This window comes from Eulemur rufifrons, chromosome 7 (assembly GCF_041146395.1).
Source record: "Eulemur rufifrons isolate Redbay chromosome 7, OSU_ERuf_1, whole genome shotgun sequence".
Lineage (NCBI taxonomy): Eukaryota > Metazoa > Chordata > Mammalia > Primates > Lemuridae > Eulemur > Eulemur rufifrons.
Window position 1 is genome coordinate 68,506,190 of NC_090989.1, and position 144,179 is coordinate 68,650,368.

The 144,179-nt window shown below is 39.9% G+C and overlaps 3 protein-coding genes, 1 non-coding gene and 1 pseudogene across 4 annotated transcripts; 2 read left to right on the forward strand and 3 right to left on the reverse strand.

The window, feature by feature from the left end:
• Positions 1-10,173: 10,173 nt before the first annotated feature.
• Positions 10,174-52,344, reverse strand: UBXN7 (UBX domain protein 7). Its single transcript, XM_069472736.1, has 11 exons — positions 52,272-52,344; positions 35,878-36,025; positions 33,325-33,392; positions 29,925-29,990; positions 27,698-27,810; positions 21,320-21,466; positions 19,546-19,636; positions 18,749-18,876; positions 14,128-14,521; positions 13,908-13,987; positions 10,174-11,727 (listed from the first exon to the last, which is right to left on the reverse strand). Exons 1-11 carry the CDS (start codon positions 52,342-52,344, stop codon positions 11,566-11,568), a joined length of 1,470 nt encoding a protein of 489 aa, XP_069328837.1. The 3' UTR covers positions 10,174-11,565.
• Positions 30,913-31,016, forward strand: LOC138388903 (U6 spliceosomal RNA). Its single transcript, XR_011234361.1, has one exon. It is a non-coding gene; the product is annotated as a U6 spliceosomal RNA (small nuclear RNA).
• LOC138386366 (uncharacterized) lies at positions 51,558-52,299 on the forward strand (annotated as a pseudogene).
• A 27,270-nt stretch (positions 52,345-79,614) lies between the features above and the next one.
• RNF168 (ring finger protein 168) lies at positions 79,615-102,121 on the reverse strand. Its single transcript, XM_069472737.1, has 6 exons — positions 101,136-102,121; positions 91,207-91,283; positions 88,820-88,999; positions 85,811-85,932; positions 81,705-81,786; positions 79,615-80,615 (listed from the first exon to the last, which is right to left on the reverse strand). Exons 1-6 carry the CDS (start codon positions 101,434-101,436, stop codon positions 79,665-79,667), a joined length of 1,713 nt encoding a protein of 570 aa, XP_069328838.1. The 5' UTR covers positions 101,437-102,121; the 3' UTR covers positions 79,615-79,664.
• Positions 102,122-108,557: 6,436 nt separating this feature from the next.
• On the reverse strand, positions 108,558-113,874 carry SMCO1 (single-pass membrane protein with coiled-coil domains 1). Its single transcript, XM_069471988.1, has 3 exons — positions 113,825-113,874; positions 109,381-109,530; positions 108,558-108,996 (listed from the first exon to the last, which is right to left on the reverse strand). The coding sequence occupies exons 1-3, from the start codon at positions 113,872-113,874 to the stop codon at positions 108,558-108,560; spliced, it is 639 nt and encodes a 212-aa protein (XP_069328089.1).
• Between the last annotated feature and the right edge of the window lie 30,305 nt (positions 113,875-144,179).

The window sequence follows — 144,179 nt, forward strand, 5'->3', positions numbered from 1 at the left end:
TTTTTCGTATTACATGGCTGGCTACTTTCTGGACAGACCTCATATATATTGTGAATGTTTTCTCCCAGTCTGTGGTTTGACTTTTCACTCTTTTAATGTCTTTTGATGAAGAAAGTTATTGATTTTAATTAGGTTCAATTTATCAGTCTTTCTTCTTTTACAGTCAGTGCCTTTTGTTTCCTGTTTAAGAAATCCCTGTCCACTTCCCACTGAATTTTGATTTACCTGTGTTGTTAATACACCTCTTACCACACAACTGTGAGATCCTTGAGGGCAGAGGCAGTATCTTTTTCTGCTGTGTATACCCTGAACCTCGCATGAGCTTGGAACATGGTAGGAGTTCAAGAATTACTTGATTAATGAATTAATTCATGCATTGGATAAAGTAATACCCATAGTCTCTGTGCAGAGATTTTACTTCTAATGATGAAAATGAACAAATAGGCCGGGCATGGTGGCTCACGCCTGTAATCCTAGCACTCTGGGAGGCTGAGGCCGGAGGACTGCTTGAGTTCAGGAGTTCAAGACCAGCCTCAGCAAGAGCGAGACCCCGTCTCTACTAAAAATAGAAAAATTAGCAGGGCGTCATAGTGCGAGCCTGTAGTCCCAGCTACACGGGAGGCTGAGGCAGGAGGATCGCTTGAGCCCAGGAGTTTGAGGTTGCTGTGAGCTAGGCTGACGCCATGGCTCTCTAGCCAGGGCAACAGAGGGAGACTCTGTCTCAAAAAAAAAAAAAAAAAAGAAAAAAAGAAATACGTACTTGTGATAAAGAGGTTTACTAAGGATAGTGTTAGGTCAATTTCTTCACTTCCCTATAGTAAGCCTTCTGTGGTAACAGAGGACTGGTCACTGCCATGAAAGAACTAAAGCATTACCTTTTTGTAGACGTTAATAATCTTAGTGTTCTTCTGTACTGGAAACATAGCTACTTGTTATTCCTTTGTTAGTGATATTCCTAGGGAGGAGCAAATGGAGTCTGAGGGAACAAATTATGTACGGGGTCTGGGGTGGGAAAATAAGTAATGCCATAAAAGGCTGAAAGGCTTGGGAGAACAGGAGAGACAGATGTTCCATTTTGGAGGATATCGTGGCGTCTGGAGGTTGGATTTGAACAAGGAATAGAGGAAGTAGAAAAGACGGAATTCACTGGTGGAAGGGAAAAGGAAAAAATGATAGAGGTAGACAATCCGGCCAGCTGTTTTCCAGTCATTCTTCCCTGGTTAAGAGTGACAGGACTGATCAGCCTCCTTGTGGGTGGGCTCCAACTGAGTTTTGTCGCAACTGAGAGCTGACAAGAGAGCACATTCCCTTAGTGGGAGGGAGGGGAAAAAGGAAGGTATGTTGAAAGAACTGCTGCCATTTATACCAAACCACTGAAGAGGAAGTTTTGGGTTTTTCTTTTCTCCATTATTATAAAGATACTGTAAACTTCAACCCACTCACATTGCGCTTCCGTCTCCAACACTGCTCTGAAGCTGTTTCTGGTCTCCAGTGACTTCTTGTATCTAGTAACACTTCACTGTCCTTCTTATTTGACTCCTGGGCAGCATTAGGCCACTTGATCCTTCTTGAACATTGTCCCTCTTGGCTCCCTTGACAGCCCACTCTGGTGCCTCTCCTCTTGCTGGCTGCATCCCCTTGATTGGATCTCTACGGTGGTGATCCCCAGGGCTGGGCTCTGGGCACTCTTAACTGTCTCCCTAGGTGACCTGATTCATTCCCACAGTACTAAATAAACCCCATGTACAACGCTGAGGATTTCTCAAGTCTCTAACTACAGTCTTTCTCTCCTCCAAGCTTCAGACTCACATGTCCAACTTCCTATATTACACCTACAAATTGTCAGTTAACACATCTAAAACGACTTCTACCCCACTAAGCCTGTTTGATCCATCTCAGCAATGATAGCACTACCTACACCTTCCAGAAACTTGAGTCACTTTTGATTTGTCCTTCATTCCCCTATATCCAATCGAACAGCAAGTCCTTTTTTACCTTCAAAATGCATATTATACACTACTTTCCAGTCCATTGTCATTACTCTAGTCCAGGTGACCTGTTTTTGTTTTTTTTTTTTTTTTTTTTTTTTGGTATTAACTGCTTTATCCGGAGAGGCAACCTGTTTTTTATCTTGATAACTGCAAGTCTCTAGCTGTCTTCCAAACCATTCTTCACATAATAATGGCTCCCAAGCTCCTTACTAGGGCCTAAGGCCTTGTGGTAATCTCTTAACTCCTTTTGCTCACTGGGGACAATTGGCCTTCTCTCAATACCTCAGATACATCAAACACCTTCCTGCTCCACAGCCTTTGCATATGTTGTTCTGCCTGGAAGTTGTCCTCCTACTCTTAACACGGCCCACTTTCTTTTCATCCTTCAGGACTCAGCCTAAAAGTTAACTCCCCAACATCCTATTTAAAGCAGAATTCCCTACTGGCTCCTTTTCTACCTTTTTTTCATGATATGTGAATTAAATGTTTTGTTTTTTTTTTCCATTTATGTATCAATATGTTGTCTGTATTCCTATCTAGAAAGTTCCTTAAGGGCAGGGGCTGTGTCTGTTTTGCTCACCATCACATCCTTATTACTAGGCACATAGTGAGGGTGGAACACGGGGACAAGGAACGGTGCCACAAGAGGAGGAGGAGGAAGAGTAGGAGGATGAGGAGCACAAACTGATCACTGAGGAACTGTGAACTAAGCAGTCACCAATTTCTATCTTTTGCACAATATAATCCTATCTCCTGGCTTTATTCCCATTAATTTACTAATTATTTTTTCATTTATTTAAACTGAGTCCTTAATTAGCTGTTAGTAATTATTGCTGGTCTGAAACATTAGACACTTGAATTGCCCAATACATCCAATACAGAATAATACTTTCCTAACAAGGTTACCTAACCCAATGTTTTCATAACAATTCCACCAACATTTACTGAGTGCTTACCATAAATGTTCAACATACTATTAGGAGCAGAGAAAATGCTACCAAACATTACAGGTGACAATGGGACAACAAACTAACCTTTGCCAAAAAATACTAAGTGTCCTAAATATGAGGGCAACATTTTGGATTCTGAATTGCTTAATGAAAGTAATATCCACCAGTCTTATCTTGCAAAAACAATGACACAAAACACTAATACTGAAAAGTTTTGTTTTTATTTCAAGATCAAATATTACAACAGGACATTTACATGTATTTATAAAAAAATGCAGCAGTTGAATTTATAGATCAGAGGTTTCCTTGAGTTTGGTCCCTCCCTCAGCACAGTGAGCTGATGTCTTCGAAAGACTTATCGCCCCACTCCCCTCCCTCCCTCCCCAATTGTCCCTCCCACCCTCCCCAATTCAAGTTGCAGTATTAATATAAAGCAACTGGGTACAACACAGCAAGAATATTCACAATTTGGTACAGCCAAAACCAGAGGATCATCAACTCTTGAAAGGTCCTCACTTTAGAAAGTCTTTACCTATAGACTATATGTATCTATAGATATATCACACTCAGTTATCTAAGCTTTCCCTGGTTTTAGAGCAAGTGGAAGTTCCACTGAGTCTTAGCCAGCAGTTACAGCTCTATTTTATCTAATGGCACGTTGTTCTCCTCCTACAAATTTAAATTTTCTACCACCTCCGTCTTCAAATTGAAGGATTTCCCTAGCACCTTTATTATCACTTACTAAAAATACAGGAGGGTCTCTAATGTCTTGAGCAAAAAAATTTAGTGGATGGTCCAGTTGCCCCTTGCTCACTGGTCTCAAAGACATCTTCCCACTTTGGGGAAGAGCTGCAGAAACAAATATCTCCTAGCACCGTGGGATTAAAGGCCCAGAAAACTGAGAACTCTATATGCATGTTAGGGAGCACTTGCCAGAAACACTACAATAGGAGCACTGTCTCTGTCCTTTATCTTCTTGGATACAGTAACAAAGATACATTATAGATTAAATTTAGAGCCTGTCCTGCATTAAGAATGCAAATCTCAGTAAGACTCCCCCCCACCCCACTTTGCCCAGAATAAGTTAAGTACACAAACATCCCAGGGAATCTCTAAACACTGTTAGGAACTGCTTGAGAAAACACTTTAAAGCAAATATCGCAAGTTGACTTCACTCAAGCCCCCAACCCACCCTCATCCCCATCCCCAAACAAATTTCATTCCTTGATTAACCTCTCTGAATAAGATGGAAGTGAGGTTTGGAAAATGACATGAAAAATGTTTAAAAACACAATTAATGAAGACATGCCAGAATCGGACATCCCAGATGATTCAAAATGCATTGCTCAAACTGAACTCATACAAAGCATGCACAGAGCTTACAAACACTCCTGAGAGTTTCCATGGAAAAATCAATACCTACTTGAAAAACGAAAGTGTTTAAAAAAAAAAAAAAGAAAAAGACACGAGATGCTTAGAATTTGTTAACAAAAGGAAAACCATTCTGGAAAAAAGATTCTTAGAGGAGTGAAGAAAATTGTGTCTAACAGTTTCATGCCAAAGCTTGGATGGAAGCCTCTCAAAGTCTATCATGTTAGCTTCAACTGGTACTCATTTCTCTTTATCTACTGAGTAGAACATTACCTCACAGCTTTACTGTCTGTTTCCCACCAAGTGTTTTAAATACCGTTTCCAAACTGAAGGGACAAACCTAGGAAAGTAACAAGGCCCAAGTCCCCCAAATGTGTAAGATCAACAGCCACTACTACAAGCTTGCTACTCATTCACTGAAAAGTGGGGGTCATATACAATTTTTGCTCTAATCAGCAGGTAGAAGAGGATTTCCCGGTGGCAATGGTTACTCCACGTGAGGCTTAACTTACAGGGCAATAAGTTATCAAAAGTTATTGTTAAAAGCAAATGATTAGTGTCATAAACCTATTTATATTTTGAATACCATTTATTCTATTGATATTTCCCATTAAGAACATAGAAGCTTTGAGAAAAGCATACTATAAAATCATTTTGTCGAAAACACTATCCAATTGAGTATCAACAGTCCAATGTCATGAACTTGAAATGGATCCTGGTGACATGTCCTTTAAAGCCAGCTACCTTGGTAGAAAAGGCAGAATGGCAGGGAATGGTTCCAGATCAAGAATCTCTCCCTTATCAGTTAAGATTCCCATAGTGAGTTTATAAAAAAGTAAATAAAAAAGATTTCAATGAAGGGAGAATTCAATTCCAAGTCAGAATGATTTGAAATGTTTTCCATTTTACTTACCATATCTAATTAAATGAATGACTCACAGTAGCTCAGTTAGATTAATATCTTCTTTTGATGGAGATAAAATACTACTTAGCTTGGCTATTCTTTCAATTTGAAAACCCAAGTGACTATAAGGGATAGAAAATCTTAGGGCATTTTGATCTTTATATAGGAAACATCATTAAACAGACAACAAAAACTGTTTGTTGCCACAAAATTAAGTACAACAAGGTAACTTCTTACATTTATAGATTAATATGTAATTTTCTTGGGCAAAATACTACCATTGGTATTTGCATCTCTAATCTTACAAGTAAATCTCATCATCTTTTGAAAATACCTCATTACAGAAATGCTAAATTATGTTTAATAATTTATATTGGATTATCCAACTTTACTTTGAGATCATATGGCAAAGAAAGGGCCTATTTCCAAAACTCATGTTTATGAGAATGGCTGAGATTCTAAGCAATACAACAGCAATCAGTAAGCCAAAAAAGGGGGGAGGAGTGTCACAGAGCTGCCATTCTCTATTTGGAATAAGAGAATTCTCCCTAACTAGATAGAAAATGAACTTAATAAATTAAAAGGATGTTTGCCTCAAATTTTTCCCTTATTAATCTATAAAAAATGAAAAATATTACATATTAAGACATAAATGGAATTTCTTAAACATAGCCAATTACATTAAAAACCATGACTATTTTCAGAGAATGAATGTTAAAAATAAAGAATAGAAAATGGAGAAGTATAAGTTAGGATTAAAAGATTTTCTAATAAGGATCTTATTATCATATCCAATAATCCAACCACTTAAGTTCACTTCATGAGTAAACTACCAAGGCCATCATACTCTCTATTAAAAAAAATATTCTTGATTCTAAATTGTGTTTCTAGTAGGACTGACATATAGGTGAGTCAAAAACCAAAATAATGCTCATTGAAATGCCAAATCTCTATATAATAGGAGAAATCAATATGTTTGTATGGCATTCTGTTGGTTATTTGCACTTCTAAAGGATATTCTTGCCACTGTTCTAAAATGTGTACTGTGCAACACTAAGCTTTATGGCAAGACAATAACTGAAATGATAAGCAAGGCAAACCAATGAAGCTGAATATTCATAGTACACAGCTGTCTTTATTGTAGCCTATTCATCAAGGCTTGTATTATTTGAAGATTGCCATGGGTTGAGTTTTTCCTACCCTCATTACTTTCAAGTTTTAGTTTTTACACAAGACATTACTTATTCATCAATCTGCATCCTATGATTTACTATTGAGTAGTTAAGTGATGGTCAAAAAAGGTATGTGGGGGCGGGGGGAATGTGGGGGTGAAGAATGACACAATGAAGATACTCTAAGGGGTAAGAAATATTTTTAAAAGTCAGCCTTGAGCTGGGAATGGTGGCTGGTGGGAAGTGGAGGTGGGAGGACCACTTGAGGCCAGGAGTTTGAGACCAGCCTGGACAATACAGTGAGACCCCCATCTCTAAAATATAAAAAATAAAATAAAAAATTTAAAAGTCAGCCTAATTGGATTTTGGAAAAGTTGTTTCTGCCAAAACCAAGTGTGAATCCTACAGCTTATAGAAATCAATTTCCCAACAATAGCTCAGCCAGTAAAGTACTTTAAGCACATGGGTAAAATAAAATTTAACTCCAGTGTCAGTGACATATTTGGCTCTCATTTACATTTTAGTCTTATGCAATATTGGTTAGGCACACAGCATTAAGTTTGAAAATTACTGAATTGTTCCTGTTTAAAAGATCATTACTAGATCTATAACTATTATACTCTCCTTTTTGGAGATTTCAACCATCACAGTGAGGTTAGATCAAGTGATTGGTCAAATTATACCTGGACATAGGAAAAAAAAAAAGCAAAGAAACTTATTAACAAGTACACTTTTAATTAGCCTAGGGATAATGTATAATAAAGGTAAAAGAGTAGTAACATAAAATTTTGGAGTAGAAAAGGACTTCAGAGATAATCTAATTCAGTGGTCTACAAGCTGTGGGTTCCTATAGACCCCTGCAAGAGGTCTGTAATTCCATGTATACATTTCCATTTTCCATATCTATAGAATTAATTACATTAATAGCCCCACAATTCCCTGCCCATGCCAAATTTTAAAATTACAAGTTCTTTTACTTGAAAAGACTTAAAACTTTAGTGCAATTCTCTCATTTTTCAGATGAAGACCCCAACACTCAGAGGAAGAAATAGAACCGACAAGGTAACAGGTAATTAGCAGAGCTGTTACCCAAGTGCACTGATAACCTCATATAGTGCCCATTCTCAATCTCATATATAATGTACTATACATTTAATTTGTACCTGGGTAGAGAAACTAAATCTTTCCATAATTTTTCAGTTGCTAGTGGCTCCCTCTGGTATTTTTCCTAAGTGTACAAGTGAGATCTCTACTAAGAATCTTTAGTCTTGGGGATCAATAATCCTTTCCTACTTGGATACTGGTTATGCCTTTGAAAAACTTCATGCCCTAAATCTAATAGTTACAAAAGGTGGGACTAAACAATATAGGTGAGTCAAAAGAAAATCTGAGCTACCATGTTTGCCACCTTTCAGACTTACGTCTTTGTGACAACTTTCCTAACTAAAACCTACACTATTCTTTCCCTTTTCTAAACTTCTATTGTAATTATAGTTCAACCTCAGAAAGGTAAACATTTATATGTTCCCCAATTATCTCATCTGTAGTGTCTCCCTAACTGAATAAAATAAGGAAGAATCAGATCTTAGATTTCAAAATATTTTTAACTTCGAATAAGGACTCAATAAATAATTGTTGATATATAAAGTTGAGGAAGTAGAATTTTATAAAAGATTTTAAAACATACACATACAGGGTTCAATAATCTGGTATGGATGGACACAGAAAAAGGTAATTATATCTTTTCTGAAAAATGGTTGAAGATAAAGTTCTTTTTTATCCTTTCCATTTATTCTTGGCAAATAATGCCACACAGTTATTTTCCTTTCATATTTTCATCAGTGCATCATTTTTAAAAGCAATTCGTAATCAGCCTCTCAAAATAATGGCATAAATAAGAATTTATAGGCATAGTGCAAATCCCACAAGCTTTATCTCAACTACTCCCCTTAGATTTAAGGAAACAAAACTAAATGATAATTTACACAGCACAACAATGACTGGGAAGATAATCCTTTGGGTAAATTGATTCCCCTGTTGTAGGAGAATATAGTATGAAAGTTAAAATAGCATGGAGTCTGGGTTCCAATTCTGATTTGCCACTTACTAACTGTGACATCCTGAACAAGTTCTCTACACTTGCTTTCTTCCTTATCTATCAAATGGGGAAAATATACATTTTGTAGGGTTTTTAGAAAGATTAAAGGAGAAAATGCACATAAAGTACCTAGCACATGCCAGTTACTTAAAATTAGTTCCCTGTTCTTCCCTCATTTGGCACTGATCTTTCCCTTCCCTTCTTCCTTTCTAAATCAAATTCAAAAAAAGTATGCTTCTCACTTTCTTCCTAGTTTTCATTCCATCTCCCTGTATTTTTCTCGTCACTGTCTATCTTGTTCTTTTCCTCTCTTTTAAACTCTCTTCCAAGCTGTTTCCAATACCTATAAGGAATGATTTTTAACTAACCTTACTGATCTCATTTAATCTGTTCAATAAAACCTCTCCCCAAAGAGCAAAGGAACTTGCGGAAGAAATAAGGCAAACTGGAAGAAGTATACTCTGTCAGTGGGTTAAGTTCTTGAGCAAGGCAATACTCCTTATTTACTCTTCTCACGTACGATCCGTAAGTTCTCCCCATGGGCCTCTATATCAAACCCAAGATAATTACACTCCTGCCTCAAAATAAAATGGAATCCTCTACCTCTGGTACTCTAAACATCCCAATTATATCTAAGTTGGATGAATGTATCACATTGTCTCTTACTTAAATCACTTTATATATATTTAGTCATCTCACAGTAACCCAAGTCGGAAAAAGTCACTTTGGTTTCTCATAAACGAATATGCAAGTGCTCAGGGAATCAAAAAGAGCTATATTCTCTCATTAATGAACATGTTGTTTCCTGTTCTCTGGATATGTTTCATCAAGAGAAGCTAGCAGGCAAGAGAATGAAATAGAGGAAAAATTCTTGACTTCACATTTTTTTTATCAATTGGGCTTTAGCTGTGACTTTGCTGGGAGTGGAGACGGATGCCATCAGAGCACAAAGATCAGCATACCCATACTTCTTACCCTGTGCCTCCCTTAATTTTTAGATTTCTGCCCTGTCCACTACCAACAAATTTTTTACCCTCCAGTGCACCTTTGATAGAATACAGCTCTATTCCTCAAATAGCAAGTATGTTATCCAAGTTCAGAGATACAACTGAGGAATTAACATGAAAACCATGTTTCCTCAATAAATTGAAACTGCTAGTTAAGCCTCAAGAGCCTATAAAAAGACACCAAAGTGGCACTCAGTCACCAATCTAAAGAGAGAACTTTGACTCAAGGTATAAATGAAACTGTAATTATATAAATATATTTATAAATATTTATACAATTATATACTTATACATAAGCACTTACATAGACTTAGAAAAAAATGTAAGAACATTAATTCAAAAGGACTCACTGAAGAATAAACAGAATTTTCCATGATTTCCTTGAGGAGATAAATAACTCATTCTTTAGGGAGGGTCCCTCAAAATCCAACCATTAGAAACCATATTCTATAACTGTGTACTAGCAATACGTAGCATCTTCCCCCCCCCCCCCAAATCCCTTAGTTGCCAAGAGAGCAATCTTAAAGTAGATGGGAACTTAAAGGTCTCTGTGCAACAGCAATTTATGTTCCTCAAGTAGAAGAATCAATCCAAATACCCAACTGACAAAATAGATACATTCCATGTTATGATTTCACAACAAGTTAAAGTTCTGATTTTGCCACCATAATCATTACCACCCCCTTTCAGAGGACTCTATTTTAAGCTCAAAATAAGAATTGAGCACACTGAAACTGATATGTAAACGGTATTATACAGATTCACGATGGCCTCTGCTAAATAATACTGAAAAAACCTTCCCCTAACTACAATTTGAATGCGGCTTTTGCTGGCAGAAAAAACTCACAACATCTGAAGATTACTGGTAAGCACCACCACCACCCTTACTCATCTTTTCTCATGAATCAAATTTAAAGATCATCCCCTTAGAGAAGCTTTCAGTTTTGATACCTTTTGAAAGAAAACAGCACGAGGAATTATGCTCATTTAGTCACCAGAGCCTTTCAGAGACTATTCCAAGCAGGGGTAAAAAATCAATCATTATTTCTAACCAAAGGAACTTGGTTAGCAACTCTCAGCTGCATGTTTTCTTTTTCCCCAAGGACATACCTAGTATGCCTTAAACAACATACGACAATCAATAACCGTAGTGGTTACAATTATAAGCCACTGTTGTGAATGATTATTGACCAGCTGTCTTCCTATAGATCACTGTGGACCCAGACAATGGAGGGGTCAAAGGAACTAATAATACGCTGCACTGGCAAAAACAGCAAGCACCTTCCTATTCCAGTCACCACAATATGCTCACTAAATGTCCATTCAAGGACCAGCAGGATCAATATAGTTAACAGAGTAATAATAAAGAAAACTGTCTCAGACTAGGGCACTGAAAGCTACCCCACGCTACACACTCCACATTTAACACTAATTCTGCCAATAACAAATATCATGGAAATAATTCTTACAGCTGGGAAGATGGGAATCCTTTGAAAAAAAATTTAAAAATATGATGATCAATAATGATAAGGGATGCTTTTTCCATGCAAACAAAAGCCCAGACATTTTGTTACGTGATATTTCCTACATGAAGAACAATACAAAACAAAACGTGTTAGAGAATTTCTTCTCTTTACTAAAAATGGGGACTTACAAAAAAGGGAGGTTGTTTTTATTCTGAATCTAGCCATTCTTTGCCAAAAGAATCTGGGGAGTAACTAACATTTGATCCCAAAAAAGTGCCGTGCAAGAGATCGCTTATTGGAACACACATTTCCTGCTGCAAGTACTAGGAGAGGTCTTATCCTTACACTTCCATTTGGTCACCAAATTAGGTAAGAAAGAAAGAAAGAAAGTTGGGGGTAGGGGAAGAAAACAGGAGAGGAAAGAGAAAAAAGGGGGGAGAAAGAGACTGATTATAAGGAGAGAACAAGAAATAAAAGAGAAGGCAGGTGACTTGCTTGCCCAACTTTGGCTCTATGGTCCTATGAGCCAAAATGCATACTTAGTGATATGGTATCTCACAGGAAAAGGGAAAAAGGGGGTAAGCTGAGAGAGGTCAGGCCATGGTGTTAATTTCTTTCCTGTACAAAGACAGTCTCTTGAGGACAAAGGCCTGCCTCTTGTAACGTAATGTCATAGTCCAGATGAGATAGTTTCCTTCGAGGGAAGTTGGTGAGAAGTTCAAAACGTTCATTTGGATATCCTTTAGACTGGACATGTTTCACCAAAGCCTATGAAAAACAAGAGAAAGACAAATCTGTTAGATGGAAATAAAAGGAAAGGGTATATTAATGAATGAAGCATAACTTCTTTACCACATCAAATGAGATATTAAGTATAAGTTATTCTTTCAAAAAACCAAAGCTTGTCCTTGTGGAGGGGCCAATATAATCATTTCTACAGGAAGATGATAAATCTGTATCCAAATAACTTAGGTCCATTAAGTGATACTGAAATATACAGGGTTATTACTGTATCCCCAATAAACCCAATCACAGTTTAAAAAATTACTATTCTCATTTTTAAACATTTTATCGGTTTTCCCTCCATCCTTTTATCAGGGAAGATATGTCTTTCATTCTACCTATGACCAGTCTTGCCACCTATGCACTGAATCCCTTCTTGCCTTCTCAGAAACCATACCACGACAGAATATGCCTTTGTTTACAGGTTTCTCCAACAACTCCCTCTCTATAGATGCTTTCTATCAGACTTAACATGCTCAGTCCCTCCAGTCACCTTTTTCCCTCTGACTACTGCATACTCTTCCCTCCAGCTTCACCACTAAACTTCTCAAAACAAAGTGGTCTATACTTGCTCTTTCCATGGTCTCATCTCCATTCCTTTCCAAACACTAGGCCAGAGAGTTGATCTTAGCATTAGCACCAGCAAGCAGATCCTTCTTGCATTCTAGTAACACAGTTGCAAGAATCAGCCTAATTATCTCCAGCCCCAGGTAATGACCAGGTATGCCTGACCCAAGAAGGATTCATTCATAGCAAAGCTAAGCTAGTCAGTCTCATTCTCCTTGCTAGCAGTTGAAAAACAGAGAGAAAGCCCAGTGGCTGTGGACTTTAGAGGAACAAGCCCTCAGCATCACCATGATGGACCATGTGCAAGCTGAGGAGGAAAGAAAAGCCACCAGTATACAGAAAGGAATGGTGTCAAGCAGAGAATCACAAGAGAAAGCCTACAGGTCCCACAAGAAAAACAACCTTGGTTCTTAGCCACTTTGCTGTTCCAGCTACTAGGAAACCCAGGAGCCCACTATACTCTTCAAGTAACCTCACTCCTCCTTTTCAGAAGTAATAATTTCAGTTGGGTTTCTATTCCATACAGGTATGGAACAGAAAAGCCTTGACTGGAACACACCCTACGTGACTTGCCTAAGATAATCTGGGAAGGAAATAAACAAATTAGAATTAAGATTTCCCTTGCTTCTACTATAAGCATTTGGGAAAATAAAAAATGAAAATTAAAAAAAAAATAAAAATAAAAGATTTCCCACAGTTAAGTTTCCAACTAAAGATCAGACTAAATATCTAAGTGGGGCACTGTGGTGAATGCCCGTAAGCCTAGCACTTTGGGAGGTCGAGGCAGGAGGATTGTTTGAGCCCAGGAGTTCAAGTCTAGCCTGAGCAACATAGCAAGACTCCATTTTAAAAAATATTTTTGGAGACCAGGTCTTTTTTTTTTTTTTTCCAGGTCTTGCTCTATTCCCCAGGCTGAGTGTAGTGGTGTGACCATAGCTCACTGCAACCTCAAACTCCTGGGCTCAAGTGATCTTCCTCCCTCAGCCTCCAGAGTAGGCATTAGACACCATGCCCAGCTAATTTTTCTATTTTTAGTAGAGATGAGGCTTGCTTTTGCTCAGGCTGGTCCTAAACTTCTGACCTCAAGCAATCCTCCTACCTCAGCCTCCCAAAGTGCTAGGATTACAGACGTGAACCACTGTATCGGGCCAAGATCCCATTTCTTAAAAACTCACACACAAAAACAAACAAACAAACAAACAAACAAAAAAAAAACAAATGAGGAGCTGCTTCTTATGGACAAGCAAAGAAAGTGGTTTCTTGAGATGGAATCTACTCCTAGTAAAGATGCTGTGAACATACTTGAAATTACAACAGAAGATTCAGAATATTACATAAAGTTAGTTGATAAAGCAGCAGCAGGGTTTGAGAGGATTGACTGCAGTTTTGAAAGAAACTCTACTGCGGGTAAAATGCTATCAAACAGCATTGCATGTTGATAAAAACCTACAGAAAAATCTTTTGTGAAAAGAAGAGTCAATCAATGCAGACAATTTGTGAACATTTTTATATACACTGGGAAACCAAAAAATTTGTGTGACTCACTTTATTGTGGTGGTCTGGAACTGAACCACAAATTAAGGTATGTCTATACTTACTAGCAATTTAGCTTGCTCTGGAAGAGTGATCTGTTCCCTTTTTCCATCTGGATACCGCAACATCAGCTGTGCTTTTGGTCCTAAAGGAAGGATTTTAAAAAAATAAAGAAACCCTCAGGAGCTTACAAGAGAAGATTAATAGAAGAGTAATTTAAATAAATAAATAAAGCCATTCAGTTATACTCAAGCTTAAGAAAAGTAAGTCTATAATGTACCTTACCGTTTACATCTGCCCCCTCCACTATTCCATCTGATTTTTCAGGTGACATCTCTATTATATCTGAATCCACAGCTGATAAACCTTGGTGGTTTGTGGCTGTTCCAGGCTCAGTTCTGGCAGGGGGCTCTGTTAGTGGCCTTCTGTTCTCCTCTTTTCTATGCCCCAAATCTTTATGGGGAGACTTTCTGGACTTGGCAAGATTTTCTACCTCCTCTTCTTCATCGGAGCCACAAACGGATATGAACTCCTCACTGCCAGAAAAAAGTTCAGATTCAGATTCTTCATCTGAGCGGCTATCCTGTTTTGTCTGTGTTGAATCAAAATGTGTCTCCTGCAAGGAGGCTCTGATGGCAGCTTCTAGCTGGCTGTCTTCACTTGCATCTATAAGGCTCTCCTGTGAGATGCAGTCATAAAACACAAGTGGAAAAAAAGAAAGAAGTTAAACTAAAAAAGTCAAGTCAAACAGGACATAAGAAATATAATAGTTTGCCACTATTATTTTCTGCTGAATGTACCTCTTCTACTCAATTTTAAGCTATTTGAGGGAAAGGACTTTGTCTTACAGAAATTGGAATGGATATATTAAAAACAAAAATAAAAAACTGTCATAGCACTTAGCACATTGATGTGTCAAGCACAAGTATTTTTTCACATCAAAATGAACAAAATCAAGAAAACATTTTATGTCTTGCCCATAAAAAAACAAGAATTAAAAGTTTTACATATAATGTATCAAGCCTATAATCCTAGCTCTCTGGAAGGCCGAGGCAGGTGGATCATTTGAGCTCAGGAGTTCGAGACCAGCCTGAGCAAGAGCGAGACCCCATCTCTACTAAAAAAATTAGAAAGAAATTAGCTGGACAACTAAAAATATATATATATAAAAAATTAGCCGGGCATGGTGGCGCATGCCTGGTAGTCCCAGCTACTCGGGAGGCTGAGGCAGGAGGATCGCTTGAGCCCAGGAGTTTGAGGTTGCTATGAGCTAGGCTGACACCATGGCACTCTAGCCCAGGCAACAGAGTGAGACTCTGTCTTAAAAAAATAAAAATAAATAAATATAATGTAAAGTCAAAACATTATTCTTTAAAATGACTAAACAATAGAGAAGAATGTATACTTTGCTCACCACTGTATTCTTCAACTAGCACTGCTTTGGCACAAAGATGGATATAAATTTCTTAATCATTTCTCAAAAAATTTAACAGATCTCTGACATTCAAAACAAAACACCAAATGATAAAAAGGAGACAACATTAACTAGATTCTCACAAGCTTAATTACAATGAAGATTTTCATTATGATAATGAAAAACGCAAATTTCTGGAGTTTCCCCCTTGGTAAAGTTTAAATGTCACAGATTTCACTACACTGAATGAGTCACAATATATGGATTGTTTGAGTGGAACCTATTTAGATCCTGATTCAAACATACTATAGAGGAATAACTTTGTAAGATAACCCAAAGCTGAACATTGGCTATTTCATGATATTAAGGAATTATTGCTAATGTTTAAGGGTATACTAATAGCACTGTGATTGTGTTTTTAAAAAACAGTCTTTATCTTTTAAAGATACATGCCAAAGTATTAATGAACAAAACAATGAATTCTGAGATTGGCTTCAAAATAATGTGGCTATGATGGGACACAGATGAAAAACTGGCCACCTATTAATAATTATTCAAATAAGCACATACAGGCTTAACAAATTCCTTTAATTTTTGCATGTGCTTAAAATTTTCCATGATAAAAGGGTAAAAATATATGTGTTGCTAATTTGAAAAACTAAAGAAACCTCCTTTTGGCTTTTACTATCTGCCAATCATATAGAAAAAATTAAAGGAAATTTTTAAAATAAACTTAGGGCTAATTTACCACGCCCAAAAAGCAAGAAGATGTACCTATGTGACACGTGACATGCAATGGCTTATGTGTATTACAGTATAGTTGATTTATAACAATAACTTTGTACAACATGTTGCTGGATTTAAAGATTATAGCCATGAAAGACACTGCTACGTTCCTATATAATATTCATTCTCCTGATTAAAATTAAGCCCAAATTAAGGAAGGAAACAAAGGGAGGAGTTAAAAATAAAAAGGGCAGAAATTAATCAATGACCTAGAAAACAGAAATACAATAGGGGGGAAAAAAATCAACGAAGCCCAAAGTAAGGGTCTCCTTATTGCTCAGATTGGAGTGCAGTGGCTATTCACATTGCACTCCAGTGTAGTGGTGCAATCATACCACACTACATCCCTAAACTCCTAGGCTCAAGAGATTATTCTGTCTCACTCTACCAAGTAACCGGGATTACAGATGTACGCAACTGCACCAGGCTTGGTACTTTAAGATTATTAAAACTGATAAGCCTCTAGCCAGACTATCGGGGAAATAAAGAGAAGCCACAAATTGCCAACAACAGCATTAAGAAAGGGGACAACTACAGTCTCTTTAGTCATTAAAGGATTAACAACAGAATATAATGAACTGTCAATACATTCCCCCTTTTAGGTAAAATGGAAAAATCCCTAGACAGACACAACCTATTAAAGCTCATTCAAGAATAAATAGATATCTGAGTAGTCTTCTATTAATGAAATTGAATTGGTATTAAAACTTTACACACACACACTGGTAATGTCACCAAACATTAAGGAAGAAATAGTATCAATTCTACACATACTCTTGCAGAAAACAGGAAAGGAAAAAACACTTCAGTTTATTTTGAGTTTAGCAATAACCTGATACCAAAACCAGACAAAGACATTACAGGCATTGCAAGGAAGGAAAACAACCAAAGAACCCCCCTCAAAAACTATAAACCAGTATCCATCATGAACACAAATTCTTGATAAAATTTTAGCAAATCAAACCCAACAATATATAAAAGAGTAATGCATTATAACCCAGTGGGTTTTAGCCAGAGAATGCAAGGTTGGTTTAACATTAAAAAACCAAAACCGGCTGGGCGCGGTGGCTCACGCCTGTAATCCTAGTACTTGGGAGGCCAGGGCAAGCGGATCGTTTGAGCTCAGAAGTTCGAGACCAGCCTGAGCAAGAGTGAGACCCTGTCTCTACTGAAAAAAATAGAAAGAAATTAGCTGGACAACTACAAATATATAGAAAACATTAGCCGGGCATGGTGGTGCATGCCTGTAGTCCCAGCTACTCGGGAGGCTGAGGCAGAAGGATTGCTTGAGCCCAGGAGTTTGAGGTTGCTGTAAGCTAGGCTAACGGCATTCTAGCCTAGGTAACAGAGTGAGAGTCTGTCTCAAAAAAAAAAAAAAAACCAAAAACAAAAACCAACCAATGAAATTCACTAAAAAAAGGAAACCACATGATCATCTTAATACACATAAAAAAAACTGTGACAAATCCACTCATGGTAACAACCAAGTAAACCAGGAATAGAAGAAAACTTCCTCAGCCAGGTAAAGTATATCTATAAGGGTCAGGGGTGGGGTCAAAGAAAGAAAAAGGGAGGGAGGGAAGGATAGAAGAAAGAGGAAGGGTAGGGAAGGAGGGAGAGAAAAAAGAGGAAAGGAAGGGAAAGGGAAAGGGAAAGGGAAAGGGAAAGGGAAAGGGAAAGGGAAGGGAAGGGAAGGGAAGGGAAGGAAAGGAAAGGAAAGGAAAGGAAAGGAAAAAAATATATAGCTAACATCAAACTTAGTGGTAAACACTGAATGCTTTCACCCCAATATCAGAAACAGGATGAGAATGTCTAATCTCAGTACTTCTATATAACTTTGTACTGGAGGTCCCAACCAGTCCAACAAGGCAAGAAAAAGAAACAAAAGGCATAGAGATTGGAAAGAAAGTAAAACAGTCTTTATTTGTTGACAAAACAATTGTCATATATACAATATTCTAAGGAGGCTGCGTGTGGTGGCTCACACCTGTAATCCTAGCACTCTGGGAGGCCGAGGCGGGTGGATTGTTTGAACTCAGGAGTTCGAGACCAGCCTGAACAAGAGTGAGACCCCCGTCTCTACTAAAAATAGAATGAAATTAGCTGGACAACTAAAAATATATAGAAAAAATTAGCCGGGCATGGTGGTGCATGCATGTAGTCCCAGCTACTCGGGAGGCTGAGGCAGGAGGATTGCTTAAGCCCAGGAGTTTGAGGTTGCTGTGAGCTAGGCTGACGCCATGGCACTCTAGCGCGGGCAACAGAGTAAGACTCTGTTTCCAAAAAAAAAAAAAAAGAAAGAAAGAAAAAATACCACCACTTCCATTGCTGTTCAGACTTGGATACCAGAAGCCCTTCCAATGCTGCCCCTGAGGAATTGAATGCCTCTACCACCAGGCTTGCCAGATCAGTCCTTCTTCTCAGCATATTCACATTGCTTCCTTCTAAATGTAGATCTTACTTAGGTCATATGCCTGCACCCAAGCTGCCAACAGACTGGGAATATAAGTCTCATGATTTCATTGAAAAGATGGAACCCCTTTTGTGGGAAATTATCAAAATATAAGCAGGATATCTGAGATGCTGTACAGCCATAAGTGATAACTGTCCACTACTTACATTATCTTTACCATCTTAACATCATACATTTTACATAGATGCTTACGTAAAATTAATAGTCCATCACTACTTCCTAATTATACTTACTGAACGGGCACATTTTTTGGGGGGACTGCTAGAAAGTCCATCCAGTTGCCCATGTTCACCCAGAAATCCTGTCACTTGGTCCAAGAAAGAAGATACATCTAATTGGTGCCATTCTACTAGCTTCTGACCTAAAGATTAAAACAAGGATATATAAACATAATAAAATCTACATTCTTTTTGAACATTCTCGTTATTTCTTTCAGCATATGCATAATTAAAATTTACCATGAACACATACCCCTATACCTTACCAGCTTAAGTAACATATTATGTTTATAACCTAGAGGATACATCAATTATAAACCATCTAACAGATTCCCACCCATCATGATAGGGTAACTACCTTATCTGCTGAAATCACTTATTGCTGTATTTAGGAAGAAGAGATTCAGACAAAACATTATCTATATAAAATGCAATCATTGAATAATAAAACCAGTTCCGCCTCCTCCTGCTTCTCTGGTGGGATTACAACCAGTACCTGAACAATCTTAATTTTAATGATAGAAAACCTAAGGGGAATCCCTTATAAAATGATAAGACAAACATATCAGATATCCTTTGAAAGAACAGAACTGCACAGACATAAAATACTGTCATCTTCCAAAGTTGCCAGAAGAAGATTTCATAAATACATCAACAGATGTTTAAATAATTACAAAGATAATAAACAAGAAACCTTCACCTAAATTATTACAATTCTGAAAACAGATCCAGTCAAATATTAAAGACCAATCATTTAGGTAAATCAAAGTTCAATGACAGATTACAGGCTGTAAGATGATAAAAAATCTTACCTGTCCGTGGGTCCAATATGGAAACATAGGGGAAATCCCCTAGTTTATAAAACTGTATGTATCTCTGGCCTTCTTCACTGTCATGATAAACCTGTTAAATCATTGATTAAAAAAAAGTCAGCCTCTAAAAAAAAATCCAACTATAACACTGTCATACACCAACAATAAATAATTCTCCAAATATACCTTTGGTATATGAGTCAGGATCTCACTCCTATGTAAAAGAGAAAATGAAGGTCATCTGGTATAAACACTTTCAAGTTCCTGCCCTGAGTCCCTGTCTGGAAACTTATAATAAACAATTTCTACTCCCTTCCCAGTTTAAAAGAGGTATTGCTCTTCCATCTGGTCACTATGTCATTCCTGACTCTCAATCATAGATATCTTAAAAAAAATCATAATATATTAAGATTATAAGCCCAAGTGCTTAGCATAGTGCCAGCTAGGCAAAAAGATGCTCAATCAGTATTTGTTTTTTCCTTCCTCTTTTTTTGCCCTCCCCCCCAAAAAAATTTTTTTTGGCTGAATAAAATAGAAGAAATTTTACCATTAAAAAAATATTGAATTTAGGAAACTAAAACATAAACAGGCACATTAAAACATTAATAGCATATCTTACAGTAGAACAAATTAAGTTTCTTTTTAAGTTTTATTTTCCGTAATTTTTCATAAAATAAAAAATTGGTGTAAGATCATCAAGATCATCTAACCTTAGCTTGTTAATTTATATAAAAATACAGGACCAGACACAGTGGCTCATGCCTGTAATCCTAGCACTTTGGGAGGCCAAGCTGGGAGAACTGCTTGAGGCCAGGAGTTCAAAACCAGCCTGGGCAACACAGCAAGACCCTATCGCTACAAAAAATTTTTTAAAAAAATTAGCCGGGCATGGTGGCGCACACCTGTAATCTTAGCTACTTGTGAGGCTGAGCCAGGAGGATTGCTTGAGCCCAGGAATTTGAGGTTGCTGTGCACTATGAATGTACCCCTGCACTCCAGCCTAGGTAACAGAGCAAGATTCGCAATTAAAAAAAAAAAAAAAAAATTATTTAGACCCAGAAGGACTAAGGGACATGTTTAAGAACATATGGGAGTAACAAAGTCAAGCTAAAATCTAAGCCTTAGCCAAATGTTTTCAATTACTCCAAGATCTTCTATACCTGCACTTTCCAGTATAGTAGCCACTAGCCACATGGGGCTATTAAAGCACTTAAAATGTGGCTAGTCCAAACTGAGATGTGCTGTAAGTGTAAAATACACACCATGTCTTGAAGTAGCAAACCATCTCATTAATATTTTTATCTTAGTTATATGATGGCTATACCGATTTAAACAAAATATATTACTAAAATTAATCTCACCAATTTCTTTTAATCTTTTTCAATGTGGCTACTAGAAAAATTTAAATTACATATGTGGCTTACATTATATTTCTACTGAACAGTACAGTTGTATAATCTATCAACACATTTAAACTCTTCTGGGATATGAATATTATGTGGTTTATATGGCTTGTTTTTTCTTTTTCTTCCTTGGGAATTCTTTTTTTCTTTTCTTTTTTTTTTCCCATTCAGCTTGTTGCTATATTTGGGAATTCTTAATTGCTGCTCTTCCACTTGCCTTTACCATTTCAGCCTTTATGGGTAGTTTTACTTTTTTATGTCATAATTTAATTCAATTATTAATTTTTCTTCAGTTTATAACCCAGTTTCTCCTCCCAACACATACTACAAAAGGAAATGCTATAAAAATTTTGATTAACTCTCCTTCTCACCTGCCAGAAAATGAAATGCTCCCGGATAATATTCTTCACAGCCTCATTGCTCCATACATCACGGTTGAGGCACTGGCATGCAAAGTCTTGTACATTTTGAATGTTTATCATCAGCCACTTATTCTGCATCTGGCCACACTCTTTGGCCTATTAGAGTAAAGTTATACAACATTTGTTAGAAATAATTTCTACTTTGTGACGGTTATGTTTCAGGTTCAAAAGTTCTCTTCTTTTCATATAAATACTAAGTTTTTTCTCAGGTATGACACGGATGTTTTCAGCATTTACACATTCCTTAAATTTCCTTTGCATAGGCATATATAATAATATCGTTCATTCTCAAACATTTCTCAATCTAAATTAACTGTTTTCTCTTTTATCAACTGTTATTTGTTATAATGGCTGAATTTTTAATGTATATGTTCTAAACATCTTTATCTGAAAAGGAGTCCACAAACTTATGATCAACAAGTCATATAATTCTATTCTCTTCCAATTCTTATCAACAAGTATACTGCTCCCTTTTAATGGATATAACTGGTGTGCATATATTACTTTGTGTTGTTTTATTTTCTTCAATATCATTTCTATAACATTTCCAAATATTATATTCATTTCAATTAGGCATGTGCTACTTTGTAGAAATTACCCTAAATATTTTAGGAAAAACTGCTCAGAGTTTTTTCTCTTAGAGTTTTCTTCCTAGGAATACATTTCCAAAAATGGGATTATAGGATTAAAGAATGAGAATGATCTCCAAACCATTCCCCAATTTATAGCAGAAATATCAATATACCAATCATGAGTGTGTAATTTTTGCCTCTCAATCATAAAGACCTATGAAATGTTGCTAAATAGAAAAAGAATGGAAGAAAAACAAATGGAGCAAATGCTACCTCGAATCTTTGCATAGGAACAATGACATGAAAGCCATAGTTTTGAATAAATTTGTCCTGGAACAATATTCTTTTCCATATCACTCTGACATGTAATCATAACAATCAAAGAACACACTGGACCATCATTTTGTGGGTACTAAGAATATATTCCATTTCAAGAAGGTTTACATAATCTTATGAATACTGTTATCCTTTTTGTACAAATCCTCCATAATAAATTATTTTCAAATAGTCACTTACTGATTCCAGAGGTGAAAACCCAAGTCCTAAAAGAAGAAAGTCTTGTATTCAGCCAGGAAGCTATATTCAATATTCAACTGCTCAAAAGCTTAAAGTATACAAATATAATAAAATAATTCTTTGCTCCTAAGAAGTAATATTTCCATTTAGTTTCTTATCTATAGGACACAGGTTTAATAAATGGATGATAAATGAATAATTAAACTGTCTTAACTAAAGAAAAAGTATTTGAGAATAAACAAAAAAAATGAACAAACATTATAGAGACAGACTGAGGAGCACATATCCTTATAATAAGGTAAATTTACATTACAACAACATCAATAGGAAAATAAACTATATAAAACTGAAAATGAATTAAAAGCCCAGAGTATAAAAATGAAAAAGAATCATTTGCTGTTTTTTTAAAATATTTGTTTATTCACATTCAAGCTTTCATTAATTCAGACTCATTAATTCAACAAATACTTATTACCTACTGTGTTTCAGATGGGCTGAAGTCATAGCAGTTAAGAACACACAAAAATCCCTGCCCTAAGGAAGCTTACAGTGGGGAGAAAACTTATACCAACAAAAGAAACTTAGAAATGGTGCTATTCATAATGAGGACACTGTTGAAAAATTACTGCTAGAAGGAAAGGTCCAAAGACGACATGACTTTCAGACAAAGCAGCAATATTTGTAGGGAATAAAAGAGTCTTGAATTAAAGTCTAGAGATCTAATGTACAGCATTAACTATAGTTAATAATATTGTACTGTATACTGAAAATGTGCTGAGAGATTTCAGGTGCTCTTACCACACATACAAAAAAGATAACTATGAAAGGTGATGGATAGGTTAATTTGCTTTTGCTTGACTGTACTAATCATTTTACTATGTATATTCAAACTATCACATTGTCCATCTTAAAGATGTATCATAAAAAAAGGAAGAGTCCTACCCAATCTCACTAAATATACCAATTATGAGAGTGAAGTTCTGGAGATGAGCGTGGATCATGGAAAAAATAAGGAATCTATTAGGTTGCTCTGAAATCAACATTTCCAAGCCATTATGTGGAGACTCAAGAGCAAAATAGTAGGAGACTAACAACTCTCACAGTCCCAGTCTGATCAGGAAAGCATGAAATATAAGGATTACAGAAAAAATGGTATGTTTCAGTAAATATATATGCATAGAATAAAGTCAAAAAGGAACTACATTAAAATATGCATAGTACTTTTTTATGAAAATTATAATTTTATTATTTTTCCTTACTAGTTTTCTAATTTGTTCATAATTTTTGTCTAATTTGAATAAAACTAAATATAAGCTATATATAAAGTTTAGTTACAAAAACTTTATCTTATATATATAGTTACTGAATAGGCTCTTTACATTTTCAGCTAAATGTTTTTACTTGCATAAATACTTTTGAAATTCACAAAGTACTCAGTAATTAGAGCAGGGTGTACATATAACTGAATAGCAACTTAAAAAATAAATATCTCTTCTTATGAAATAAGAAAGAACCCTTGAAAATGATCTACCTCTAGTTACACTAGTTTCTAAACCTGTAAGACTGTTGCTCAGATTTACATCTAATGTTGGGACCAAAACTATGGGCCCTCCCTGAGCAGCCAGAGAGTATCCCTTTAATTTTCAGTTTTATGTCTCTAAACTTTCAAGAACTAATTTTGCATATTACCTTCCTAATTTTTAAAAAACTAATGGATGTATCATTAATCATAATGCAATGCCTACATTTTGGGGAAGTGTTTATAGTATTAATATTTAAGACTTGGCCTGGAGTGGTGGCTCACACTTTAGGAGGCTGAGGCAGGAGGATCACTTGAGGCCAGGAGTTCAAGACCAGCCTGGACAACATAGTAAGACTCCATCTCTGCAAAACTTAAAAATTTAGGGAGGCATGGTGGCATGTGCCTGTAGTCCCAGCTAACTGGGAGGCTGAGGTGGGATGATCCGGTTAAGCCCAGGAGTTCGAGGTTACAGTGAGCTGTGATCAGGCCACTGCACTTCAGCCTGGACAGCAGAACGAGACCTTGTCTCTAAAAAAAAACAAAAAGACTTGTAGATCAGCAGTCCCCAACCTTTTTGGCACCAGATTGGTTTCATGGAAGACAATTTTTCCATGAACTAGGGATAGGGGGATGGAGGAGGGTGGTACAGAGCTTAAATCATTTCCTAACAGGCCAGGGACCAGTACTGGGCCCAGGCCTGAGGGTTGGGAAGCCCAGCTATAGATGGTTTAGTATTAATCAGTAGAAAAAGACAAACAGATTGCTGCAACAATACAGGCAATGAAATATGAAGTAAAAAGGTGATATAACTTAAAATTCAGAGGACAATATCTAAAGAGATTCATACTGAAGAAGCAAAGAGTACCTGCTTTTTATGAGTCCAAAGAGACCAAATTAAATCAAGCTCAGTTACTTCATTAAGACTTAAGAGAAGGGCGCAATAGCTCAACACCTATAATCCCAGCACTCTGGGAGGCTGAGATGGGAGGACTGCTTGAGCTCAAGGAGTTTGAGACCAGCTTGAGCAAGAATGAGACCTCATCTCTACCAAAAATAGAAAACATTAACCAGTGTGGTGGTGTTCGCCTGTAGTCCCAGCTACTCACAAGGCTGAGGCAGGAGGATTGCTCCAGCCCAGGAATTTGAGGTTGTGGTGAACTATGATGATGTCACTGCATTCTACCTAGGGCGACAGAGTGAGATTCTGTCTCAAAATTAATCAATTAATTAATTGAAAAAGACTCAGAGCAAGTCAGAAGCTAATAAAAATAGAAAAGATGCCAAAACAAACTCAGATCCTTTTTGCCTTTCATATTGCTACTATTATCCCTCAATGGCTGTATTATCACTAGAATGCTAGAAAGGATAGGCAGTTGCCATGGTAAGGCCATGAGGGAAAAAAATGAAGAAAACTGAGGAAGACATCTAACCTGACATCTTTGAGCGATGAATAAACACAAATGATTCCCTCAGCTTCAGGCTTAGTACGTGACAAAAATAAACCCTTATTCAGTCAAACCATAGTCATTTGGGTTTCGTTACATGCAGCCAAACACCTTCAGATTTTACAATTCAGAAAATTAAAACTGGAGGGCAGGCCAAGCGCAGTGGCTCACGCCTATAATCCTAGCACTCTGGGAGGCAGAGGCGGGAGGATTGCTCAAGGTCAGGAGTTCGAAACCAGCCTGAGCAAGAGCGAGACCTCGTCTCTACTAAAAATAGAAAGAAATTAGCTGGACAACTAAAAATATATAGAAAAAATTAGCCGGGCATGGTGGCACATGCCTGTAGTTCCAGCTACTCGGGAGGCTGAGGAAGGAGGATCACTTGAGCCCAGGAGTTTGAGGTTGCTGTGAGCTAGGCTGACACCACCACGGCACTCTAGCCTGGACAACAGAGCAAGACTCTGTCTCAAAAAAAAAAGAACAAAAACTGGAGGGCAAGCTTACAGTTAAATTGCTTATCCTAAATATTTTATTTATGCCAATGTAAAGGCATGTCAAAGGACAAACTTTTTAAAAACTTAACAATTCATTTTCAAGTATGTAGTTAATATATATCACTTTTGTAGTTCTCTGCCCTACTTAATCCTTACAGATAAGAATTCCCTGAAATTTAATTGATTTATATCTATGGATATGCTACTGTGATTCAAAAGAACGTTAACAAGCTAGCTAACACACAAAAGCAAACTGTTCCCACACTTCAACAGAAGATTATCTAAAATCTTAACTAGGGGCCAGGAAAGGTGGCTCACGGCTGTAATCCTAGCACTCTGGGAGGCAGAGGTGGGAGGATCACTTGAGCTCAGGAGTTTGAGAACAGCCTGAGCAAGACCAAGACCTTCTCTCTACTAATAGAAAAATCAGCCAGGCAATGTGGCACATGCCTATAGTCCCAGCTACTCAGAAAGCCGAGGCAGGAGGATATCACCTGAGCCCAGGAGTTTGAGGTTGCAGTGAGCTATGATGATGCCACAGCACTCTACCCAGGGTTACAGAGCAAGACTCTGTCTCAAAACAAAATAAAACAAAATCTTAACTAAACTCATTCATTTCACAAATACTATGTTCCTCTTAAATGCCAGAGACTGAGTCCCAAGGATTATCAAAATAAAAAATCCACATTCCCCCTGCCCTCATTAAGCTTATATGTTAGCAACGATCAAGTAAACCTACTCTCCAAAATTTTTCTTTGAGTTTGGCCAAGATAAAACCAAAAAGAACTGAAATTACAGAGATATTCTTTTATTTATTTATTTATTTTTTTGAGACAGAGTCTCACTCTGTTGCCCGGGCTAGAGTGAGTGCCGTGGCCTCAGCCTAGCTCACGGCAACCTCAAACTCCTGGGCTCAAGTAATCCTACTGCCTCAGCCTCCCGAGTAGCTGGGACTACAGGCATGCACCACCATGCCCGGCTAATTTTTTCTATATATATATATTTTCTATATATATATTTTAGTTGGCCAGATAATTTCTTTCTATTTTTAGTAGGGACGGGGTCTCGCTCTTGCTCAGGCTGGTCTCGAACTCCTGACCTTGAGCGATCCACCCGCCTCGGGTTCCCAGAGTGCTTAGGATTACAGGTGTGAGCCATCGCGCCCGGCCTGAGATATTCTTTTAAAACACACTAGGATCCCCACAGAAATATAGGCAAAAGTTACCTACGAACAATTCATAAATGACTAATAATCCACACAAATTATTCTCAGTAGTTACAGAAAGATTTCTTTTGAATTTATCAAAATGGCAAAGATTCTAAAATGATACCACAAGACTAATAACAGGATTTCACCAAACAATCTCATATACCACTGGTAGAAATATATTTCACATAAGTTAGGGTATACTTTAAAATAACTAAGAGTGGAATTAGAATGTTTCTAACACAAAGAAATGATAAATGCCTGAGGTGATGGATACCCAATTACCCTGACTTGATTAATTCACATTGTATGCCTGTATAAAACCATCACATGTATCCTACAGAGATACACAACTACGTACTGACAATTAAAACTTTTAAAAATTTGAGAAATATATTTCATATATTGCTGGTAGAAAAATAATTCAGTGTAACCTTTATGTATATCATATAGAAATACTAAGATGCAATTCCCCATATACTAAAAAAATTTTTTTGCTCTTAAACATAAAAAATGGCATTGAAAATGCAAAAGGATTCATAGTTGAGGCACGGACTCTGCGACAACTTACTGTTTCAAAGCTGCCTTTATGCATCAGGTCAATGGGTGGCCGGAATAGATCTGCAAGGGTAGTTAGTTTCTTATCTATTGCTCCTCCATTTCTTAATTCCTGTTCTTGTCGAACTGTAACACAGGAGAATAAAAAAGTTTTCATTAGCCATAAAAGTCATGAATCTCATTTAAAAAAAAAAAAACTTTGTATCAACTGAAAGAATTACTGAGAAATATGCTTGAACTCAAAGATCTAGTGCTGACTTTTTTTTTTTTTTTTTTTTTTTTAAGACAGAGTCTCACTCTGTTGCCGTGGCATCAGCCTAGCTCACAGCAACCTCAAACTCCTGGGCTCAAGCAATCCTTCTGCCTCAGCCTCCCAAGTAGCTGGGACTACAGACATGTGCCACCATGCCCGGCTAATTTTTTTTCTATGTATTTTTAGTTGTCCAGATAATTTCTTTCTATTTTCTAGTAGAGACAGGGTCTCACTCTTCCTCAGGCTGATCTCAAACTCCTGACCTTGAGTGATCCACCCTCCTCAGTCTCCCAGAGTGGTAGGATTACAGGCGTGAGCCACCGCGCCCGGCCTCTAGTGCTGACTCTTAAAAAAAAAAAAAAAATACAAAAAGGGGTAAGAAAGGAGCCTTAAAGACTTGGCGGTGCTCCCTATCCAGAGGATAAATGAGAAAATTTAATTAATTAAAAATAGTCACCTAATCAAAATAATTTCCTTCACATATTCAAAAACTAACTTCAGCAAAGCAGAAAACTTTTATCCCCATTTACCTCGTTCTGAAAATGATCTTAATTCATTTACTGTGTTTATCTACATTCTCAATCGTTAAAGATTCTGGCAGTAGAGATGATGACAACTGCTGTCACCACCTACCAGAAGGGCAAAGGATTCTCTAGATGACTTCAGTCAAGTTAGATTTCCCTTCAATTCTCTCCAAAGTTACAAGACCTATCTGTGCCTCAATTAACTCATTATAAATCAATTATAAAATCAAGCATGAGGCCAGGTGAGGTGGCTCACACCTGTAATCCTAGCACTTTGGGAGGCCCAGGTGGGAGGATCACTTGAGGCCAAGAGTTCGAGACCCACCTGGGCAATGTGGTGTGACCCCATATCTACAACAAATTTAAAAATTAGCCAGGCATGGAGGTACACAACTCTAGTCCTAGCTACTTGGAACGTTGAAGTGAGAGGATCGCTTGAGCCCAGCAGTATGAGGCTACAGTAAACCATGATGGTGTCACTGTATTCTAGCCTAAGTGACAAAGTGAGACACTGTCTCAAAAATAAATAAATAAATAAAATCAAGTATGGTCTAAGAGTTTCTCATATGTTCTCTCTTTTTTTTTTTTTGAGGCAGAGTCCCACTCTGTCACCCTGGCTAGAGTGCCGTGGAGTCAGCCTTGCTCACCGCAACCTCAAACTCCTGGGCTCAAGCGATCCTTCTGCCTCAGCCTCCTGAGTAGCTGGGACTACAGGCATGCACCACCATGCCCAGCTAATTTTTTCTATATATTTTTAGTTGTCCAGCTAACTTCTTTTTTTTTTTTTTTTTTTTTTAGTAGAGACAGGGTCTCGCTCTTGCTCAGGCTGGTTTTAAACTCCTGAGCTCAAACAATCTGCCCGCCTCGGCCTCCCAGAGTGCTAGGATTACAGGCGTGAGCCACCACGCCCAGCCCTCATATATTCTCTTAACGTAACTGTCCTTTCTTTAGGATTCCATTGCTAAATCAATAGTAAATCCTCTAAAAGTATATGGCCAAGATGCTTATTCTAACTTACTACACCAAAAGACATAAACCTATTCTAAACAACTATAGCCAAAATGTTAACAGTGGCTACTTTGGGTGGTGTGGCTTTTTCTTCAATTTTTCAATCTCTTACAATAACAATGTCATTATAGTCATTCCTTTCATGACAGATATCAGGATCCTGAGAGACATCAGTTTTTTATTTAATTATAGTCAGCATGATCTCCATATCCCTTATTTATTCTTCTATAACCAAGTAGGTTAGAATTTGGAACAATTCAGTTCAGGAAGGAGTTAATTTTTTTAATCAGAGACTGAATTAGTAACTTTATTTTTTAAATAAGGTAGTAAATTAGTAACTTCATTTTTTAAATAAAGTAAATCCTCCACATAATTAGGCCTAATTAATCACCCTTTTCTTTTTAATAGCGAGGGAGAAGAAGGAGATGATAAATAACTGGTCCATAGATACCTACTAGTTTCAGTTTGAAAGTCTCGGAAACCATCAAATATTGAACGTGCCGGCCGTCGTCTTTTAGGAGCTATAGGGGAGAAAAAATAGAATTGAACATTAAAAATAAAATTTGAATATTAATTCTGAAATTTAATTCAAAAATGTCTTTATAAGTATTTCTTTTTAAAAATAGTCATAGATTCATTATGGTTCCTTTACTCAAAAAATAAATTTTTAAAACTTTCAAGTCATTGATATATAATTAACAAAAACCATCTTCAGTCCAACCATCTTGTTTTACAAATGAGAAAATTAAGGCCCAGTTAAGAGGCTTGACCAAACTTATGTAAAAAGAGAGACTCTAAGTGGTGGCATTAGGAAGAAAGAAAATTATGAGGATGAATCCACACTGAGATAAAGCTACACCCATCCTGCAAATATCCAATTCAGGTTACCCAAGGGATCCAATCACTCTTTGGTATCATATTTGAGTAACTCTTAAGTTCTAAACCATAAAATTTAAGGACTATTTCTTAGTTGAGTGGACACACATAGAGAATTATAAATACCAAAAAACATTTTTAATGTTGGAAGAAAACTTTTTGCACCGTTACATGATCATTTACTGACAAAAAAGTGACTACAACCAAGACCTTTTGCTTTCCCTGTACAGTGTCTGTTACCGAATCTTTAAATATTTTACAGATGATAAGGTCTATAATGTAATAATAAAAATGTTATCCCAGCTGGGCAACATAGCAAGACCCTGCCTTTACAAAATACATTTTTTAAAAAAAATAGCCAGGAGTGGTTGTGCATGCTTGTAGTCCTGGCTACTTGAAGGCTGAGGCACATTATACAATATAAAAAAATCTTCTGTTTAATGTCACCACTGATCTTATTAGAAAGTCTTTAAATATTGGGAAGGTACGAAGCTCACAATGATGGATAAAAATTTTCTAAAATCCTAATTTTTGCCTGAAAGTTCTTTTCTAAAATCACTGATAACAATGATCACTTCGATACCACATATACCAAAACTGCAATGACACAAAGATTAGCATGGCTCTGATGCAAGGATGTCATGAAAATTTGTGAAGTGTTCCATATAAAATCAATTGATCGATCATTCAGTCAAGCACTGGTAACAAATACGGTCAGTTGTCCAAAAGCAACAGGCTCACTTTGTTCATTTTCAAGAAAATATCTGCCAAATGCCCAAGTCTAAGTAACAGCTTGTCGGCAATTTTTCAAGTAAAAAGAATATTCTATGAAAAAAGCTGCCAGTTCAGCTCGAAAATCTGCCAGTTCAGCTAGCAAATCAAGTGCTTTTCCTTAACATAACCATAGAATTTCAGGATGCAGAAGTGTTTTATGCATACATCCTATTTCAAACAGAATACTTTTAAAATGTATACTCAAGGGTCAAGATTCAATGAAGTTAATAATTTCTATTACTTCATAAAATATTATGAAAGAAAACTGACTTTTAATCTTTTTTATAAACTGCAAAGCTGGGCTCTGTGGCTCACATCTGTAATCCTGGGACTTTGCGAGGCCAAGGCAAGAGGATCGCTTGAGGCCAGAAATTCAAGACCACCTTGAGTAACAGAGCGAGACTCCTGTCTTCATAAAAAAATTAGCCGGCCATGGTGGCATACACCTGTAGTCCCAGCTACTCGGGAGGCTGAGGCAGGAGGATTGCTTGAGCCTGGCAGTTTGAGGTTGCAGTGAGCTATGATGAAGCCACTGCCCTCTAGCCCAGGAAACAGAGCAAGAGCCTATTTAAAGAAGGGGGGAAAAAAATAAACTGCGAATATGTGGCAGTAAAGAATTCAACTACTAGTGGTATGGTTTGAAGTCACTACACTGATTCAACTAAGACACCAGCAGTTTGACTCACCGTTGCTTCTGAACCATTATTCCAAATGTTAACACACTGAAAAAGGCAAATAACTTCTGAGTATTATTATGTAAATAGTTTTGAGGTTACAGACCCCCTGAAAGAGTATCAGGGACCCAAGACCAAACTTTAAATCAATACTGTCCTAAGAAGAAAATAGTCCTCCAAGGTCTCTTTTCAAGTTACAATAAGGTCTAATCATGAAAGATAAGAATGAATTCCTAACTGTATAAAGTCATTCTCATCCCTTTCCTTACTGTATGTCAAAATTCAGAGGTAAAAAAGGATAGTGGAGTTCCAAATGGAACTCTTTTGCCTCTGTTCAACAGCAAGATAGCAGAGAACTCATTTCCTATAGCCCTACCCACCCAAAGATCCTGCCTTGTTCCTCATAATAAAGAAAAGATAAAGCTTCCAAAATCTATTCATAGGAGTTATATTTTTAAAATTATGAACAATGCTTTATTACATCTGGTATAATAATAGCATGACCAACTGAACTGAACAGTCCAGGAAGCACATTATTACACTGCAGTATTCAGACCTTATAGTTTTCCCCTTAACCTTTATTTCTGAATCTAGACAGTTATTTTCTTTTTTTATTTCTTGCCACAGTAAACTTCAAAGTTGCGAAGTTAAAGATCTATCTTAAAAAACTATTAAATAAGTTGCTTTTTCAAATCAAAAGATATGGTTTATATAATTTTCTTCAGCCTTTTCTTACAACTTATTTTTCCTCTTCTATCATGATTTATCTTTAAAACTTTATAGAGGTGTGTTTTCAACTTTGAAAATAAACTATTTGTCTGCCTTACTGTTCCCAATAAATACATTTCTCCATTTCTGCCCAGCCAGATTATAACTCCATCTTCTATTTTTTAAAAAATAAACCTGGTTGGGGAAGGGGAGGCGGGAGAAAAAATGAATAAGTAAACCCACTAATGCCTAAACTATTTGGTTCATAAAAGGGAACCAAATAACTTTATTTGGTTATTACAATTTGGTTCCATTATTGGTTTAAGAATATGCTTATTAAACTAACTATAAATTTTCTTTAAATCTGATTATATGTGCCATTCTCTATCAACAATCTTTATCCAGACTTACAGCGTGATTTTTTTGCATGAATTAGGGGTTATATTCTTCTTTGTTTGAAATAGGAATAACACTTCTAGAAGCTAAGAAGAGAGAGAAGCTAAGGCAAATCAATATAGTAAGGATATGGCAGTCAAGTAGGTATCTTGAAAACAAAAAATAATCAGTCTTTTATCTAATGATAGATTCGTTTCCATTACAAGGCAGCAATTCTTTTTGGTAACTTTCCTCCTTTTTGCCTTCTGCAGCAAGTAATCAATTTTTTAATCTGCTTCACTGTGAACTAATTGTGCAACTTTCCTGAGGAGAGTACAGAAATACAAGATAAAAACTGACTCTATACTTGAAGTAACAATGTCTCAGGCAAGCCTTCCTAAAGATAACAACAAAGTCAAATAAAGCTAAGGGAAATAAGTAAACTTACCACCAAACAAAGGTTCTGGTTCCACCAATATCTCTTGCTTTTGAGGAATTGGGGCACGGACTTCTTCTCTATTTAAGAAAAGTGGAAAAATATCAAAATGAATACCGTTTTCTGCTATGTGTTTTCTTTCTGTAATTACTATTAATGCATTCAAATTAACAAGGAAAATGACTTAGTGAATTTTAGGAGCCACAGTAACCATGATAAATGAGTTTTAGATGGTTTTCATATAAAGATCAATTGGAATAAAGTACCTGGCATACCTAGCTAAAATGGTTTATAAATGAAGAGATAAAACATAAAAACAAAAAATACTTCTCTTTCCCTCTCAAGTTCCCTACCGTAAAATCTGTTTAGAAAAGACAGAGGACAGAAAAAATTCCCCCCAAAATCAGGCAAAATGAATGGAAAAATATAGGCTTAATAGAAGCAATATCACATCACTACCACATCAAAGAATAGACAATTAAATAACAAGGACATACTAAAATAAGCTTAAACAAATAGGCAGTGAACTTTATCTAATTATGAAGAAAGCTAACATAGGTATAATCATGGATTATTAACTATACAGATCCTAACATACAGAACAGAAAAAGTAGCTAGTTGTCAATAGCTCACAACTCTAATCTCAGCACTTTGGGAGGACAAGGCGGGAGGATTGCTTGAGGCCAGGAGTTTGTGACCAGCCTGGGCAATATAGCAAGACCCTGTGTCTGTAGAAAAAACCCAGCTGGGCCCAGCTACTCAGAAGGCTGAGGCAGTAATATTTCTTGAGCCCAGGAGTTGGGCAACAGAGCAAGACCCTCTCTCTCTCAAAAAAAACAAAAAAAAAACAAAAAAAAAACAACCCTCTTTTTAAAGTATAAACCAAATCAGCAAGAAGAAAATTTTTTAATGTGAGCTATGTTGGGGAAGAATGGGATATCACACTTGAAATGCACGGCCAACATTAACAGGAAAAAAAACTTCATAACACCAGCCAACCCAGGATGCTGGGGCAGAAGGACCATTTGACCCCAGCAGTTTGAGGTTGCAGTAAGCCATGATGACATCCCTGCACTCTAGCTGGGACAGCAGAGCAAGACCTTAGTACAAAAGGGGAAAAAAACTTTGTAAGATACTAAGAATGATTTCTAAAGTTCACTCTTCATTTGGAAACAATATTATTCTAGAACCTGGAACTAGATCAACAAAAAAGGCAATTATGCCTATATGCTATCTGGCCTTTTAAATTTATCTCTAATTTAGTAAAAATACAATCCTGGTCTTTTGCCTATTGCAGCAGTCCTCTAGTTTAGTATCTCATGTTGTAAACAATGAGTTTATAAAAAGCTATCAGTATTAAAGTCTCATTTGACATAGACATGACAGTGCTCTAAGAATTTAAACTATCTAAGTACAGGCCGGGCGCGGTGGCTCACGCCTGTAATCCTAGCACTCTGGGAGGCTGAGGTGGGCGGATTGTTTGAGCTCAAGAGTTCGAGACCAGCCTGAGCAAGAACGAGATCCCGTCTCTACTAAAAATAGAAAGAAATTATATGGACACCTATATATATATAGAAAAATTAGCCAGGCATGGTGGTGCATGCCTGTAGTCCCACTACTTGGGAGGCTGAGGCAGGAGGGTTGCTTGAGCCCAGGAGTTTGAGGTTGCTGTGAGCTTGGCTGACGCCACAGCACCCTAACCTGGGCAACAGAGTGAGACTCTGTCTCAAAAAAAAAAAAAAAAAAAAAAAGAATAAGAAAAAAGAATAAACTATCTAACTACAAAAATTTCCACTTGATACTTTTTCAGAAGCTTTCAACCTTTAATTTTTTGTTTCAAAAATCAATGACTTCCCTTTGAACAAGGTTCATGTCTAATATTTTCCAAAGACTGCTGGAATTTTACTCAACAGTAATTTATTTCAACTCTCACTGGTATCAAATGCAAATCTCTTCACCATTTATTACTATTTATTTTCTATATATTATAATTCTGTATGCTAAAGATGCTTCTAATGATTAACTAGTTACATGAAACTATTTAAGGTATAAAGGACCAGAAATACTATATTTTTTCAAAAATTTTCATGGCAACTCCAAGCTTTTCTGGGACAATGAAGGAAAATCTAGAATTGAGAAATCTGAGCTTTATTGGCCTTTACTTCTGTATTTGCTACTCAATTGCTAGGAATTAAGCTTGGGAAAATGGCTATGCCCCTGCTTTCTCATCATTAAAATGTGGATAATAATGCTGTCCTATAAGGTTTTTGTTGTTGTAGTCATCGTTTTTTTACTGTGGAGCACACAGGCCCTACCTCCTGGCCATAGGCCCATCATACTACGCAGCCCCCTCACCAACCCCTAAACTTTGCCCTGAGCCTGCATGGTTCAGGATTAAATAAAAGATATGACAGTGCTCTAGAGAATTCAAACTAACTATAAAAATTTCCAGTTGATACTTTTTCAGAGGATTTCATCCTTTAATTTTTTCCAAAACTAGAGAACTGACCTAACTTTGGTAGAAACGCAACTACTCAATTTAGGCAATATGTAATAAATTCATACTCTGTGTGTGGTCTGACAGCAGAGACACTTGCTGAACTGGTACTGGGCTCTTCAGCAATTCCTCCACCATCCAAAAACATAGTGACTGCCATCTCCAGATTATTGTTGCAGGCTTCAAGCATATGTTTTCCTACACTTTCACTCGCACCTGAAATAGAAAAAAGAAAAAAAGAGACACCTTCTTACATTCAGCTCATATTAGAATACAGTACTTCCAAGTAAATTTATAGCACTTTTTCCCTTTTGGAATGAATGACCATTATTTTTTCTTAAACCCATTTGTTTATTTCTACACTGTTGGCTGGCTGGTGTGAAATATACAGAGCTAGAAAAGAATGTAGCAGCATGAAAATAGTAATCTTCCTTCACATACTAAAACAAAAACTAATTAATGCATTTATTTGCCATTTCTTTGTCTCTGTTTGCCTTTTCTTTAAATGGCCCAAGTATATATTTGTTAATAAACTGAAAAAAGATTTTTAAAAAAAGACTACATTCTACGAAGTTAGAAATGCTTTCTGTTAGAATGAACACATTTCAGTTAGCATTTCTGTTTCTCTTAAAAAGAAAGCATTTTTAATACCAATGGCAGAGAAATGAGATGGGATATTTTTGTCTAAGACATAACTAAGTCAAAATCTGGTAAGAAATGTCAATCATCACTTAAAATTGGCTCTGGAACAGACTTACTCCTTTGTAAATAAAGTAAAGTCAGCATAGTCTGTTAAATGAAATGTAAATTGGTAAAGTCCTTTAAGAAAACAATTTTACAACATGTATTAAAAAAATGAAAGTGTTCATTCCTTTTCTGACTCAGTAGTTTGGGCTTCTAGTCAAAAGGGGAAAAAACTACATAAAATACTAGGTGCATAAACATATTCACATACATGTGCAGCATACCTTCAGTTAATAGTTAAAAATTGGAAACAACATAAATGTCTAATAATAGAATGTAAACTGCAGTATCTATTTGATGGAACATTTCGTGGCCACTAAAAAGCATCTCAGGCTTTCTATTTGGGATGATTTTTTCTTCTATCTGAATTACGTACCTTAGAATCTCCTGTTGTAAATGCTCTTCTAAATTTTTGTCTGAAAATGTCTTGATTTTGCTGTCATCTCTGAGAGACAGTTTTACTGGATATGCCATTTAAAGGCTGACAGCTGTTTTCTCTCAATATACCAAAGACAGCATTCCAATGTCCTCTAGCTTCTGTTGTTGCTACTGGGAAATCAGTTGCCAGACTAAAGTAAAATGTGTTAATAGCAATCTGCTGTTTCTCTCTAGTTGCTTTTAAGATCTTCTCAGTCTTTTAGCCTTCTGCAGTTTCACTCTGATTTGTCAGGGGTGATTTTATTTATCTTCCTTGGGATTCACTGGACTTCTACCACTTCAGGATTATTTATCAATTCTGAAAAATTCTCAGCCATTTCTATTTGACCACCGCCTCACCCTTCCATTCATACCTCCTACTGGAACTACAATTAGATGTACGTTAGAACTCTTCACTCTAACCTTTATGTCTCAACTTTCTTTCATATGTTTATCACTTCTTTATTTATGTTGCATTGTAGGTAATTCTTCAATGCTATCTTCCAGTTCACCTATTCTCTCTTTAGCTGTGCCAATCTGTTTCTTTACCTGTTCACTTAACTTTCAATTTCAGTTAATTTTTTATAACTAGGAATTCTCTTTTTTTTTTATTTCCTTATTTGTTTGGTCATGTTTTAGAGACCCTTAATTCATATTCTCATTTCAATCTCTCATTTCTTCAAACATATTAATCAAACTTATTGGAAAAAAATAATCAAACTTACTAAAATTACTAAGACAGCATATAAATTTTCTGTAGTTTCTATGGGTTACTGTCTCTTATTTCTACTGAATCTTGCTCACTGTGCCATGGTTTTTGTGCAATTTTGTGATTTTTTTACTGTGATCTTGTGTGCCTTGGAATTTTAATCTGTAAATTTTTGAAGTCTGGGTTGAAGGTACATTCCTCCTAAGAGGATCTGATTTGACAGACTTTGCAAGGCATTTCCAGAGATCACCTTAAATACAATCTTGACTTAAAAGTTTTTCAAGACCACATGGGAAATGTGACCCTGAAAGAATCCTTGTTATAAATTCTCAGTGAAGATATCCATGTTCATACTCCCCTCATTCCCCCTGTCAAGGTAGAAACATCAAAGTCTCAGCTCCAGTAGGGCGTGGTGGCTCACACCTTAATCCTAGCACTCTGGGAGGCGGAGATGGGAGGATTGCTTGAGCTCAGGAGTTGAGACCCCATCTCTACTAAAAATTAGAAAAATTAGTCTCGTGCCAAGCATGGGTGGGGAATCTGCGGCTTATAATTTCAAGATTGTTCTTTTTTAAGCACCAAACAAGGCAAGAAAAGCTGCACCTTTCTCTGCTGTACCCCTTTTGATAAAAGGATTTGTTCTGTAAAATTTGGATTCAGTCAAAAGGCCACACTTAAGGACCTAGAAGGCCACATGTGTTCTTAAAGTCCCAGGTTCCCCACCCCTGCATGAGCCCAGGAGTTTGAGGTTGCAGTGAGCTACGGTGATGCCACTGCACTCTACCCAGGGCGACAGAGCAAGACTCTGTGTCTCAACAAACAAACAAAACACACACAAAAAATGCTTCAGCTTCATGAGCGGGAGGGGCCTCTTTTCAGACTCCTCTCTTTGGTAAGGCTCAGAGAGCTTTGTTTCCTGTGCCCTATGAGGCTAATCAAAAGGTTCAAAGCCATCCAGTATGGGCAGATTCTACCAGGCATTCTTCATTTTTAGCCTCTTGCAAGCCCAATGATGCATTTTAAAAGACTTTTCAAACATACATTTTCTTTAGCATTTTTTTCCTCAGAGTAGGGTTATTCATGTTATCTATTTCAGCCTTACTATAAGAAATGGAAGTGCAGTCTCTACTCTTGGTATCTCTCTGTTTTCTCTTCTGTGCTACTACTGCCTCTAAGGCTGCAGAGCAAGTCCTTAATATTTCTTACCTGGATTACTACAATAAGCTCCTAACTGATCATCGTTCCATCTTCTACCTTGCTACCTTGGGTATGTTTCAAAATATGTGTGATTATACCATCCTCTTGTTTAAAAGTCCTTAATGGCTTTCTCCTGACACCTACAGTATAAATTCCAAAGTCTTTATGATCTGGAAAGTCCTTTGTGATCACGACTCAGCTTACTTCTCTGGCTTTGCCTTTCCTCTTCCCCCTCCTATACAATTTACTAGTCAGACTAAATTACATGCTTGGAATTCCCTTATCCTCCTCAACTCCCCCCTCATCTAGTTCATGCATGCTGAAATCACCAGAATGTTACTTTGTCAATTTATGTGCTAAACTACCTCCCCACTCCTTGTGATACTGTTCTACTATTATATTCATGGATATACCACTAAGCAGTAAATGCTGGTTTACTTTCTGACCACCACCACAGCTCCCCACCCCCACAAACAGTAGGTTCTTATACACAAGGATTGGTTTTCTTGTCTTGGAATACCCAGCACCTAGCATCATGTTTGCTTGCATGTGATCAATGTCTAATTAACTGACATTCATCAGTAGCTAACACACCAGGGGGAGAGGGGCCAGGCCTTAGCCAAAACCACTGGCAACCCTTCTATATCTTTTGAATTTTGTACTAAGTGCACATATTTTTGTTTTAAATTTAATTAACGAAGCAGTATGCTTACACTGTGGAAATAAACAGCAAACGGCTACCTTAGACAAACAGACCTAAGGTAAAATTTCCAGTAAAAGCATCACATACAGATTTTAAAAGGGTTATCTCTCAAATAATGTAAGGAGAAATGAAAATAACATGCTCCAAAAAACTGTCCATGACAGTAGCTATAGCTTTTTCATTAATATTTTTTTAATATTAAGGGGAAGAGTGAATGGGGGGAGGGGTTCAGTTCCCTTTTTCTCTTTTTTTGGAGACAGAGTCTGTCACCCTGCTGCGCCTCAAACTCCTGTGCTCAAGCAATCCTCCTGCTCAGCCTTCCCGAGCTATAAGATTATAGGTGTGAGCCACCACGCCCGGCCTATAACTTTTTCAGACAGTTGGCAAAGACATATTTAAGATGCAAATGATGGCCAGTCGCGGTGGCTCACACCTGTAATCCTAGCACTCTGGAAGGCCGAGGCGGGAGGATCACTCGAGGTCAGGAGTTCGAGACCAGACTGAACAAGAGCGAGACCCCATCTCTACTAAAAATAGAAAGAAATGACTTGGACAGCTAAAAATATATAGAGAAAAAAATTAGCTGGGCATGGTGGCACATGCCTGTAGTGCCAGCTACTTGGGAGGCTGAGGCAGAAGGATCGCTTAAGCCCAGGAGTTTGAGGTTGCTGTGAGCTAGGCTGATGCCATGGCACTCTGGCCCGGGCAACAGAGTGAGACTCTGTCTCAAAAAAAAAAAAAAAGGATGCAAATGAAAAAAATTGAGTAAAATTATTTCATAAAACATGAGTAGAAAAAGCATTAGTATATAATATTGTGACTTAATGTTAAGCCAATAAATATTACCCAAAAATACCCATCTGATCAATTTCACTTAGTCTCTAGAAATTTACATTTATCTTAGCCAAAAACCTTTTTTTAGTATCACCTTACACTCATTAATATGGCTACTATCAAAAAAACAAAAAATAACAAGAATAGGTGAGGATGTAGAGAAACTGGAACAATTGTGCACTGTTGGGGGGAATGTAAAATGGTACAACCACTTGGAAAACAGTGTGGCAGTTCCTCAAAAAATTAAAAATAGAATTACCACATGATCCAATAATTTGACTTCTGGGAATACATACCCAAAAGAATTTAAAGTAGGGTCGCAAAGATATTATTTACCCATTTTCATAGCAGCATTATTCACAACAGCTAAAACATGGAAGTAACCCAAGTGTCCATCGACAGATGAATGGATAAATAAAATGTGCCACATGTGCATCCAGTGGAATATCACACAGCCTTAAAAAGGAAAGAAATTCTGACATATGCTACAACATGGACGAAGCCTGAGGACATTACACTAAGTGAAATGAGCCAGTCATAAAAAGATAAATGCTGTATGATTCCACTTATTTGAGATATTAGAATAGTCAAAATCAAAGAGACAGAAAGTGAAATGGTTGCCAGGGGCTGGGGGAAGAGGGAATGAGGAATGGGGAGTTACTGTTTAATGGGTGTAGAGTTTCACAAGACAAAAAGTTATGGAGATAGATGGTGGTAATGGCTATAACACATAATTAATGTATTTAACCCCTGAACTGAACATTAAAATAGTTAAGATGGTAAATTTTTTATATAGATTTCAGCACAATAAAAAAATTGAAGGCATTCTTTTTTGGGAATTGGAGAAATACAGAGTTGCCTTTCATTTAGTGTCTGCCTTATATGTGGATGCATATGGTAACTTAAGTTACACAGGACCTGGGAGGTTTTTCCTTTATAGGGCTTCATGTATTACTCAAATTTATGAACATCCTTCCATCAGCCAACCAACAAGTCCTATAGTTTCTTCTAATTAATACCATTCCTGTCCAGCCTTTTCTATGTACTAATACAATGCTACAGTGTTAGTTCAAGCCCTCAACATCTCTTACGTGCACCACTGCATCCCATTGTTCTTGGTCATGCTCATCTTTCAGTATCTGTTGGGGATTGGTGTAGGACCTCCCTAGGATACCAAAATCCAACAATGTTCAAGCCACTTATTTAAAAAGGTTTGGTATTGGTATATAACTTATGCAATCCTCCCATATATTTTAAATCACCTCTAGATTACTTATAATACCAAACACAATGTAAATGCTATGTAAATAGTTGTTATACTATATTATTTAGGTAATAATGGCAAGGAAAAAAGTCTACATAGTACAAATACAACTATCCTTCTTTTTCAAACATTTTCCATCCACAGCTCGTTGAATCCATGGATATGGAACCACAGATATGGAGGGCAGACTGAGACCTTCTACACTGAAAAATTATGTAAATTTGTCTCTTCTATTTTCAACATTTTTGCGTTGCTGACTGGGTAAGTTTTTGCTTTATTTTTTGAGACAGAGTCTCACCTAGCTAGAGTGCAGTGACATCATCATAGCTCACTACAACCTCAAACTCCTGGGCTCAAGCAATCCTCCTGCCTCAGCCTCCTCAGTACCTAGGACTACAGGCACCCAACACCATGCCTAGCTAATTTTTCTATTTTTTGGGGGGGGGGGGGAGTCTTGCTCTTGTTGAGGCTGGTCTGGAACTCCTGGCCTCAAGCAATCCTCTCACCTCAGCCTCCCAAAGTGCTAGGATTACAGGCATAAGCCACCATGCCCAGCCATGACTAGATAAACCTTAACCTCTCTTGAGCTGCACACAAGATTTGGCCCTGATTTACCTCTTCTATTTTATATCCCTCTGCTTTCATCTCACCTCTATACCATTCCCTCCAGCCACATGGGTCTACATGTAGGCAGGTCCCTTGGTAGTACTTTATAAAGCCATGTTTTTGCATGATTTGGATAGTGGTTATCAGTCAAATTAGTCCCCTCATTTTTCTGGACAATATACCAAATATCCATCATTTTATTAAGTTCTGGACCTTCCTCCTGCCTCCTCATCCTGAAGTAAGTACAAAGATAAATATATACTTTATCACGAGGTCTTCACCTCTACCCTCATCTCTGCTAGCTCTTTTATCTTGCAGACTTTAAAAACTCACTGAATTGGCCCAGATCTCACTTTTCTTATCCCAGTTACCTCTATGTTCTCAGTCAAGCTGAACCAAAAGTTCTCAAGTTGTAGTATGTTCAAATTTACATTCTCACCATCAGAGAACACTTTAAAACATGAAATCTCAAAATAAAGCCACAAATGCAACTTTTTGAAGAAACGTTCAAATTTCCCAATAGCCAACCTTAAGTTAGATAATTAAATATAAACTCTCGGGGCAAAAACAGCACAAATTTGATAAACCATTTTAAGACCCATGGAGACCAAGGCAGGAGGATCACTTGAGGTTAGGAGTTCAAGATCAGCCTGAGCAAAAGCGAGACCCCCATCTCTACTAAAAATACAAAAATTAGTTGGGCACAGCAGCGCACGTCTATAGCGCACGTCCCAGCTACTCTTTGGAACATGTGTTTCACTTATCTTAAACACTGTTGTTGTTGTTGTTGTTTTAAGAGATAGGGTCTCACTATATTGTCCTGCTGGTGTTAAACTCCTGGTGTCAGGTGATTCTCTCAACTCAGCCTCCCAAGTAGCTGGGACTACAGGTGTAAGCCACCACACCCAGCTAAACATTTTTTTTTAAGCAGAGTACAATGATGACAGCAAAAAACTATTACACTAGAAAAAAGTTAATGTTACATAGAGAATAAAATGATAAATGAAATGGACTGTCTTCGGCCGGGCGCAGTGGCTCACACCTATAATCCTCGCACTCTGGGAGGCCGAGGCGGGTGGATCGCTCAAGGTCAGGAGTTCGAGACCAGCCTGAACAAGAGGGAGACACTGTCTCTACTAAAAATAGAAAGAAATTATCTGGCCAACTAAAATATATATAGAAAAAATTAGCCGGACATGGTGGCGCATGCCTGTAGTCCCAGCTACTCGGGAGGCTGAGGCAGTAGGATCTCTTAAGCCCAGGAGTTTGAGGTTGCTGTGAGCTAGGCTGATGCCACGGCACTCACTCTAGCCCGGGCAACAAAACAAGATTCTGTCTCAAAAAAAAAAAAAAAAAGAAAGAAAGAAAGAAATGGATTGTCTTCAAAGAATTTGTAACCAATAAATAGCATTCCAATACGACTTAGAAGCATCAAGAGCTGATGTAGAAGTAGTAGAAACTTAGTATAAAGATTCTAAAATTTCCAAGGTCCATAAATCTACAAAGCTAAAAATTAAAACAGAATTTATTAAAAATGTTTCTACAGAGATTATCTTTAAAACACAAAAAGAATAAAATTATAATAAAGGGAATAGCAACTGTGATATTTGAGGACAGATAGTGCCAATACTCAGGATCCAGAATTAGAGAAAGGATGAGGAAAGACCATTTTGATAAACTATCTATAATCCTCTCTTGATCATTTAATGCTAGAATCTAAGCTATAGGCAGCATATCCCTGAGATGGCCCTATCATATCTTTGTTGACAATATGACAGGATGACTTCCCTCTTTGGAGTTTGCCACAATAGTGACCTGCAAAAGCTTTCAAAAAAAAAAAAAAGTGCAAAAAGAAAAAAGAAAAAAAAAAAGTGCCACTGAAGAAAGACGGTGTTAAAAAGAAGCCCAGGGGCTGAAGCAGGAGGACCATTTCAGGTCAGGAGTTTGAAACCAGCCTGTGCAAGAGCGGGACCCCATCTCTACTAAAAATAGAAAAATTAGCCAGGCACGGTGGCACATGCCTATGGTCACAGGTACTTGGGAGGCTGAGGCAGGAGGATCACTTGAGCCCAGGAGTTGAGGTTGTAGTGAGCTATGATGACGCCACTGCACTCTAGCCAGGGTGACAAAGCAAAACTCAGTCTCAAAAAACAAACAAACAAACAAACAAACAAAGCCCAGGGAGTAAAGTATGCCCTTCACTTTCTTAAATAAAGCCAAACTACCTGAGCCATTTGTTCTTGTATATCTGTTCTTAGCATATCACTTAGTATCTATCTCTTAGTATATCATTTTAGAAACAGAAGATAACTGAAAGATAATTAAAGGTTCCAAGTGGTTCTTAATGTCTGGAAGTATCAGAGGCATTTAATAATATGAGAGACCATTTTCGGTATTTCATGACAGGAGTTGGGGGCACTACAGGAATTTTGTGGAGAGAAGCCAGGGGTGCCAGGGTAGGCTGAAAAAGATGGCTCACACCTTCCTTTCAGACTTCCGGCCTCCAGAACTATCAGAGAATAAATGTATCAAACCATACAATTTGTGGTAATTTGTTAAAGCAGCCACAGGAAACTAATACAAGTGCTAAACATACAATATTTGGAACAGTCCTACCCCCAATGCCAATAATACTACCACTGAGCTAAAGAGACAAATATGAAGAAGTGAAGGTTAACTGAGAGGGAAGAGGAAAAGTACTAAATAATGCCAGGGAAAGGAACAGTGATAAACAAGTTTAGTGTGTTTTACCTATATACTCAGAGATAATAACAATTTTTGATGGGTCAGCTGTAAAGAATTTGGACTTCTATATTATTATAGTCAGAATAAAGAATGTATCTTCTTTTAAAAAGGGGAGACCTAACAAAACAATTTTGCAGATTTAAACTATTTGCAAAAATGTTAAAATGGGCTTCTTTTGAAGTCCCAACACTAGAGGCAGCAGTAGCAGGGTAGCTTCATCTAATCCAATGATCTATAATCTATGACAGGTGTCTCATTTTTATTGTTCCCCTGCATGTACCTTTTCTTTCGTTATTATCCTTTATCTTTCCTTCCTTCTACCTTTTTTAAATTTGCTAAGGGCACCAAAGGGCATTACTTAATCCAACTTTCCATGCCACCATCTCCTAGTTCACACCCTTTCTCCATTAACACTTGATATACGACATAGCCCAAAACTCATATGTAACGCAATCCATGTCTCCACACAGCTGGAAGAATCAAAAGATAGTCCAAACTTTAAGAGTCCTTATGTCTATTTTCTACACTACTCTTAGTGCCAAAAGAAAGACAATCTTTTTGCTACCATCAAGGGATCAAAGTATAGCAGTCATAGAGATTTAAAAAAAAAAAAAATCCCTCTACAGAAATGATGGGGACAGAAAGAGGTTACTTTTTGGTTCCACATTTTCCCCAGCAATGATAAAGCAAGCTAGACTACTCACCAAGAAAATGGGTGTGGATGATGGTTGTGAGAAATAAGATCAAATTTTAATTTTTTTTTTTTTTTTTTGAGACAGAGTCTCACTCTGTCACCCCGGCTAGAGTACCGTGGCGTCAGCCTACCTCACAGCAACCTCAAACTCCTGGGCTCAAGCAATCCTCCTGCCTCAGCCTCCTGAGTAGCTGGAACTACAGGCATGCACCACCATGCCTGGCTAATTTTTTCTATATATTTTTAGTTGTCCAGATAATTTTTTTCAATTTTTTTTAGTAGAGATGGGGGGGGTCTCACTCTTGCTCAGGCTGGTCTCAAACTCCTGAGCTCAAACAATCCACCAGCCTTAGCCTCCCAGAGTGCTAGGATTACAGGCGTGAGCCACCACGCCCGGCCAGAAATAAGATCAAATTTTAAACTCATCAAGTTTCCAATCCTGGAGTTTTTAAACTTTCAAGTACAGAAAACATTTTTTAAGTGCATCCACAGAAAACTTAGGAAGTACAAGGGAAATAAAATTACTAAGTTAGTAGATAAAGCAAATATTCATTGGTTCAGGAAAGGAAATCATAGGAAAAGTAGTGATATGGTGGAAAATGCACGAGCTGGGGAGAAAAGACAACAGAGTTCTAGTTCCTGTTCTGTCATTACCTAAATCAGTGCTACTCAAACTATGGTCCTCAAACCAGCTATCTCTTACTTGTCTATGACAAGATAAAAGCAGAAATTCCAGGAGAAGCATTTAGAAACTTTTATAGCAATTTGATAAGAGTGATTTTATGTCTAGTGAATCTAATTACAAAATGTTAGCTCACACCTATAATCCTAGCACTTTAGAAGGCTAAGGCAGGAAAGACTACTTGAGGTCAGGAGTTTGAGACCCACCTTAGCAATAGGGAGACATCATGTTGACAAAAAATAGGAAAATTAGCCAGACATGTTGGCGCATGCCTGTAGTTTCAGTAACTAGGGAGGCTGAGGCAGGATGGCTTGAGCCCAGGAGTCTGAGGTTGCAGTGAGCTATAATGACACCATTGCACTCTAGCCTGGGCAACAGATTGAGACCCTGTCTCAAAAAAAAAAAAAAAAAAAAAAAGAGAGTATGAATGGAAATTAGCTACAAAGCCAAATACTACACACCATAGTTCCTAATTGTTATAATAAATATGCATTCATTCAACAATTTTAGAGAAAGATTAAATTTAGGTCTCTTCTACAACTGAGGTTCTTTAATTTCGTGAAGTATGTGAATACCTACTATGCACAAAGCTCTATGAAAGTCTATACTGGTAACCTCTTATTCTCTTCTCAGCTTCCTTTCTATTCCCTCACATTTGTCCTAACCTTCTGATTGCCAGTTTATTTTTTAGCAATTCTGTACTGTTTATGTATCCCTCTTTTTTACCCCATGAATTATTCCAAGTGTATATTTTGGATGTCACCCGAAGTTGTGTTAATGGGATGCTTCCACAAATTGTTCTTTCAGAATAGATCCAGCTGCATATTCTTTCTTCATGTTTTAAGAATTTATATGACTTCTGAAAGTGTTCCACAATTATTCAAAGCCATGTATATATAGTATGATGAATTATCAAGGGAGATCAGGCCGGGTGCAGTGGCTCAGGCCTGTAATCCCAGCACTCTGGAAGCCCGATGAGGTAGGATTGCTTGTAGCCAGGAGTTCAAGACCAGCCTAGGCAACATAGCAAGACTTAACAACAAAAAATTACCCCAGAGGCTGAGGTGGGAGGATCACTGGAGCCTGAGCCCTGGAATTCAAGCTTGTAGTGAGCTATGATCGTGCTACTACACTTCAGCCTGGGCAACAGGGCGAGACCCTATCTCCAAAAAAAAAAAAAGGGGGGGGGCTGGGATATCTAACTGCGTAATATTGTAAAATGTCGAATAACTACAAAAATAACTACAAAAGTAGCTTTTTTTTTCTTTTCTTTTCCTTTTTTTTTTTTTTTTTTTTTTTTAGAGACAATCTCGCTCTGCTACCGAGGATGGGAGTGCAGTGGCCTGATCATAGCTCACTTGAAGTCTCAAACTCCTGGGTTCAAGTGATTCTCCACCTCAGTCTCCCCAAGAGCTGGGACTACAGGTGTGTGCCATCATGATGCCAGGCAAGCCCGGCTAATTTTTTTTTTTTTTTTTTTTCATAAAGACAGGTTCTGGCTATATTGCCTAGGCTGGTCTCAAACTCCAGGCCTCAAGCAATCCTCTCACCTCTGCCTCCCAAAGTGGGGGATTACAGGCATGAACCACCACACCCAGCCTTCTTAGGTAGCTTGAAATGACCCTGAAGGCATCAATGGTAAAAGTATGTAGCTCCTCAATGTGATTACTTCAAAGAACATAACTTCCCTTGGTCACTACTTATCAAAGAGTTTGATCATGGAAAACATGTTTGCGATATAACATTAAGGGAAAATTTCAAAATTCTATTATTACATATACCATGCTCCACAATGTGAAAATAAGTATATAATCAAGAATTATAAGATAATATGTACAATAAATAACACTGCTGTTGTGAAAGCATAGGATTCCCATTAAAAAGTGGGCAAAGGACATGAATAGACACTTCTCAAAAGAAGACACACAAATGGCCTAACAGGTATATAAAAAATGCCAACATCACTATTAGAGAAATGCAAATCAGAACCATGAGATATCATCTTACCCTAGTCAGAGTGGCTATTACTAAAAAGACAAAAAAATAACAGATGCTGGTTAAGGATACAGAGAAAAGGGAACTCCTACACACTGCTGGTGAGAATGTAAATTAGTAGAACCTGTATGGAAAATAGTATGGAGATTTCAAAGAACCAAAAATAAACAGAACTACCATTCGAACCAGCAATCCCACCACCAGGTATTTACCCAAAGGAAAAGAAATCAATTTATTAAAAAGATACCTGCACTAGTATGTTTATTGCAGCACTATTCATAAGCTCTCATCAATGGATAAATAAAGAAAATGTGGCATATATACAATGGAATACTATTCAGCCATAAAAAAGAATAAAAGCATCTTTTTTGCAGCAACATGGATGGAACTGAAGGTCATTATCTTAAGTGAAACAAGCCAGGCACAGAAAAACAAAATATCTTTTGCATGTTCTCACCTGTAAGTGGGTGCTAAAAAATGTGTTAACATAATCATAGAGAGTAGAACAATAGATAATGGAGACTTGGAAGGGTGAGGGGGTAGGGGGGATGAAGAGAAATTGGTTAATGGGTACACTAAAATCCCTGGCTTGACCATTATTAAATCTACGCATGTAACAAAACTGCACATGTACCCCATAAATTTGTACAAATAAAAAGGATGAAAAATGGTTATTTGTCCACAATTTTTTAAAAAATTTTAAAAAGCAGTCATTACTGAGCTGGGAATGGTGATCCACACCTGCAGTCCCAGTTACTCAGGAGGCTGAGGTAGGAGGATCACTTGAGCCCAGGAGTTCAAGACCAGCCTGGGCAACATAGTGAGATCTGGTCTCTTAAAAAAACAAAACAAAACAAAAATCAGTTAATACTTCATACTTGCTGTGTGTGTGTGTGTGTGTGTGTGTGTGTTTGAGAGAGAGAGAGATTTGTCCTATTTAGTGAGAAATAAGACATTAAAATTTTTCAATTATCCCTTCTATTTCTAAATGGCACAGAAAAGATAAGACTCACATTTTTGAAGATGCATTTGTTTTGAACAGAATGTTGAGTTTCCAGATAAGTAAAACCTTTCTGAAATCAGAACATAAGCTTTTTTTTTTTTTTCCATGAAAGTGGGGGTATGAGGTGGGGTGTTCAGCTTCCTTTTTGTTGTTGTTACTGTTATTGTTGAGACAGAGTCTCACTCTGTCTCCCTGGGCAGAGTGCAGTGGCATCATTATAGCTCACTGCAACCTCCAACTCCTGGGCTCATGTGATCCTTCTGCCTCAGCCTCCCAAGTAGCTGGGACTAAGGCACTCACCACAATGCCTGGCTGGTTCAGAGCTTAAGCTCTTAAGATCAGTCTAATTCATCCAGCAATGAATAAGTATCAAATCACTTCTAATCTTAAACACCATGATTTAAAACATGTGGAGAGGCTGGGCACGGTGGCTTATGCCTGTAATCCTAGTACTCTGGGAAGCCAAAGTGGGAAGATCACTTGAGGCCATGAGTTTGAAACCAGCCTGGGCAATAGTGAGACCTTATCTCTACAAAACATAAAAAAATTAACCAGGCATGGTGGCACGTACCTGTAGTCTCAGCTACTACAGAGAGTGAGGCAGGAGGATCGCTTCAGCCTAGGAGTTAGAGGCTGCATTGAACTATGATGCATCTGCACTCTGAGCTTAGTGACACAGCAACACCCTATCTCAAAAAAAAAAAAACCTAAAACATGGAGAGAACCTAAAAAATGTCTCTGAAAAAGGATAAAATGAATCAATCATGTGTCTCTAATGGTTAATCACTATCCTGTAAAAAGAATCCCAAAAAATTACCAATAGAAATTCACAACAATCAAAAACAGTCTAACATTATCTTCCCTTCTACAGACTTCCAGATACCATTGTCTACTGAGGGACTCCAACTTAAGCAATACAGAGGCCTGCAATGAGGAAACAAGCTGTGTAGACTAACAGAAACACAAAGCACTGAGTAAGTCAATTCATCTCACTACACTTTGGTTTTTCTGTATACCTAATAAAAATGCTACATTAGGGCCAAGCATGGTGGCTCAAACCTGTGATCCTAGCACTTTAGGAGGCCAAGGCAGGAGGTATCACTTGAGGGCAGGAATTCGAGATCAGCCTGAGCAACGTAGAGAGACCCCGTCTCTACAAAAAATAAGAAATTAGCTTGGCTTGGTGGCACATGCCTGTAGTCCCAGCTATTCGGGAGGCTGAGGCAGTAGGATTGCTTGAGCCCAGGAGTTTGAGGTTGCTGTGAGCCAGGCTGACGCCACAGCACTCTGGCCCGGGCAATAAATAGAGTGAGACTCTGTCTCCAAAAAAAAAAAAAAAAAAAAACATAACGCTGCAATATAAACTTATATACATAATTTTCTGATTTTCTCCATAACAATGATTTAATTAAACATTGGGAAATCCATTACATCTTTAAGGTAATAATCCAATCACAAACTTTAAATATATTATGAAAAGTTATCATTCAACTCTGCACCCCAATATTACAAATTTTACTTTACCAACATTGACGTGGTGTTTCATGCCCACAAGCCAGATAAAAATGCTTCAAACATCTAGTTATCATTACAGAGCAAAAAATAAAACTAGCTGTAACTATAAAAAGGTAACTTACATACAAACTGTAGTGGTTAAAACAATATAAAATTTTATTTAACCAGATCTTGCATGTCAAACTCTAAGAACATTAACAGTGGAAGCTGCATCTAACAAATGTCCCGACAAAGTATAGATCTGTCAAGAGAGGGAACTAACATTCTGACCTCCTTCCAAAATGACAAACTAGAACGGCAAAATTACGCTCAGGCACATGGAGTACTCTTCTCTCAAATCACTCCACAGAGAACATCATTTGCTCCGCCCTCTAATAACTCATGCAAAAAAAGTTCAGCACCATCAGAGAGAAGCAAGACATAGAGAATTCATAGAATGTCTTAGGGCCTTTCCTCCAGGCGGTAAGAGGATCTGCGTGTGCCCTTCGCAGGGGTCCAAAGGGAAAGAAAAACCTAGGCCTAGGTTTTGGGGGACACTGACACCCAGAAACAGATTTTCTCTCAAAGAAGTTTGTGCCGCCATCCCTATTTTATCAGCAGGAGGCTCTGGCGCCATCGCCTCAGTCTTTATGATTTTATTATGGGTAGGTGGGAAACGGCACCCAGGATTCCTCCAGGCCTCCCCTATTAAGCTTGGGGGCTCCCCCTCATTCTTCTCTCACAGCCTCAGTCCCTAAGGTACTCCCCAGCACCCCCCGCTTCTGGCGGCCTATCCCCCGGGATGCGTAAAGGCGCTGTCGAACCCACCAGCCTCGCCGTTAAGGCGGGAGGCCCCAAACTCGCCAGGGCCACAGCGACGGCTCCGAAGGGCCCAGAAAGGAGAAGGGCAGGCCAGGGACGGGGGGAGAATGACCTGGCCAGGGAATAAAGAGAAATAGAGGTGAGGAGATGCACTGCACCCCAGGGCTGCACAGAGAAGAGATGAAGATGATGAAGGAGAAGGAGGGCGGTGGCCCGGGTGCGGCCCCCCACTCCTCCCGCCCCCAGGTCCCCGGGCCGGCGGAGGCGGACGGGCTCGGCCCATTCCCTGTTCTGGACTGGCAGGAGATGGGGGGGTGGGTCTCCCTCCATACTGCGAGGAGAATGAAAACGAGGGTATGGGGAGCGCAGGGGGGGCTGTCTCCCGCCTGAACCCAGAGACCCCGACGCCGTCGTCGCCTGTTCCTCAGGAGGGAAGACGGGAGCCGCGGGTAAAGCCCTAGAGAGGAATGCATGCAGGTGAGGGGAAGCCCGGGACAGACCCACCGCCCGCTCCGGACCCCACTCTCCACCTTCCGGTAACGGCGTCTCTTACCGGTGATGGCGGTGAACTGCTGAATTAACCCCTTCAGTGCCGAGGACGCCGCGGAGCCCCCGTGGGCAGCCATCTTACCGCCGCCGCCGCTGCCGCCGAACAACAACACAGACACACACGGACTGCCCTCCCCCACCTTGCCGCGCGGTTTGCGCAGGCTCATTGACCGTCCCCAAGCTCCGCCCCCCGTCCCGAGCGGCCTGCGCAGGCGCACTTCCCCTCTGGTCAGAAGCGCTCTCAGCTCTCGGCTCTCGGCTCTAGGGGTTGGTTGGCTGTTAGGTTGCTGCCTGCTCAGGGTATCATTTTTGCACCCACTGGTGCCTTCCTCTCAGAACTCCAAGGCCATCCTCGTAGATGCGATGTCGATTCCTAGTTTCCCAAGGAAGCTTCGGTCTCAGCAGGTAGAAGGTCTTCTCATTTCAGGCTCACAAGCTTATTGACAGACACGCTGCAGATGACAGTATTTTTTTTTTTTTTTTTTTTTGCAGCTCCACCGCACTCTACTAGCTTTCCTGCAGCTCCCATCAAAACACAAATCCTCCATCCTTGCTCTGAAGCGACTCTCATACCTGCTTCCCAACCCAATCGCTTAGCTAACCTGGTGCAGCGACCCGTCCAGCACAAGTGAAACACCACAGCCCTTCATGCCAAGAAAGCACTGGGCACAGGGTCTGACACATAGTAGGTTTTAATAAACGATTAAGTCTGCTTTGCTTCAATAAATTTATCAACACGTCTCCCTTCAGGGTCTTAGTTAGTTTCCTCACCTATAAAACGAAGAAGTGCTATTTACGTAAAAAGAAAATGTGTATATGTGTATGTATATACAGTAGAGGAAAGAAATTTATAAAAAGGACACTAGAAATGTGTCCTCAAAATGCTGGTAATGGTTACCTCTAGAGAGCAATAGGGACGTTAGTAAAAGGGGACTCTACTTTGAGTTTGTTTTTTATCTTTTATTATTATTTTTATTGCAGAATATTATGGGATACAAATGTTTTGGTTATATAAATTGCTTTTGTACAGTTTGAGTAAAAGTTATTGTACCCGTTAGATGTGAATTTACCATCCCCTCCCCCCCCACACACCTGCTTGATTTCCAATGAGTGTTATTTCCTATGTGCACTTAAGTGTTTATCAATTTGGTCCAATTTAATGGTGAGTACATGTGGTGTTTGTTTTTCCATTCTTCTGATACTTCACTTAGAAGAATGGTCTCCATGGCCAGGCGCGGTGGCTCACACCTGTAATCCTAGCACTCTGGGAGGCAGAGGCAGGTGGATTGTTTGAGCTCAGGAGTTCGAGACCAGCCTGAGCAAGAGTGAGACCCCCGTCTCTACTAAAAATAGAAAGAAATCATATAGATAGCTAAAAATATATGTAGAAAAATGAGCTGGGCATGGTGGCACATGCCTGTAGTCCCAGCTACTCGGGAGGCTGAGGCAGGAGGATTGCTTGAGTCCAGGAGTTTGAGGTTGCTGTGAGCTAGGCTGACGCCATGGCACTCTAGCCCGGGCAACAGAGCGAGCCTCTGTCTCAAATAAAATAAAATAAAATAAATAAATAAATAAAAAGAATGGTTGCCGGTTTCATCCAGGTTAATTCAAGAGGTATTAGTCCACCAGGTTTTTTATGGCTGAGTAGTACTCCATGGTATACATATACCACATTTTATTAATCCACTCATGTATTGATGGGCACTTGGGTTGTTTCCACATCTTTGTGATTGTGAATTGTGCTGCTATAACAGGTGCCAGGTGTCTTTTTTATAAAATGTCTTTTTTTCCTCTAGGTAAATACCCAGTGGTGGGATTGCTGGATCAAATGGTAGGTCTACTTTTAGTTCTTTGAGGTATCTTCATACTACTTTCCATAGAGGTTGTACTAGTTTACAGTCCCACCAGTAGTGTACAAGTGTTCCTATCTCTCCACATCCATGCCAGCATTTGTTGTTTTGGGACTTTTTGATAAAAGCCATTCTCACTGGAGTTAGGTGATATTTCATTGTGGATTTGATTTGCGTTTCCCTGATGATTAGAGATGTTGAGCATTTTTTCATATGTTTGTTGGCCATTAGTCTATCTTCTTTTGAAAAGTTCTGTTCATGTCTTTTGCCCACATTTTAATGGAGTTGTTTGATTTTTCCTTGCTGAATTGCTTGAGTTCCTTGTAGATTCTGGTTATCAGCCCTTTATCAGATGTATAGCATGCAAATATTTTCTCCCATTCTGTAGGTTGTCTGTTTGCTCTATTTATTGTTTACGTGGCTGTGCTGAAGCTTTTTAATTTGACCAGGTCCCAACTCTGGGAGGCTGAGGAGGGAGGATCACTTGAGCTCAGGAGTTCAAGACCAGCCTGAGCAAGAGTGAGACCTTGTATCTACTAAAAATAGAAAAACTAGCCAGGCGTTGTGATGTGTGCCTATAGTCCCAGCTACTTGGGAGGCAGAGGCAGAAGGATTGCTTGAGCCCAGGAGTTTGAGATTGCTGTGAGCTAGGCTGATGCCACAGCACTCTACTCAGGGCAATGGAGTGAGACTCAAAAAAAAAAAAAGATCACTACATATAAAAAGAACAAGTCACCATGAAGAAAAAAATAATGTTAAACCTTTTTGTACCTAATAACATTTATATAATAAATGTATATTAAAAAATTAATGTTTAAAGAAGAAATTTTACAACTATACAATTATCCAGACAAAAGTAACAAACATAGAATATATGCATTGTTTGCTTTTTTTATCTTTTTTTTTGCTGAATACATTCTGCACAGAATATGCATTCTTTTCAAGCATACCCGAAATGTAATAAAACTTGACCACATAAAGACCACAAAGCAAGTCTCAAGGAATGTCAAAGAATCATTATTAATAATACAGAACATGTTCTCTAAATATAGATAAGTTAAATTAGAAATTTCTTTAGAATAATAAGAATAACTTTAAAAACTCATATACTTGGAAAGTTTAAAACATACTTCTAAATAACTCATGGACCAGGGACAAAATAAAAATAATGTATCAGGGTCCCAACAGGAAACATGATTTTAAAGATGTAGGTGGGGTATATGGGAACCACAAGGAATAGTGGAGGAACTCAGACTAACAACAGTAGAACTGTCACAACCTCTAGGTCTAAACGGATGAAGAGAGAGAAGTTACTAGAATTCCAAAGGAGATTCCAGTTTTGTTTATGGAGCAAACCACTGTGATAGAAGCAGTGACCTTCTGTCAAGGGCCTTAAGCAGCCTGAGACAATCTCACAGGGAGGAGGCCAGGCATGGTGGCTCACACCTGTAATCCGAGCACTCTGGGAGGCCTGAGGTGGGAAGATCACTGGAGGTCAGGAGTTCCAGGTTGCTGTGAGCTAGGCTGATGCCACGGCACTTTAGCCCGGGCAACAGAGTGAGACTGTCTCAAAAAAAAAAAAAAAAAAAATCTCTCACAGGGAGGAGAACAGATCCAGCTCCTGCGAGGAATTCCCACAGGCAGAACCCAAAAGGAAGGCAGAGGGCACAGCAGCCCATTGGTGTGGTTTGCACAAGCAGTCCTCAGGGCAGAGAGCAGGGTGGAAAAGGGAGGAAATAAGTGGATCCCGAGGGATAAAAGGAAATTTATAGGCACAAATTTAAAGCTCAAGGGGCTGGGTGTGATGGTTCAGGCCTACAATCCCAGCACTTTGGGAGGCCCTGGTGGGAGGATCCCTTGAGGCTAGGAGTTCAAGACCAGCCTGGGCAACATAGCCAGATCCCATCTCTATAAAAATAAAAGATTTACCAAGGCATAGTGGCACATGCCTATAGTCCCAGCTATTCAGATGGCTGAGGCCGAAGGATCGGATTGCTTGAGCCCAGAAGTTGGAGGTTGCAGTGAGCTATGATGACACCACTGCACTCTAGCCCAGGTGACAGTGTGATATCCTGGCTCAATTAAAAAAAAAAAAAAAAAAAGAAAATCTAAGAGAACCAATAAACAAATTTGTTTTTTATTTTTTAAAGCAAGTTAATACATTGCTAGATTTTGTTTTTTTTATTTCAAGAACAAACAAATTTTAGAATTAATAAAAGAGTACAAATATATTTCTGAATATAAGACCAACACACATATTTAAAAACTGTATTCTTAAATATAAGCAGCAAATAGTTTGAAGCTGTAATTTTTTTAATATCTCATTCAGAATAGCAACTAAAAATGTAAGTTACCTAAACACAGATTCAACAAAAATGTACAAATCTTATGAAGAAAATGACAAAAATTTTTTTATAAGCACTAAGAAATTTATGTTCATAGGGGACCGAGGCATCACTGTCCTATGTATAATGTTTCTTATATCTTATATCTTCAATAAATGTCTACATTTTTATAAAGAAAAATTTATGTTCATGTATGGAAAGACACAATAGTATAAAGATGCCAGTTTTCTTTACATTATTTAATAAATTCAATGTAATTCCAATCAAAATCTCACACAATTTCTCAAGTATTTTAAATAAAGTGATTTTTTTAAATTCAAGAGTAAAAGATCAGGCCGGGTTTGGTGGCTCATGCCTGTAATCCTAGCACTCTGGGAGGCCAAGCAAGAGGATTGCTTGAGCTCAGGAGTTTGAGACCAGCCTAAGCAAGAGCAAGACCTGGTCTCTATTAAAAATAGAAAAATTAGCTGGGCATCGTGGTGTGCACTTATAGTTCCAGCTACTCAGGAGGCTGAGGCAGGAGGATCGCTGGAGCCCAAGAGTTTGAGGTTGCAGTGAGCTACGATGATGCCACTGCACTCGACTCAAGGTGACAGGCAAGACTCTGTCTCAAAAAATAAAATAAAATAAAATAAAGAGTAAAGGATCAACAATAATGAAGACTCCTTTGAAGTAAAAGAACAAGGCGAAAGTCTTGCCCTACCAGATTTGAAGAATTATTATAAAGATGTAGTAACAAAGACTGTGTGGCATTGGTGGGTGGTAGACAGACTACAGAATAAAGACTCAAAAAACAGACAAAAACATATATGGACACTGTCACAGAAGTGACATTACTAACCAGTAGAAGAAAGGATGGATTAATCAATGGATGAACCTGGGACCAAATAAAATTGGATCCCAGTCCATATCAGATTAGAATTATGGATCCAGTGTGGTATCTCAAGCCTGTAATCCTAGCAATTTTGGAGGCCAAAGTGGGAAGATTGCTTGATCCCAGGATTTCAAGACTAGCCTGCAGCCTGGGCAATAGTAAGATGGCCACATGCCTGTAGTCCCAGCTACTCAGGAGGCTGAGGCAGGAGGATCGCTTGAGCATAGGAGTTGGAGGTAACAGTGAGCTATGATGAGGCCACTGGACTCTAGCCCGGGCAACAGAGTGAGACCTTGTCTCAGAAAAAAGAAAGAAATCTAAATTACATATTTCTTAAAGATTTAAATAAGAATAGCAAAACCTTACAACTTTCAGAAGGACAAATAGGGATTTATCCTAAATACTTCAAAAAGAACTGCTTTGCACAACTTACAGTTGATGCTATCCATTTTGTGCTCCAAGGGGCGCAATTCACAAAGAACACAATGTGATTGGACAGCCCTGAAGTTGCTGTGGGTCTTTAAAGTTCAGATTAAGGAAGAGAAAGATTTTATAAAGAAGACAAAATCACAAACCATAAAGGCAAAAACTAATAAATTTGACTTTATTAAAATTAGAAACATCTGTAATGTAAGAAGTGAAACTGGGATTTGAACCCAGACCAAAATGAGCTGACAAAAAGTTGGAGGGTAGCATACATAGCAACTGTTAAAAAAGTCCAAAGAATAAAAATATTTCCGTTATTTTTTCAGCAACCTTCAGGTGGACCCAGTATTACTAGCACCAAAAAGGTATTTTATACTGTGGAATAGGCATTAAGTTGTTTCAAGGTGTTATGTACATATCAGGAAAACTCGACTTGGCTATCTTAAATAGCAAGGAAAGTTAGAGCAGTCTGTGCCCAGTAAGTACCCCAGGGCTCCAGCTCTGCTTCTCTCTAATTCTCTTGACTTTCCCTTAACTATCCCTTAGCAAGATAGCTACAGCAGTTCCAAGCATCACAGTCAGCTACAACAACATGCAGAAGAAGAAGCACTATCTCATCTCTTCTGCTGAAAAAGGAAACATTTCCTAGAAGTCTCTTAGTAGACTTTCCTTCAAAATTCATGGGTCTGAATTGAGTCACAATTCTGTTCCTAAACCAGTCCCTACTAAGGGATATGAGATAAACATAATTGGTTAAATAAAACAAACAGCTTTGTGGAGGAAGGTTAAAGAGAAAGACGGAGGGGAATGGATGTTAATTAGGCAATGAGCAGAATCGGCTCCATTCAGAAGGCTTCACTATGAGCCTGATGAAATAGTCCTCTGAAATGGAGCAATATTTGTTTTGATTCCACCTTTACCTAGAATCCTTCTGAGTAATACTTAACTTTTCCAGGTTTCTTGATGCTAGGAAAGTAGTGAATGAGTATGTCAGTCATGAGAAACTTCTGTCTCCTAATATGAAATTTATTTATTTATTTTTCCCTGTCCTAAACTATTTATCCAAACACCAATATGAAATTTAAAAATTGGTATTTTGGGCTGGATGCGGTGGCTCACGCCTGTAATCCTAGCACTCTGGGAGGCCGAGGCAGGACGATTGCTCGAGGTCAGGAGTTCGAGACCAGCCTGAGCAAGAGCGAGACCCCGTCTCTACTAAAAATAGAAAGAAATGATCTGGACATCTAAAATATATATGTAGAAAAAAATTATCCGGGCATGGTGGCACATGCCTTTAGTCCCAGCTACTCGGGAGGCTGAGGCAGAAGGATTGCTTAAGCCCAGGAGTTTGAGGTTGCTGTGAGCTTGATGCCACAGCACTCAAAAAAAAAAAAAAAAGAAAAGAAAAGAAAAGAAAGAAAAGAGAGTTCTTATTTCCAAGAGATGCACTCTAACATATTTAGGGGCAAAATATGCAAGAGTAAGTCTGTAACTTACTTTTAAATGGTTCAGTGAATTTTTAAAAATATAAAACAAATTGTGGTAAAATGTTAACAATTGTTGAATCTAGGTAGTGAGTACATAGGTGTTCATTGTACCATTCTTTCAACTTTTCTGTGGGTTTGAAACTTCTGTATGAAATAGTTGAAATTTTTTTTTTTAGATAGAGTCTTGCTCTATCACCTGGACTAGAGGGCCGTGGCATCAGCCTAGCTCACAGAAACCTCAAAGTCCTGGGTTCAAGCGATTCTCCTGCTTCCGCCTCCCGAGTAGATGGGATTACAGGTGCACACCACCACGCCCTGCTAATTTTTCCTATTGTTAGTAGAGACGGGGTCTCGCTCTTGCTCAGGCTGGTCTCGAACTCCTGAGCCCAAGCGATCCTCCCACCTCGGCCTCCCAGAGTGCTAGGATTACAGGTGTTAGCCACCAAGCCTGGCACAGCTGAAATTTTTAATTATTATATTTTTTATTTCTAGAAGTTCTATTGGTTTCAAATCTGATTTTTTTTTAAATTTCTTGTTCTTTGCAAATGCTTTCAAGTTAGTATTTGATTTCTTTAAACATATGGTAATCATAGTTATTTATTTATTTATTTAATTTCAGGATATTATGAGGGTACAAACGTTTTGGTTACATTTTATGTCTTTGCCTCACCCAAGTGAGGTTTAGAGGTTTGCCCTTTATTTTATAATCCACGTCTGATAATTCCAATATTGAAGTCTTTGCAAGTCTGTTCATTCTGCCTGTTGTTCATACTGCTTCTAATAATTGGTGCTTGGGTTTTGTATGTGTGCCTAGGTATTTTTTTTTTAATTGTGACCTACTTTTTTTTTTTTTTTGCACAATTATGTATAGAAATCTTTGAGGTCTAAGATGTTCCATTTCTCTAGAGGGAATTTACATTTGTTCCTGCCTAGCATTTACAGATGCTACCACACCAGCACCAATTTAACTCAACTTATAACTTGAACCTTTCTGAACCACACTGGAAATACGACTTTGGGCTGCATGTCAACATGTGAGAGCTGGACTGAGGCTACATCTTCTCAGGGATGGTTCCCACTCCCCACCCCTCATCACCAAGGCAACCTTCCCTGTCACCCCATGGTGACAGGGGGTAGAAAGGTTAAGTTTACTTCTGGCTGTCCCTTACCAAAGGGGTCCTAGCGTTGTGGGGAACGTTTCATATTACACTTCTTCTGGGTACCGAATTCATATGTTGAAGTTCTGACTCCCCAGTACCTCAGAATGTTACTGTATCCCTTTAAAGGGGTGATTACATTACAATGAGGCTGTTAGGGTGGGCCCTGATCAAATCTGACTGGTGTCCTTAGGAAAAGAGGAAATTAGAACACATAGACACCAGGGGGGAGCATGCACAGCGGGAAGACCACATGAAGGCTTGAGAAGGTGGCCATCTGTAAGCCAAGGCAGGGGCCTGACAATGAAACCAACCTGCTAACACCTTGATCTTGGACTTCCAGCCTCCAGAACTGTGGGAAAGTAAATTTCTGTTATTTAAGCCACCCAGTCTACAGTATTTTATTATGGAAACCCTAGCGAACAATTCCCCACCTTTACTGGCCCTAGCCTTTGACTTCCCTATTTCATAACCCAAGGGGCTGTGAAAATTGTAGCTCAAGTTTGCCAAATTTGGCAAATGCCCTCACAGAAAGGAGACTTCAATGCTTTCTTTTTCTTTCTGAGAGCTTTCCATTTTCCCTTTGATTTTGTCCCAATAACTTCTTACTATCTTGTCAGCTCTGAGGTGGTTTTTAAAAGTTTGTTTGTTTTAAAACTGTATCTAGCATTTTTAGTTATTTTCAGTGTCTGTCCAAATACCTCCTAGCATGGACCAGCTTTGCAGAAGCTGCAGCTACATTGTGGTGAGGAGTTAACATACTAAAGACATCAACAGTCTCAATAATGGAAGAATTCTAGAAGGAAGAGGGAAGATGGTAGAGGAGGTAGGAGAGAAAGAGAAAAAAAAAAAAAAAGAAAGAAAGTCACAACCAGCCTGGGCAACATAGTGGGACCCCTGTCAGTACAAAAAATTTAAAAATTAGCGAGGCATGGTGGCGCACACCTATAGTCCTAGCTACTCAAGAGGCTGAGGCCAGAGGATCATTTAAGCCCAGTAGTTTGAGGTTTTAGTGAGCTATGATAACACCACTGCACTCCAGCCTAGATAACAAAGTGAGACCCTGTCTTAAAAAAAAAAACAAAAAAAACCAAAGTAAAGTCGAGAAATAAAACAGATGGACACAGAAGCTGACAAAGAGGAAAAAGTGAAGGGCAAACTTCAGGCTTCAAGCCTGGGAGGAGAAAAAAATGTGGTTTCTATAAAAGGTCAAGAAGAAAAGTGAATTTTCAGAGAATGACCATGAGTACTGTTTAGAATACAGTCGGCCCTCTGTAACCATGAGTTCTGCATCCATGGAGTCAACCAACTGAAGATCGAACATACTCTAAAAAGCCTGGGCACAGCAACTCACACCTGTAATCCTAGCACTTTGGGAGGCCGAGGCGTGAGGATCACTTGAGGCCAGGAGTTCAAGACTAGCCTGGGCAACGTAGTGAGACACTGTCTCTAAAAAAAAAGAAAAATTAGTGGATGTAGTGGCCTGTGCCTGTAGTCTCGGCTACTCCAGAGGCTGAAGCAGGAAGATCATTTGAGCCCCAGGAGTTTGAGGTTGTAGTGACCTATGATGATGCCACTGCACCGCATATTATTACCCCAGGCAACAGAGGGAGACCCTGTCTCTAAAAAAAAAAAAAAGAAAAGAAAACAAGGAAACAAAATATTTGGAAAAAACTGTATCAGCACTGAACATGTACTTTTTTTTCTTCAGACAGGGTCTCCCCCTGTCACCTGGGCTAGAGTGCAGTGGTTTCATCATAGCTTACAGTAACCTCAAACTCCTGGGCTCAAGCGATTCTCCTGCCTCAGCCTCCTGAGTAGCTGGGACTATGGGCACATGCCACCATGCCTGGCTAATTTTTCTAATTTTTTGTAGAGATGGGGTTTTTGTCTTGCTCAGGCTGGTCTTGAACTCCTGGCCTCAAGTGATCCTCCTGCCTTGGCATCCCAAAGTGCTAGGGTTATAGGCATGAGTCACCATGCCCGGCCTCATGTACAGACTTTTATCCTTGTCATTATTCCCTAAACCATACAGTATAACAACTATTTACATAGCATTTGCATTGTATTAGGTATTATAAGTAGTCTACAGATGATTAAGTACATGGTAGGACGTGTGTAGATTATATGCAAATACTATGCCATCTTATATCAGGAACTTGAGCATCCTCAGATTTTAATATCTGAGGGAGGTCCTGGAACCAGTCCCCCAAGAACACTGAAGGATGACTGTAATGGTAAGACAAGAAAGGGTAAGAAAGGATAACATTTTCAGTCAAATGAGTATTGCTATATAATAAGTACATATCTTAGTACACAACTCGTGTATTAATAACAAGAAACGTAAGTCTATTTTTCCATAACTCAAGTTAACTTTTAGTATTCCTAGACCAGGGAATCTTTATGTAGTCTAGGGATGGCGTAACCTGGTTACTAGTCACCAATTATTCTCCCAAATCTATCATCGAGAGCCTACGTTATTGGTTTTTTTTTTTTTTTACCACCCTGAGGCCTAGGTTTTAAAATTCAAAAGCTAAGAATTGATTCCTTTCTCTCCCCTCCCACCTCCCCCCACTTTCTTCTATGTGAATGGCATTGGTTAGGAATGGTTTTGGCTGCAAATAACAGAAAACATGAATACCAGTGGCTTCAGTAACTGAGGGTTGTTTCTCTTACATAACAAGAAGGCAAAAGCACCACGTGTACTCACTATCAAATTGGTATTAACTGATCAACACTTAAGTGTAACTCTGGGAGGCCGAGGCGGGAGGATCGCTCAAGGTCAGGAGTTTGAGACCAGCCTGAGCAAGAGCGAGACCCCCATCTCTACTAAAAATAGAAACAAATTATATGGACAGCTAAAAATATATATAGAAAAAATTAGCTGGGCATGGTGGCGCATGCCTATAGTCCCAGCTACTCGGGAGACTGAGGCAGAAAGATTGCTTGAGCCCAGGAGTTTGAGGTTGCTGTGAGCTAGGCTGACGCCACGGCACTCACTCTAGCCCGGGCAACAGAGTGAGACTCTGTCTCAAAAAAAAAAAAACAAAAAAAACCCCACAAAACACTTAAGTGTATATATAGTAATGACATTCATCAGGCAACAGGCAGGTGGTAGCGGGAAGGAGGGAATGGGTATATACACACCTAATGGGTGCAGTGCGTACCGTCTGGGGGATGGACACGCTTGAAGCTCTGACTCAGGTGGGGCAAGGGCAATATACTTAACCTAAACATTTGTACCCCTATAATATGCTGAAATTAAAAAAAATTTTTAAAAAAAAGAAGGCAAGAAGTGGGCAGGCTAGTACTGGTTCAGGTTGATATGGGACCCAGGTATTTGTCCCAGTAGGAAGGCAAGATGTCCAAGCTGATAATTCTTGGCCTTTTGTTCATGCTTGCAAGATAGCTTTCATAGGTCTAGCCATCAAACCAATGTTTAAGGCAAGAAGAGGGAAAGACAAAGCACAACCTTTTCCAGAAACCCCCAGCAGATCTCTGCATATTTCTCATTGGCCATGAGTGTGTTATAGGGCATAATTGCAAAAGAAATTACCTCTTATCCAAAAGTCCCTCACCTTCATTATGATGGGAACTGGATATTTGTCCTGGATTAGATTTGGCAGAATAGGAACTCTTTACAAAGCAGTTCAGGGATGTGGTATTTTAAATGTATTATTTACAAATTCTTTGACCTGCCCCCCCCTTCAAAAAATGGTTCCTAATTCCTCTCTTCTTTTGAGTGGGCCAGATTTAATGACTTGCTCTTAGTGAAAAGAACATGGCAGAAGTGTGAGACTTTCAAGATGGGGTCATAAAAGATAGGGTAGCTTCCACTTTGTTCTCTCATGCATTACTTGCTCTGCGGGAAACCAGCTGCTATGTCATGAGGACACTCGAGCAGCTCTGTGGAGAGACCCACGTGGCAATGAACTCAGGCCTCCTGCCAACAGCCAGCACTGACTTTCCAGCCCTAGTCAAGCACTCAGATCACTGCGGTCCCAGCTGACATCTTGACTATAACCTGATGAGACAGCTGTATCCAGAACCACCCAGCTAAGCCACTCCAGAATTCCTGACCCACAGAAACTATGTGGGATAAAAAATGTTTATTATTATTTGAAGTCATTAAATTTTGGAGTAATTTGTTATACAGCAATAGATAGCTAATAGATTACCTCTGGGTTCCTCAGGTCTTTAGGCAGGCCTGGATCCATGTGGATGAGTACCTCTTTGTTCTCCCCTGTAGAGTTTCCTACTGGAATAATGGTTCCGGTCCCCCCACTCCCCAGGGACATTACTTCCACTGAGCTAGGTGACTCTTCTAATGGTCCTTGTATACCTGGAAGAAAGGACAGAGCCACTGATCCAGCTTAAAAGCAACAGAAGCCTAATGTCCAGCCATGCTGTCTGCCATCTTCCTTTGTAGACAGTGTAGGCCAGTTGTGGGGTGTTGATTGTCTACCAGAGAGGTAAGATGGTTACCAAACAATCTAGGCTTTTCTGTGACTCTCTGGATCTCTTCTGGCTCCTGAGACACCGTTCTCCCCAAAGCCTTGACTTGGCATGTACATTAATAGCTGTGGGTTCTTTGTGGATTTAGGAATTGTTCATTTTTACCACAAACAAAGCAATGGTGTAAGAGAGAGATGTTTGTCCTTTCCCAAACTCTTAGCAGCAATTTTAAGGTCCTAAATAATTCCTCTTCTGGGTTCTAGGGGCTGGAAAGTGCTGAAGAGACTAGCCTCATCCCTAAAACCCAGTTTCTCCCCACATATCCAAGCCACCACTTTTACAGAAGACTAATAAGAGTGCCAGGCCAGGCAAGGTGGCTCACTCCTATAATCCTAGCACTCTGGGAGGCCGAGGAGGGAGGATCGCTTGAGGGCAGGAGCTCAAGACCAGCCTGAGCAAGAGCGAGACCCTGTCTCTACTAAAAAGAGAAAAAATTAGCCGGGCATGGTGACGTGTGCCTGTAGTCCCAGCTACTTGGGAGGCTGAAGCAGGAGGATCACTTGAACTTGAGTACAGGAGTTTGAAGTTGCTGTGAGCTAGGCTGATGCCACGGCACTCTAGCAAGGGCAAAAGAGCGAGACTCTGTCTCAAAAAAAAAAAAAAAAAAAAAAGAAATCAAGGTGTTGGCAGGATCATGCTCTCTTGAAGGCTGCAGGGGAGAATTTGTTCCATGCCTTTCTCTTAACTTCTGGCATCACCAGCAATACTTGGCATTCCTTGGCTTGTGGCTATATAACTCCAATCTCTGCCTCTGTCCTGTGTGTCTCTGTGTCTTCACATGGCCTTCTTATGAGGATGCCAATCATACTGGATTAAGGGCCCACCATACTATATTATGACCTCAACTTAAGTAATTGTATCTGCAATCACCGTGTTTCCAAATAAGGTCACATTCTGAGGTGCTAGGAGTTAGGACTTCACAATTCAACCCATAACAATGACTTTATGCATCTCTGACCTAGGCTATTTAATCATGAATGCAAACTCTACTGGGGTGCCCTCACCCTGTGTCTGTCTAGGGAATTTAGTCATTCTGTGGGATTCTTTCATGCTTGATCTCGTCACTCTCCCCTGGTGTCTATTTCTACTTTTTAGTAGCGCTCAGGCTGATCTTGAACTCCTGACCTCAAGCAATGCTCCTGCCTAGGCTTCCTAGAGTGCTAGGATTACAGGCGTGAGCCACCATGCCTGGTCAATATGTTAGTCTAGGACTCCTGGCCTCCAGCAGTCCTCCTATCTTGGCCTCACAAAGTGCGAGGATTATAGGCGTGAGCTACCACACCCAGCCTTATCAGTTTTTTTCAATAGCATTTGGCATGATGCTCCCACACTCTGCTGATTTTCCTCCTGGCTCTCTGCTCTTCCTCCCTCCTCTGCAGCTGTGCTTCTCCACCAGCCTTTCAATGTCCACAAGCTTGCCCAGGACCATGTCTCTTTTCCTTTTGTGGGACAGAAAGACTTAACATATCCTCAGCTTTAATCAGCAGAAATAAATATTATTTATATTTATAAATTTCAAGTGTTATATAAGTACACTTAATCCCTGTATTTATTTTACATAATTTATATTTAACAAGGCTGCATATTCTCCTTGAAAGAACATGGGCCTTAGACTCTGATCTGGATACAAATTTTGGCTTTTTTCACTTACTGTCAGAATCACCTTAGGAAGGAAGAGTCAACTGCCCTGGTCTCAACTTCTTCGTCTATAATATTGGGGACACCATCCCCTTATTAGGTGTACAGAACTGCACGCAATTCCTTTTCTCCTAAACCATGGGGGAAAAAAGTTGGATCACACCTCACTCCCTATACCAGGTTAAACATCAAATGAATTAAATATTGAAATGTAAAAAATAAAAACCACACATGTATTGGTGGAAATGGATGAAAACCTTTATAGCTGTGTAGTGAGAAAATTCTTATAACAGAAACCTCCAAATCCATTTTTTAAAAGATTAAAAAATAAAACTATATAAAGATAAAAATCTTTAGCATGTCAAACAAAAAGCCTCATAATCAAAGTCAAATGACAAAATGACAAATCAATGTCAAAATATGAGACCACCACTGAATAACTAAGCCCCCCAAATCCGAGTTTATTGTTTAAGTATGCTGGTGGCCAGATATAATCCTATTGCACAAAGCATATTGCTAACCCTAGTTTTAGGAAGTACGATGCTATGATGGTATTGGTTGTGTTTGGCTATAGAGGCAGGAATGGGTTGGTATCGACCTTAGAAGTGTGTTTACTTATGTGAGACCACGGATGATGAGCTAACTTTCAAAGCATGAGGCTGTTACTGATTGGCTGGTTTTCAGAGGTATGTTCAGTGAACTAAATTGCCAGTGATTAATCAGACAGGTTTATAACTTGTGCTGGTAGTTACTTCTTACCATGGTTATAGAGCAGTCAGTCTTTTCCCAGGAGAATGGGGACTTTCTCAGGGAGAAATTTTTTTTAACTCATTACACAGAAAGAGTCAATCTTCCTAATATACAGAGTCCCTAGAAATTGAGAAGAAAAAGACCTACAAACCAATAGCAAAATAAGAAAAGAACTCAAACAGAAAAATAAATACAAATGGTACAGAACATTAAGAGGAAAAGAACAACCTCAACCTCATTCACAGCAAATGTTTTCTCTAGCACAGGGGTGGGGAACCTGCCACCTTAAGGCCACATGTGGCCTTCTAGGTCCTTAAGTGCAACCTTTTGACTGAATCCAAATTTTATAGAACAAATCCTTTTATTTTTATTAATACATCTTTGTCTTTTATATTTTTATTTTTAAAATGTACAAATTTAAAATGCCAAAGAGGTTTTCTGTAGCTACTTCAATCTGAGGAAAAAAATAAATAAAATGCCAAAGAATAAAATAAGTTTCAATGAGATAATCCTTCCAGATTAACCGGCACAATTAGAAATGAGTAAACCATAAGGGCTAAATTGATGGCTGCTACGCTCATGATTTAGTTCTAACTTCCCCCACCTGGCTGGTGCCACAACCTCATGAGGCTGGGGAGTACACAAGTCTGTTACCAGCTTTTGACCACCATGCACTGCGTTTCTGTTTAAAGTGGAATTTGTGAATAGTTGAAAGCTCAATGGTATTTTCTTTTTTTTTTTTTTTTTTTTTTTTGAGACAGCGCCTCACTCTGTTGCCCGGGCTAGAGTGCTATGGCGTCAGCCTCGCTCACAGCAACCTCAAACTCCTGGGCTCAAGCGATCCTCCTGCCTCAACCTCCCGAGTAGCTGGGACTACAGGCATGCGCCACCATGCCCGGCTAATTTTTTCTGTATATATTTTTAGTTGTCCATATAATTTCTTTCTATTTTTAGTAGAGACGGGGTCTCGCTCTTGCTCAGGCTGGTCTTGAACTCCTGAGCTCAAACGATCCACCCGCCTCGGCCTCCCAGAGTGCTAGGATTACAGGCGTGAGCCACCGCGCCCGGCCTTTTTTTTTTTTTTTTTTTTTTTTGGAGATGAAGTCTTGCATTGTCACCCCAGCTCATCACTCACTGCAATCTCAAACTCCCAGGCTCCAGTGATCCTTCTGCCTAGGCCTCCTGAGTAGCTGGGACTAAAGGTGCGCCACTGTGCCTGGCTAGTGCCTGGCTAATTTTTCTATTTTTAGTAGAGATGGGGTCTTGCTCTTCCTCAGGCTGATCTCAGAAGAACTCCTGACCCCAAGTGATCCTCCTTCCTCTGCCTTCCAAAGTGCCAAGATTACAGGTGTGAGCCACTGTGCCCGGCCACAACAGTATTTTTTAATTCTGTCTGCTTAACAGAAGACCATCATGTCAAAGAAGACCAAAAGAACGCTGAAGGAAGAAAACAGATTTTTAATGAGGACTGGGAATTGCAATATTATCTTGTTTCTACTAAAGATAAGATGATTTGCTTGCTTTGTGATACTGCAATATCAACATTAAAGAAATTCAGTGCTCATCAGCATTATAACACTGATAAGGACCACAAATATTTTAAATTAGAGAGAGAGGCATAGAAGGTTGTATTGCAGAAATTATTATAAAAGATGAAAAGCAAAAGCAAAGATAAAGCCAGGCACGGTGGCACATGCCTGTAGTCCCAGCTACTCGGGAGGCTGAAGCAGAAGGATCACTTGAGCCCAGGAGTTTGAGGTTGCTGTGAGCTAGGCTGACACCATGGCACTCTAGCCCGGGCAACAAAGTGAGACTCTGTCTCAAAAAAAAGCAAAGATAATTCTTTCAAACATCAATAAGACCTGGAAATAATGCCACTGAAGCAACTTACAAAGTACCTTATGTACTTAGGAAAAAAGGGAAGCCATTCAGTGATGCAGAAATTGTGAAAGAACGCATTGTCGAAATTGTAGGATGCTTAGACCCGGATAACGTTTCAAAATACAAACAACTGTCTCTTTCAAAGGGAACCATAACTGATTGGCAGCATGAATTAGCCTTCAACTTAACAGAACAACTTCATGCAACACTTCTAAAGGAAAATATATATTATTCAATCACTTTGGATGAATCAACTGATACTACTGACTTGGCACAGGTTTTATACTTCATTCAGGTCAAAACAGAAAATGTTCTTTGCTACAAAGTTACTCACTTTGGATACTCTTGGAAACATAACAAAAGGAATAGATATCTTCAACAACTTTCAAGATAAATGTCGTGAAGGTGGACTGAATTGGGTAAATTTAGTGAGCATATGTACAGGCAGTGCACCTTCCATGACAGGAAAACATGAAAGGTTTATTGCACCAATAAAAAAAGTATTAACAGGCCGGGCGCAGTGGCTCACGCCTGTAATCCTAGCACTTAGTAGGCCAAGGGGGGCAGATTATTTGAGCTCAGGAGTTCGAGACCAGTCTGAGCAAGAGCGAGACTCTGTCTCTACTAAAAAAACAGAAAGAAATTAGCTGGACAACTAAAAATATATAGAAAAAATTAGCTAGGCATGGTGGTGCATGCCTGTAGTCCCAGCTACTCGGGAGGCTGAGGCAGGAGGATTGCTTGAGCCCAGGATTTTGAGGTTGCTATGAGCTAGGCTGATGCCATGGCACTCTAGCCCAGGCAATAGAGTGAGGCTCTGTCTCAAAAAAAAAAAAAGTATTAACAGATCCAGATGCTCTCATTTCTTTTCATTTTATCTTGCATCAGCAAAACCTCTATGTTAAAGCTACTATTTTAAGTGACACTTTGCAACGAGGTATAAGCATTCTTAACTATATTGGTGCAAATGCAACACAGCATCATCAGGTTGGTAACATGCTAAAGTTGAATCATAAGGTAGTCAGTGTGGATTTGTCATATCATTCTAAAGTGTGTTGGCTATCGCAGGGACACGTGTTAGCCAGAATTTTATCTCTGTGAGAACAGATAGTTACCTTTTATGAAGAACAGAATCAGCAATGTGAATTATTGAAGGAAGATTTCTATAGGAATGCAGGATTTCTGTGTGATATCATAAAAAAACCTATGTTTTTCAAAATACTTCTCCTTCAAAAGGAAATTTCGGATGAAAATTTTCCCCAGTAAGCAAAGGTCATTGATGAGCAGGATGATATATGCAAATCATTTGAAGAATACACAGCTGCTATAGACCTATTAATTGGAGAATACAATGAAAGTTTCACTGACTTTGAGAATCATGGCATCACGCTCAAATTAACATGTCAGCCTCACCTAGTTGCTATCACCAAGGCACCTAAAGAACTACAGATGAAATTGACTGAGCTCTCAGTAGATGACATTTTAAAGTCATTGTTTGATGCTAAGAAAGATCCAGTTGAAATATGGAAAAATGCAGAATACCCACACCTTCAGCAACATGCCTGAAAAATGCTTTCTTGCTTTTCAACCACTTATTGCTGTGAATCTACATTCTCCTACCTAAATCAAATCAAGATGCCCTTAAGGTCACAAATGACTGATACCCATCTAGAGGATCAACTGAAACTGTGTGGACCTCCAAGCTGCAACCAAATATTCAAATACTTTCCAAAAAAAGCAGATGCAACAAAGTCATTAAAAGGTTAATTAACTTTAAAATTAACAAATAGTTTTAATTTTTTGAAATTAAGTACCTAGTAGTTAGATTTTTACAAAATAATATACATTTTTAAGTAGTTCTAATTGCAGTTTCTTGGATGTGGCCTTATTCGATTACAGCTAAATTAATGCAGCCTTCCAACATGAAAAGGTTCCCCACCCCTACTCTAGCAACTGCTCTCAAGACCCTACAGAAAAACACATAAAATTAAGGTACAACATCGAAGGAACTTTTTGACACTTAAAGACATTTAATGTAAAAGCCACCAAATTTAAAATAAATGTTTTAGAAAAATACATGATACATAAATGATTTTTTTAAGCCAAAGAAGAAGAGTAAGGTTAGTTCAGAGTCTTTTGGTTCCCTTAGAAATTAGGACTTTTGTTATTATGCAACATTAAAATTGCCACTTCCATCCCCTAAAGACCTAAGTCTTAGATAATTAGCCCTCATCTATTTTTTAGCCTGTGACCTGTTCTTATCAGTCACAAAGGAAAATTTGTTTTAGAGTTTAAGACCATGTTTTAAAAAGTATTACTGGTGGCTTGGCACGGTGGCTCATGCCTCTACTCCTAGCACTTTGGGAGGTGGAGGCAGGAGAATTGCTTGAGGTTAGGAAGTTCAATATCAGCCTGGGCAATACCAAAACCTTGTCTCTACAAAAAATTTAAAAATTTAAAAAAACTACCCAAGTGTGGTGGCATGTGCCTGTAGTTCCAGCTACTCCAGAGGCTAAAGCAGGAGGATAGCTTGAGCCCAGGAGTTGGAGGCTGCAGTGAGCTATGATGATGCCACTGCACTCCAGGCTGAGCAATATAGTGACTATGACATCTTATCTCAGAAAACAAAATACTTTTGGTTTAAAAAGTTAAGCCAAATTCATGTATCTTTTAGCTTTATGCAAAGAAAGTATTTAAATATAAGTTTTCTAAGCATTTGCCTATAGAAGGAATCAAGTAATCTTTTTCTTTTTGTTTATAAGGTACTTTCCCAGACAATCATTCTTGAAATCCTCAGATTTTAAACACCATTTCAGTTCAATAAACTTTTTTTTTTTTTTTTTTTTTTTTTTTGAGACAGAGTCTCACTCTGTTGCCCGGGCTAGAGTGAGTGCCGTGGCTTCAGCCTAGCTCACAGCAACCTCAAACTCCTGAGCTCAAGCGATCCTCCTGCCTCAGCCTCCCGAGTAGCTGGGACTACAGGCATGTGCCACCATGCCCGGCTAATTTTTTGTATATATATATTTTAGTTGTCCATATAATTTCTTTCTATTTTTAGTAGAGACGGGGGTCTCACTCTTGCTCAGGCTGGTCTCGAACTCCTGACCTCGAGCGATCCAGCCGCCTCGGCCTCCCAGAGTGCTAGGATTACAGGCGTGAGCCACCGCGCCTGGCCTCAATAAACTTTTAATAGTATTACATGAATCAGGGCACTTCAAGCTCTTTAGGGGTAGAAAGATTCTCTCACATGTTAAAACCAAGTTGATTTAGTATCATATCAGTGCCTCTTGGTAGAATTGTTACACAAGTCCTCTATGCTGATTTTTTGTAATCTAGGTTTACTCTGGAGAATTACTTCATTATGATCTATTTTAAATTACTCAAGTGCCCTCCTTTTAATAGACAAATCAAGTCTTATCCTGGTGTTCTAACTCTATCATTTCTGGGGTGTACCCTCCTAGAAGCCCTGAGAATTCAATGGGGATGTCTGACGGCTTAATTTTATATGGAGGAAATTTCAGAGAGGGATTCTTGGTGTCCCTGCAGGTAAGGAATTGTAGGGATTTGTAGGGTTTGCAGGGACGTAGGAATGGGACAATGGTAGCTTTAGGTGACCACCTGTCTGTATATGGGGGGTGACACATACAACTTTATTCTCTGAATCATCAGCTGTGGTCATAATCAAGACAAAAGAAACTAAACCATTGCAAGGGCTTTCTACAGGTGCTTGAAGATTCTCCAGTTTTCTTCCACAGATGCTTAAGGAGGCTTTACCTCTTGTGGGAATTTGTGGATAAGCATCATTTCCCCAACATATTACTTCATACTGTCAAGATAGGAGCTTTATAGGTTTTCACCTTAGACATTTCAAGACATCTTTGTCCCAGAATCTATTAAAGGAAAACATCTCTGCTGTGCTTTCTTTCCCCCTCTTGTCTCTCAGCTTCAAACCTGCCACTCTAAACTCTGCTACGATATAAAAAATATTTTCTCAGACTCCTTTGCCAGCTGGATTCCCATTAAGTTCTATTGATAAGAAGTATTAGGGGTTGGGCAGGGTGGCTCACACCTGTAATCCTAGCACTTTGGGAGGCCAAGGCGGGAGGATCACTTGAGGTGAGGAGTTCGAGACTACTGAGCAAGAGCAACACCCCATCGCTACAAAAAAAAATAGAAAACAATTAGCCCAGCATTGTGGCGCACACACCTGTAGTCCCAGCTACTTAGGAGGCTGAGGTAGGAGGATCGCTTGAGCCCAGGAGTTTGAGGTTGCAGTGAGCTATGAAAACACCAATGCACTCTATCCCTGGTGACAGAGCAAGACCCTGTCTCAAAAAAAAAAAAAAAGTACTAGAAAGGAAAGGAAAAGGGGGTTTCTTTCTTTTTGTGTATGTGTATGTGTTGCCCCAACAGGGGCAGTTGACTCCAATCTCCAAATTCTCTCAGCCCTTCCAGAGGTAGACTCACTGGGCCATTTCAGAGGTAGCAGCAGCAGCTGGGAGGCATTTCCTTCTGAGGTCTGCACCCTTAGTCTGCAGGGTCCACCTTCCCCTACACCCTGGGCTCCTACATTCTAGTAACCAAATCCTTACCTTTTGTTTCTCAGCTTTGAAGGTGGTAGCCACTTCCTGTAGTTGTCATCTTTGGGTTATTGCTCCATCACCTGCAGACCAATTCCCTAAGCTGAATACCCTCTGTTGTGGCTCTGCAGCTGGCTGAGACTGGACAGCCTGGTGGAGAATAACGAGCAGATGTTTGACCACAAGCAGGCACCTATGGCAGCTACTTCCGAGACGGGAAGAATGGCTACCGCAAAAACGAGGGCTGCATGCGCCATGGTGGCTACTGCCAACGGCAGTCTCAGCCCACTGAGCTCTCCTCTTCTGTCCCTATAGCCTAGACCATTCAGCCTTTAAGTTCTAAACTACAACCCAGTCATAAAGGTCTATTTAATGTTGAAAAAAAATACTCTCTGTTGAAATACTTATTGTGGTTTTTGTTTTCTTAACTGGACCCTGATCAATATGCGCCATATAACCAACATTTGTTTAGTATATAACTCAGTAGAGGACAGAGCCCTCCTGATCCTGGGACTCAGGAAAGTTCATGGTTAGTCAGTCTAATCTAAAGTAAAAAAGAGACAACCAAATTTTTATAGGTCTTGGGAGATGGAGAGGAATGATACAAATGGTGGACAGACACAGTGTATGGTCCGCAACCGAGACAGCACCTTCTGAACCGAAGCGTCAGGGTTAGAGCCTAATTGTAGCATCTGGCATCACAATAAAAGCAAAGTCAAGTTGAAGAGAAATGTAAAGCAGAGAAGGACCTGGATATCCCTGCTGAACTCAGGGTTCATGTTGTTCCAAGTCCTGGCAAGATAAGGCAAAATATTCTGGAAAAAACCAGACTCAAAATTTCAAGTTGTGATTGTTTATTATGACCAATCTTTACACAGGAAAAAGAAATGGGTAAACATACACGGTACTGGCTCAACTCCCCAGTCTTCTTAATATTAATATCTCAAAGTTTTTAGTGGATGTTTTCCAAACCTTTATCCATACCACATATGTAGAACTAGCATAAGAATGTGAGTCACAAGATATTTCTGAAAATTGGTTTTCTCTTCTGGAGTCAAGGTCTCTTGTGACCCAGGAGCTGTGGATATATCCGGCAGGGAAGTGGTAGTGGAGTCTTCATCAGTAGACAGAAGATAATTGCAATTTATTGGATACTGTATCTGGGGACTTATGGGAGTATGAAGTCACTAGATAACTCCAAAAAGTGGGACTGATGGAATAGTAGGGGTGGAAAATAGCCAGGAGGAAGGAACTGTCACTTAATTAGGATCATTTTTGTAAGAGCCTGTGCCAGATGCTCTACAAATATTAGCTGCATAGCCTGCAGCTCTGCATAGCCTCTTGGATGGTTACATTATGATTTCCATTTTACAAATTAAGAAAGTGAGGTATGAAAGTTAACTAGCTCCCCCAAGGTCACACAGGTAGAGAACAAGTTAAGATGGGAATTATTTTCTTTCTTCTCTCCCACGTCACATGCCCTTGTTGTGGTGATCTAAAAGTCACGCAAAGGCTACTTATCAGTCAGGTGCAATACCTCATGCCTGTAATCCTAGCAGTTTGGGAAGCCGAGGAGGGATGATAGCTTGAGACCAACCAGAGCAACATGTCAAGACCCTGTCTCTACAGAAAAAAAAAAAAAAAGAAAGAAAGAAAAAAAGAAAAGAAAAGAAAAAATTAGCTGGGGGTGGTGGCATGTCTGTAGTACCAGCTACTCGGGAGGCTGAGGCAGGAAGATCACTTGAGCCCAAGAGTTTGAGGTTGCAGTGAGCTATGACGCAGCTGCACTCTAACCCAGGAAACAGAATGAGACCCTGTCTCCAAAATAAAAAGTTACTATTTTTATAGTTCAATTCCTTATAGACCAAATGCTTGTAGACTAACCAATTTAAAAGCCATTTACAACCAATCTTAGCTCACAAGTCCTATAAATAGAGACAAGTGGGTCAGATTCGGCCCTTGGGATACAGTCTACAGACTCCTGTTTCAGGGCTATCAGTTGAGACTCTGGCATGTTCAACAGGGTTCCTTCTCCTGGTAGGTCCTGAATTCTATTTTTTTTTTTTTTTTTTTGAGACAGAGTCTAACTCTGTTGCCCTGAGTACTGCGGCATTGGCCTAGCTCATAGCAACCTTAAACTCCTGGGCTCAAGCGATCCTCCAGCCTCAGCCTCCCCAATAGCTAGGGCTATAGGCACACAGCTCAATGCCCGGCTAATTTTTCTATTTTTAGTAGAGATGGGGTCTCGCTCTTGCTCAGGCTGGTCTCAAACTCCTGAGTTCAAGCAATCCTCCCACCTCGGCATCCCAGAGTGCTAGGATTGCAGTCGTGAGCCACAGCGGCAGGTCCTGAATTCTCATCTTTTGTCTCATCAGCATTATGAACCTGACTAAAACTCCCCTTTCCTTTTCAGGCTAGTTTTTAGCCTCTGCTCTGAGCGGTTTCAAAACTCTGCAATTATCTTGATGGGAAAACTAGTTATGTGGTTTATAACCCTCAAATTTCTAACATTGTCTCTCTACCCTCAGGAGACAGCCAAGAGCTTTGCCAGTTTCTCTGATCATCAGCATCCTTGATTATTGTCTTACACTGAAGAGTAGGCTCATGCTAGCAGGCAAAAAGAGGTTGCAAACGTGAGTTCACCTCTCTTAAGTCTCCTCTCTCTAGAAAAGTAGCCCCTTTAGTTCTCATTGTTTCAGTAGGTCACTAATGCTTTTAAGTAGGCAATTTTGTATTACCTGGCTTTTCTCATTCTTCAAAGGAATGTGGTGTGCTGCAGTCCTGCCTGGAAAGGGTAAGGTTTACTTTACAAATAATTTGAAAATAGCATATTAAAGCTAAATAAGTAAAAAAATCACAGTTGTTTGATTTTCATGCTGAAAAAGCTTTCCTGATTATAATTCTTATTTATTTTTTAAATTTTGGAGACTGTCTCGCTCTGTTGCCCAGGCTAGAGTGCCCTGGCGTCAGCCTAGCTCACAGCAGCCTCAAACTCCTGGGCTCAAGCGATCCTCTTGCCTCAGCCTCCCGAGTAGCTGGGACTACAGACATGCACCACCATGCCTCACTAACTTTTTCTATATATTTTTAGTTGTCCATATAATTTCTTTCTATTTTTAGTAGAGACGGGGTCTCGCTCTTGGTCAGGCTGGTTTCGAACTCCTGACCTCCAGCTATCCTCCCACCTCGGCTTCCCAGAGTGCTGGGATTACAGACATGAGCCACCGCGGCCGGCCCCGATTGTAATTCTTAAAACTTAAGTTAGTTGGCAAAAAGCGGCCAACTAGCTGGGCGCAGTGACTAGTGCCTGGCTCAACATCTTCTAGTTTTCACATCAGTAATTATATTACTGCTTTATAGTATTCCCCATTGTATCATCATTTCTTTAGTGTTTATTATGGACATTAAAGTTGTTTCTAAGCTTGCTATTACAAACAATGCCATAACAAAATTTTTTTTTACATGCTATTCTGTATACATAGGAAGACAGCTTTATGAAATTCCTAAAGATAGAAATGCCAAATTTACCTCCACAGGGATTTTCAATCTTCTATTCATACCAGGCAGCATATGCCTATTTCCCCACACTCTTGCCAAGATGAAAAAAACACACTACACACACACACACACACACACACACACACACACAAGGAAACACAACAGAAAAATGCTTTATTAATCTGAGGGCAAAAAAACATATTAGTGTAAGTGACATTACGTATCTTTTCACATATTTAAGAGCCATTTGTGTTTCCTTTGTTGAAAATGATGTTTCTTGGGAAAATAAAGTTTTCTAATTTTCTTATGGAGTTGTTGGTTGGTTTTTTTTTTTGTTAAATGAACTGGCACACACTTTACATAAAGGAAATTTGCTCTTTGTGATGAACTGCAACTATTTCTTCTGCAGTCTGCCATGTCCTCCAACTTTCTTTGATGGTAGTTTGTGTTATGCAGAACTTTTAAATTTTATGTAGATGATTTTATTTTTAAATTACAGTAAAATATACATAATTTTTATTTCTAGTAATCATTTTAATTTTTGGATTCTCAACCTTTGCACAGCTTCAGCAATCCCTGAGAAATTAAGCATTCTCATATCCTTTCCACAAAGAGAGGCAGAAGTAGCAATACGTTCATATATTCTAATGACTGACACAAAACATTTATTAGTTTCTGACAAAAAGCCATACATGGTAGGAGTAGCAGAAAGACTACAGCAACAAACTGATCTTAAAACCAACTTTAGTCAGGAAGACTTCTTCACAGACAAGTGGTTAAATATATAAATCTTAAATATATCACACCATAGGCCCCTTTATGGTCATGGACTTAACAGAAAAATTTAAGTAGGTAGCTTTTAATTTGAGGATTTCCAACATTGTCTACCCCACAACATAAAGTGAAATTGTGCTTAGAAAAATACTGGTTTGATAAGATAGATTGTAGTCCATTTTAGAAATATTTGGTTAGTTTCTAACTGCACTTCATTTCCTTACAATCATTACTCAGAGGGCAATCACTTTTTTTGAATTCTACCCATAATTACTCTATCAATATTGACATAAATGCCATCAAGTATGCAAAGACTTAAAGAATTTCAATTACAAAATTTGGAGGAAAGAAGCTTAATGACATAAATATATTAATAAACCTAAGTTAGAATTAGTTCTAGGACATTTTATTGTATTTTTACATTAAAATGATGGAGGACTAGACACCAACTGAAATACTATTAAAACTACTATTTGTTTGCTAATAGTTGTTCATATTCATGAAACAAAAGATCGATAGTCTTGAAGTTAAATTTCACAAAATGAAATCATTGTTTTCTGATTTAACTGTCAAGGGTAAGACATGGCAAAACCCAAGTATCATACTTTCCATTTCTGTCCATAAACACAAGTAAAAGGCAATATCCATACAAATGATAAGAAAATAAACACATGGTTATGTTTCATGTTCCACAACATAAGATATTATGACATCGCTCTCCTATAGTAGATTCCCATTGTTTTCTGGAATAGCAGATTAATAGAAATGTGAATTTCCAAAAACTCAGGTAATTTAGTAACTAATTTTGATTTTGACACCAGATACCATGGTGTGAAAAGCTATAAAACCCAAATGTTTTGTGTCATTTAGCAAAGAAAGGACAAGGGAGAATGCTTTGCCCACTACTTCATTCTAGACCCAGTTTTTGCTTACTCTTTCAGTTCCAATCCTCCCAAACCGTCAATCCACCCCATCTAGCCTCATCCCAACTCTTACCTCATTTTGCACAGAGTCTAGTTTCCTCTCTGTTAACTAATTCCAAATTTTCTAGAAAACTGATTTTCTGACTTAACATTGATCTTAATACATTTTAAATCAATGGAAATGCTATGATGCTTAAATTTTAATTAAGCTAGAGATGGAAATTAGATTGCTTCAGTGCTATGTATACATTTCACATGCTCTGTAGATATATGTGAAAAAAGCAAGAAAACTAACACTTTAAACTCTGCACGGATTCCTTAATTACTTGGAATCTTGCTTTGATTACTAGTCATGATAAAAAGGCTAACAAAGGCCATAAAACATGCATTTTTGGGAAAGAAAATGGCACTTGAAAATTTCTTGGAGTTGGCCAAGGCATTTTCACATCCATAAGGATTGTAAAACTTAGTGTATCACACTTACAAATAATGGAAAGATAGGGAGACCCTAGCTTATTACTGAGTTTTGCAGAAACACATTCATATATTCTTCCCTTGCAATCACACAGTCCTTTAATTAAAGACAATGAGTGTGCCTACAGAGCAGAATTTATGACATATTTATACATATTCTATAGAGAAAAGAGAGCTTCACAATCCAGCTTTACTAGATTACAAAACACTCCCTTTACTCATGTATTATTTTGCATATCTCTGAAACATCTGAAAAATACTTTTCTGTGAATTACTAGGCTGTAGGGAATGAGCACTTTTAGATACATTACAATTATCTCTAGTAGAATTTGGCATCTTTCTTCCATTAACTGAATGCCTCAGCTGGATCTCAAAAGAAGGCTGCCAATTTTTATCTCTTGAGCCTTTCCGAGGTTTTGAATGCTCTATGTCCGTTTGCCTTTTTAAGTTCCTATCTTTGGAATTCTTCCTCTGTCCATTTAGCAATTTGTCTGGAGGTGAGGGCGCAGCCCGTAACTGATATTCATCTGGGGAGCCTTTTTGCCGGTTTGGCTTCATTTGTTCTTTATCTGCCTCTTTCTGAAGTTGTAATGCTAATAACCTGTCCTCTTCTTCCTGTTTATGTCTCTCAAAAAGTAGATGCTCCAAATCTATCAGTTTTTGGGTTAAGTTTATTTCTGTTTCCTCTTGATCTGAGGAAGATTTAGGGAACATTTTCATTCTTTTTGCAGAAAAGCATGGATCCCCTACTGCTTTAAACAAAGATTCCTTGTTTTTTCTTTTGGAAATATCCTTACTGATCAGGTGAGACTCTTCATGCTCTGTCTCAACTGTGCTGTTTCCAATTATCTGTGTCATACTTGATGCAGTGCACCCACTCTCTGTTTTGTCACAAGGCTCAATTGCAGCTTCCTCAGAGTATGGAACTCTGGTTTGAGGTCCCTCATGATTTAAGACACCTAACTCTTTATCATGATTGTTTAGTTCTGTTTTGACTTTTCCTTCAAGCAACCATTCTGCACTATGGGCACATAACCATGGCATAGGTGACTCTATTGAAGACTCTGTAACTTGTTCTTGAATTTCAAGGCATATTTGTGGAGAAAGTGTTGGCATATCTTCTTCAACTTCTGTGTCTTGCCATGTAGGACTTTTCGCATCACTACTGTCCATTTCCTGGAGAACACAGAAAAAGACTGCGTGAACCAGGGGAAAACATCAAATCATGACATATAATTGAATAATGATAACTACATCTAATTATACTGATACCATAGCTGAACTGTGACTACAGTCTGGCTCAACTCCAGTATGAGCCAGAATATATGGACTTGAACCCTCCCTCTATTCATTCTACTTGAGAGACTTTGCGTAAGTCTCTTAAATGCTTTGGGCCTCTGTTTTCTTAACTGTAAAATGGATACAAGAAGGATAACTACCTTGCAAAGTTAGTGGTTGTGATGAAGATTAAAGAAGATAATATATACATTATGTGGCACATAGTAAATGTTCACTAAATGTTACTATAAAACCACTTAGCTGAACTGAAAAAATGTTAGGAACCTGTGAGTAAAGGATTAAAAAAAAAATTTCTATGTGGAAAATTGAATTCCCCCTTCCTAGTTCTATCTTCCTGGAAAGCTGATACACAGTGTCACCTGTGTTACTAGGCCACATAGCTTATGGTAAAAATGACCCCTGAATGGTCTTGTTTCTAGGCCATCACTCAGGAGTGCTGTGTGAAGGCTCCTGCTGAACAGATGTGGCTGATGCTGTCCAACCAGCATGCTTTGTTTCCCATCTTATATTATTCTAACTGAACAGCTGGTGCCAGGTAGAACCTATTCAGTTTTCTGAGTTTGATCAGTAAACTATGGCCCGTGGATAAAAATCCAGCCTGCTGCCTGTTTTTGTAAACTAAGTTGCATCGGCACACAGAAAGGATCATGTGTTTACATATTATCTACAGATGCTTTCGCACTACAACGGCATAGCTGAATAGCTGTGACTGAGACTATATTGACCACAGAGCCTAAAATATTTACTGTCTGGCCCTGTAGAGAAAAAGTTGGCTGATGCCTAGCCTTGGTGAGCCTAAGATGACTAAGAAAGGGTGCTCCATTAATTACAGTGACTTTATTTTTTGTTTGTTTGTTTACTGTGAAAAATAGCAGATAGATATAGTGACTTTAAAAAAAATTATAAAACCACAGGTACTATAACCTATAGCATTAATAAACCTGCTAAACTTCAGTATCAACATACCTTAGATATGGAGTTTTTCTTGACTTCTTGTACAACTTCAGACTGTGATGCTGACCCAAATTGAGATTTAGGTGATAAATACCTTTGAAAAAAGTTTACCAAAGTTTGAATCCTTTGAAAGACAGAGGTACATATACTCAATATAATAAAGCCAGAGTAACTGTTTATGCCTAGGGTTGTCTGGTTTGTTGTGTGGCTGATTTTTCAGAGTGTATTTCATGTTCTTGCCTCAGGTATTTTGACCTAACTTCAGGACAAAACTAACTCCAGGACAAAAATGACTGAGTATTGACATTTTAGTGAAAAACAGCAGAAAAGGGAGTAAAGTCAAATCTAAATACTTCTTAATGCTTGAAAAAAATTTTAAAAAGGCAGATGGCATCAGAACAATGCAAGACTATAATGGAAATGACCTTTTAAGCCTGGAGAGAGGACATGTTAGTTTCTTCTTTATGTCAGAAACTCCTTCATTACATTTTTTTTTTCTTGCTTCTACTACTGGTGAAAAGTCTATGATTAGATGATTTACTATTTTCGTATAGTCATTTTATTATATATACTTAAAAAAAGGGCAGTTGGGATTCTGATTTGAATTGCATTGAATCCACAGACCAGTTTGATAACTGACATTTAGCAATACTGTAATATTAGGCATCTTTCAATACATGAATACTATACATTTAATATAATATACAATTTCCCCCATTGGTCTTTCAGATTTTTTTTTTTTTTTGAGACAGAGTCTTGCTCTATTGCCCAGGCTGGAGTGCATGGTGTTAGCCTAACTCACAGCAACCTCAAACTCCTGGGCTCAAGCAATCCTCCTGCCTCAGCTTCCTGAGTAGCTGGGACTACAGGTGCATGCCACCATGCCTGGATAATTTTTTTCTATTTTTAGTAGAGACCAGGTCTCTACTTGCTCTTGCTCAGGCTGGTCATTTTTTTTTTTTTTTTTTTTTGAGACAGAGTCTCACTTTGTTGCCCAGGCTAGAGTGAGTGCCGTGGCGTCAGCCTAGCTCACAGCAACCTCAAACTCCTGAGCTCAAGCGATCCTCCTGTCTCAGCCTCCCGAGTAGCTGGAACTACAGGCATGCACCACCATGCCCGGCTAATTTTTTCTATATATATTTTTAGCTGTCCATATAATTTCTTTCTATTTTTAGTAGAGATGGGGTCTCGCTCTTGCTCAGGCTGGTCTCGAACTCCTGAGCTCAAACGATCCGCCCACCTCGGCCTCCCAGAGTGCTAGGATTACAGGCGTGAGCCACCGCGCCCGGCCTCAGGCTGGTCTTGAACGCCTGACCTCAGGCAATCCTCCCGCCTCGGCCTCCCAGAGCAGTAGGATTACAGGTGTGAGCCACCACTTGGCCAGGTCTTACAGATTTTTCAATAAATTTATTTCTAAGGCTGGGCACAATGGCTCATGCCTGTAATCCTAGCACTCTGGGAGGCCGAGGCAGGCGGATTGCTCGAGGTGAGGAGTTCAAGACCAGCCTGAGCAAGAGCAAGACCCCCGTCTCTACTAAAAATAGAAAGAAATTATATGGACAGCTAAAAATATATATATAGAAAAAATTAGCGAGGCATGGTGGCACATGCCTGTAGTCCCAGCTACTCGGGAGGCTGAGACAGGAGGATTGCTTGAGCCCAGGAGTTTGAGGTTGCTGTGAGCTAGGCTGACGCCAGGGCACTCTAGCCCGGGCAAAAGAGACTCTGTCTCAAAAAACAAAACAAAAAAAATTTATTTCTAAGCACATTTTATTTTCTGATGCTAATATAAACAGAATTTAAAGTTACATTTTACAATTGATTTTTCATACAGATTTTATATCTGCAACCTTGCTAAACTCTTAATTCTAAAAATTATTTGAACTCTTAGGTTTTCTACATAATTATGGAACCTCTGAATAATGAGAGCTGCTGCTGCTTTTCTTTCCAAACTCATATTTTTTATTATCTTACTGTGCAGACTGAAATCTCCAGTACTATTTTGAATAGAAGTGGCGAGTAGCAAGCCATCCTGTGATTTCCTGATCTTAAAAAGGGAATGATTTCAGTGTTCTACCATAAAATATAATATCTGATGTGAATTTTTTGGTAGATATCCTTTAACAGATTAAAAAAGTCTCCTTCTTTTACTACTTTAAGAATTATCATCCATTTGTTTCATATTTAATAGTTAATGGGTTAACTTGCATAACTCACTTTTTACTATTAAATCAGACTGGAGTATAGTGGCCCAATCAAAGCTCACTGTAACCTCAAATTCCTGGGTACAAGTGATCCTCCTGCCTCAGCCTGCGGAGCAGCTGGGACTACAGGCCCATGCCACTATGCCTGGCTAAACTTTTCTTTATTTTTTATTTTTTAGAGATGAGGTCTCACTCTTGCTCAGGCTGGTCTCGAACTCCAGACCTCAAGCAATCCTCCCGCCTCACCCTCCCAGAGTGCTAGCATCACAGATGTGAGCCACCCTGCCTGGCCAGTGGCTAACTTTTTAATTTTTTTGTAGGGGTGGGGTCTCACTATGCTGCCCAGGCTGGTCTCAAAATCCTGGCCTCAAGCCATCCTCTCACCTCAGCCTCCCAAAGTGCTGGGATTATAGGCATGCGTCACGACGTTCAGCCTTTTGCCCATTTTTAAACTGTGTTGTTTGCCTTCTGTTGTTGAGTTATAAGAGTTTTTTCCCCCCAATGGGAGATTTCCTTGACGATATATAAGAGTTTTTATATATTTCAGAAAATAGGCCTTGGCCGGGCGCGGTGGCTCACGCCTGTAATCCTAGCACTCTGGGAGGCTGAGGCTGAGGATCACTTGAGCTCAGGAGTTCGAGACCAGCCTGAGCAAGAGCGAGACCCTGTCTCTACTAAAAATAGAAAGAAATTATATGGACAACTAAAATATATATAGAAAAAATTAGCCGGGCATGGTGGTGCATGCCTGTAGTCCTAGCTACTCGGGAGGCTGAGGCAGTAGGATCTCTTGAGCCCAGGAGTTTGAGGTTGCTGTGAGCTAGGCTGACGCCATGGCACTCATTCTAGCCCGGGCAACAAAGTGAGACTCTGTCTCAAAAAAAAAAAAAAAAAAGAAAGAAAGAAAATAGGCCTTATCTGCTTTTAATGTTGTTATAACTTTAATCCATTCTCAATTTGTTTTTAAATTCATTAGTCAGTTTCTTCTTGTATTTCTAGTAATTTTTAAATATTTATATGTATTTAGATATATATTCATGAGTTATATTCTTAAGCAGAATAATATATGGATATGAACTATCTCTGCTTTTACTGTTTTAATGGTTTTCTCTTGATTTCCACTTTGCATATCATCAGTTTTAACATTGATATTGCCACATCTATTTAAAATTACCCCATTTAACTTTCTCTTCCTTCAAATTTCCCCACATCCCAAATCCAAAATTTTAACAAATTTTAGAAGAAGGTGAGTTACCTGCACATATGTACTCAGCTGAAGCCCTTACATGTCCTACAAGTCTAGTCTGTGGTTATTAAACTTTTCCAACTATGAATTATCATGGGAAAGCTTATAACCTCATAAAACCATCAGTTCTACCTATTACCTGCTGCTGGAGGGGTCTTTAGGGCAAAGTGAATCACTCTACTATTGGGCTACCTGATTTATGCTTTTTTGCACGATAGAGAAGAAATATGACGCATAAATTGAAACAGGCGGGGTGGAGGGAAATGACCTAGATGATACACCGTAATCCCTTCAATGAAGATGAGCCCATCAGGGACCAGCTTTGTTCACTTGAATTTAAACCAAGAGAAAGAGGAATCCAACTAGTTCATTTTGAGAAAATGGAAACAACATGGAAATCCTGAGCAAGAAAGAGAAAAAGTGCAAATCTGCCAAAATTAGTAGCTGGGTGAAAAGCCTGGCAGTTTTCACATCTTTCTTCATGCTAATCAAGAATAAACTATGTGAGTGGCTCTCTTCCTTTCACTTTATAACAATCTCAGACTGTCTCCAGGGTTTTCATGCAGGGTTCATCGACTAAACTTTGATAATTAGTGGTCTATATGAACAAAAAAAACACGTGCATACAATAGGTGGTCAATAAATAATTGATAGTCATGTGTACTTACTTCTGAATATCTCCAGTGTTTCTTAGTTTGTTCTTACTTTTCTTTTCAGACTTGGTTGTTACTGGAGCAGATTTTCTGGAATTCAAGGGAGAAGCCAGGATACTTCCCTCACAAAAATTGTTCTTCAACAACAAAAAAAGCACAACAGACATTATTAAAGAGAATTTCATGGTAAAATAAGAAATTTCATTAAGAAGCCACAGAATATTTCAGCAATTCCACTTACATTTAAATTCTATACATCTTTTGAAGAGCACTGACCATGTAAAATCCAGTATAATCAAAATTAAGTCTATCCAAGTTGGTCTAAATTAATTACATTTTTACTGTACATTATTAAGCACAAATCATGATGATTCTAATCTTTTTTTTTTTTTTTTTTTTTTTTTTGAGACAGAGTAACAGAGTCTCCCTCTGTTGCCCTGGCTAGAGTGCTGTGGCATCGGCCTCGCTCACAGCAACCCCAAACTCCTGGGGTCAAGCAATCCTCCTGCCTCAGCCTCCCAAGTAGCTGGGACTACAGGCATGTGTCACCACGCCCGGCTAATTTTTTCTATGTATATTTTTAGTTGTCCAGATAATTTCTTTCTATTTTTAGTAGAGACGGGGTCTCGCTCTGGCTCAGGCTGGTCTCGAACTCCTGAGCTCAAATGATCCTCCCGCCTCGGCCTCCGAGAGTGCTAGGTCTAATCTTATTAGCTGATAATTTGTTGATTTTTCTAATAGGTAGCTTCATATGATTAGAAGGTTAATCTATAGGGGAAAATTCAAAGAGCTGTGGATATACCTGGAGTAGAAGTTAGTTTTTACATAAAAATAATTTAATTCTGCACTTTAAGAGCACATCAGTAAATATCACAAATATTTACTTGCTGTACCTGTCTCAAAGTTTCTTACTACAATATTAGTAAAGTTCATATAATTTGTGATGGTGAACATTTGGCCCTGAACCACCAAACTTTCACAAGTATAAAAAAATTATTCTAATATCAGTAAATCTATTCTTATAATCCCATGTGAAAACCAGAATGATTAGAAGAATAGACACTTGAAAGACAAGTATAGATGACCCTAAATTCTCCTCTTCAACATATTCCATTTATCATTCCATCAGTCAATGTCTTTAATTTCCTGATTGTATATCTTTCTAAAGCTATTCTAGTCTAAAAAAGAAAAGAAAGGGTACTTAAAAGGGAAATACAACCCAAAACTTGGCTATATTAGTGTGAATGATTAGCCTCCCCAAAAAGAAAAAAAATCCCAATTCTAGGTATACCTCATTTGGGCAAGTATATTTTAAGATATTTGTTGATTGAAAGTATAGGAATTGTTCTCAGAGGCTCTCAAACCTGAATGTCTCAGATTTTCCTAGGCACCTTTAGAAATTGGATTCCCTAAATCCCATCCCCAGAGATTCTGATACATTAAATTTAGGTTAAGTATGAGAGTTTGTATTTTAAAAGAACCCCAAGTGATTCTGTCAGGCTCTTTCAAACCACTGGATCCCAGTGTATCTTTTAGTCTTTGTTTTTTTCTTTCTTTTTTTTTTTTGAGATAGGGTCTTGCTCTGTCACCCATGCTGGAGACCAGTGGCATAATCACAGCTCATCGTAGTCTTGAATTCCTAAGCTCAATCCTGTCTTAGCCTCCCAAGTAGCTAGGACTGACCATAGGCGTGTGCCACCATGCCCAAGTAATTTTAAAAAATGTTTTTATAGAGACAGGGTCTCACTATGTTGCCTAGGCTGGTTTCAAACTCCTGGGCTCAAGCAATCCTCCCACCTTGGCCACTCAAAGCACTGGGATTACAGGTATCAACCACTACGCCTGGCCTCTTCTTGACCTTAAAAAATATGTTCTTTATTATTCTTTCTTTCATTCATTTTTTTTATTATATTTTTTATTTTATTTTTTCTTTTTTGAGACAGAGTCTCACTCTGTTGCCCGGGCTAGAGTGCCGTGGCGTCAGCCTAGCTCACAGCAACCTCAAACTCCTGGGCTCAAGGGATCCTCCTGCCTCAGTCTCCCGGGTAGCTGGGACTACAGGCACATGCCACCATGCCCAGCTGATTTTTTCTATTTTTAGTTATTTGGCTAATTTCTCTCTATTTATAGTAAAGGCAGGGTCTCGCTCTTGCTCAGGCTGGTCTCGAACTCCTGAGCTCAAGCAATCCTCCCACCTTGGCCTCCCAGAGGGCTATGATTACAGGCATGAGCCACCGCGCCTGGCCTTTCTTTCATTCATTTTTCTTATAGGTAGTCAGTATGAAAAAAAAATCCAGGTTTAATATATTACCTAAGAATTTAATGTGCTTCACTTTCAAAAAGTGATTTACATTCATAAAATGGAATATTCTGCTCTAAAAAGAATTAGATAGACTATATGTAGTAATATGAAAAATCTCTAAGACGCATCAAGTGGAAAAAATACAAGGAGTAAAACAGTGTGATTAATATAATCCTTTTTAGGTGAATAAAGAAAAAATTGATAAGAAACTGTTAATAGTGGTTACTTTTGGGGAAAGAGATTGATATAATGGAACAACAATGGGAGTGGAGAGGTAGAAGAGGGAGAAAGGAAGCTTCATTTTTACTGAATAGTTTTCCTATGTAATTTGAATTTACCAATAACATATAAAAAAGTTACCTGGATTACAACAAATATGCAACAATATGCAAAAAAGTTTCATTTTGTTTTAGAAGATATCGGCAATAGCTTCTAATTATGGTGACTGCTGCTGCTTCGGTTCTCTGAAAACCAGTCAAAGCAACAGGAATGTTAACAGTCTGCCTTCTACATCCACAGGTTCCACGTGGATTCAACCAACCTCAAGTGGAAAACACAGTACATGTGGAATGCAGAACACTCAGATACAGAGAGCTGACTTTTCATACCAGGGGGTTCTGCAGAGCTGACTGCAGGACTTGAGCCACCCAGACTTGGTATCTACAGGGGCTCTTGGAACCAATCCCCACAGATAGTCTTCAGAGTTCTCTCCTAAAACTTACAATATTAACAGTTAGCTTTCTTGCCAATTCTTCATCACTTTTCAGTTGTTCTTCCATCTCTCTTCGCCTTTTTTCTGACTGTCTTTTTTCCTCTTCTTCCTCCTCTGCCAATAATCTCTGTATGTATTCTTCACTGGCTTTGTTTTCTTCTTCCTCATTGGCCCGTCGCTCTGCCTGCACCTTAAAAATGATTAATAAAGAATAATCCTTCTCTGAAGCTTTTAGTATACTTTCTATGTTACATAATAAGATTAGTAAAATAAAAGTAAAATAGAACAAATTGGCAGGAATTTAGATTATGACAAATGAGGCACAAATCTGGAGAGGCAAATTTCTGCAGAATAGTTCGAGTAAGCTCTCTGAGGAAGCCTTCCCCAGTCCGCCTAATGAAACCTTGACCAAAGACTCATTCCTCCTCTCTTCAGGCCTTAACACATTTCTACTACACAGCCACACATTTATGGAAGTGTTTCTTGGTAATACTTTCCTCAGTTATGGAATGCCATGTACTGACTAACTTAGACCTAGCTTCCTGAACCAAACCCTAACAAAGGGGATGGAATGATAAAAACTGACTTAGACTAATCAGAGGCTATCCTTGAAATCAGGATCAGTCCTCAAACACAGTAGTCAGGAGTAGAATGGATGTTGAAGAAACCACCACAATAGCTATTACATGATTTATACATGAGGAAACAAAAATAGCAAAGTGAATAACTTTCTTAGACTAGTAAGTGGCACAGCTGAGATTCAGACTAAGATTCTAGGACCTCAGTTCATGCTTGTGGCCATTTAAACTATACGGCCTCAAAAAAATAATGTAAGAACCACTTAGCAATTCAAAGGATTTGATTCAAGAATAAATCCTTGAGGCCAGGCTTGGTGGCTCACACCTGTAATCCTAGCACTCTGAGAGGCTGAGGCAGGAGGATCACTTGAAGTCAGGAGTTCAAGACCAGCCTGAGCAAGAGTGAGACCCTGTCTCTACTAAAAAATAGAAAAAATTAGCCAGGCATAGTGGCTCGCACCTGTAGTCCCAGCTACTTGGGAGTCTGAGGCAGGAGGACCACGTGAGCCCAGAAGTTTGAGGTTGCTGTGAGCTAGGCTGATGCCATGGCACTCTAGCTGGGGTGACAGAGCAAGACTCTATCTCAAAAAAAAAAAAAAAGAAAGAAAGAAAGAACGAACGAACTTATGAGTTAAGTTTTCTTCCTCTTAAAAGAAAGCCACAGGAAGAGACTGCTTCTTTTTTTCCTCTGCATGCCATTGTGTATACATCTGAGGTTGAGAAGTAAGTAGCCATCTTATCATTAGTCTGAGTATAAAGCCAGCTCACAGAAGTTAGCAAAGAAAGGAGGTAGAGCTCAGAAAGAAACCAATCTGAAAGCTCACACCACCTCTGGAATTCCGGATAATTATAATTTTCTTATTGCTTAAAGTAGTTTAACTTGGGTTTTATTTGTAGTCAAAAGCATCCTGATACAGCCTGTTCTCACTATATTATCATAAGAATTAAATTATTCTTTTAAAACCCTTACTTAGGACAGTGCTTAGACAATATGCTAACCCATAATTATTAGGTCTTCTAGACCTGCCCAGTCAACTATGGTAGCCACTAGCTACATGTGGCCAATGAACACTTGAAATGTGGCTAGTTCAAATTGAGATGGGTCAGTGCCCAGGGTGGGGGTGGCGGGGAGGTAAAAAACAAACAAAAACAAATTAAGATGTATTATAAGTACAAAATATACAAAAAATTTTGAATACTAAGAAAAAATTACAATTGTGCATAATTAACAATTTTTGTGTTAATTACATGGTAAAACTTCATTTTAAACACAGTGGGTTACATTAAATATTAAAAATAATTTTACCTTTAAAAAAATCTTTAAAAAATTGTAGCTACTAGAAAAATTTAAATTACATATGGGCTCACAATGTATTGCTATTAGACAGCATTGATCTACACAAAGCAGGAGTGTAGGAAAAGCACTAGCATTCTCCCATTACGAGTTAATTTCAATGGCTAAGGGACTCACTACTCTCTCTTTTCCTATTTAGGTATTTCACAATTAGTCCTTTATGCTGCTTCATCTAAAGTCATAATCTAATCTACTGTCCTTCCGTCCTTTAAGCTCAAAACTTCAGAGAAATGAAAAAATTTCCTTCATGCTTGAATGCTTAGGGGTACCTATTATATAAGAAGGGCACCAATTATGTATAAATTAAAGCTAGTTTATAACTATTTTGAATGTATACAAAAAGAGCCTTTATAGAGTACATCAAAATTATTTACATTTCAAGATATATTAGTTATATAAACACATAAAACTATATATCACAGCAATGAAATTTTCCAAAAAAAGAATTAACTACTTAGCACCTACCTTGCTTACCTCCTCTTCATATTCTCTTCTCAATTCCCCAGGTTTACTTAACAGACGAACTGCCGGATAATCATCGACTGTTTCATATTTTTAAAAAAAATAATACATTATAGGCAGCATAGACTATTATGAGCAACTTGCTCTTCCATTAAAACTATATTAATATAAAAATGCAAAATCAAAATAAAACATACAATTATTATATTAATAGCTACAGCAGTATCTTCTTTTGGAATTCCATTTAAAAAGGCCAGGGGGTTTTGATTCAAAATGGCACATTAATGCATATACTTAACCCTTCCTCTCGACTCCATTAAAATAACAGTAAAGGAATTTTTTAAAACATGTAATCTAATCTGCTGGGCTCAGTGGCTGACTCCTTATAATGCCAGGGACTGGGGAGGCTGAGGTGGGAGGTTCGCTTCAGCCCAGGAGTTTGAGACCAGCCTGGGCAACAGGATCCAAAAAAAAAAAAAGCCCCCAAAAACAAAAAAACCACAAGCCAGGCACAGTGGTATGTGTCTGTACTCTCATCTACTTGGGAGGCTGAGGCAGAATTGCTTGAGCCCAGGAGTTTGAGTCTGCAGTGAGCTATGATCAATCAGACCACTGCACTCCAACCTGGGTGACAGAACAAAATCCTGCATATTTAAAAAAAAAAAAAAGGAATCCTACAACAGCAAAGAGATTAGTGGAGGGAGTTAATCAATAAACACATTTTAATACATTTCTAGAAAATCGGAAGCCAATGGAAGAAAGATGACTGATATAGCAGAATGAAGGGAAACATAACCCTTAGAAGGGAAGGCTATAGTTGAGGTGGGAGGGAATCTGCCTCCTCTCTGCCTAGAGGGCAGCTTGGGCCCAGAAACATAAGGCACAATAGAATCCAGAGTGAGTAAGTGTGGGACCGAAACAGGAGAATTCAAAGTTTATAAGCTGTTAAATCAGAACACTCAACTGATGGGCATTTCTTCTTGGATATGTATGCAAGTGCACACATGCACATTTCTTCAAAGAAACTGAACTGCCTAGAGAGAGCCAGAGCAGCTAATATCAGAAGTGGTGACCCAGAGCAAAGCCCTTTGCAATCTGGCAGTTAAGGATAACAAAGCAAAAGGCTCTGCTTTCTATGTCTGCCAGTCACCTATACCCATCCTTGTACACAAAGCTTTTTTCCAGGTCCTCATTTTTTTTTTTTTTTTGAGACAGAGTCTCACTCTGTTGCTCAGGCTAGAGTGAGTGCCGTGGCGTCAGCCTAGCTCACAGCAACCTCAAACTCCTGAGCTCGAGCGATCCTCCTGTCTCAGCCTCCCGAGTAGCTGGGACTACAGGCATGCACCACCATGCCCGGCTAATTTTTTCTATATATATTTTTAGCTGTCCATATAATTTCTTTCTATTTTTTAGTAGAGATGGGGTCTCGCTCTTGCTCAGGCTGGTCTCGAACTCCTGAGCTCAAACGATCCGCCCACCTCGGCCTCCCAGAGTGCTAGGATTACAGGCGTGAGCCACCGCACCCGGCCCCAGGTCCTCATTTTTAAACATGAAAACTACTCCAAGGATCACCAGACATTTCAAATAATTCTGCAGGATTAAAGAGAAGCAGAGGCTATACAAAGGGGGGCTTGGGGCGGGAATCACCCTGGAGCTAAAGGATAATTCAGGAATAGAAAATACCTAAGAGAGTGTGTGTCTCCTTAGCAGATTTGATGAGAATTTTATTCCATAAAAGAACAAGATACTATAAAAAGGAAACAACCAGAAAAAGGTAACATATCTGCCTATTTAAAGGGGTAGCTGTTACTCAACTCCAGCTGACTAGTGCCATTAGGAAACTCAGGGCTGTCACTGCCATTGCTTTCTCAAGAAAATACAGAAAACCAGATTTTAATGTGAAATCTTCCAATTTAGGCCTGGTGTGGTGGTTGATACCTATAATCCTGGCACTCTGGGAGTTTGAGGTGGGAGGACTGTTTGAGGTCAGGAGTTCAAGACCAGCCTGAGCAAGAGCAAGACCCTGTCTCTACTAAAAATTGAAAAAAAATTAGCTGGACACGGTGGTGTGAGCCTGTAGCCCCAGCTACTCGGGAGGCTGAGGCAGGAGGATCACCTGAGCCCAGGAGTTTTGAGGTGACTGTGAGCTAGGCTGACTCCATGGCACTCTGTCTCAAAACATAATAATAATTAAAAAATCTTCCAATTTAAATGAATGTGGGCAATAGATGGGTCACAAAAATCATGCCTGCAGGCTTCATAGGGCCTGCAGGCTAGCAGTTTGCAAATTCTGCAACAGAGAAACTAAAAACAGTGACTTAACAAGTAAGGATGAAATAAACTAAATTCTCATTTATTCTAACCACCGAGGAGGATCCAATCAAGACAATACAGTGGAATATATAGGAGAGAGAAGTATATGGCTCCTTAAAAAATAAGAGGGGCTAGAAACAAAGCCCAGGTAGATAAGAGGGACAGTACTTCTATATAGTACAGTACTTCTTTACAGTACGGTACTTCTGATAAAGGATGATGGGATATATGTGGAGAGGTAGTAAAATATCAGATGTGATAACAGGTGTTCCCGTAAAGAGCAAGATAATAATTTTTTTTTTTTGGTATTTTGTGGGCTATGTGGTCTCTCAGATCAACTCAGTTATGCCATTATAGTACAAAAGTACCCATAGACACCAACTAATGAATGTAGGTAGTTGTCAGTGTTCCAATAAAACTTCATTACAAAAATGGAATGGACCAAGTTCGGCCTGTGGGCCACAGTTTGGCCCCTGCTTAGGATATCCCTGTAAACTAAAATAAAATTTTAAGGCTCCTCCCGCCCCGCCCCACCGGCTGACTAAATGGACCCCCTCGTGGCCAAAGGAATATCCTAAAACTAAACTGCCTGCCAGGAGGAGGGGACATGCCTCATCATGCCCCCCTCCCTTCTTGGGGACATCCTTCATAGCCCATTAACAAGCCTAAGGGTATGCAAGACAAACCTACAGGCCCTCAATTTACACAACAAATCTATGTCCGGTGGCTTATCTCTGATAAACAGCAACTATGTTAAAACATTCCAAGCCTTTAGACTAAGCTTCATGTCTTTAACCAATTACAAGCCAAAGAATCTTTAAACCTACCTATAACCTGTAAGCACTGCCCCCCCCTCCCCCTTCGAGATGGCCCACCTTTTCGGGCCAAACCAATGTATGATTCCCATGGATTGATTTATGACTTTACCTGTAACCCCTGTCTCCCTGAAATGTATAAAACCAAACTATAACCCTGCCACAGTGAGTTCCCTTGCTCAAGGCCTCTTGGGCATGGCTCCGGGTCATGGTCCTCAAATTTGGCTCAGAATAAATCTCTTTAAAATTATTTTACAGAGTTTGGCTTTTTTCCGTTGACATCCCTAACTATTAAAGTTCTCAAGTGACATTCTATATCTGTGTGGGAGGGGGAAAGTGGTAGTGGTAGAATATTAAACAATATATACACAATAGAATATTATTGAGTCATAAAAAGGAATGAAATTCTGACACATGCTATAACATAGAAGAACCTTGAAGAATTATGCTAAGTGAATAGTCAGACACAAATGGACAAATACTGTATGATTCCACTTATACGAGATACCTAGAGCAATCAGATTCATAGAGGCAGAAAGTAGAATAGTGGTTACCAGGAGCTAGAGGGAGGGGTGAATAGGGAATTATTGTTTAATGAGTACAGAGTTTCAATTATGGAAGATGAAAAAATTCACAGATGGATGGTGGTGATGGTTGCATAACAATGTGAATGTACTTAATACCATGGGACCGTACACCTTTTATGTTATGTATATTTTACAATAAAAACTTGAAAAAAAAGTAAATCACTTTACATATTAGATGTAATGAAAAGCAGCTAAGTCAATTTAAGAAAAGAATATTGAAAACAGATTTACTATACTAGATAGAAAACATAATTAAATTAAGAAGGTGTGATACTGGCATAGCTATTCACAGATAGTTAAAAAATAAAAATCCCCAAGCAGTAGTGCATGCCTATATTCCCAGCTACCCCAGAGGCTGAGTTGGGAGGATCTCTCAAGCCCAGAAGTTTGAGGCTCTAGCCAAATATGATCCTGCCTGCGAGAGGCCACTGCATTCCAGCTTGGGCGATCTACCGGAACCCATCCTAAAAAAAAGAAACAAAAAAAAGAAAAAGAAAAAAAACCCCAAAATAGCCCTGGAAAATAAGCATATGAATAACAGAAAAGCATGTCTATCAATGAGGATGGATCTTTCATCAAGTGATATGGTTATAAATGGCAATGGGGGTGAAGAGTGGTCAAGATGCCTACCTTATACAACACGCAAATTCCAGGTGGATTAAAAAAATTTTTAAATTGCTAGAGAATTAATGTCCAGGATATAACAAGAACTTCTGCAGGTTAAGAAAAAAAAAAAATACTACAAATGCACAAATAAGAAGTACATACAATTTATAGAAGATACTTAACTACTCTATAGTAAGTAGAGAACTACAATTTTTTAGAAACATGGAGTGACTGAAATTTTTTAAAGTTTACATATTTCTACATAAGATGAATCTAAACTAAAATCAGTAACTTTTTCAACTGCAGACACAACAAATTAAAATTGTCTTCATTTGCCTTCAACATCTAGGTGCAGCAATTATTTACTATTTCTTAAACAATTAAGTGTTTGAGGGATTTTAAAAAATCAGTTTTAGTCTGAAAGTAACTATGTCAATCAATTTTTGCTATCTGTTGGAAACAACTCTTAACAATGCTCAGTTCTGGTTAACTCTAAAATTTCTGCTGTAATCCACTTAAATTAAAAGTTCCCACTGCACATAACATTGCTTCCTTACAGGGAGTGTTCTTCCTAGGCAGCCAGGATTCATACTTAGGCTGTTCATAAAATTATCCTTCCATCTCTCAACTTGAGTCTGCTTGCATCACCATGAAAATGAGTTTCCTTCTCCCAATTAGAATTTGCTCTGCCTCCCTGCCTTTAATTTTTATTTTGAAAACTTTCCAATCTATAGAAAAGTTGCAAAAAGAGTACAATGAACCCCCCAATTACCCTTAACTTAGATTCAACAAGTTTCAAATTTGCCAAATTTATGTCTTTCTAGTGTGTGTATATTTTCTGAACCATTTGAGAGAAAGCTGCATCCATCATAAGCCTTTATCAAACTTAAACATGTTCCTCCTAAGAGATGTTGTCCTTAATACAATGAGCAAGTTCAATAAAATTAACATTGATATGATACTACTTTCTATATAACCAAATATATAGTCCATACGCAAATTTAGGCCGTTAGCCCAATAATGTCTTTAATAACAATCTTTTTCCTAATCCACGATCTAATAATGCAAGCTCATGCATTGCACTTAGCTGTCGTTTAATTCTTTTTTTTAGTTGTCATTTTTTTTTTTTTTGGCTCGTGCCTATAGTCCCAGCTACAGGGGAGGCCAAGGCAGGAGGATTGCTTGAGCCCAGGAATTTGAGGTACAGTGAGGTATGATCAATCACGCCACTGCAGTCCAGCCTAGGAGACAGAGTGAGACCCTGTCTCAAAAACAACAACAACAACAAAGAAAACAGGCAAAAGTAATCCAAGATGTTACAGGTCAGGATAGCAAGACAGTGGTCCCAAGGATGTTGAGTGAATAAATAGTAGAAAGGGACAACAAGGAAGATTTGGGCATTCTGGGAAAGTTCTAGGGGTCAACCACAATGCCAGTTACATAGATGTATTCACCTTTGTTATTTCCTTTTTTTGTTTTTAGTAGAGACGGGGGGTCTTGCTTTGTTGTCCAGGTTGGGCTCAAGTGATCCTGCCACCTCAGCCTCCCAAAGCACTGGGATTACAAGTGTGTGCCACTGTGTCTGTGCCTGGAAGAGACAGGGTCTCACTCTGTTGCCCAGGCTGGACTGCAGTGGCATGATCATAGCTCACTGCAGCCTTGAACTCCTGTTCTCAAGAAATCCTCCCACCTCAACCTCCTGAGTAGCAGCCGGGACTACAGGTGTGCACCACCACTACTCCTGGCTAAATTCTTTTTTTTTTTAGAGATGGGGTTGCTATGTTGCCCAGGCTAACTCCTGGCCTCATGTGATCCCCCCACCTCAGCTTCCCTGGATTACAGGTCTGAACCACTACAACCAGCAGTATGTTCACTTTTGTATGTGTGTTACACCTCAATAACATTTACATGAAAAACAAAGTGAGGAGGATCAACTTCTATAACAGTGGAGTGAAGAGATCCACAGACTTATTCTCCAATGAAACAACAATAACTGGAGAAAGTTATAAAAAACCAACCATATAAAGTTCTTAGAAATTGTCCTAAGAGGCTTATCTGATGGCAGTGGGTTATAACTTATTGACATTAGTGTCACTGAAGTTGGTATTCAACCCCCCACTGCTAAATTTGACTGGCTAAAAAAAAAAAAAAAAAGAAAAGAATGAAAAGAAATTGTCCTAAGAGCATACAGCAAATGAAGAAATATTTCCAAAAAGTCTAATAAATCCCAGCAAGAAAAGTGCGACTGTGACATCTGAGTCACAACCTGCTCCCTTCCTTTACCCCCAGCTCAGCATGCCTGCAACTCCACCCCAGGTGGGTGTGGACAAGAAGGACTCCCTGTTTCCTTAGCTCCCAGTCCTGGGTTATAGCATCCACCTCTCCTACTCCACCAGCCCCCAGGAACAAACTGCCAGGATTTCTCATGCCCTCCAGCTCAGATGTACAGAGGCTAAATTTCAGGTGAATGGAGGCTTCACCCTAGGTACTGCAGGTAGAGAATACTAAGGCCTCAGTCACTCTGGTTCCAGCTAGCTCACAGGGTGAAGGCAGAATTCTAGGAGAGACAAGCCCAGTGCCCTGTGTGTAGAAAGAAAAGAAAAGAAATAAACCATTGTAACCACCACCAGCTCCAGAGAAATGGTTCAGAGATTTTGCCCAGAGGGAAAGGTAGGTCCCAATAACTGAGAGCGCCCACGGATCTCCCACAAAGGAACTGACTTTATTTAAAACAGAGTGTGGGTAAATTCAAACCTAAGGGCACTCTTAAAAACAATGGCAATTTTACTGCTGGGTAGGTGAGCCCCATGCCTGTAATCCCAGTGCTCTGGGAGGCCCAGGCGGGGCGGGGCGGGGGGGGGGGGGGGGGGGGGGAGGGAGGGGTGATTGCTTGTTGCCAGGGGTTTGAAAACAGCCAACAACACAGCAAGACTCTGTCTCTATAAAAAGTTTAAGTAGCCAGGCGTGGTGGTGCATGCCTGTAGTCCTAGATACTTGGGAGAGTTGGGTAGGAGGATCACTTAAACCCAGGAATTCAAGGCAACAGAGCTAGAACTGTCTCTAAAAAAAAGAAACAAAGCAAAAAGAAATAAAACAATGGCAATTTTAGTTTTAAGCACTTAAGAGGAGGCTGGTGGAGTGAGTCAGCAAAATGGCCAAGTGGGAAGCTCCAAGCTTTTACTGCTGCACAGAAACATTTAAAAACAAACAGAAACCATCAGAATTAACATTGTCAGAACTCTGAAAAACAGTTAAAGGTTTACAGCAACCACGACAACAGTGAACCAAAAAAGGGGCAACTTCAAAATAGTAGGAAAGTTTTGTGGAGTTTTTCCTTACTCTCGCTCCAGCTCCTCCCAGTATGGTGGCAATCTTATCAAAGGGAACCCACATTCACAGAGTGGGACACTGGTCCCTGATTCTAGAGAGAGCAGAGCAGAACTTATTTATAAATTATTGTATGTCTGTTCTAATCTGTCTGGGCTACCTGAGGGACTGACACAAAGCACTTGTCTGTTTCACCTAACTCAGAATTCAGGCCAGAAAAGCAGCAGAAACTGCTGTGAGGGGTGAGGGGGTGGGGGAACACTGCAAGCCAAACTAACAACCCACAGAAGCCTGGGGGAAAAACTATAATCTACAGACACAATAGACTGCCTAAGGCCCAGGAGCAAAAGCTGGGGAGTTTCTTTGGGAAATTAGGACATTCAGGTGTACCCATTTAGGCAGATCCCTAGGCTAAGTGTTGAAGGAAAGGCTCAGCACAGAGACAACCTACCAAGACTGAGAGAAGTGCTTGTAATTTGTTTTTGTTAGTTTTTCAACTCCTAGCACTCAAGGAAAATTCTGTCAAAACACTAGCTAAACATAAACTAAGGCACAGAGACCTCTGTGACCACACACAAGGAAAATAGTCTTTGCAAAAAATAGTTTGGGAATTATTTCAGCTGTAACTGTAAATGGGACTATTGCAGCCTTCAATAAACATCAGGAAAAAGAGAGAATCTGATTTCTAGAATTACTGCAATATTCAAATATACCCAGTTTTCTCCAAAAATACACAAGGCATACAAAGAAATAAGAAACCATGGACAATTCAAAGAAACAGAATAAATTAACAGAAACCATCCTGAGGAAGTCTAGACATCAGACTTTCTAGACAAAAATTTAAAATAACTGTCTTAACAAATTGTGTTGACAAAACAGGATGTCCATGTGCAAAAAAAATGAGGTTGGACCCTTACCTTACACCATATACAAAAATCAACACAAAATGAGTTAAAGACCTAAATGTAAGACCTAAAACTATAAAAATCCTAGAAGAAAACAGGGGGAGAGCCTCATGGCATTAGATTTGGCAATGATTTTGTGGATATGACACCAAAAGCACAGTCAACAAAAGCAAAAACAGACAAATGGGACTATATCAAACTTAAAAACTTCTGTGCATCAAAGGACAAAATCAACAAAATGAAAAGGCAACCTATGGGATGGAAGAAGATATTTGCAAATCATATCTGATAAGGGGTTAATATCCAGAATGTATACAAACAGCTCCTACAACTCAAACAAAAAAACCTGATTAAAAAAACGGGCAAAGGATTTTAATAGATATTTCTTCAAAGATGATATAAAGTCAATAAATACATGAAAAGATACTTGACAGCATTAGTCATTACGGAAATGCAAATCAAAACTACAATGGGATATCACCTCATACCCAGTAGGATGGCTACTATCAAAAACCCAGAAAATAACAAGTGTTGGCAAGGGATGCAGAAATTGGACCACTTGTGCACTGTGGGAATGTAAAATGGTACAGTCATTGTGGAAAACAGTATGGCGGCTCCTCAGAAAAACTAAACATAGAATTGTCCTATGATCCATACATTCCACTTCTGGGTATATACCCAAAAGAAATGAAAGCAGGGCCCTGTGCAGATATTTGTACACCCATGTCCACACCAGCATTATTCATAATAACCGAGAGATGTAACGAGTCCAAGTGCTCATTGACAGATAAACTGATTTTTCAAATGTAGCATATACATACAATGGACTATTACTCTGCTATATTTATTTTATTTTTGAGACAGTCTCACTCTTTTGCCCAGGCTAGAGTGCCATGGCGTCAGCCTAGCTCACAGCAACCTCAAACTCCTGGGCTCAAGCGATCCTTCTGCCTCAGCCTCCCGAGTAGCTGGGACTACAGGCATGCGCCACCATGCCCGGCTAATTTTTTCTATATATATTTTTAGCTGTCCAGATCATTTCTTTCTATTTTTTAGTAGAGATGGGGTCTCGCTCTTGCTCAGGCTGGTCTCGAACTCCTGACCTCGAGTGATCCTCCCGCCTCAGCCTCCCAGAGTTCTTCCATTTTTAATCCAACAAAAACCTATCAAACACTGCGCAATCATTATAACAAAGGACAAATCTTGCCGTTGACTTTAATCGACATTTGGGGTCCATAAAACCCAAAACCTCCAAAAACTAGACAAATACTAGTCGGGTTTTTGTTTTTTTCTTTTTCCTTTTTTAAAATGGAGAAGTGACGATTCACTTTTTAAAGGATTTTGGGTGTTTTCCAATAAACACGCAGGGTTTTACTCACCGATTTCCTCTGATGCTTGCCCAGAGGCTCTAAGCTTGCATTCCTTTGGATAGTGTTTTTGAATTGTCTTCCACAGTTCCACATTAACAAGAGAATTTCTTCGGGTATGGTACCGAGTCCACGAAGATACCCGGCGGCGACAAAAGGGACAGCATAAACTTGCCTTCTCGACAGTCGACTGGAAGCACGGCTTACACAGTGTGTGGTTGCAAGGGAGGGTCACAGGCTCCATCAGGATTTCCATGCAGATTTGGCACTGGCAATCCGACAGGGAAGGGATGGCGTCTTGGCGCACAGCCATTTTAATATGCTAATAAGGCCTATTCAACATCAACACCTGAAAGAAAAACAATTTTCGGCCAACTACGAAGAAAGAATTTTAGGCCAACTGCGGGGAAGGCAAATTAGCAGTTTTGCGTTTCACTGTTATGTCCAGCAGCGTATCAGAATTCAGAGAACAGGAGCATCAAACCCGTCTAGGAGCAAAAAGGAGCTCCAAGGGTCACGCAAACAGTATTATCCTGGAAGGCGGTGTATTTATCCATTTTTAAGACGACGTCAGGCAAGAAAATAAGTGAACGTTTTCGTGGAGAGAGCTTGGCCTCTCAGAGGCATTAACACACGGCTGCGGCAGGGCGGACGCGGGCTCCGGCTCCCGGGCGCTGCGTGGTGCGCGCCAAGCTCCCCTCCTCCTCTCACCAGGTGAGGATGCTCTCCCCAGTCCCGGGCCACCGCTCCTGGAAGATTGCTCCCGCCCGGGCTCCGACTGCAGCAGGACCTCCGTTTTACCGTTGCTGTGAGGGCAGCGCGATAGACCCCGAGTTCCAGTTTTCGGGCGCCTTGCACCGCTTCCCGGGACTCGGCGCTCGGTCCCTGCAGACTCTTTTGTCAGCCAAAAAGCCTCTTCGCTGCGGTGGTTCCGTAGCAACCGGACAGGAGCTAGTGACGTCAGAACCGCCCGCCAAAACTGCACTTCCCACCCAGAGACCCGCTTTCCCATAGAGGCGTCAGACGTACGGCCGGGCGGGACTTCCGGGACCTGCGCGCTCCGCCCCGCCGCGTCCCGCCCTCCGAGCCTGGCAGAAGGCCAGGTTCCCGCCCCAGCCCTACGGCTCTTCCCTGTTCGGCGTGGGTGGGGCTCGACCTTTCCCGTTACTGATTTTGTTTTTTTGTTCTTTTGGTTGGTTTTGTTTTGTTTTGTTTTGTTTTTTTTGCTCGATATCGGTGTTCACACCGACCTTTCCCTGACATTTCTGTTCTTAGATTCTGCAGAAATCCTTTGGGTTTGCAAACTTGGTCCCTGGGCAGAAAAGGGAAACCTCGAGACAAATTAAAGACCCAAACAGTAATTTTTGTAATTCTTCACTCAGTACTCTTAAAACTACCTTTTTGTTTCCATTGATTTGTAACTAAGCTCCTTAAGTTCCTTTCCAAAGTTCTTAGAAAAGCATCTGATCTCAGAAAGGTGGTGGTCAGAGAATCCGCACACCTAGGACGATTTAACAGACACTTATACTAACATCTATACAGCCCAGCCCCTTAAAGTTTGCGGCCCAGAGATACATCGTTTTAGGCTTGCCTTACCCTCTCAGGTCTTGAGGCCCATTGGCTGGGGCAGCAAACTTAAAGGCTATCTCTGTCCCGGGGTTTAGATGTTTATGTCATGTGCATCACTTATGTAATACCTTCTTTATTAAGTTTCAATCTAAGTCAAAATTCTGTAAAGGAGGTTAACAAGAGTAAAGTTTCACATTTTATGCATTTTGAAATAAGTTTTCCCACTTTGGCATTAATGTTTGAACTGACAACTGATTCTACAGAATTGAATTCTATGAAAAAGGCAGATTTGGGCTAGGAAAATTACCGAGAATACATAAAGTATGTGATCCCTAGTACTTAAAAGCCAGGCCTGAGCTTGTGGAGGAAGAGAAAAGAAAATCACTGTGCATGAAAATAGTCTTCAGTAGTCTTTTGGGTTTGCTGAGGGCATTCAGGTTGGGTAGAGGAGTAGTTTCCAGGTTGAGCTGAAACAAGGAGTTGCGGGTCCTTGGTAGAGAGCTTTGGGGAACTTGAGTTTTAATGTGGGTTCAAAAACCTGTGGTTGTCATCCAGTTGTCTACAGTATCAATCCCTTAGCCTGCACTTTAGGAGGTTGCTTGAGGTCAGGAGATTGAGACCAGCCTGAGCAAAAGCAAGACCCCATCTCTACAAAAAATAGAAATATCAGCTGAATGTCGCGTGGGCCTATAGTCCCAGCTACCCTGGAGGCTGAGGCAGGAGGATCACTTGAGCCTAGGAGTTTGAGGTTGCTGTGAGCCGTGATGATGCCACTGCACTCTAGCTGGGGTAAGAGTGAGAACACCCTGTCTCAAAAAAAAAAAAAAAAAAAAAAACCTCTTAGCCTGGAATTCCAGAACCTGCCTTTCCCATGGAACCTCCCATTATTCTTTTAAACATTCAGCTATGGTCTACTCTCTATTCTCTGTCATCCAAATCTCATGCTTTCATGCCATTGCTTTCTCAATTCATCCTAAATGGGTAGCCCCGTGGCTTCGCCTACTTCAAAGATCAATTTAATGCACTTCCTCCAGAAAGTATTTCATCCATCACACATGATGCCCCTCTTCTAAATTCACCCAATCTTATATTGCCTAGTGATAGTGATTTTTGTAGTTTTATTATTGTTTAACCCCTACATTTTGATTTCTTTTTTTAAGCACAGAGTGATTTATTAGAAGATAAAGATAACTTAAAATCTGATAGAAAGGTGAAGACATATTTTAGACTGAATATTAGGGAATGATGCTCAAAACCACACTGGAAACTGGCTCACGAAAACAGTGTTAGAAATTAGGGCCGGGCGCGGTGGCTCACGCCTGTAATCCTAGCACTCTGGGAGGCCGAGGTGGGCGGATCGTTTGAGCTCAGGAGTTCGAGACCAGCCTGAGCAAGAGCGAGACCCCATCTCTACTAAAAATAGAAAGAAATTATATGGACAGCTAAAAATATATATATATAGAAAAAAAAAATTAGCCGGGCATGGTGGCGCATGCCTGTAGTCCCAGCTACTCGGGAGGCTGAGACAGGAGGATCCCTCGAGCTCAGGAGTTTGAGGTTGCTGTGAGCTAGGCTGATGCCACGGCACTCACTCTAGCCTGGGCAACAGAGTGAGACTCTGTCTCAAAAAAAAAAAAAAAAAAAAGAAATTAGAAAACACTGGATCGGGCAGCTACCGTACTAGCCGCTGTCTTTAGAACCACACAGCCCCTAACAAACGTTACAATACTGGGTCATTCCGTGTGTTTGTGGGGAATGTATCCATCCAATGTCTCCATAGCCACTATTGTTTGAGAGTAAATGCTGCATTCATCCTAAAAAACAATCTGCTAATGCTCAGTAAAATTAGGCTTATATATGGGACTATGGGACAATTCTGCTCATTGGTACATATCCTAGGGAAAATCCTCTCACAGGTCCATAAGGGACTATTATATGTGGTGATGGTGACTAGTGGCAATCTGAGTGCCCACTGTGGAACACTGGAGAGGTAAAATGTGACAGAGGCTCATCAGAGGCTAATATGCCACAGTTGGAAGTAGCAGATGAAATGTGCATACAAAGATACTAGAATCCCGCAGATAAGTGGAAATGCTGAATAAAACAAGGTATATAACTTGATATTTTTTACATGAATTGAAAATATATGCACACAAATAATAAATTACATACTATAAGACTATTAGAGTTCTCCAGAGAGACAGAACCAATAGAATATAGATATAGATATAGGAGAGGGGATTTATTAGAGGAATTGGCTTATGTGATTATGGTGGTTGAGAAATCCCACCACAAGCTGCCTATAGGCTGGAGACCCTGGATGCCTGAAGCACAGCTCAGTCCAAGTCTGAAAGCCTCAGAGCCAGGGAAGGCAACGATGTGACTCTCAGTCTGAGGTCAAAGACCTGAGAACCCAAGGGCTGCTGGCTGTTATAAGTGCTGGAGTCTAAATACCCAAGAGCCTGGAGTTCTGATTCCAAGAACAGGAGAAGAAGAATGTATCCCAGATCCAGGAGAGAGAGGAAATTGCTTTGTTCTATCTGGGCCCCCAGCTAATTGGATGTTGCCCGCCCACACGGAGGGCAGCTTCCCCACTTAGTCCAGACTCACATGCCAATCTTCTCTGGAAACTCCCTCACAGACACACTCAGAAATAATCCTTTACCAGTTCTCTGGGTAATCCTCAATCTAGCCAAGCTGACACCTAAAATTAACCAACACACTAATTGATAGAAAAAATACCCTTAATATAACATGGGAGGGATTGCAGTGGGAGAAGGTAGAGCAGATAAAGGGGAATAACTAATAATAGAATGCATACAATTACATTTAAAAAGATAGGGGTCCTGCAAAAAAAGCTATTGAAAATGTGACATTAACTCAACCCATCTGCCTTGTAGGTATGAAAATCATAGCAAATTTGAATGTCCTTTTGATGCAGGTAATCTGGACAAAAATAGAAAAAAATACAATTTTAAGTGGGCATGGGACTCTCCTTTTCTCAATCCATCCTAATCACTACTCTACTCAAGTCCCTGATATGTATGCTTGAGGATGTAGGTTCTCAGTCCAGCTCTAGCATGAACTAACTTTGTGTTCTTGGACTATGATACAACCTCACTGAGTCTCATCGCTAAAGCAAGGCAATGCCTCTCACGTATGAGAAGAGAATTAGGCCTAGTAATGTAATTTGTCTAGGCTTGTCTGAAACGGAGAGACTTTCCATCATGAATGCAAAATATCAACAACAGGACCCTTCCTCTCACCCTCCTCCCTTCTACTGCCAGATTCCATCAAGACCAAGAATTTCCATAGCGCCTTCCAGAATGGTACAATTTGCAGTGGCATCATCATAACTCACGGCAACCTCAAACTCCTAAGCTCAAGGGATCGATCCTCCTGCCTCGGCCTCCCTGAGTGTTAGGATTATGGGTGTGAGCCACTGCCGCCTGACCCAGAATGATACAATTTTCACCTTAATCCTATCAGCCTCTGAAGCAATTTGCAAGACAAATGAGTGTTAATCCCCGCATAACTGGATTTTGGTATCTGACTTCCTGTACGTAACAGAACGCTTTAAAAACTCACAGTCAGTAACTGAGTCATCATCGGCCCTTTCCTAGACCAGCTACTTGGCCTGGCCTGGTCAAGCCTTAGGAGGCTGAAGCCATGGAGTTCCCTCCACCGACCTTGGAAGAGCCAAGTTGGGGTCGGGCCGGTCCAGAGCCCCACATGCCGCCGGGCCTGAACCGAGAGCAAGCCTGGGCCTGGGCGCTCGATAACTTCGAGGCGCTGAGTCGCCGCTCCTGCGGGTGCCCTCAGCTCTGCAGCAATGTGGGTGCCGATGATGCGTGCGGGCTGCTGCGCTGGGCTGACACCGGGCACGGAACGGTTCCCCGAGTTGAGAAGGGGCAAAAACGCTGTCGAGACCCATATGCCCCAGAGCCAAAGGTTGAAACCACAAAGGAGCTACATTTACCCCAAGAAGAGGCAGATGCTACCGGCAGCGGGATCCAATGGCGCCTGAACCAGCCAGGAAAGGCCAGCGCTTGCGGAGGTGAGCAGACACACGCGCACTTCGCCTCCTGCAGCCCAGGCCGTCCCCGGAAGCTGCTAAAAACCAAGGAGGAACCCGGAAAGGAGAGGAACCCCAGTCTTGCTTGCCACCCATAGCATGGCCCACTTCAACTGATTTCCCTGGAAGGAGCCGGAGACACCCTAGTGGGGGCCCTCATACTGTCCCTGTGGACTTTTACACCGGAACTCTGCCCTGCATGTGTCGAGCCTTGAGGTCTCTACTGTGCAGATCATTCCTTATTTTGTTCTTTCTTTCCTGCATGACTTAAAGATTTTTCAATTAGAAAAACTCTCCATGTAGTTAATATGTTAAGCAACTTTTCATTTAAATCTACTTAGAATTGCCATGGTTCTTATTGAAATTGTACATGATGATTAAAGTCTTTTCCTTATTCTTAACCTGTGGAAATGATTTGAGTTCGTAAATCAGAACTGGAATCTGTATAGATGGGCCTCGGAAAGAAAGGGGACAAGGACCTAGCTCAGAGCTTTAGGTTGAACTCCAGGGGGCCTTGAGGAGTTATGAATACCAATGGGATGGGGAGGAACAGCTGGGTGAATCACTTAATGAAGTCTTTTGATTTCTATCTTAAAGTGCCTACGCCTTGGGTAATGGGTATATTATATATGCCTCCTCGGATTTCCTTGGCCTTGTCTTTCTGTACCTGTAATCACTTGCTCAGCCTGGGACTGGCCAGTTGCATTTCTGGAATCTCTAGCTGCTTCTGCCACTTCTGAACAATGCCAGAGCTGGCTTCTCAGTGGTTGTTGGGAGTACCTGATGATGGAAGTTGGAAATATAGGGGGTCACTGCTAATGGAGTAACTTTGGTCAATTGAAAGGAGTAGACTGAGCAAGCACAGCAGATAAATTCCCTTTTTTTCCTTCCAAGGCATGGTTCCTCCAGTATGTCTGGAGAAGGACAAGACTGAGTGGGTGTATCTGCTGAACAACTGTTATGTCTGTTGTGACTCATCTTCAAGGAGGGGCCAACAAGGGAACAAACACATCACCTCGTATTACTTCATATCCTTCTCTACTTAACTTCCTTCCACCAAGTTACCTCACTCTGGCTATGCTGAATTTGTTCCTCCCAAATAAAGCATCAGTGCTTAATCCTTGTCTTGAGGCTGGGGTTTGCATTTTTGAATGTTTGTTATTCACAGCACCTAGCACATGGCATATGATGTCTGGTAAATGTTATAAGTAAGTGGTCAGTGTGTGAGAACTTCCTTTTCAGTATAAATAATTATGGTACTGTACTAGAGGGCAAATATACATCAACATACAATTTATAAGCATTATTATATGTATGTTAGGTGTTTTTTTGTTTATTTGTCTTTTAATAGGTAATACATTCACATGGTTCAAAATTCAAAATATACAAAATGGATTAACAATGAAAAGACTCTCTCTTTGACCCTTAGCCTCTTAGTTTTCTTTTCTAAGACATCTAATATTATCACTTTCTTATGTATCTCTGCTGAAGAAGTTTATGGATATATAAACTAATATGCGTTATATTTGGTTTTTGCTCCTTTTTCCACTTAACAATATATATTGGAAATATTTAAAAACAACAGTACATCTTCATGATAACGTCATATCATTACACAAAGAGCTTCTTCATTCTTGTATATGGCTATATGGAAAATATCCATTATGTCAATTTGTCTCACTTTTTGCTATAAAAATAAGCCTATAATATATACATTAAGCGTACGTTTTGCCATTTGCAAGATAAATTACTAGAAGTGGAATCACTGGGTCATAGTGTGACAGATTAGTTTATGACTGAGGTATCAACTCTTTCAGGGATGATTTTTGCTCTTCAGGAGTCCTCACTGCTTTCCCCTTCTCAATGATCTGAACAGCCTTCAGCAAGCCATCCTGTAGAGCCTGATTCTTTACCATGTTAGTAATCATGAACGTGACGTCCCTGATGTACATCTGTCTCACTTTAGCAGCATAGTGTTCTGCCTTGTTACCATGTGCAATAAAGAAGGTACAAAGTGCTGTGACATCTCCTTCTTGCAGCCCACACTCCTCCAGGACAGACTCCCACACAACCCTAATGCGCTTGTTCTTGACTTTTCGTCTAAGGACAGAGGCTAAGGTGGGAAGACCTGTCACCAGGTCCGGCAGCTTCTCAAGCACACGAGTGTGCAAGCAGATAAGTACTTCAATGACGTAGCTGTATAGAATATTCAATTCCATTGAAGTGAACCTATGAAAAATACAGAGAGCTTCTTAAGCTGTTGAACACTTTATGAACAAAGAAAATAAATTCTATTAGGATAACTCAATACAAACCCACTAGGAGAACCAGTTGTTGTGATTTAGAAATACTTGCTTTTGATTTAGAGTCTGCACTAAAGTGGATAGCTGAGTTCTCAGGCCACCTACACTGTAAGTTCTTCAATGGCAAAGGAGTTACATTATCCACCACAATGCCTGCTCAAATTAATCTTTTTTGAATAAATGAAACCAATAAAATGTAATTTCTTCACAATGCATTGTTGGAACCATATTAAGAAATTCAATTTTGGAATGACCACTGGAAGCTGTCACAAAGCCACAAAATTCCACTGATTTCTCAGTCGATACTCACCTGAGTGCCAGAACTGCTGTCCACATCTCATCTTGGGCTGCTTGGCTTGCCAGAGTCTTGCTATGATGTTCAAATTTCTGCGTCAGATTATCCTTAGTGAAGTCCAGTTCTTTAAACTGTGCTTCTAAAGCTTGTAGTTTGTGGTCTACTCTATAGGATAAAACAATCAAGTGTTAGTTTAGGTCAGGGGACAAAACTAAGGTTTTGCTCTAAGCTAAGGCTCAACGAATTATTTAGAACTGTGGTCCCCAAGCTCGGTGCCACAAGTACCACCCACCGGTACTGGTGGCCTATTAGGCCACACAGCAGGTGAGCAGCAGGTGGCGAAGCTTCATCTGTATTTACAGCTAGCTGCTCCCTATCACTAGAATCATCACCTCATAACGTCCACCTCCTGTCAGATCAGCAGCAGCATTAGATTCTCATAGAATCTCGAACCCTACTGTAAACTGTGCATGCGAGGGATCTAGGTTGCCTGCTCCTTATGAGAATCTCACGCCTGATGATCTGAGGTGGAGCTGAGGCAGTGATGCTAGTGCTAGGGAGCAGCTGCAAATACAGATTATCATTAGCAGAGAGGTTTGACTGCACAATAAATATAATGGTTTTTAATCATCCCGAAACCCCCTCCCCGCCCCGGGCCCGTGGAAAAATTATCTACCACAAAACCAGTCCCTGGTGCCAAAAAGGTTGGGGACTCCTGATTTAGAACCACTACCAAACTTGGGTGATTATTTATTTATTTTTTAGGAACAGGGTCTTGCTCTGTCTCCAAAGCTGGAGCCTTGAACTCCTGAGCTCAAACGATCCTCCTGCCTCAGCCTCCTGAGTAGCAGGGACAACAGGCGCACTTCACCAGACCCGGAGAATCTTTTTTTTTGTAGAGACATAGACAAGGTCTTACTATGTTGCCCAGGCTGGTGTCTAGCTCCTCTCTTCAAGTGATCCTCCTGCCTTAGCCTCCCAAAGTGCTGAGATTACAGGTGTGAGCCACTACATCCAGCCTGGGCAACTATTTAAATTTAAATTTATGAACAGATGTTCTCATTTGCCCTTTTCTTTAGCCATCATCCTTGTTCTTTCATTCCTTATATTGCCAGAGTTTTGTTTTGTTTTGTTTTTTGTTTTCTTGTTTTTTTGTTTTATTTTTTGAGACAGAGTCTCACTCTGTTGTCTGGGCTAGAGTGCCGTGGCGTCAGCCTAGCTCACAGCAACCTCAAACTCCTGGGCTCAAGCGATCCTCCTGCCTCAGCCTCCCAAGTAGCTGGGACTACAGGCATGCATCACCATGCCCAGCTAATTTTTTCTCTAAATTTTTAGTTGTTTGACTAATTTCTTTCTATTTTTAGTAGAGACGGGGTCTCGCTCTTGCTCAGGCTGGTCTCGAACTCCTGAGCTCAAGTGATCCTCAGCCTCAGCCTCCCAGAGTGCTAGGATTACAGGCGTGAGCCACCGTGCCCGGCCATATTGCCAGACTTTTGAATCATCTAATTACTTGAATTATCTGCCATGACTTGTCTTTGTATTATACTTTATACTTTAAAGAATATTTTATATAAATACTACTTTGATTCTCACAACCATAAGAAGTAAAACAGTTATTTTTACTATTTTACAGTTATGTTTACTATTTTACTCAATTTCTTTAAATTGAATCTCAAAAAGACTGAGATATAATGTCATAAAGCTAGCTAGTGCTGGGACCGGTAATATACTAATGTGACTTTTTTCTACCCTATTCTAACTGTCCAAATCCTATCCTTTCTCAAGTATCAGCCCAAATTCCATTGCCTTCTTCTTTTTTTTTTTTTTTTTTTTTTTTGAGACAGAGTCTCACTCTGTTGCCTGGGCTAGAGTGCCGTGGCGTCAGTCTAGCTCACAGCAACCTCAAACTCCTGGGCTCAAGCAATCCTTCTGCCTCAGCCTTCCGAGTAGCTGGGACTACAGGCATGCGCCACCATGCCCAACTAATTTTTCTCTATATATATTTTTAGCTGTCCAGATAATTTCTTTTTATTTTTAGTAGAGACGGGGTCTTGCTCTTGCTCAGGTTGGTCTTGAACCCCTGACCTCAAGCGATCCTCCCACCTCGGCCTCCCAGAGTGCTAGGATTACAGGCGTGAGCCACGGTGCCCGCCTCCATTGCCTTCTTGAATCCCCTCTCTACCTGGAGATGTCCTTGCCCCTGGACCTCTCTCTCACAGGGACTACTTCTACCACCCATCGCTCCCCACTCTCTGCTTTATTTTTAGAGTTAGCTTTTCATGAACTAAATTGTAAGTTCTTGGTGGGAGGAGCTCAGAGACCATTTCCAAAATATCTTTATGCTTGTCCCCCAATACCTAGCAAAGGCCTTACACAGCGGTAATAAAATGTTTCTGATATGATTGACATCTGTGATTAGAATGAGATGCTCAGCTGTGTAACCCAAAATGGGGGTTTGAGTAGTTCTAAACAGCCGTGATCATCACAGGGTGCCATGGCACCATTTATGTCTAGTTAACCAGAAAGAACTGCAGTAACATAACTCACTTATTGATCCACCCACATTATCTTTCATCAAGGAAGTGATGCACTAACACACATGCCACCTCCCCACGCTTCTATGACCCCAATGACCTGAATGCCTTTGTGGTTGTCCAGGGCTGTATTCTTGACCATTTTTTCTTCTTAGTCCTCAATTTCTCTCTTAATTAGCTTCAGATACTACCATCCTCCTAAGCTCTAGACCTGTATTTTCAACTATGTGTTTTGCACATCTCCATCTGGGTCCTAAGCTGAACCCACTACTGGCCCCCATCTTCAGAAATTACTATGGGGGAATTTTCTCACTGCTTTGGATTTATTTACAGATAAACAAGACTCAGTATGAAATGTGTGTTTTATAGGAGTATTAATCTGCATGACCTGATATACCAGCAATCTCTATCTACAAGTCAAAACCATGTCGACTGGCATACTGTTTGTATTAACTTTTAGACCTTGAAGATTGTATTTTTTTTTCACACAATAGTTTTTATTTTTGATACTTTAGTAAGACAGCGTTCTCACTTTTGTCCGGGGTGATCTCTTGGGCTCAAGCGGCCCTTTCTCAGCTCCCACGGGCTGGGACCCCAAGCACGCCACTGTCTTGAAGGCTCAGAGGGTGGCCAGCAGGGCAGAAACCAAGGAAGCCCAGGTCAGAGGTGCTGTGAGCAGCAGGTGGGGCCAGGAGGCTGTCTGGAGGAAGGACAGCGAATCCTAAATGCAGTTGCTCTTGGAAGGGAAGATGCCTTCCTCAAACAGCGTTGAAGATTGTATCGCTTATAGGTCATCTCTAGCTTGAACTCTAGCTTGTCAATCAGTATAAAAATTTACAATTGCAGCAGTTCTTTGGAAGCCTCTCACCAAAGGACATTCCCAGACCATTCCAGATTAATCTGAAACAACATGCAAATCTGAGCGCAATTTGTTTTTTTACAATTTCCTAGCCCAGTTAAATACTTCACCGTCTATCCAGTTGCTTGAACTAGAAATCTCAGAATAATTCTCAACATTTTTTCCTTCCCCCATTAACGTCTCTCTAATCCATCCACTTCTCCTTGTCCCCACTCCACTAAATGAGTTTCGCATAATCTTTCACTGGGAACTGGGATTACAGTAGCCTAACTGGACCCTTGCTTTCAGTCTCAATCCATCCACCGGACACATTCTTCTAAAAGACAATTCTGATCAGGTAACTCAACTGATTATAAACCTTTTATGCCACCCTGACTTGCCCAGTGATCTCTTCAGAGCCACATCGTATTTCTTTAGCAAGAATCATAAAGCCCTTGTCCCTTTACCCCATCTTTTGCCAGTCCTGTCACATGTCCTAGTCAGCAGTTATGTGAGGTATCTAGCTGGTAACTGAATACAGGAGGTGACTCCAAGCTTACACATGGCTTACAAGTACTGTTTGCTCAGCCTAGAATACTTTCCCATATTTTTCTTCCTCATAAACTCCTACTTGCATTTAAGATCCAACTTGAATGTCCCTCTTTGAAGGGTTCCTTTTCCTAGTGTCAAAGGCAAAATTTATAGATCCTCCCTTCATGTTCCCACATCCCTTCGGGAACATCACCATGATAAGGTTAATCACATTACATTTTAAGTATTTTTGAATATTTCTGTCATTCTTACAGTCTGTGAGCTCCTTGAGGGCAAAAACCACATTTTACTTATTTTTGTAAACCCAGCATCTATCACATGCATAAGTTGAATGGAGTTACAGTACCTGGAGGCAGATTTTTCTTTAATTTACATATTTTTTGGAACTGGAAGCCTTAAACCACTTTTACAGAGACAGAATTCTAATTAGCATGTCTGTAGTTCTTTACTTATGGCTATTATTCATTCTTCTTATCGTACCCTCTTCCCAGAATGGCAGACCCATACTTGTTCCCTCCCTGTAGCCCTTAGCAACCTTTTCATTGCCTCCTTCAAGGACATCAGGGTTGTGGTTTCATTGTTCATCTTCTCAAGGCAAAATGAAAGAAAACAAAACAAAGCAAAACAAAAACCCAAGAGATGTTTGAATCCAGGGTTTTCTGCTGTTTTCTACTCAGCAACAGGCAGCAGTAGCCTGAGCATTGGATCTAAATTCTGCCTGAAAGGTCACTCGGTACAAGAAGCTTTTAATAGCTTGTACATCCAAATATAGTTTCAAGTGACTGACAGTGTAAACACAGGTGTCCTGGAATGCACTATAACATTTGCCTTCGAAAATTGAGCCATAGTGCATCAACATAGATCAACTACCATATATAATTATGAGTGTGTATTCTGATAAATGCATACACAGATATACAAATGTATACATATACTGGGATTAAATTTGATGGAAATGTTAGTCTCATATTTTAAGAGCCTCATTATTCAGTTACAACCTAAATTGGGTTTACAGAGTGCCTCAGATCTTTTATGATGACAATATCAAAGCTAAAAATCTAACTAGCAATCATTGGGAACTGCTAAATACTTATTGACAATTTCTAGTACCAGATTTGACATTGAATATAAAAACAGACATTCCTGTTTTCATGGAATCTAAAATCTAATTGGGAAGAAAGAACATATACTTAAAAAGAAAAAGTCTATAAAATGCTGTGTGCTAAGTAGGAACATACCATAAAAATCATAAAAGATGAGAGAGTAGCTCCTTGAAACCTTGGGTCATTAGGGAAGTGCTCACACCGAAGGTGGGTCTTGGCTTGACCTTTTTTTTTTTTTTTTTTTGAGACAGAGTCTCGCTCTGTTGCCCAGGCTAGAGTGCCGTGGTGTCAGCCTAGCTCACAGCAACCTCAGACTCCTGGGCTCAAGCGATCCTCCTGCCTCAGTCTCCTGAGTAGCTGGGACTACAGGCACGCGCCACCATGACCGGCTAATTTTTTCTATATATATTTTAGTTGGCCAGATAATTTCTTTCTATGTTTTTAGTAGAGACGGGGTCTCGCTCTTGCTCAGGCTGGTCTTGAACTCCTGACCTTGAGCGATCCACCCGCCTTGGCCTCCCAGAGTGCTAGGATTACAGGCGTGAGCCACTGCGCCCGGCCTTGGCTTGACCTTAAAGGAAAATATAGGTCTTTGATTATCAGAGAATATGTGAAGGATATTACAAACTGGAGAAATGCGTGGGCAAAATCACAGAGATGGCAAAGTAAATGATGTGTTCAGGGAACAATGAGTGGGTATGTTCTGAGCAAAAGATTCAAGTGAAAAAAAGAAAACAACAGCAACATTTAAACTGCTAAGAGCCAGGTCATGTATTTGTTCATTTATTAAATAATTTATTCAGTTTTTCAATTTTACTGAACGCCATAAATTTTTTTGTCTTCTTTTTTCTTTTGTTTTTTAATTTCCCCCATATCAATAGAGATGGGCACTGAACAGCAGAAATATGAATTGAATGGGTAAAACCTATGATTGAATGAACTGCACTGTTCTAGGCACTGGGAAAACAGTGATGAGTAAGGTAAAATCCTTGTCCTCAAGTAAGGAGGACACACAGCAAGGAGACAGTAAACAAGGATTACAACAGAGGGGCTTCCAGATAGCCTGGTAAGGAGTTTGGACATACGTGAGCTATTGGTTCTGTAAAATTAATCCAGCAGTGATGTTGTGGTATAGTATGAAATATATTTGGTCTTTGTCCCTGCTCCTGTCACAAAGCTCCTAAACTCTTGAAAATTATAGGAATGTCTTTTATTATTCCTAATGATCCCTTTAGGTCACATCTGAGTTTATGCTAATGAGGTGATTTAGGGTGGGGCGCCTAGATAGCCTATGGATGGGGCTGGTCACCAGAAAGACAAAGCTATTATAACCCCACCCACTGACCTCCTGCAAGGGGGGTGAGGGCGCTAGAGATTAAGGTCCATAAAAAGTCTTGGATAATGAAGTTTCATGAGCTTCTCAGTAGATGAATGTATGGAGGTCCTGGTAAGGGGTGCCCCAGGGAAGGCATAGAAGCTCCATGCCTCCCCATACTTTGCCCTATGCATCCCTAAATCTGGCTGTTCTTTGTATCCTTTATACTATCCTTTATAATAAACCAGTAAATGGAAGTGTTTCCCTGAATTCTGTGAGCTGTCCTAGCAAATTAGTCCAACCTAAGGAGAGAGTAGTGGGAACTCTGATTTATAGCTGGAAGGTGAGAAGTATGTATACATGACAACCTACTACTTGTGATCGGCTTCTGAAGTGGAGGATGTTAAGTTGAACTAAATTTGGCCTGAGGATGCCTCTGTACTTGAGGCCTTACTTAAGGAACTGCAACCTAACTTAATATGTAAACTAACTGAAAGCCTAATTTGGAGTATATTTTTGCATCAAGTAGCTGAGTCTCAGCTAATCACAGCAGCCAAGCTTCAATCCCACCCAGCTAACTGATCAGACCATGTTCAAATGGCAAATGCGTATGGCAAACACTGAGCTGTAACCAATCAAAATCAAGCTGTCTCTACATTTTTCCTGTTTTCTGTCTATAAACACTGTCTGACCTCATTGCAGACCAGCGTTCTCTGTTCTGCTTTTGAGGGATGACTGATCCACAAATCATTCTTTGGTCAATTAAACTCTGTTAAATTTAATGTGTCCAAGGTTTTTCTTTTAATAAGGGCAATCTTATGGGACTAAGCTCTTTTTTTTTTTTTTTTTTTTTTTTTTTGAGACAGAGTCTCACTCTGTTGCCCAGGCTAGAGTGAGTGCCGTGGCGTCAGCCTCGCTCACAGCAACCTCAAACTCCTGAGCTCAAGCGATCCTCCTGTCTCAGCCTCCCGAGTAGCTGGGACTACAGGCATGCACCACCATGCCCGGCTAATTTTTTTTCTATATATATTTTTTAGCTGTCCATATAACTTCTTTCTATTTTTAGTAGAGGTGGGGTCTCGCTCTTGCTCAGGCTGGTCTCGAACTCCTGAGCTCAAACGATCCGCCCACCTCGGCCTCCCAGAGTGCTAGGATTACAGGCGTGAGCCACCGTGCCCGGCCGGGACTAAGCCCTTAACCTGTGGGATCTGACTTCAGGTAGACAGTATAAGAATTGAATTGAATTATAGGACACCCAGTTGGTGTCTGCTGGAGAATCACTTGGTTTGTGGGGAACCTCTCCCCACCCCCAATCTGGTCACTGGAGTGTTCTGTGTTGAGTGTTAGTAGAGAAAAAAAAAGTTTGTTGTTTCCTTTACAGATGTTCAAGATGGATCCAAGTGAGAATAAAACCAGGGCAGAAAAACTGCTCAGGAAACCACTATCAAGGTTATTTTTATTTATTTATTTGAGACAGAGTCTCATTCTGGCACCTGGGCTAGAGTGCCATGGCATCAGCCTAGCTCACAGCAACCTCAAACTCCTGGGCTCAAGCAATCCTCCTGCCTCAACCTCTCAAGTAGCTAGGACAATAGGCACACACCACCACACCCAGCTAATTTTCTTCTATTTTTAGTAGAGACAGGGTCTTGCTCTTGCTCAGGCTGGGCTCAAACTCCTGAGCTCAAGTGATCCTTCCGCCTCAGCCTCCCAGAGTGCTAGGATTACAGGCGTGAGCCACTGCGCCCGGCTTAGACTTTTCTTTTTAAGTAATAAATTTTATTTTTTTGGAACAGTTTTGCATTCACAGCAAAATGAGTGGAAAGTACTGAAACTGCCAATATTAAAATAATGTAAAGCCATACAGTGGAAATGGTAATACAAGTCTGTTTTTTTTGTTTTGTTTGAGAGAGCATCTTGCTCTGCTGCCCCAGCTAGAGTGTAGTGGTGTCATGACTCACTGCAACTTTAAATTCTTGGGGTCAAGAGATCCTCCTGCCTCAGCCTCCCAAGTAGCTGGGACCACGGGTACATGCCACCACACCCAGCTAATTTTTTCTATTTTTTGTACAGACAGGGTCACATTCTTGCTCAGGCTGGTCTCACACTCCTGGCCTCAGGTGATCCTCCAGCCCCGGCATCCCAGAGTGCTAGGATTACAGGCATGAGCCACCACTCCCGGTCAAAAGTCTGATTTCTATAAAAGTATATATATAGTTAGAAGTTAACCAGCCATTGTTCCCTAACTTCCTTACTGCTGTTAACTGCTTACTGATTAATGGCACGTATCCTCTCTGACAGGTGCAAGATTTGTGACTTCCCCCACTGCTTCTATAGATAACATTGCTATTGTAAAGCCCAAGACTGGTCTTTGAGATATTTTTCAGACTCTGCATGGGGGCGGGGGGACCGACTCACGTCAACCAGACCCATGGACAGGGCTGAGAACAAATCCAACAAGCATTGAGACCCTCTACCCAGGAAATCTCCCAACTGAGAAGATGATTTCTGCTTCCCAACCCTGTGAGTTCATCCCCAGCCAGTCAGCAGGCCCAATTCCTTAGCCCTTTGTGCATCAAACCACCCTTAAAAACCTTAGCCCCCAAATTTTCAGGGAGATGGATTTAAGAAGTTACTCCCATCTCCTTGCCTGGTGCCTTGTGAAATAAAGCTCTTTCTCTGCCACAATACCTGCTGTCTCAGTACATTGGCCTTTGCTGGGTGGTGGGCAAGGGACCTGGCTGGACTGTAACAGAATTGGGGGATTGTCAGGCATTGCCCTTTTGGGCACTTGCCCGTGGTTCAGCAACCTCTCACCAGCGGGGACTTAGGAGTGTGCCCTCACGGCCACACGGTCCTTTCTGGACAGTGGGTCGCCTCTGGCGCTGACTCTATCGGCCGGATGTCGTTGACCCATGCTCAGAAACTTGGCTTGAGGTGGAGAAACAGTTCCTGGGACTGAAAAAACGCCTCTGGCGAGTGTCCTATGCACGTCCAGCACCTTTCCCCTCCCTTCTGACTTGTTAGCCTCCTTTGGAGGCTTGTGGGTCTTGGTCACCTTTCCTCTTAACGAAAAGAGGAAAGTCTTGCCTTGGGGAGGTTTCCCCCATTTGGACGAAGAATAGGGGCCTGTCTGGAGGAATACTCTTGAGAACTTTTGGTTTGGAACTTTGTTTTGGAAGTCTATTTTTCAGTTCCATTTATTTATAGTCTGATCTGTCTTGTCTGCGTGTGAGTCTGTGTGTGTCCTAATCATTTGCTTGGTTGTGGTGCCCTCTTGTGTCCTTGCGCCTCCGCTGCGTTTTATTCCCTAACGCGTCTGTCGCCTACAACGCGAGGGGGCGGGGGCTCGCCACAGCCTCCGGGATCCTCGGGAGACTTTTCCAGGTGTCCTCCCACTTGCCCCGACCAGAGCGGAGGGGCAGTGCTTGACAAATCGGCGCGGGGGCGTGGTTTTTGTTCGCCGTCTTTAAAATTCTTTCCGTCGGCAACGTAGAGCCAAGAGGCGTTTTCCCCCCAAACGGGCAAAGCTTTGGTTTTTCTGTGACAACTGCCGGACTGTGGAGAAGCTGCCCAGCGCTCCCTCTGGCACGCTGGGCTTCTTATCTTTCTGCACCCACGTCGTGAGTGCCCAGTGAATTTCCATCCTAACAACTCCGACTACAGGACTCAGGATGGGTGGACATACAGTGAGACAGGAATGCTTCTGGTACCCAAATAATCTTATGAATGACATTTGTTAAGCATATTCATGACTCCACATACTATGACAGGGATGCCACCCTGTGATGGATGCAGAAATATATCATTGGTCCACATATGAAAAGAACCGTTCAGAAAGTTAGAGAAAAATGTCTCCTCTGTGCTCAAAACGACCCTAAAACTAGCCCTTTCCCCTTAGCATAGGTGTTCAGGCCGGGGGTGAAGGGCCCACAGAGGACTGGCAAACTGATTTCACTATGATGCCAACGGTAGCAGGAAATTTCAAATATCTACTCGTTTTCGAGGGCACCTTCTTGGGCTGGGTCAAGACCTTTCCTTGCCAGACAGAAAGAGCTTCTGAAGCCATTAAGGCCTTCACATTATAAAAGAAATGATTCCTCTGTTTGGAGTAGCTGCTTCCATTCAGAGTGACAACAGTGCTTTGTGGCCCAGATCATGCAGGAAGTTTCCCAAGCCGTCAGTATAACTTGGAATCTCCATACAGCCTGGAGACCACAGTCCACTGGAAAAACTGAAAAGATGAATCATAATATAAAGAAAACCTTATCTAAAATCTCCAAAGAAATTAATCTGCCCTGGGATGAGACACTGCCTATTGCCCTATTTGGAGTTAGAGTGGCCCCTAGGAGCGGGCTCAAATTGAGCCCTTTAGAAATTCTATGTGGGAGACTCTTCCTGCGCTCTGGCTGTAAACTCTGAGACCAACAGCTTACTTGTTAAAGAAGTAGATACCATTAGACATATACAATCCATAGGTCTGACTCTAACTGCTATTCATGCAGGTTGCAGCACCTGGTGGACATTCCACCACATTGCATCCAGGCTGGACATTGGGTACTGCTTGAGACCTGGAGAAATCAACATCCTGACCACCAACTAAGGTCCCAGTGGAAGGGGCCCTATGAAGTCTTGCTGGTGACCAACTCCTCTAACTTGTGGGAGCCAAACCCTGAATTCATTATAGTCATGTGAAACCAGCCCTACCCTACCTGACTCCTGGCTCAGCAGGAAAAACACTGCGCTCTCAGGAGTGGACAAGTGAGCCCCTATCGGACCTTAAGTATCTCTTCAAGAGAAATCCTAGATAAGTATTAATAATTTATTTTACCTTTTAATAGAATTTAAATGATATGCCCTCCTGATTATCATCACTATTTTCAGCATTATAAGAATCTTTATCATCACTGCTGATTTGTGCAAAAAGGTGGGATACCTGCCCCTACCTTTTGTTCCCTACTAGATGTGTAACCCACACATTTATTTCATTTTTTTACCCCGTCCACATTTCATTAATGCTTTGATTATTATTATTGCTGGAATCCTTTGCATTCTATACATCTTATGTCATGCAGGAATAGTTCCTTGCCTCCCTTTATTTAGATACTCCTAGCACTTCGTCTTATAAAGGATGCCACTTTTTAAAAAATTTCAGAGTATTATGGGGGTACAAATGTTTTGGTTACATAAATTGCTTTTGTACAGTTTGAGTCAAAGTTATAAGTGTGCCCATCACCCAGATACTGTACATTGACTGTCTCTTGTTTGGTGTCTCTGCCTTTTCTATCACGTGTTGCCAATTTCCTGCATTACGTGTCCTCTGTTTTAAATAATCTTGGTGATTTCTGTTTCCTGGTTAGACCCTGATGCAATGATGTGAGAATGGCCATGAAGCAGTAATAAATTTTAAAAGTCTGCAATGACCCTGAAAAGAAATTAAGACTTTCACAATAATGACCGCTCAGGTTGAGAAACACTCTTCCTAGAGTGAGTAGCCGTAGAAAGCTTCCTCAGAGCCATGGCACTGCAGAGAGTCCAATAGTCTAGAAGCCATATCTCACTGGAAAATTCCATGCCCCTCCCCTGTGCACACAGAACACCTTCCCCTCTCCCCACCTTACCCTCAGTGGGAGAGGACCACTCCGCAGTGCCTCCAGCTGTAAGACGCTGTCTGAGCCTGAGTGTGCCCAGAATGCAGAAACAGGTGCCACAGCCCAGCAGCTTCCCCAGGGGGCTGCGAGTCGGTCAGTGTTCCTGGGACCCCGAGCTGCCTGATGCTCCTGTCTTCACAAGGTTTGTCTCGTTTGGAAAACTGATGCATTCTAATTGGTATCATGAAAACCTGCGATTCAACCCTTAGCCATCCCTTGTCTATTAAGAGTTGGTGTTCCCTTTTAGGCAGAAAGACAACATAGCTTTTGGCCTGGCTTTCTCCCTCTAGACCTGGTCCTAATAAATAAATGGTGAGAACAGATCCATTCATGACACCAACACGAATCGAGACTGTATTCTGAAACAGGAGAACACGACCAGTGAGGAGGAAGAATGTACACCAGCTGCGAAGATTCCCTTTTGTTGTAGAAATTATGCTTGTTTGCCATTTTTGCTTCCACAAAATAATAGGGTTTGCCTCACTGACCCAAGTAGGGTAAAAGAGTATGATTGGATGGCCCCATGGGCTGTGCAAAACAAGTGAAGGGATGGGGACATTTACCTATTTGGGAAAGGGCATCCCTGATCCTGCTGGCTTGGCTGGAAGCTGGGGCAACACTTCCATTTCCACCCCCACGATCATGTCAGATTGGGGCTCAGGATTGCTCAGACGGATGGATGAACCCGGCCACATGCAGGCCAAGGAGTGGCTTCAGTGTGGGGGACAAATGGATGCCGCTTGCTTTTGCAGTGGACAGGAAATAAAGGGTGTGTGAAATCTTCCAATGGTCGCTGTTTCTTGAAGTCCTGAAGTATCCCTGTCCCTATTATCACTAAAATCACAATAGTTCAGAACAAACTGGGCATAATTGTGGGCACCTGTAGACCCAGCTACTTAGGAGGCTGAGGTGGGAGGATTCCCAAGCCTAGGAGTGAGGCTGTAGTGAGGTATGATTATGCCTGTGAATAGCTACTACACTCCAGCCGGGGCAACATAGCAAGAGCTGTATCTAAGAAAAAAATAAGTACAGTAGCATCCCTATTTTTGTCAGGCCCACTGACACTTAAACACATGTGTATACTCCTTTTTATTCAAATATAGGTAGATTCAATGGAAAAATAAGCACCACATATACTCACCATCAAATTGGTTTCACCAATCACACCTAATACAGGAATAACATTTGTTGGGTGTTGGGCAGATAGGAGGGGGGAGGAGGGGATGGGTATATACACACCTAATGGGTGTCATGCGCACCGTCTGGGGGATGGACACTCTTGAAGCTCTGATGGGGGGGGGGGACAGGGGCAATGTACATAACCTAAGCATTTGTAACCCCATAATATGCTGAAATAAAAATATATATATGTAGATTTGCCTGTATTAATTGAAAGGATGGCCTTGCTAGTAAACTATCTAACAGAGAAAAATAAACTGTCAGAAGGAAAAAAGAGGAATAAACTCAGAACACATAATTGCCCCTTTGAAGAGAAAGATCACAGCACAACTACCCCTTTGTTTGACTAACCAACCACCTGAGGCTTAACTTGTCTTCTTTGAGAGTTTGTTTTAACAGCCTTGAAGAACTCTGAACAGACACAGCAGGGGTGCAAGCTCCCTTCTTCCAGTTCTTGCCAGAGCACATTTCAAGGACCCTGATGAGCCAGCCTCACAGAAAAGAGAAAAAAAAAAAAAAAACAGGACAGACAGATGCAGCCACTTCACTGATGCCTTCTGCTATCAGCTTGCAGCAATAACCTTTTGTCCCCTTTTTTCCTTTTACTCCTAATAAAACCCCCAAACCCCTTTCCTCCCCACTGGGCACTTCTCCTTTTTTTCTTTCTTTGTGCAGAGCCCTTCCCTCCCTTTGGTAAATAAAATAAACTTTCTTTCTTTAAAACTATTCTAATCTTTGTGTCGAGAGTTCTTTCTCATTCCATGCTACAAGTTCGCACCCTAACATTAATGAAATATGATTTCTTTTTTTCCAGGTATTGTTTTCTTTTTTATACAGGTGAGTTCTCACTCTGGCACCCAGGCTGGAGTGCAGCTGCATCATCATAAGGCACTGTAGTCTCCAACTTCTGGGCTCAAGTGATCCTCCTGCCTCAGCCTATCAAAGTGCTGGGACAATAGGTATGAGCCACCACTTGTGGCCTGGTTAAGGGTTATTAATTCCAAGTAGCTTTTTGTTGTTATTTAATGTTTTAATCAGCTGATAGTAAAGCATAACTACCATCAAGTAAGGGCCAATCTGTAGGTATTTTTGACCATGAACAGTTCTCCTCATACCCAAAATGTTTGAAAATACTAATGAGTAACTCAGATCTAAGCTTTGTTGTTGTGTTTTAAGGGAAGGATGCTGGATTTCTAATATTTGGGGGCACCCTAGATAGCAGAAATATTCGGGCCAGAGTGGTTGCCTCTTCTCGCTAGGGCTTCTCTAGATCCCTCCCTACGCCCCAGCTCCCACACCCCCACTGCTACTACCAGAGCAGCTGCTGCCAGAGCTGGGACCATAACCTCTTTAAGCAATGAGGTCTTGCGGAGAAAGTGGGCATGACAGGCATTCTGTGCTAGAAACACGTATTTCTAGACGGGTCTGGGGGAGGGAATGTGCTGAGGCAGAGCGCGCAGTGTGCGTGGGGACGTGTGACGGACAGCCCGTGACACACGGGGCACTGGGCGGCCAGTGGAGGGCCCACAGGAAAGGGAGTCTGCCTTCGTGCACACCTGAAGGAGCCAGTCCCATGTGGGATCTGGGAGAAGGGGAAGGGCAGCCGATGACGGGCACAGAGAACAGATGACACAGAACAGAGCCCCCGTCTGTGACCACTTCGCACAGTCCCTTCCCCCAGGAAGCATTTGAGGGCGCAGGCAAGCTGCTTTGGTCTCTCTGATTCTTAACACAAAATTAGGGGAGCCTCAACCTTCACCAAATGTTCAAACTTGGCATCCCCCATGGTGAGACCTCCTGATATTTTGACCCTCTGAGTGTGGTGCCTTGGGAATCACAGAGCACCATCCCGGTGGACCCCTTGCCAAAATGTTTGCCCCGAATCCAGTCATGAGGAAACAATCTGACAGACCCAGGCTGTAAGATGTCCTGCAAGACAGCTGGCTCGGACTCTTCAAGGGTCAAAGTCTTCCAACACAAAGAAAGGCTGGGGGTGGGCGTGGGGTGGTGTCTGTTTAGATCACAAGTAACCAGGTGCAATGCATGAACCTTGAGTGGATTTGGGACCTTTAAAAATCTCTAAAGGAAAAATTTTAGACAATTGGGGAAATTTAAATGTGTAATAAATGATGTGTTTTTAGATGTACAGGTGATATGAACAGGTTATTGATAATTTTCATAGGTATGATAATGATGCTGCGGTTATATAGGAAAGTGCCCTTGTTTTTGGGAAATGCATGCTGCAGTATTTAGGGGTGAAGTTTCGTGATGTCTATAATTTATGTAACCTACCTTCAAATGGCTCAATGGAGAGAGTGAAAGCAAAATATCACCAATTGGTAAATCTAGCATTGTTCTTTCTTCTAACTTTTCTGTAAATTTCAAAATTTTCAAAATTAAAAAATGAGGAAATGAAATAAATGTTGGAGTTTCTAAAGGGGAAGGCAAAATTATGGTAATCTTTTGTCCCAAAATTTCTAGGAATTTTTACCACACCTTTTTCAAACATTCTTCTCAGAAAGGTGCTCAGTAAACACTTGTTAAGTTTAAAATGCATGTTCACATAAACCTTAAAAAATCCTGAAAATTCCAAAATTTTGACATTCAAACTAGAGCTTCCAGACGACTTCTCATATCTGAGAGGAGCACAGAAGTGACAGATCATGCGTCCCGACTGTAGTTCAGGAAACAAGGCTTATGCGCTAACAGAACTTCCAGGTCCATGCTGTGTCCACCACACCCACAGCCCCCTGGAGGGGCAGCCCTTGGGAGAATCCCACACCACCTGCCTCCACCACCAGCAAACTGACGGAATCTGGGGGAAATACCTGACCAAGGGGGGTCAACCCTTCTATGCTGCCAGCGCCATATGGGTGATCCCGGTGTGGAGACAGGGAGAGAATGAGGTAATTAGCTGTGCAAATTGGAGCTACGGGGCACACAGAGAGAAGGTACAGATGAATTCTTTTGGGATCTCACCATGGGGAAGCAGCTGCTAAGAAGAGGTGGACAGCAAGGCACGTGAACAGAAAAGAATAGAACATTCAACAGAGGGCAGAGATCAGAGAAGTTGGAACAGGGTGGCCCAAGCAGGCTGAGAGAGGGTGGAGAGAATGGGCTCTAAGCCTGCCTTGTGGGGTTCCTGATGGCCTGATGGCTCTCACTAAGGCCATGTTGGTTTCCAAGCTTCATGTTTTCTCACGATAACCACCCTTCCACGGCCACCCCCAATGGCTGGCTCAGCTGTTACATCTTGGCAGCAAAAGAACCTAACTGAAACACGGCTTGGGCTCCTTAACAGGCCTAAATATAAAGGACAAAATTGTACCTAATATTTCCAAAGAGCACAAGCTATCTTTATGATGCTACCCTAAAATTTAGAGAAAGTGGCAGAAATCTGTTCCAGGAATGTATTTTTCAAAGTGCATCCTGGAAAAATAAATAAATAAATAAAATAAAAAACAAACAACAAAGTGCATCCTGGAGATAAGAATGATCAAGAGATGGGAGAGATGTTAAAACTAGAGAGTCAAATTTGTTGGGAAACAAGATATTAATATGGTTTTAAAGTATCTCCCTACAAGTTACTTTTTAACTTTACAAAGGCCAAAATGGCAACTTTACAGTGGAAAAACCAGCAGATTCCACAACCAAATGATCAAATTACTATAGAGGACATTACTGGGGCACTTCTGAATATTTTCAAAATTTGATTTTGAATATTTTACTGGGGAGAAATATGAATACAGACTGAGCATTAAATAATAGTGTTGTACCAAAGTTAAGGTTCCAGATTATTATTATTATTTTTTTTTTTTGAGAGAGAGTCTCATGCTGTTGCCTGGGCTAGAGTGCTGTGGCGTCAGCCTAGCTCACAGCAACCTCAAACTCCTGGGCTCAAGTGATCCTCCTGCCTCAGCCTCCCGAGTAGCTGGGACTACAGGCTCTCACTATGATGCCCCGCTAATTTTTCTATTTTTAGTAGAGACGGGGTCTCGCTCTTGCTCAGGCTGGTCTCGAACTCCTGACCTCGAGTGATCCTCCCTCCTCGGCCTCCTAGAGTGCTGGATTATAGGAGTGAGCCACTGCACTCGGCTGGTTCCAGATTCTTGATCATTGTTCTTACAGAATACATACTGAAAAAATTATATGTACATTTGTATGTATATATATACATAGAGGGAGAGAGAGATAAAGCAGAAGTGACACAAAATATCAACAATTGTTGAATCTGGGTAAAGAGTTTATGAGAATCTTTCACACTGTTATTGCAACTTTTCTGTAAGTTTGAAATCTTATTTAAAAATAAAAGTTATAAAAAATTAACACACAAAAGTACAAACTGTTTTTAAAAAGTGCATCCTAATAATAATTAGGATTATGTAACATAAGAAAAATGACTTCTTTTGAGTACTGACAAATTATCATGTTTAACAAAATTTGTGGGGCTGGGTGGGGTGGTTTACACTTTAATCCCAGCACTTTGGGAGGCCAAGGTGGGAGGATTGCTTGAGGTCAGGAGTTTGAGACCAGCTTGGGATTTCATATGTGAAATCCCATCTCTACAAAAAATTTTTAAAGAAATTAGCCAGGTGTAGTGCCATGCACTTATAGTCCCAGCTACTAGGGAGACTGAGGCGGGAGGATCATTTGAGGCCAGGAGTTTGAGGCTGCAGTGAGCTATGATTGCACCCCTCTCTCCAACCTGAGAGAAAAAAAATCTATGCATAAAACTAATTTTATTTGCAAGTATCTTTGCTTGGAGAAATCATACTTACACCAAGGAAATAGTTTACAAAATATATTTATTACTAAAAACATAATCTGGTAAAGGGAAGAAGAAAGAGAGGGAAGGATGGAGGAGAAAGGCAGAGTGAGATTTTGGCTTGAACTTTAAATTGAATATAACTATTCACTTTTTTTTTTTTTTTTTTTTTTTTTTTTTGAGACAGAGTCTCACTCTGTCGCCCGGGCTAGAGTGAGTGCCGTGGCGTCAGCCTAGCTCACAGCAACCTCAAACTCCTGGGCTTAAGCGATCCTCCTGCCTCAGCCTCCCGAGTGGCTGGGACTACAGACATGCACCACCATGCCCGGCTAATTTTTTCCTCTATATATTTTTAGTTGGCCATATAATTTCTTTCTATTTTTAGTAGAGACGGGGTCTCGCTCTTGCTCAGGCTGGTCTCGAACTCCTGACCTCGAGCAATCCACCCGCCTCGGCCTCCCAGAGTGCTAGGATTACAGACGTGAGCCACTGCGCCCGGCCCTATTCACCTTTTGATAAATTAGTTTAAGATTACTTTGGTAACTAGCTATCAAGTGTAAGAGAGACGTTTAAACCTTTTAAAAAGATGCCATGTATTCCCTTTCCTTAAATATAAGCCATAATATATACTTTTGAAAAATTGAGATATAATTCACATACCATAGAATTTACTATTTAAAGTGTACAATTTGGTGGTTTTTAGTATATTCACAAAATGTGTAACCATCACCACTATGTAATTCCAGACATTTACATTACCCCTAAAAGAAACCCCACATTATTAGCAGTTGGTCCCCATTTCCACCTTCCCCCAGCCCCTGGAAACTACTAGACTACTTTCTGGCTGTGTGGATTTGCCTATTCTAGACATTTTACATAAGTTGAATCAAACAGTATGTGTCTTTTTGTGTCTGGGATCTTTCACTTAGCATAGTGTATTCAAAGTGCATCCATATTGTAGCATGTATCAGAAGTTCATATTTTTTGGTGGATGACTAATATTCCATTGTATGAATATACCACATTTTGTTTATCCATTCATCATGTGAACACTTCATTTGTTTCCACTTTTTGGCTATCATACGTAATGCTGCTCTGAACATTCATGTACAGGTCTGTGTGTGGGCATATGTTTTCAATTCTCTTGGGTATATACCTAGGAGAATAATTGCTGGAATTGAAACCCTATGGTAACTCTATGTTTAACTTTTTTTATTTTTTGAGGCAGGGTCTCGCTCTGTTGTCCAGGCTAGAGTGCAGTGGCATCATCATAGCTCACTGCAACCTCAAACTCCTAAGCTCAAGCCATCCTCCTGCCTCAGCCTCCCAAGTAGCTGGGACTGTAAGTGCATGCCACCACACCTGCCTAATGTTTTTTAATTTTTGTAGAGATAGGGTCTTGCTGTGTTGCTCAGGCTGGTCTTGAACTTCTGGTCTCAAGAGATCCTCTCTCTCACCTTGGCCTCTCAAAGTGCTAGAATTACAGGCCGGAACCACCTCACCTGGTTTTATGTTTAAATTTTGAGGAACTGCCAGAAAGTTTTCCAAAGCGGCCGTGCTATTTTACATTTCACCAGCAATGTGTGAAGACTCCAATTTCTGCACGTTTTTACCAGCATTTGTTATTACCTGTCACTTTTGTTATAGTCATCCTAGTGGGTATGAAGTGGTATCACATTGCAGTCTTGATTTGCATTTCCCCAATGATTAAAGATTTTGAGCATCTTTTCATGTGTTTATTAACCATTTCTCTATCTCCTTTGGAGAACTGTCCACAATGTATACTTTTATTTATTTATATATTTTTATTTATTTATTTTTTGAGACAGAATCTCACTCTGTTGCCTGGGCTAGAGTGCCGTGGTGTCAGCCTAGCTCACAGCAACCTCAAACTCCTGGGCTCAAGCAATCCTCCTCTCTCAGTCTCCCAAGTAGCTGGGACTACAGGCATGTGCCACCATGCCCGGCTAATTTTTTCTATATATTTTTAGCTGTCCAGATCATTTCTTTCTATTTTTAGTAGAGATGGGGTCTCACTCTTGCTCAGGCTGGTCTCGAACTCCTGACCTCGAGCGATCCTCCCGCCTCGGCCTCCCAGAGTGCTGGGATTACAGGCGTGAGCCACCGCGCACGGCCTGGCACACTTTTTTGAGGGACAACTTAGCACAATTTGTCAGACTTTAAAAGTGTGGATTCTTTTTGATACAATAATTTCATTTCTGGGAATTTATCTTAGGGAATACAATGTATATAAAATATTTTATTTTATCTTGGACTGCGTCTCACTGGAGTGCAATGGCACAATCATAGCTCACTGCAGCCTCAGACTCCTGGGCTAAAGCTATCTCCCCATTTCAGCCTCCCAAATAGCTGGGACAAAAGGCATGTATCACATGCCTGGCTAGTAAAAATATCTTAAAAGGAATATTCATTGCAATAATAGTCATAAAAATAAAACAGCAGAAATCCTCAAAGGTCCAACAATGGAAGGATTGCTTAAATAAATTATGATACCACTATATAATAGGAATAATGTGCTGCAATCAAAAATGCTTTGGTAGCAATATATTTATTGATATGGAAAGATGTTCATAATAATTTTTTTTTTGAAACAGGCCTTCCTTTGTTGCCTGGGTTAGAATGCAATGGCATTATCATAGCTCACCTCAACTTCAAACTCTTAGGCTCAAGTGATCCTCCTGCCTCAGTCTCCCAAGTAGCTGGGACTACAAGTGTACACCAACACACCTGGCTGTTTTTATCATTTGTAGAGACAGGGTCTCACTGTGTTGCCCAGGCTGGTCTTGAACTCCTGGGCTCATGCAATCCTCTTGCCTTGGCCTCCCAGAGTGCTAGAATTATAGACGTGTGCCACTGCACCCATACCATAATAAAATATTATTTATTTTATTTATTTATTATTTTTTTTTTGAGAAAAAGTCTCACTCTGTTGCCTGGGCTAGAGTGCCACAGTGTCAGCCTAGCTCACAGCAACCTCAAACTTTTGGGCTTAAGCAATCCTTCTGCCTCAGCCTCCCGAGTAGCTGGGACTACAGGCATGTGCCACCATGCCTGGCTAATTTTTTTCTACATATTTTTAGCTGTTCGGATCATTTTTTTCTATTTTTAGTAGAGACGGGGTCTCACTCTTGCTCAGGCTAGACTCCCAGAGTGCTAGGATTACAGGCGTGAGCCACCACACCCAGCCCATAATAAAATATTCTTAAGAAAAAAGGAAAATGTAAAACAGAATTAGTGTAATCCCCATCCAAGTTTGTTAAAAGAATATGCATGTATAGGCATGCGCTACAAAATACTTAAACTGGTGCACATCAGTATTTCACCAGTTTGGAAAAGTGCACCCTGATATTTACTTTTTCCATATCTATATTTTTGCTTCTTTTATTTTCTAATTTTCCAACAATCAACATCAATTACTATATTAAGACAAGTTTTAAAAGTATAGAATCAATCTATTATAACTTCAAAATTAAAATATATATAATAATCAGAATCTAATAAATGTCACTGAATTTCTTATAGGTACTTAGAATTAAAATTCTTGTATGTCTAAAATGATCATGTTTAGGGGTAATGGAAAAAAATCATTGAGTAATAATTAAAATAACTTTCAATATGGACATCACTTTTCTTTTTCATGGTCAAGGGAATTTAGATCTGCATGTTCATAGCCCAGTCCCTGGAATGGTGGCTGTAAAGGGTAAAGGAAGAACCCAGGCTAAAGGGACAGATGGGATATGTTCAAAGCCTGGCTCTGACCTTGGGTCTCACTTTTCTCTCCAGTAAAATGGGAATAATAATGCCTGTGTTGCAAGTTATTACTGTATTAAGACACGTTGTAAAAGAATGTTCAAAAAGTAGTCTTTGTCATCATTACATCATTACAGTGTTCCTTGCAGGTTATCAACTTGCCTGTGCTTAAACACACCCAGGGTGGGAGATCACTGCTTTACAAGCAGCGGATTGTACCGCTGGGAGGCCCTTCACATTGGCCTCTAGGACTTGGGTCCCCGTCTAAGCCTGGACAAATACGTGAGGAGCTGTATCATTAGAATTGGTTGCAGTTCTCCTTGAATGTGTGGTCCTGAGAATGTGTGTGAGAAAGGACAGTTCTTGTTCTTTTTAAAAAATTTTTATTTGTTTTATTATTTTTTAGAGACAGGGTCTTCATCTGTTGCCCAGGCTTGAGTACAGTGGCTATTCACAGGCATGATCATAGCTCATGCAGCCTTGAGCTCCTGGGCTCAACTGATTCTCTCTCCACCTCAGCCTCCCTAGGAGCTGAGACTACAGGGACACACCACCATGCCTGGCTAATTTCTTTATTTTTGTAGAGATGGGGGGGTCTCACTATGTTGCCCAGGCAGGCCTCGAACTCCTGGACTCAAGCAATCCTTCAGCCTCCCAAAGTGCTAGGAGTACAGGCATGAGCCACCGCACCAGGCAGAGGACGGTTCTGTTGCACGTGATCCTTCTGGCAAATGCGCATCGATTCAAATTTGGTACTGACCACCCTTCTGAGAAGAACTACAGCATTTCTGAAGGGACTACCCACCACCATTTGGAGGTGAGAACACTCAGGCCAGGGAGATGAAATTATATGGACAAGGTGGCTCAGGAGTGAGTGCAGCGGTTCCCAAGCACCATTTAAATACAGATCTCTGGTTCCCTCCCCAGCCTTGCACTCCTGGTCAGCCAAGGCTCCACCAGTGCTTGTGAGAAGAGACTTTCTCTGGGAATGAGAGAGGCTCTGCTTCTACCTGGAGGGAAGTTTAAGGGCCACTCAACCCTTCTTCCCTTGGGCTCTTCCTGGGGCGACTCCAGGCAATGCATGTGTGGAGCCCACTCTGAGCACTTCCTGCTCAGACCTCATTTCCTCAGGGCCACAGATGAGTCAACCGGCTTCCCTGTGTGGTCAGCGTCAGCCCGTCAGAGCCAACAGAGGTCAGTTGACTCTGTCCTGTTCCATGGCCACAGGCTGCGTCAGGCCACAGGTATTAAAAAAATTGCAAATCTGCTCCCACTGGAAGATAATACCTTCCTCTTGCATGTCTGGTGGTGGCTCCTCAGGGCCACCTTTGTGTATGAGAGACCTACATAATCTCTGTGGATAGACACCCAGCCCCGAATGCTGCAGCATGTCATTTCCTTTCAGTATCACAGGTTTGTTCTCTCTGGTCACTTCTGAGGGGGTGACTACCTGCCACCATCCTCAGTAAGAGGAAGCAGGTGAGACCTGTAGAGGAAGGGACCCTGGACTGGGGATAGGAGACCTGGGCCCAGGTATGGCTCCTGCACTCTGGGGAGAGGGGGGCGATGGTGACAATAATACCTGCCTTGCTGACCTTATTAGGGGTATGTCAAGACTAAAAGAATGTGTGTGAAAAAGCTTTGTCAGTACAAGGAATGTTGTGGACTTCATTTCAAGTGCAGGGGGTAGAGGACCCCCACGAATAATTCCTCCAAGGCCTACAGGAATACACCTCCCGGAGCGGGGAGGTGGGGCGGGGGGGGGACAGACAACTTCTGTAGTGAGACAAGGTAGTATCAGCATAAAAGAGAAAGCAGAGTTCCTCTGTACAAACAGGGAGCTGGTGTTGAAATAAATACGGTACTTCCTGTCTCCATAGATTGGCTTATTTTTACCATTGTCTAGTAATTTTGATGGGATGATGGTTATTATAAGGTTACATTGTTGATTATATGGATTTTATTGTGTTTCTTTAAAGACTGTTGAGTATTGTTCTAGTAGGCTGTTAGTTTACTGTGAATCAAAGTGACCCTTTCGAGGCCTGTGTTTAAGCTTTATGATGATAGGTTTAGAGTAGCCTTTTCTCTAGATCCAGCTCAGCCTTTCTTGAATACATCAGGTCAACAAGGTTTTCCCACACTATGTGAACTCTGATGGTCACTCAGCTTACAGTCCCCCTAGTAGTTTTTCTTTCCCTGGCCACATGGAGTCTCATTCTACTGTTGTACAGCTTGGTATTTGCCCAAAGGCACAAGTGACCTCCTATGCAGATGTCTGGATCTTTCTGTGCATACTGCCCTTCTCTCTGGTACTCTGCCCCTCAAATGTTAGCTGCCTTGGCCCCACAGGCTCTTTTGTCTCCTCAGCTCAGCAAGTCTGTCCTGCTTTACATGGGATCCTCCTGCCTATGATGGTATTTCGTAAATGTCACCAGGGAAAAAGCTCAGGAAATTATAGAGTTCACCTAATTTTTTCTCCTTTTCTCAGTAATCACTATTCTGTGCTGCCTGTGTTCTAATGACTGAAAACAGTTATTTCAGATGTTTTACCATTATTTAATTTCTTATGACAGGAGGTTTAGTCTGATACAGTTACTCTCTCATGGCTATATGCATGTATTGTTTTTTGATTGGTTCCTTTTTGTTCAACATTATGTTTGTAAGATTCGTCCATATTGCTGAGTGAAGTAGTTAGCTTACATTTTATTTCTGTATGGTATTCCAAAGCATGAATATATCACAATTTACTTGTATATTCTATTGTTGTTAGACATTTGAGTAATTTTCAGTTTGGAACTATTATAAATAATGCTTCATGAATATTCTTGTACACATCTTTTGGCGTATGCATTCCTGTTGGGTATATCTAGAAATGGAATTGCTGAGCCATAGGATGTGCTTATAGTCAGGTTTACACATATTGCCAATTAGTTTTGCAAAATGGTTACATACCATTTTCATTCCCATGTGCAGTGTATGAGAATTCCAGTTGCTCCACAGCTTCACCAACACTGGTATCGTGTTTTTAAAATGTTAGCCATTCTGGTGGGTGTGTCTTAACTTGCACTCTCTGGCTTCCAATGAAGTTGATCACTTTTTCATATGTTTATTGCTGTTTTGGATATCTACTGGCCTGTTCATCTTTTCCGCCCATTTGTCTATTGGATTGTCTGACTTTTTAATTATTGTTATTGATTGATCAGTTGTTTTATTGTTCTCAATTTGAGTCCTTTGTCAGTTATACATTTTACACATATCTTCTTCCACTCTGTGGCTTCCTTTTCACCATCTTTTTTTTTTTTTTTGCTTCTTTTAAAATTTTTTCTTTTTTCTCTTTTCCTTTAAATAAAAAATTTTTCTTTTCTTATTTTCTTTCTTGGCTTGTCTTTGGTACCAGTCACCATCTTTTTTTATACTTATTTTTTTGACACAGTCTCACTTTGTCGCCCCGGGTAGAGTGCAGTGGCATCAGCCTAGCTCACTGCAACCTCAAACTCCTGGGCTCAAGCAATTCTCCTGCCTCAGCCTCCCAAGTAGCTGGGACTACAGGCACATGCCATGACTCCTGGCTAATTTTTCTATTTTTTTTTTTATTTTTATTTTTTCATTTATTTATTTTTTTTTTTTTGAGACAGAGTCTCACTCTGTTGCCCAGACTAGAGTGAGTGCCGTGGCGTCAGCCTAGCTCACAGCAACCTCAAACTCCTGAGCTCAAGCGATCCTCCTGTCTCAGCCTTCCGAGTAGCTGGGACTACAGGCAGCACCACCATGCCCGGCTAATTTTTTCTATGTATATTTTAGTTGGCCAGATAATTTCTTTCTATTTTTAGTAGAGACGGGGTCTCGCTCTTGCTCAGGCTGGTCTCAAACTCCTGACCTTGAGCGATCCACCTGCCTTGGCCTCCCAGAGTGCTAGGATTACAGGCGTGAGCCACCGCGCCCGGCCTAATTTTTCTATTTTTAATAGAGACAGGTCTCACTCTGGTTCAGACTGGTCTCAAACTCCTCAGCTCAAGTGATCCTCCCACCTCGACCTCCCAGAGTGCTAGGATTACAGGCCTGAGCCTCCGTGCCCCTTTTCACCATCTTAATGGTATGTTTTCACGAACTAATGTTCTTAATTTTAATGTAGTCCAATTTATCAATGTTTTCATTTTAATGTCTTACACATGAAATTTTTTCTACCCCAACGTTATGAAAAAATTTTGTCCTTGTAGAATCTTTACTGCTTTACCTATGATATTGATATCTATAATACACCGAGAAATAATTTTTGGATGAGTGTAAAGGGGGTTAAGATTCATTTCTTTTCCATATGAATATACAATTGACTCAATTCCATTTATTAAAAAGACTACCAGTTCCTCACTGCTCTTCAGTGCACTTTTGTCTTAATCAACTTTCTATTTTATTTATTTATTTATTTTTTTGAGACAGAGTCTCACTCTGTTGCCCAGGCTAGAGTGAGTGCCGTGGCGTTAGCCTAGCTCACAGCAACCTCAAACTCCTGGGCTCGAGCAATCCCACTGCCTCAGCCTCCCGAGTAGCTGGGACTACAGGCATACACCACCATGCCCGGCTAATTTTTTCTATATATATTTTTAGCTGTCCATATAATTTCTTTCTATTTTTAGTAGAGATGGGGTCTCGCTCTTGCTCAGGCTGGTCTCGAACTCCTGAGCTCAAACGATCCGCCCACCTCGGCCTCCCAGAGTGATAGGATTACAGGCGTGAGCCACCTCGCCCGGCCATTAATCAACTTTCTATATATGTATGCATCTATTTCTGTCCTCTATTCTGTTCCATTGGTACCGTTTATCTATTCTTGTGCTCACACTACACTCAATTACTGTGGTTTTACAGAAAGTCTTAATAACATATAGTGTGAGTCCTTCAGCTATGTCCTTCAAGATTATCTGGGCCATTCTAGGCCATCTGCATTTTCACATAAAATTTATAATAAGCTTGCTAATTTTTCAAATAGTACTAGCTAGGATATTGATTAGAATTACACTGACATCTTTATAATAGTTTTCTAATTCGGGAATATGACGTATCTAGATATTCTTCAGTTTTTCTCAGTTATGTTTCATAGTTTTCACTATATAGTTTTTGCATGTCTTTTATCCGATTTATTTCTAGGCATTTGATGTTTCTTGATGCTGCTGTAAGTGGTATTTTTTTTTATTGCTGTTATAAAAGAATGCCACCAATTTTTGTACATTTATCTTTTTATTCAGCAACCTTACTACATCCATTTTTAATTTTAGTAATTCATCTGTAGATTCTTTTCACTTTCTACATACACAATTATGTTGTCTGTGAATGACAGTTTTATTTCTTTCTTTCCAATTCTTACGCTTTTTCTTTCTCTCTCTCTCCCTCCTTTCCTTCCTTTTTTTTTTTTTTTTTGAGACAGAGTCTTGCTCTGTTGCCCGGGCTAGAGTGCCATGACGTCAGCCTAGCTCACAGCAACCTCAAACTCCTGGGTTCAAGTGATCCTCCTGCCTCAGCCTCCCAAGTAGCTGGCACTACAGGTGAGCATCACCACGCCCACTAATTTTTTCTATTTGTAGTAGCGATGGGGGGGTCTCACTCTTGTTCAAGCTGGTCTCGAACTCCTGACCTCAAGCGATCCTCCCATGTCAGCCTCCAGAGTGCTAGGATTACAAGCGTGAGCCACTGCGCCCGGCCTGCTTTTTATTTCTTTATCTTGCGTAATTACACTGTATATATCTCCAATAGAATGTCAAATAGAAATAATGATGAGGACATCATTTTCTTCCCTTGTTCTCAACATTGGGGGGAAAAGTATCAATATTTTACTATGTTTCTAAGTTATCCATGTCTCAAAGAAGAAAACACAATGAAAATTTAAAATGTTTCATTGAACAAGAATAAAAATGTGACATAAAACTAAAATCATGCAGCTAACACTGTACTTAGAAGAAATTTTACAGCCTCAAATGCTCATATGCAAAATAAAGGCTGAAACTATCCATGAACTAAGTGTCCATCTCAAGGTGTTCAAAAAAAAAAAAAAAATTAAACCTAAAGATACTAGAATGAAGGAAAAAAAAAGATTAGAGCATGAATTAATGAAAGAAACAAATAATAATAGAGAGAATTACTGACAGAAAATATTTGTTCTTTGACCCTTGTACACTGTCGGTAGGAATGTAAATACAGCCACTATGAAAAACAGTATGGTGGTTTCTCAAAAGATTAAAAATAGGATGACCATATGATCCATCAATCCTACTACTGAGTATATATCCAAAGGAAATTAAATCAGTATGTGGAAGAGGTGTCTGTACTCCCATGTTCACTGCAACATTATTCATAATAGCCAAGGTAGGTAATCAACCTAAGTGTTAACAGATGAACAAAAAAAAAGTGTTATAGATACACAGTGAAATACTATTCAGCCTTACAAAAGAAGAAAATCCTGCCGTTTGCAACAACATAGAACAACCCAGAAGACATTCTATTAAGAGAAATAAGCCAGACACAGAAAGACAAATACTGTACGATCTCACTTATATGTGCAATCTGAAAAAGTCAAACTCGGCCAAGCATAGTGGCTCATGCCTGTAATCCTAGCACTTTGGGAGACCAAGGCAGGAGGCCTGCTAGAGGCCAGGAGGTCAAGACCAGCCTGGGCAACATAGCAAGACCCTGTTTCTACAAAAACTACAAAAATTAGTCAGGTATGGTGTGCACCTGTAGTCCCAGCTACTGAGGAGACTGAAGCAGGTGGATCACTTGAGCCTAGGAGTTTTAGGTTGCAGTGAGCTAGGCTGACGCCACGGCACTCTAGCCCGGGCAACAGAGTGAGACTCTGTCTCAAAAAAAAAAAAAAAAAAAAAATACTGGTTCTTTGAAAACACTATTGATATTGAAAACTCCTGACAAGACTAATAAACAAGAGAAGCCACAGATAACCAGTAACAGGATTGAAGAAAGGGACATCATCATATACGTAAATAGACTTTAAAAAGCTAAGTAGGGCTTATAAACAAATTCATGACAATAAATTTGAATATCTATATGAACATTCAGGTTGTCGCATGCACCTTTCCAGTAGTATTCCATGGCATGGATGTACTAGAGTATGTTTAACCATTTATCTATTGAAGGAATCTGCACTGATTCCCGTTTTGGGCTAACTCAAATAAAGCTACTGTAAATATTTGTGTATAATATTTCTCTAGCATAAATGTCCAGGAGTGCAATTGCTGGGTAATATGATAGTAGAATGTTTAGTTTTATAAGAAACTGCCAAACTCTTTTCCAGGGTGGCTGTACCATTGTTCATTCTACCAGTAATGTATGAATGATCTGGTTTCTCCACATCTTCACCAGCATTTAATGTTGTCACTATTTTTTTCTCGCATACCATTCTGATAAATGTGCTAATTAAAAAAAATATTTCATCTAGATTTTTCAGTATTCTTGAAGGGGGAGTTGATCTGCATCATGCCAAATTGATTCTGTAACTCATACTGAATCAGTTTTTTGACTGACAGAGATGGGGTTTTGCTCTGTCCCCCAAGCTGGAGTGCAGAGGCACAATCACAGCTCACCACAGTCTTGAACTCCTGGCCTCAAGTGATCCTGCTGCCTTAGCCTCCCGAAGTGCTGGGATTATAGGCATGAGCCACCACGCCTGGCCTAGATAGTTTTTAAATCAACAAGGGTGAATCTGATTTATGGCCAGGGTTACGAACCACTGGTCTCAGAGGACATAAGCTTTGAAAGAAAAGTTGCCCTTTGAAGAAGAGCCATAGCCAATGGTGGGAACAGACAGTGAAAATGTGTGGTGGGATAGTAGTACTGAGTGATGCTTCATAAATATAAAAAAGGATTCTATGACCCTGGGAAAGAACATTTTTTGGTATATAATTTTTCAAACTTTTAAAAATTTAAAATAGATTAACTGTAAAGAAATCTACTTAGAACAAAATTTTAAATTTTAATAGTTACTTAGTGCCATGAAGAGTTCCTTATTAACAAAAAATTAAGTTGATAAAGGGATGTATAATTATCTAACTCACCTAGAAAAGAAAAAAAATAGAAAAAATTCAGATAGAGACTAGTCAATTGATTAATTTGATGGTACCAAAATCTTTGACGATCCAGGAAAGTTGTGGACTGTGTTGCTAGGGGGAGCTGAGCCTCTACAGAGGAATGCAGGAAGGGAAAATGAAAATTCTAAGAATCAAAAAAGGAATTCCTCATGAAGAGCAGTAACATCAATCAGAAAATTAAGAGTATGTTAGTAAGAAAGGAGCAAGTCAAGCTGGGCGCAGTGGTTCGCTCCTGGAGTCCCAGCTACTTGGGAGGCTGAAACAGGAAGATCACTTGAGACCAGCCTGGGCAACTCTGGTAACAGCTCCAAATCACGCCTGCCTCCCCAGTGGGGTTGTCACATGCAACCAGGAGTCCTGACTAATATCTGAAACTATGTGCTAGTAGGAGAGCTAGTGGTAATGACACCAGAATTGGCTAGTCAGGGCCAGTCAGGGCAGATAAGGTAGGTCTAAGACTTGGACTCTAAGTAGACAAACCTGCTCACTCCCTTGTGCTCCCTACCTGGATTTACGGCATCAGGATCCACCCAGTCACTGAAGCCAGAAACCTGGGCTTCATTCTTTTTTTTTTTTTTGAGACAGAGTCTCACTCTGTTGCCCGGGCTAGAGTGAGTGCCGTGGCGTCAGTCTAGCTCACAGCAACCTCAAACTCCTGGGCTCAAGCGATCCTAGTGCCTCAGCCTCCCGAGTAGCTGGGACTACAGGCATGCGCCACCATGCCCGGCTAATTTTTTGTATATATATATTTTAGTTGTCCATATAATTTCTTTCTATTTTTTTTAGTAGAGACGGGGTCTCACTCTTGCTCAGGCTGGTCTCGAACTCCTGACCTCGAGCGATCCACCCGCCTCGGCCTCCCAGAGTGCTAGGATTATAGGCGTGAGCCACCGCGCCCGGCCTCTGGGCTTCATTCTTGACTACAGTATCTCCTACTGATCATGTGACTAGTTTTCCTACCTGGCTACCTTAGAATTTATATTGAAAAATCCTCATGCTCTACCAGAATACTCTCTTCCACAGCAAACTATGGGTTCTAACCTTGCTATGTTCCCCACATTCCCCAGCAACATCATTGACCTAGTCCTAGTCTCACCTGGAGATGCTAAAGGCCATTCAAGAGGATTTTTAGGACACTACCTACAAGGTCGTGAACTCAAGCTTGAGTATTGTATACTTTTAAAAGAAAACATTATTAGACTTCCAGGAATGATTATACTATAATGTTGCTTAAATATGTCCAAAGCCAATATTAGATATAAATTTAAGCTTGTAGCTCTTATGCAACTATAACATCAAAGCAAATCTACACATTAAATACAAATCAAATTACAGCCAATAACATTAAATTGACAGCATCAATTTACTATGATGACTGATGTTGTTTTGTTGAACCTAATCACCTCTCATGTCATGGATTTGACACTAGCTGCTTCAGAGCAGGTTCTTTTGCATTTGGTAAGTCGATACTACCTTAGGCACAGAAATGACTCAATTATAAAACTTTTCTCTAATTGAGTTATATCCATCACTTGGTTTATGCATTCTCAGTTTATAAATTTTAGATTTAAAAAAACACCTGGATATATGTGCCCGCTATTTATTTTTAAAACAATTTTAGATTTTATGAGCTTCTCAAACCAAAGAGACTATATGACATGGAATAAAAATTCTTCCTGTTACTTCCACTAGTACTTATGAGTGAAGAATTGACGGTGGAACATTGGAGAGGGTGTTTATTGGCCCCGTGTTGAATGACTCTGTTGGCTCTGGGGGGACCTGTATCTGTTTAACCACCAATCAAGGTGTTTCTTTTGAACACACGCCCAGTCAAAACTCTTCTTTGTATTAGTATTTCTAACATCATAACTTTATTTTTTTAATTTTAATTTTTTTTTCCCCAGAGATGAGGTCTCTCTCTGTCACCCACACTAGAATACAGTGTGGCATGATCATAGCTAACTGCAGCCTTGAATTCCTGGGTTCAAGTGATCCTTCTGTCTCAGCCTCCCCGGTAGCTAGGCTTAGCGGAATGAACCACTGCATCCAACATCATAACTTTAAACTAAAAATAGAAAAGATGGAAAAAGTATTAAGTTGTGAAACCTAACCAACAAAATCTTTATTTTAAGTGAAAAGTTAGTGGTAATTAAGTAAATCAAAGCAAGACAAACTTTTTTTTTTTTGAGACAGAGTCTGGCTCTGTTGCCTGGGCTAGAGTGCTGTGGCGTTAGCATAGCTCACAGCAACCTCAAACTCCTGGACTTTGGCAATCCTTCTGCCTCAGCCTCCCAAGTAGCTGGGACTACAGGCATGCGCCACAATGCCCAGCTAATTTCTTTATATTTTTTTAGTAGAGATGGGGGTCTCACTCTTGCTCAGGCTGGTCTCGAGCTCCTGACCTCGAGTGATCCGCTCGCCTTGGCCTCCCAGAGTGCTAGGATTACAGGCGTGAGCCACCGTGCCCAGCCAAGACAAACATTAATGGCAGTAAAAGCTCCAAACTCTATGTACAAGAGATTTTGAGTAGTAATTGATTTAGAAAGAGTACTAAGACACTTGTCTTGAAACACTTTTATAGCAAACAACCTTTCAAAAAAAAAGTTTTTAGAATTTACATACAATATTCAACAATTTAAAAAGTATAATTTGATGAGCTTTGACAAGTGTTTAGTCATATAACTACCACCACAATGATGATAAAGATCACAGAATATCCCCCATCATCTTCAAAAGCTCCCTTGTAGCTGCATGTGGTGGTGCATGCCTGCAGTCCCAGCTACTTGGGAGGCTAAGGCAGGAGGATCCCTTGAGCCCAGGAATTCGAGGCCAGCTGTGGCAACATAGTGAGACTTCATGTCTAAAAAAATAAATAAATTCCTTTGTGCTTCTTTGCAATCAATCCTATACCTCTGACCCCCAGTAACCTCAGATCTGTTTTCTGTTTTGCCTATTCTAGAATGTCATAGAAATAGAATCACATAGTATTTTGTGTCTGGCCTCTTTCACATATCATAATGCTTTGAGGTTTGTCCACGTTGTTGCATGTGCCAACAGTTTGTTCTTTTTATTGCTCAGTTGTAGTCCATTCTATGGACAAACCATGATTTGTTCAAATACTCACCAGTTGATGGACATTTGGGTTGTTTCCAATTTGGCTATTATGAATAAAGTACCTATGAATACTTAGGTAGAGATCTTTGTGTAAACATGGTTTTTTATTTCTCTTGAGTAAATATGTAGGAGTGGAATTGCTGGGTCACATAGTAAACATATGTTTAACTATAAGAACTGCCAAACTGCTTTCCAAACAGTGTATGCCATTTTGCATTCCTACCAACAATGTATGAGAGTTCTAGTTGCACTGGATTCCCATCAACATTGCTAGTCTTGGTCAGGCATGGTGGTTCTTGCCTGTAATATCAGCACTTTGGGAGGCCAAGGTCGGAGGATTGCTTGGGGCCAGGAATTTGAGACCTCATCTTTACCAAAAAAAAAAAAAAAAATAGCGGGGCATGGTAGCACAAGCCTGTAGTCTTAGCTACTTGGGCAGCTGATGCAGGAAGATTGCTTGAGCCCAGGACTTTGAGGTTGCAGTGAGCTGTGATCATGCCACTGCACTCCAGCCTGGGCAGTAGTGAGACCATGTCACTACAAAAAAAAAAAAATTGTTTAGTTTGCAGTTACCTAATGATTATTAATGTCAGACACCTTTCATGTACTTATTGGCCATTTATATATCCACTTTGGTGAAGTGTGTGTTCAAATCTTTTGCCTATTTTTAAATTGGGTTGACTTCTTACTGAGTTGTAAAATATATACATACACACATTTATTTATTTTCTCAATATAAATCCTTTAAATCCTTTAACAGATACATGCTCTACAAATATTTTCACCCAGTCTGTGGCTTTCCTTTTTTTTTTCTTAATAGTTTTCTTTGAAGAGTAAGTTTTCTATTTTGGTGAGGTCCAATTTGTCAAATTTTTTTCTTTTATGGTTCATGTTTTTTGTGTCCTAAGGAACCTTTGTCTAACTCAAAGTCACAAAGATCTTCTATGTTTCCTATATTTTATAGCATTAGCTTTTATTTTCAGTTCCATGACCCATTATTCATGGTGTGAGTTAACGGCTGAGGTTCATTTTTTGGCATATGGCTTCCAGTTGTCCCAGCAATATTTGTTGGAAGGACCATAATTTCCCCCATTGAATAACCTTGGCACCTTTGCTGAAAATTTGTATGCCATAAATGTGTACGCCTCTAAGCACACAAAAGGATGCTCAACATCTTTAGTTATTAGGGAAGTGTAAATCAAAACTATAATGAGATGCCACTTTATACACACTCAGATGGCTATAATAAAAAGACAGATAATAACAAATGTTGGTGAGGATATGGAGAAATAGGAACCCTCATATTTTGCTGCTGGGAGTGTAAAATGGTACAGTCACTTTGGAAAACTACCTGGCAGTTACTTAAAATATTAAAGCACGTATTTACCATATGACACACCAATTTCACTCCTAAGTATATACTTGTTCATAGCAGCATTATTCATAATAGCCCAAAAGTAGAAAGAGTCCAAATACCCATCAGCTGATGAGAGGATAAACAAAAAGTAGTACAGTATATGTCTACACAGTGGCATAGTATTCAGCCATAAAAAGGAATGAAGTACTGATACAGCATGGATGAATCTTGAAAACATAATGCTAAGTCAAAGCAGCCAGTCACAAAAGGCTACATATTACATGACTCCATTTACATGCAATATCCAGAACTTGCAAATCTACAGAGACAGAAAGTAGATTAATATTAATAGTTTCCTAGGGCAGAAGCAAGCTGGTGGCATAAGGGGAAATGGGAACTAACTGCCAATGGGTATGAGTTTCCTTCTGAGGGGAGAGAAGTAGTCTAAAATTAGGTTATGGTGATGGTAGCATAAGCCTCTCTGTTTATTAATAACCATTGATTTTTACACTTTTAAGCAGATGAATGGTATGGTATGTAATTTA

Coding starts and splice junctions, on each gene's coding strand:
- UBXN7 (XM_069472736.1), bottom strand. CDS start 52,344: ATGGCTGCCCACGGGGGCTCCGCGGCGTCCTCGGCACTGAAGGGGTTA. Junction 14,522..18,748: donor CCAAAAAATGTGCCCGTTCA/GTAAGTATAATT, acceptor TGCATCTCACAG/GAGAGCCTTATAGATGCAAG. Junction 13,988..14,127: donor GGAGGGGGCAGATGTAAACG/GTAAGGTACATT, acceptor TCCTTCCTTTAG/GACCAAAAGCACAGCTGATG.
- RNF168 (XM_069472737.1), bottom strand. CDS start 101,436: ATGGCTGTGCGCCAAGACGCCATCCCTTCCCTGTCGGATTGCCAGTGC. Junction 91,284..101,135: donor GCAAGCATCAGAGGAAATCG/GTGAGTAAAACC, acceptor AATATGAAACAG/TCGATGATTATCCGGCAGTT. Junction 89,000..91,206: donor ATGAAGAGGAGGTAAGCAAG/GTAGGTGCTAAG, acceptor ATCATTTTTAAG/GTGCAGGCAGAGCGACGGGC.
- SMCO1 (XM_069471988.1), bottom strand. CDS start 113,874: ATGAACAATGAAACCACAACCCTGATGTCCTTGAAGGAGGCAATGAAA. Junction 109,531..113,824: donor TTGAAGGAGGCAATGAAAAG/GTTGCTAAGGGC, acceptor TTTATCCTATAG/AGTAGACCACAAACTACAAG. Junction 108,997..109,380: donor ACAGCAGTTCTGGCACTCAG/GTGAGTATCGAC, acceptor TATTTTTCATAG/GTTCACTTCAATGGAATTGA.